Source organism: Hermetia illucens, chromosome 2, assembly GCF_905115235.1.
Source record: "Hermetia illucens chromosome 2, iHerIll2.2.curated.20191125, whole genome shotgun sequence".
Lineage (NCBI taxonomy): Eukaryota > Metazoa > Arthropoda > Insecta > Diptera > Stratiomyidae > Hermetia > Hermetia illucens.
Window position 1 is genome coordinate 115,143,806 of NC_051850.1, and position 144,179 is coordinate 115,287,984.

Here is a 144,179-nt window from a genome sequence, read left to right on the forward strand (position 1 = left end):
TGTCTACGAACCTTATGACACGTATTGAGAACCAAGCAAGGAAGGAATTATTATAAGAAGTCAAAAGTAGATGAAGCAGCTTGCTTGCAAGATAAATTTTTATGGATGGGGTCTAATTGTTGGAAAAAACTTAATTGGGAGAGGGTTATCATGATTGTAACGCGCTCAAAGTGGAACAAGAGTTCATGAACGCTATGAGAGCGAGGAAAGAAAATGTTTGGGAGCGACGAATAGATTGACAGAGGAAAAATTAAGGTTTCTAGGGAGGATAGGTAGCTGTAGTCTTGGGCTGGATTGAAAATACAACGACCAACGAAGTGAAATTAACAATTGGCCTATTTTCTTATGGAAAATGCGTTACCGGTATAAAATGTAACGTGTTTAACAATTACACAACCTGTCACAAAATAAAAGCCTCGACAGAACTGCGTTAGAAGAAATACGTTGGGCAGAGACTGGTCTTCAGGAGAAGAGATATATGGTTGCTATAATTCCCTATGTGGGGTGTAGCACGCTGTTGATTCCCAGTAATGCGCTGCAACTCACCCATGATTTTCATCCTCCACTGTTCTATCGCACGACCGTGCTGAAACGAAGAATTCTATTTCATGCCAAAACCGGCAATGGAGTGGCATATATATAATAGTATCCGAGAGAGAACACTGGCACAGATCAGTCTTACTTGATGTCAGTGTTGAAGGAACCCTTTTCCTAAGGCTTCCGAGATTTAATTTCCCTCTACGCCACATTGGCCGCGTCTCTAAAGTAATTCCATCATTATGAATCTAGATATAAACAATTTCTACATCCCTTAACGATTTTTGATGTGCTCAAATGCCTGTTGAACGCTCTTGGGGCAGGTTGAATATTGCAGGGCGTTACGAGTGGCTTGTTCTCTAATCGCTCGTTAGTCACCTAATTGGCTGTTGTTACGATGACATACACTTCAACCTGAAAGATTATTGTATACGTATAGTCCCAAGGAAAAGCTTTCTTCTCGTTTGTTCCAAAAAGTAGACTCCTGCTCCAAAACTCTGTTCTGTTATGACCTCGCACTACGCATTCTTCTGATTGGACCCAGTTTCATCTACGTTTGAGGATAATTTTGTATATTCTGCCAAACAGATATATACGATCCGAGAACTAGGAGACATTACACCACCAGGATTAGATTTATTTCTTCTAATATCTAATCCCGTCCACAACGGGACAATAGATATAAACAAATTAGTCTATGAGTTACTTTCATTAAAGTGATCTAAATGCATCAAAGACCAACAAACTGAGTAGTGTATTCAAGGCTGCGCCAGATTTCGTATTTATATACGCTACGAATGTCTAAGTGAACATCGGCCTAACGATGAGATTTATATCCACGTTACCACAAGAGACTTAAGTCCCCATATCGGGGCAAAGGTCCGCCCGCACTGCATGTAAGAGTGAATTTCATGTTTGCTGCAAAGGAACATTTAATTTGAAATGATTTCAGATATTTCACTTTTTTGGGGAAAGTTAAAGTGTTATTCCCTTCATTCTTGAAAGACATTGATGGTTGACATGATTAACTGAAATCTGATGCCTGAGGCACTAACTGCTAGTCAAATCAATGGAGCTTTGTGGAGTTTTGTGTTTCTACACACCTTCCGGGGTCTCTATCAACAGCTAGTCATCCGTATGAACATATTCTAAAATTCACGTAGCAATGAGTCGGAAATACTGATGGTACACCTTCTTGGCAGCAACCTATCGTTGTTTTTGTTGTCAGGAACAATCAACACCTACTTCGGCACACCGCATTCTCTGCGTAAGCATAGCATAGACCCTCATGATGAAATTATCATCGACACCATGCTCTCTGCTGGCATTACAAAACCTCTGGAAAGACACAGAGCCAAAAGCCCCGTCAATGCCCACGAACACCCTGATCGAGAGTTTTGGAGTTCCGTCCTATAAGAGCAATATATATATTGGAATCCAAGGAATGAAAATTTGCATTACCCTTCACGCTGATACACATATTCATTTTCATAGTTGCGACCTTAACGCTTTCTTGCGAATCAGACACTTAATAAACTTCTCCAAACATTTTAGTGAGAATGATAATAAATTAGTTTGTCTGAAATTCTTTGGGTGTCAGTAGTCATCTTTCGCAGGCTTTAGTATGATAACTACTATAACCTTCTGTCAAGAGGTGGACACAAAACCCAGAGCAAAACAGGCTAGAATAATGTTTCTTATAGATCCCTCTAGGTGCACTGTACACTCCTTAAGTGTCGCTGGAGGATGCCATCCATACCATCCAAGTGTAGCGAAAAGTTCAATGATAGTAAAGCAGCTATTGTTTTTTCACTGGAGACCACCGCTCTCGTAACGCTCCTGTTTCTTTTGCAACAATTTCGTGTTCGAAAGTTTTCGGAAACCGCCAATCTGCTCATCCTTTTTAAGGACTCTACACTGCCTTGAAGTCTCTCTTTCGCCTTCCCGTTTCTTACAGAATGCTCTAAAGGAGTCTTGTTTTGAACATTTAACGGGTCTCTTATGTATATCCACGGTTTGTTCCAGAAGGTTAACCAGCCTTCATTCTGCTTACTTCTTCAAGCACGATTCAGAAGTTCGGTTGAGTTTTTACAGTTCTGAGTTCGACCCAACCACACCCACCCAACCCTACCGTCTCGAGTTTGATGTGACAAATACCAACAAATAAACCGTGGTGCCCAATTTATTTTTTTAATACGGCCTAAAACCATTTAAAGTAAGATTTTGTCAGCAATTTGAACTCACTAATCACAAAGTGAATAAAACAAATGTGATCAATGGTTTTTGGTTGGATACTTTCATAGATCTTGGAGGGTGATTTTTACTTAAAAAGAAAGAAATATCAACATGTGGCGTTTATGATAATTGTTTATCATAGAGACCATACAGGACATTAAAGATATCAATTAAATAACATAATATTCTAGGCCATCGTATCCTGCCCACTAACCCCCTCAATCAATTCCGTTCATTCGATCCCATTCAAAATTCATAGCAACAAATCAGTAACTAAAAACTTGTGAGCCTACAATACTCCTGCATGATTTGTACTCTTCTACTCGACGTTCGTTATCCTAGTTGTCCTTCAAGGAAGGAACTTCTTCTACTATCGGCGTCCTAGGAGTATACACATTATATCAATGTGTATATTTCGTGCAGAATTTATCGAAAAAATATAGCAAATTGGAAATCGTTCCGGGAATTTCCCCCGAGGGTCGCATCATTATTTGCTTTTAATGCTTATTTACTTCTCTGATGCCAATTTAAATGATGTCCTTTGGGTAAAAGTCCTGATCTAATAAAAAGAAATGATTGCCACTGAAAGGCCTCCTTCGAAGGAATTTCTTTCTGAATCAGCATAAAAAACATGTTAAAGTATTTATTTGGTGAAACTACTATGCGTCTTTGTCATATTTTCATAGCCCCTGGTTTCATCCATATATAGACAAGCTCTGACATTTGATGTAAATGGATGACACTTGGATTGAAGTGTTTTGAAGTATTTAGGGTGAAATAGGAATTGAATTTAAACTAATGTAGCCTGCACAAATCTAGATGCATGGCTAATTAAATTTGATATATAATATTAGATAGTTTGGTAAGATTTTGTGAGCCGCAGAATATTTTTGAAATCCCTTCAGAACAGTTGAGAAATATAATATATAATTACACTAATGGGATCCTTTGCTGTCGTACGGAAGGTCGCGGTTCAGATCTCGCTGGCAGCAGTGGGATTCGTATCGTGATTTGACGTCGGATACCAGTCGACTCAGCTCAGGTAATAATCTCAGGCGAGCGCAATACTAACCACATTACCCCCTACAGTGTACTGTAGTTTACTGTTACGGTCTTGAAATGAAGTGATCTATCATAATACACTTCAAGGCCCTGATCCAATATGGATTGTTGTGCCAACGATTATTATTATAATGAGATCCTTTCCTTCACTTCATTTTATTTTCAATTATTGGCATTACTTGAGTCGGTTCAATCGTACTCTAACTCACTTTGAACCCAACGATCACTACTAGCTATTTGTTTCGGTAAATAACTTTTGTGCCATGGTAAGGATACCCAGTGATTAGGGAACTAAGAGAGAAGAACTGTAAGAGTGCCGTTCCGAGTGTCAAAAAAATTAAGATATGGCAACGAACGATTAACTCTGAGTTCTGCGAACCTAACGGTTTTCTGTAACCTCGGACCTATAGCGAGATCACTATCACCTCAATAAAAATAAGCACATTGTAGCCAACTAAGAAAATTCAAGCACAACACAAAAGAGTTTCAAAAATAAAATAAAATCTTCAATCATGATGGAGATGAGGGACCTGAGCTCATTGGCTGGAATATGAGTGTCCTCCGATCCCCTACATATTTAACAAAAACGAATTTAATTGGGACATCCTCCCTGATAGACCAACCGAAGTAGGCGCCTTCTCTGACAAGTGTATTAGACAACATATGAATAAACTAGCACTGAAAGCCCAAATTGCGATGCCCGATAGACGTTATCGGTATGAGGCAAGCATTTGAATAACGTAAGGGACAACGACTGAACCGAACTAGATGACCTACCTAAACCTGGAATCGATTCAAAGAGGTTTAGGGATCTTTAAATAAGAGCGTAAAGCTCGTCATCCACGTTCAGTTCGGCCTGTCAGTTACGTCTGAACAGTCCGCATTTGACTGGCGGTCGGAACGCAGGGAGTTTCTAGCCTGCCAGCTTGAATGAAAAATGATTAGGTCGACCGGCCAGACATGTTTGTTTAGGCTGTGCGCGACGATTTTGGGGGCAACTTTATCCCACACACACAAAATATCTCAAATTCTCGTCTCAAAGCTTTCTACGTCCAGAATTGAACTAATGATGTTACGGCTTGCCGATACATGGAAGGTGCTTTCAATTCAAGTGGCATCCGAGGGCATTGTTGACTCTTCTTCTTCTCTTCTCTTCTTCGAACTAACTATCTGAGAAACCACTCTCAATTCCTATGTTCGGTACCAACCTGTTGTTAATGACCCATCCGATTTCACCTATTAGTGCAGAATTAAATCAAGAAATTCAACAGGAACCGATGACATCGCATCTGAGCTCTGAAAAGCGAACCGGCACAATGAAGAAGGTAAAACATTATCTGATTGGCAAGAAAGCAGAAGAGTTTCAACATGGAAAAAGAAAAGTAGTCCGACAGAGTGATCAAGTTACGGTCCGATCCGGAAACTTCGTACGGGGCACCCCCTCTCCTAGATCTATAGAAGGATCTAGTCAATGGTATTGACCTATTCAGGACTGAGCAATTTAAATAGCTCGGGGCAATGATATTAGCCAATGAAAACTACAATATGAAATCGCTTCACGCATTAGTGCAACGACCACAACTGGCGTTCGTTGTAATCGGCGTATCAACGGACGAGCCTCAAATCTGAGTATTGCCGTAATGGAGAAAAAGACGTTAGATACGATCAAAAGACCGAAAGAACGTTGGCTTGATACGCTGGATGGGGATTTGAAAACCTCCTGACTGCATCCAGATCAGGCGTTTAACAGAGCAAAATGGCGCAACCGATCACGACGAACCAACCCCACTTGTGAACGGGAAAAAGACCAAAGAAGAAGTAGAATCACGAAATCTGCAACTAATTTACCTGTATTGTAAATAGCTGTATTTGCTTCCTTTTGGAGAGGGATTTACCAAGTCGGAATGAGGTCTTATTAACCTCCTTTTTCGTCAACCTTTGTCCTGTTTAAAAGAGGTAGGCTCCTCGTAATCGGTTTCGCCATTTAGTTCTATCAAATGCATCAGGATGTAGTTGCAAGGCTTCTAAGTCCCCATCCAACGTATCAAGCCAGAGTTGATTTAGCCGGCCCTTTCGCCGCTTACCATCGACTTTGACGAGTAAATTCTCGTTAGCGCTAATTACATGACCATTCCATCGAAGACTCTTCTCTGGCAATTTTTCCACGATGGGCGCAACTCCACATCGATTGTTGATATCCTCATTTCGGCTGTGATCCAAACGTGTCACGCCACTAGTCCAATGCAACATCTTCATCTCCATTACCGCAAGATACCGTTCATGGTGCATGAGGCGATCATTTCATTTTTAGATAAGTTGCTCGAGATCATGTTTGTTATGAGACGCTAGAAAAACATCATTTGCATAAAGCAGTGTAAAGGGCGCTGGACATTGGATGTCCCGTATGATAATGTCCAGAACAAAAACAAAGGGGAGTGGTGAGAGGACGCTTCCTTGATGACCACCAAGAGAGACACGAAGCGGATTGATACACCACGCACACTTGGAACTTTACTGTTCGGATCATGGTAGAGGAACTGAACCCAGCGCTCGGGTTCTTCTGGCACTAAGTGTTGTCGCAGAGCATACCAGAGGAGTTCGTGTGACACTCGGTCAAACGCTTTCCCTAAATCAAGAAATGCAATACACAGAGGGCGATGCTTCTCATGGTGTTTCTCCATGAGTCCCCGTGCAGCATGTATTGCGTCAATAGTTCCGCAGTTCTTAACAAATCCGGCTTGATTTGCGGTTATTTCAACGATTTCACGAATACGGTTGACAAGAATGCGTTCAAAAATCTTCGTTGTATGGGAAAGTAACCTTACCTTTCTCCTTCCATACTGGAACTCTGGTATTTTCTTGCGTGCCAGATCGTGTTCTACATTCCTGAATAACCCGATTAAAGAATTCACTGAGCCACAGTGTTGGGTTCCAGCTCTTCGTTTTCCAAAGGTCCGATACGGTGTCGACAGATCCTGTTGCTTTCTCCGATTTCATTCGTTTTATTGCCTTCTCGACTTTAGTTGCGCTGACAGTTAAGTCCTTGAGAGTTTAACGTGACCACCTGTCTTGTGACTTAACCCCACGGTCTTTCTAAAACACGGATTGATTTTGTGACCACAATCAGAGCCCCGCTACGACAAGAACAAAGGTACCAGTCTATACCAAGTGCACGGCTTAGCATTCATACTGGTGGATGCAAGACCTGCCTAAATCTCTACCGAACTAAGGAGTACGGCACCTGTGTTGAAACGCAACACCACGCCGAGGCCCGAAGGTCTCTTTTCGCTTGAACATCACCAACAACCCCCATGAAGCTCCCACTAGGGAGCCAACCGCAAACAACCGAGCTGTACTCAGATACGACAGGAATTCTCCCGGAGTATAAGAGTCCAGGGGCTACCCTGGTTCCTATGGTACCAGTATACCCCTAGTAAGGTTTCGTGACCGAAGCCACTTCAGATGAGTCCCCGTGCAGACTCGGGTCTGATCGCCCTAATTAGGCCTTGCAGCATTCGCCTACTGCATCACGGCCTGCAAGCTAATGCGATACAGCGGTTCCCGGTGCCACCACGGGGAGGTTCTCCTCGGCCACTTGGTTTTGGGTCAGCCTACAGGGTTGCCGCCCCGCCTTCCTCCCCTCCACCTCAGAGCACCAGTTGCGCTGACAGTGAAGTCCATAGTGTTTTACGTAGGCACCTGTCGTGAGACTTAATCCTACGGGCCTCTTAAGACACGGATTGATTTTGTGACCACAATCAGAGTCCCGCTGAGACAAGAAACAACGGTACCAGTCTATACCAAGTGCACGGCTTAGCATTCATACTGGTGGATGCAAGAATTACCTAAATCTCTACCGAACTATGGAGTACGGCACCTGTGTTGATACGCAACACCACGTCGAGGCCCGAAGGTCTCTTCTCACTTGAGCACAACCACAGCCACCATGAAACTCCCACTAGGGGGCCAAACGCAAATAACCGAGCTGTCCCCACATACAACAGGAGTTCACCCGAAGTATGTGAGTCCAGGGGCTTTCCCGGTTCCCATGGTACCAGTATACCCCTGGTAAGGTTTCGTGACCAATTTGCCACTTCAAATGAGTCCCCGTGCAGACTCGGGTCTGATCGCCCTAATTAGGCCTTTGGAGCATTCGCCTACTGAATCACGGCCGGCAAACCAAAGTGATTACAGCGTCTCCCGGTGCCACCACTATGGAGGTTCTCCTCGGCCACTTGGTTTTGGTTTGGCCGATAGGGTTGCCGCCCCATCTTCTTCGCCGCCACCTTTGAGCACCAGTTGCGCTGACTGGTGGAACTGCTCCAAATGTCGTCATTGATTGTGGAAGTAGAGGATGAACAAATCCTTTAGTTGAAATCTGCTCGAAATATTCTCGCCATCTATTCGTTGCGGCTCGACGGTCGGTAAGTAAAATACCGTTCTTGTCATTAACACAACAGAAGTGTTCAATATACTATGTGCGTCCGTGCCGGCTTTTGGCAAGTCGATATCGATCTCTCCCGCCATCCCGAATGTCCAGTTTGTCGTAACGATTTCTGTAATGGACTGGTTGGGTGACAGCAATCGCTTTTTTTTTGCTTCCCGGTTGGCATTATAAATTTCCCAATTGGCGGGCGTTTTATAGTTGAAAAAACTCATGGTAAAGGCGTTCTTTTCACGGATCTTCATTTGAACATCGTCATTCGTAACCCCGAGAGAGAGAGGCGCCTGTCGTTCGTGTCTTTCATTTGGTTCCACGATTCTTCCACATTCGTTTTGATTGGTAATAGCAAAAATGAAATCATTTCTTCTTTTTCCGCACGAAATTCGTCATCATCATCAACGGCGCAACAACCAGTATCCGGCCTAGGCCTAAGGAACTCTAGATATCCCGGTTTTGCGCCGAGGTCCACCAATTCGATATCTCTAAAAGCTGTCTTGCGCCCTAACCTACGCCATCGATCCATTTCAGGCAGGGTCTGTCTCGTCTTCTTTTTCTACCATAGATATTGCCCTTATAGATCTTCTGGGCTGGAACATTCTCATCCATATGGATTAAGTGGCCTACCCACCGTAACCTATTGAGCCGGATTTTATTCACAACCTCATCATGGGTCATGGTATCGTTCATAGATTTCGTCATTATGCAGGCGGACGGAATCGTCCGTCCTCATGTAAGGAGCCAAAAATTTTTCGGATGATTCTGCTTTCGAACGCGGCCAAGAGTTCGCAATTCTTCTTGCTAAGAATCCAAGTCTCCAAGGAATACAGGACTGGCAAGATCATTGTCTTGTACAGTAAGAGCTTTAACCCTATGGTGAGACGTTTCGAGCGGAACAGTTTTTGTAAGCTAAAATGAGCTCTGTTGACTGCAAATAACCGTAAACGGATTTCATCGTCGTAGCTGTTATCGGTTGTGATTTTTGACCCTAGATAGGGGAAATTATCAACGGTCTCAAAATTGTAGTCTCCTATCTTCATTCTTCTCGTTTGACCAGTGCGGTTTGGTATTGTTGGTTGGTTAGCTTTTGGTGCTGACGTTGCCACCATATATTTTGTCTTGCCTTCATTGATGTGCAGCCCAAGATCTCGCGCCGATCGCCGCCAACTCGATCTGAATGAAGGCAGTTTTTATGACTTGGAGCGTTCTTCCCATGATGTCGATATCGTCAGCATAGGCCAGTAGATGAGTGAACTTAAAAATGATCGTACCCCTCGCATTTACGTCAGCATCACGGATGACTTTCTCGTGGGCCAGATTAAAGACAATGCATGATTAGGCATCCCCTTGTCGTAGACCGTTGTTGATGTCGAATGGTCTTGAGATGCTGCTTTTATCTGGCCTCGCACATTAGCCAGGGTGAGTGTCCAGTTTGTCGTAAAGATTTTTGTAATGGACCAATTGGGTGACAGCGATCGCTTCAGTTGCATCCCGGTCGGCATTCTTATAAATTTCTCAATTGGCGAGCGTTTTATAGTTGAAAAACTCGTGGTAAAGGCGTTCTTTTCACGGATCTTCATTTGAACATCGTCATTGGTGACCCCAAGAGAGAGAGACCGTTTTGTGGATCATGTTTTTCATTAAGCTTCACGATTCTTCCACATTCGTAATGATTGGTAATCGCATAAACGAGATCAGCAACGGCCGATGTTCATGTATGATCGTCTCATAGTGGACGGATTTGCAATCAGTGGCGGTGGTAAAATGACGGAGTCTTATGAGAATACAGTCGATTTGCGTTTTGCTGTTCCCACCATAAAATGTAGGAAGATGGGACAATCTTTTGATGAGCCATGTATACGTACCGCAAAACTGACTATACGCTTGCTACCATCATTGCGCGCTCCAAAGACCTTTCTCCCATGGCGCCTGTTACCGTCCGCCTTTTCAACCACATGACCATTAAGGTGGACGGTAATGATGATATAGTCATCAGCAGGCACATTGCACGTCTTTGCATTGAGAAGTTGCCAGAAGGTATCTTTCTCGGCATCAGGTCGACCTGTGGTACGTATGGGATAAAGAGTGAATAGTCCGATCAACTGATATAATGGTGAGCTTCTTCAGCCCAGCATCAAATTGTTCGACCTCTTCGAGAGTATCGCGGAAACTCTCTGAGATGGCAATGCCAACATCATATTAGGTGTGTGTACTACCAAAACAGAGAAGTCACAGCTCTAGGCACATGACTATCGAGGTTCTTTTATAAAGCAAATATCAAATATCAATCCCTTCTCCGAAGGGCTCTTGCGAGTTGCTCGATCTTTGCAGTAAGGGTGCCAACATTTAACGTGCAGACACGTATTTGTTTTGCTTGGACTAACTTACTTATATCCTGACGTCGTACATGCGTCAAGAACCCTTGTCCATTTTCCGGCAGAACCGGGGCCCATCCTGCTGCGTCGCCCGAGGAGAACGCCCTGGCATTTCTGCAAGGCTTGTTACTCAACCCGATCATGTTGTTTTTAACATATATGTTGATGATGTACTAGCCATCGTGGACAAATCACTGTTGAATGGATTGCTAGTAAAAATCAACCAGCCCCATCAAAATGTTACATTCACTATGAAAACTGAACAAATGGGGGAAATCCCATTCCTGGACATCAAAATCATTAGAAACCGGGAAGACCTCAAGTTCAATATATTCAGGAAGCCCACAACTACCCAACGAGCCATTTCTAGACGCTCTTTCCATTCATACCAGCACAAATTCGCTGTCTTCCACAGCAAGGTACATAAAATGCTAAACATCCCCTTAACCAGGTCGAGATATATTAAAGAACTGGTTTATATAAAAGAGACCGCGAGAAAGAACGGTTACAGCACCGACATTATAGACGCTATAATAAGGAAGAAACAGGCTATCTATCTATAACAGGAAACAATTGACGTCGTTGCCTAGCACCAAAGATAAGACAACTGTGAGATCGAGCATTACATACACCTCGCTGTGACCTAGGATTAGTAATGCGCTTAAAGTTTAAATCCTTTATAGAAGCCGTCAAAACAAGTAGACATGCACAACTCAAAACGCGACTTAAAAGTGTAAAGGACCAAAAATCCAAGGAGGAAGAGAGCAGGATCAATAAAATCAGGGGGAATATAAGGCACAGAGTTAAGTAAAACAAATCATTACAAAATAAGCGCTGAAGAAGGACACATATTGTGTCCGAAAGACGCGTTTGCTGCCTCAACATAAATAAAATTCTATAGTTTAATCGGAAACCTCTCCTTTTAATAGTTTTCTTTTAAACGGAACTATAGTAAACTAAGGAACTATTTTTATAAAAACGGTCCATATCCTTTGTGGGAAGCATTAAATCAATGCGCTGCTCCACCGTTTGGGGTGAATTGTGCGCCAAATCGAAGAGATCGTTAAATTTACATTTTCTACATTTTCTCAAGCGCTCAATATTCATCACAAAAAAAACGGTAATTCTCTTCACCACATGCTTTTTTTCTCGACCGTCTCTGATGCCCTTACACTTCCCCTCTTTTCTTGCAGTTTATGTACCAAATATCTCAACATTTGCAGTTGGTATACTAGTTTGACTCCAGTATCACTTCCTTACTATGGCCAATGAGGTATAAATGCTCTATTATTTTGGCATCGCTCATTGTGGCACGTGACACCAGAAACGCAAGAACAACTTGCGTGCTGTACGTGAAAGACGGTGACAGTTTTAACCAAAACATAATCTGCCTTTAGTTGGAGCGCTAGCCTTGAGCTAAGAGGAATACCGGACCGAGCCAGAGCAAGACATTAAATAGGAGTTGAACAAGGAGCGTACTCGGCCGGCTATAGAAATAGCGATATATCGGAGAGGTATACCTCACAGTCGACCCGAGTAGATAATCCAAGTTCGTCCATAGTGCCAACGACAACATTAGAAAAAGTTGAAATATTAGTTTTAATAGATAGCCTAAACTGTCAATCGGTTGTCGAAGGATTTTTAAATACTTTGGAAACATCACAATAGTTGAACTCGAAGAATGTCGAGTTATTATCCGAGAAAGACTTATTAAAGAACCATTTGTAGTTCTGTCCATTGTGACTCACATAAAGTTCGCAGCTTTTATCGGAACTCATAATCCGTAGTTCGGTGAAAAAACTTAGAGAGTACTCAGAAAACATGGCAAACGGAAAATGCAGCTTAAAACATGAGTCTTGCCAATTAGATGAGAAAACTAACAAAAAAAAACACATCCGCCGAAATACCAACATTGGTCTAGTCAAAACCTTTCCAATTCACTTTTTATTTTTTTTATTCAACTGACATAGGTGAAATCATTTAAATTTCTTTTTTCAAATTTATGATCAACTCCGGCTGTTCAATAAAATTACAACAACTACCGCCACAGCAGCAATAAATAGTTGCTTCTCGTACATGGCTCTGTATCAAGGTTGACTCGCGGTGCCAATAATTTTCCACTCTCCAGGAAATAATTAAATAAAAAATAAAAAGCCAATTCACTTTCTACAGAACTGGTTTTGCCAGACTATGATCCAGAACGTTTAAATGACAGAAAAAAGCCGGTTTACTTGCATTAATTTCCTTCACATCAAAGCAAAGTTTTTAATATGTGGCTAGTTAACATACAAGCAACAACTGGAAATAAGCCTAGGCACCATTTAGTGGCAGCTTTGTATTTTTTTTCAGACTTTTCAGTTGGTTGGGTTCTGATAATGGGCCCTTAAAAGAACTGACCACTTTCAGCCAGCCGGCCTCACCCCTTGTGCATTCAATATCTAAACTGAGACCAGTTTTGAAAAGTTTTAATTGACACCTTTCATTTGATACCCCACATGACTATATTCGGTAAAAAAAATCCAAACCCCCCTTTAGCATGTATGGGGACTCCTCCTTAAGTTCCACGTAGAACCATGTAACTCACTGTATGCGTGGATGTTCACAGTTTCCGCATGTTTGATATTTGGAAAAAAAGATGTTCAAGCGAAGTACCACCCTACCAAAATCGAAGAAAGATGAGCTGAAAGCAAATCGTTGCACAACAACGCTAACAACGAGGGCCGCATGTGGTCCACTCCAGGACCAAACAAGTCGGAACATTGGAAGCTTGCGCTTCGGGTATAAAGGTTTTATGTTCATCCTATATCAGAAACTTCAACGCATATTTTTCTATCCGTATATAGCTACGAATCCAACATATTCCTTCATATTTTTCCAAACCGGGTTGCCGGGTAAATTTCTAAAATGTGGAAATACACTATTATTAACTTTATTTATGCAGATATGGGAACCGGACGTATTTTGAAGCCCAGATTTCGTAGAGATCCACCACTGTGATTTTTTTCAGATTTTTCAGTTGGATAGATTCTGAGAACGAGACCTGTTACACTTTTTGATGGTTATGTTTTGAGCCCTTACTCCACTATGTTTCACCCGATATCAAATAAGGGATCAGTTTCGAAAAGTACTAACTAAACCCTTTCCTTTGATACCCCACATGGCGACATTTTATGATATATGGGGAGCTCCCCCCTTAAACTTAACACCAAATGGCGCCACTTGCTGCAAGGGAACAACAGATTACACGCGCGATTACGCGCATTTTCGAGAAAATCGGTCTAGCCGTTTTCGAATAAATCGGGTGTGACAGACAGACGGACAGACAGACAGACAAACAGACCTGTGAGGAGTGGCCAGATCCGCTATCAGGCGCAACCCCAGCTGGCGGATTGGGGCATACCTATTGATGTGTAAATATGTGTTCATGCACTTTTCTTTTCTGACTGTGCATGGGCTAATGTTTGCTCACCTCTGGTGCGTGGACCAAAATGGCTATGAGAAGGATACCCAGAACATAAAACCACCATGGAAGACGAGAGAAGGAGGAAACTTACAGTGCAGGGGCTCGAAACCCCAGTACCGGCGGCTTTTGGGAGTGAGCAAGCGGGCTCCCGGTCGTCGATATCCCTCGACCGCAGTGCCTCGGTGGTAGACAACTTTTCCACCTTGGCATATAATTTTACAAGCGAGAAGGAGGAATTACCCTTCATCCAGCTTGGGGCATAAATAGTTGAGCTGTCCGAGTTTATCAAGGACAAGCACAACGTGCACCAAGCCATAAAGAATATGGTAAGGACTATTAGAATCATCTGTAATAGATCGCAGATGGAGGCCAAAAATAACAACGATACGCCGAACCCCGCTGTGCCAACAGTGCCACAAGCGACCCAAGTGACACCTAACCGTACTACCATCGAATCACGCCGAAATAAACGAGTATGTGAAAAAGAGGTGGATCCTTTAAATAATCAGCAGGCACCTAAGAGAAAAAAAGGCGGACAGGACATTCTGAGAACCAACAGCTCAGAAGGAGGAAAGCGTACAGGGAATGTAAGAAACTCGACCAGGATAGACTAAAGTTAATAATAATAATAATCGTTGGCGCAACAATCCATGTTGTATCAGGGCCTTGAAGTGTGTTAGAGCACTTCATTCAAGACACTACTCACACTCACTACTCACTTGGGGAGAATACCGCCGTGCAATGTAAAGATCTCGATAAAGTGACATCGAAACGAGAAATTTGTACTGCTCTGAAGGAGCATGTGGGTCACAGATTCGACAGGTGGAGCGGCGATATAGGCTTGCGGTCAACTACAAGTCAGGAAGCCAGTGGCTTTGCGTGAGCGAAAATAGGTGTTATATATTTATAGAGCTGCTATGCCCCAATAAGTTTGATACTGTCTGAATTCGAGGAAATGCTTGATAATCTCGACGCGAGGGGATGAAGTTCAAAGGAGATTGCTGGTAATTTCATCGCTTGGGCCCTAGAGTATTTGAAGCTTTTGCGCAGATGGACATTGTTTTGGCTAACGAAGGTGCTGTAAACACCTTTCAGAAAGGGGGTTCAGGCTCGATTGTAGACTTGACCTCTGTCAGCCCTGCGCTGGCGCGTGGTATGTCCTAGTGCGTCAGCGAACGCTACACCCACAGCGATCACCAGGCAATCCTCTTTAAGACATGTGCCGAGCCACCGGGCAACGAGCTATCATGCCCGAAACCGAAAAAGATGTCAGGTTGGTCTGCAAAATCTTTGGATGAGCAGAACTTCTATGATGTGGTTAGATCAACCTGATAAAGCAGGCGCCTCTACGGAAAGAGCCGTCCATCTGGCTCAGTGCATTGCCAAAGCGTGTGACGCGTCCATGGCTGCGAGGTGCTCATTCACCAGTGAAAGACCAAACTACTGGTGGAATAATGAACTTGTGGCGCAGCGGGGTTAACAACCACCATCGGTGTTCTCCGTGCCGGAGCAGGCAATGATTAATTCATTTTTTGAATGAAAAAAAATATGAATAATGATAAGTTGAAAAATGTCAGTTTAAGAAAATAAAAAGAATCTTATGTCACGTCTCCATGTAATGAGTGTATTTTTGTCTTCAGTGGATTTAAAGTAATTTGCAATTTAGTTAAGCTCTCCAAAGTGTCATGTAGTGGCTAACATGTCTGTAGTAAGTGAAATGGAAGAATATTCACTAGACGAGAAATTTTCTAGTATTTAGACATCACCACTCACTGAAGCACAATATCTAGTCCTGTTCGGTATTCCGAATAAAGACACTCAAAATCTCTTAACCTTTGATGCATTAATCGGAAGGTGAAAATGGCAGTAAACAGGTCACATATTGAACGTTACGCCATGCAGTGAATCAACTATCCCGGAATGGCCGACAAGTGGATCGCCCTAAGAATACCTGGCGCAGAAGAGGAGGAGTGCAACAATCTCCGCAAGTCCTGGAGGGAACTTGAACACATCTTAACAAACCGTGAACGATGACGCGTAGGCTTGACTGACGCAAAGCGCGCCATTCAGAGGTGACTGGCAGCCATATATAATATATCCAGAGCGAATCACTTTGAATTTACGCAACTTTCAAATAGTCCGCCATCAAGCAAGCTTAGATGTTTTATTATTATAGAAACTCTTCTGTAATGACACCGAAGTGATTTTGCAAAAATTTGAACTTGCAGCGAATTTCGGATTAAAAGTGAGTATTTATAATAATTTTGATAAATGCAATTTATCAGTGGGAAATTCATCCTTTTTGCAGTTTATTGATAGCTCCGACTTGAGTTTCGACTATAATTTGAAAACTTAAAAAATTCCGGGTGCAAAATCTGAACGTACGAGATAATGACCGACCAACAAATAATAGCTGCAGGCGTTGGGGTTATTATTGTATTTTTATTGGTGAACAGAATATAATGAAATAACCGAACAATTTTTTTAAAGTTGTTATCCTTTTTCTTTGGTATTTAGTTTTGGAAAAGCTTTAGTGGCATGCACATGTCACTAGTTTGTCTCCCAAGCATAATATTTGTCCAGCTCAAAAAAGTAGCATCAAATTTCCTATTTGGGGGTAGTATAAGTGTCCTCATAGATGGAGCGAGACCCAGGGGATAATCGAGACAGCTGGAAAACTTCAAAAAGCTGGAGATATAGACCATGAACATAGAGAAACCTATGGTTAGCATTGCCTCAATTATAGTTGTTTAAATGCAGAAAGCATTGATTGTTGGGACAACCTTAAGGAAGCAAAGCGAAAGGAATGGTGACCCCATATTGGAAGTGAGCTTTTCGTATCCAGTAGCTACATGGAATATTGAGGTAGAAGCAAGCGAGCATGAATATATGTTAAGTAAACTACTGAATGTCGTAGTACTCCAAACGTAAAGTCCAACTATAAGAAGCTTCTACGGTTGAATTGCTATTGCTGGGAATTGTGACAACCATGGAGGCTGTTTTCAAGGTTACGGTCAATTGCCCAGAGAGCACCAGTGAAATATAACGAATCAACCTTCCCTATCGGCTTCAGATAGGATATTCCCAGGATTTCTAGGGGGATTTCTTATTATAGCCGCTTGCTCCTCCCGATTTATAGGTGCTCTGCAAAAACAGGTCTTGGACAACTCACAGTGATTAAAATTGAATTGAACCAATCTCATTTACTTACGGCAGTTCATGCTTTTTAAGTTATGTATTCTACACCTAATATTGGCGCATGCCATACGATTTTTACTCACTAAGGCCAACTTCTCCTTCACACGCGGAGTTGCCATTTCGGTATTATATTGCGGATCATTTACGTACTGCGGTTCGTACTGACACTTATCACCTTCCTCCGAAGCCCTTATTTCGTTAGCGTATTGTGAATCGCCTTTATTAGTTTTTCCACAGCCCTCCAAGATATTTCAGAGTCTAGCATGCGGTCCACGATATTCTCAGATGACAACTGCGCCCCGGCGACAATTTTCATCTCAATCCTGTGTGCGGCGAATCTCGGACATTTGGGAATTGGGTTAGGTCATAGCTAGCCTCTCTATGGCATCACTTTGAGATAATTCTGAAAGCGAATCGTCCCAACTCTTCTGTGAGCATTGTTTCATTTCGTGCCAATTGTCGATCATAGGTATAGGATTCGCCGTTTATTGTAAAGGCGTCGACTATCGTTCCCCTGGTATTCGATTGGGGCTATGCCTATCGCATATGATGCCACTATAGGCGCACGATGTCCACAATGCACTTAATCCTTATAGGCGTGCAATCGTTTCCCTGGTTGCTTGCGTTTTGCTTTATGTTTCAATGCCAAGGCTCAGACAGCAGCTGCACAAAGTAAAGTTAAGCTAACACCAACGAGATAAGGAACCTCCGGCTTTGCTTGGACCGCCTATACTCGGTATCCTTTTCGTCAGCAATTTAGTAACTCCAAATGCCTTTGTTGCTAAACTTTCAAAATGTCGCTTGAGTTTTAATTTTTGTCAATGATAACTACCAGCAATTTGAACGCTTATTGCGAGTGTATATATGTTTACCAATCCCTATCTTCATCGACGTTTGCTTCCTTCATTTTCGTTTTCTGTAATGTGCAACCTAGAAACCGCATAGTCTCGGGATCGGGGGTGAAAGTAGATTTCCCGGAAGGGAACTTCAAAAAGGTTCGCACTGAGGGTACTACGGAGGCAATGCGGAATATAATATATAAGCTGGCAGAGCAGTCTATCTGGCAATTATAAAGTTTGAAAAGGGTAGACGTATCAAGGAAGATGCGGCGTTATTGCAGGGAAGGAAGATTGAAGGTGCGAAGTCGGGATGGATAGTCCACATGTGAAGATTTTTTTTAAAAAGAGGAATCAGATGAATTTGCGTTGTACTACTTCAATGGCTCGATAGTCACGGAGCTTAGGAGGGCTGGGTTGAGGTAAAGTGGGAGAAAGAACAAAGGATAAAACCAGACATTTTGGTAGCGCGATTGATGATGTTAACGAAGCGAGCGAATTGAAACGAAGTTTGTCGTCGAAGATTACACTCAGATGTTAAGAGATGGTAATGATAGGGATTGTCCACCAAGAGAGAGAAAAAAATGGTGGGGAGTGTTTAAGCAAATAGCACATCCCGTGGCATATACTGATATTTAATGTCAGTTTGTTAACCGAGCACCAACTAGAGTATCTAGGTTGGACTGCAAAATGGCACAGTCCACGGAGATGAAACAAGGCAAATAATTTAATGTCGTCTGCGGGAGGTAGTAGGGTATTAAGAATAGAACGTTGAGGAGCACCAGAGGATGGAGAGAAGTAACGGGATAAGTAACCATGAAAAGAAACTCTGCAGGAACGGTTCAACAGGTAGAAGGGGATGAGGTTACTGAGGAGGGGAAGTTGAGTGGAAAGAGTTTGGAAAGGAGAGTCGACGGTATCAAAGACTTTTGAGAAATCATTGCAAGGATGGTGTACCTCCTGTCGAAGCTTTCACAGACTAGAAGACTTGAAGTAGTTGATCAATACATATTTCACAAAACCATATAGTTCTTTCACAATGAGGTGACCGAAGTGCGCGATCAGTCAATCGTATACCTGTCTCTCAAGGATTTTGGAGCAAGAGGAGAAAAGAGAGATGTCTTTTTCTAAAGAAGTAACATTCTTCGAGACCTTAGATAAAGATTTTAAAGGAGGCAGAGAAACGTAGCGTTTACAGATAACAAGGAAGAGATTGGAAAACCCATCGGAACCGGGTCCGACATTGGTGTCGTGATATTGGAACTCGACTAAGGAAACGGTAAGAAGAGGAATAGCGGGAGATTCGGTGAAGTTTGAACCTAGAAGAGGCGTAAATGGTGGTCGAAGAAATAAACACTAAAGAGAAGTAAAACCATAATAGGTCAGGGGATCGTTGTTGGGAGAATCTTGAAATGTTGGCAATAGAGTCAGCAAAATTGGTCGAAGAAGGGAAAGATTGGATGGCGTTACGAGAATAGTGAGTGTTGCAGCAAAACAGTGTGAAGCCACCACGAGCAAGGGGGCTTGATGGTCAACAAGTATCTCTTATGCGTTTTTCTGATCATAGACTCGCCGAGTACCGCATTGCCTTGGCAAGAGCCAGGTCAACGTCATTCTTGGAAGACAGAAAGAGTTTGGAGAATTGAAAGCAATTTCCACATCGGGAGCAACTACCGCACTGGAATTACCGACCTCCATTGCTGCTTCCGCAATTTTGTCACCGTACTAATCACATTGACAGTAGATCTCACCTTCCGAGTTCCAAACTGTCGGTCCAAGAGAGCACCTGCGATCGGCACAAGGCTGTTGTAGAAGATCGGTCCGAAAAATTTGCCGACGTCGTGTAATAGGCATATCGTAGTATAAGACAGAGAATTACCAAAGGCTTATTTGGCTTCGGAATTAGCAATAAGTTGAATTGCTTCCACTTTTCCGGGAAAATTCTTGGTTTGAAGCACGCCGTGGATGTTTGTGCCAGTCAATTTGAGACTGCTTGATTGTCAATAACTGCACTTATAAAGCTCCTCTGTAGTTACCTCTTGAATTTCATCAGAGCTACCTGAACAATGGCTAGGTTGCATTCACTTGAGACTTGGAAAAAAAATCAAATCAAATCAAGGTTCGTAATCAGCGATGAACATTTCACCTTGATGGATGCCATAACTACTTTTTACGCGCCTTGCCATTGGTCAGAGTCCGCTTCCTTGCATAACCTTGTCGGAGGTGCAAACCCTGAACGCCACCGAGAATTCGCCTCTGCTACCGCATTGAAAGGCCGTGGAATCAGCTGATGGCCTGTCAAGAGGCTGGAGGAAAAATGTCAAGAATGACTATCTGGACTAGTCTGGCGACGCGACAACAAAATATTCGTTGCCAAAAAGTATAAACTGAGTAATTGTAACAAAACATCGAAATTATTGTACCAAACATATAATTTTGATAACGTAACCAATATACTTGGAATAAAGCGATTTAATGGTTTGGTGATATATTGATTTTAATTTTTGGAAGCGCCAATATTTCTCGAGGAAGTAGCAGCTGTTTATGGACGATATAGCGAGACTTCGTGAGTCTTCACCCAGATAAAAGGAGGATAATATTCGTTTCAATTTATTGGAGAAAGAGATTCCCTAAAACCTTTTGAAGTGTTCAGTTTTACTTCTAGAAATGGTTGCTTGTAATTCTTTTCTCGTTTTCTATATCGGTTGTGAGACTCAGGTGGGTTCCTGCTACGTTGATCGTATCTCCTGGCTTTAAGACAGAGTTTGCAACATTCGTTAATTTCGGAATTCATTCAGAAGTTGGGCATTCGTTTCTTTAATACAGTGTGACGGGGCATGCAAAAATCACATGCTTTCCGCATCTTTTCAACAACCTGTTTCACCTATTCTTCTGGGTTTCCCATCGACATCGTTTCCTGCATTTACGTATCGAGTTTCTTGCATGTCCAACTCACCGCTGAAGTTTTCTTGGTATATTTTCCTCTCGTTCTAAGCTCCACCTGGAAAACGATAGTTTGATGATCGTTGTGCGTATATTTCTCGCTCACCCGCCAATTCAGATCCTTGGATGTGTCCTTCTTGGGGACACAAAATCTATTACCAATCCCATGTCCCGGCTGCGAAAAATATTAACCAACAGTTAAAATCGTCAGCAATATATTTTTAAAGTTTTGGTTGAGAACATTTGGTCTGTGGGTCCCTTTACATGCAGCGAGTAGCGCCATTTTGTGTTAAGTTTCAAGGGGGTCTCCCCATACATGCAAAAAGGGGGTGCAACTTTGTTTTCACAGAGTATGGTCATGTGGGGAATCAAATGAACGGGATCGATTAGTACTTTCCGAAACTGATCTTATGTCTGACATTAGATGAAAGATAAGCGAGTGGGGGCTCAAAAAGTGTGTCTCAAAAAACAGAGCTCGTTCTCAGAACCTATCAAACCGAAAAATCTTAAAAAAATCAGAGTGGTGCATCTATACAAAATCTAGACTTCAAAATACATCCCGTTCCGATATCTGCACAAATGAAGTTAGTAATGGTATATTACCCTGTTTTAGAAATTTGTCCGAAAACCCATTTAAGTTCATTCTAGAAGTACAAAATTTGGCAACAGTGTAGCTGATAATATAGGGCATAATTCTGGAAAGATTGAACAAGCCAGTTATTACTAACAAAGTTATTCAAAGTCAAAGTATTATTGTATTCTAGGACATGTGTGACGTCATCATCATATGTATAAAGTGCACACTCATGGAAACACTTTCGGTATTCATTTTTTTTTACAAAACCTTTACACCTCAATTGCTGAGCATCCAGTTTCTGTAATTATTTAAGCTGAGGACACTTCTCGGCTTATGTTTGCTAACCAAACCAACCATTTCTGTTGCACAGCATGCTCTTAGAGTGGCAATCATATTCCCTAGTAAAGTAAACCATTTCTTCGCACGCTCTGCATCATTCAAGTCGACCAGCAGCATTACTACACTTTTTTCAGCTAGTTTCTTATTTGGCTGCAGTAATTTTCAGCTTTGTTCTCGCCAGACTTTTACAGCTCCAGCATAAGATTTTCCCCTTTTGCTCCTTATCCATTGATACTTCCCTGAAAATGTTTAAGGTCGGAGGCAATATTCACCTTTCTTAGTACGCCTACTTAGGACATACATGTTGCTCGTACTAGCAACGATAATCGCCTCGAGGTGAGTCCTCATTTTCTCCTACTTTTTAAAGTTTAGTGTGAAACAAAACCTTATTAAAATCGATTCAATGCCTGTCTATCCGTCACAGCCCCACCCCACATTTGCGCTGTTATCACGAATTTTGGTGAGAACGTGTGGTCCGTGAGTCCCTTCAGATGCAACGAGAGTTTTAAAAGAGCTCCCTATGTATGTGAATGGAGCAGAAAATGCTTTTCACATAATATGATCATGCGTTTCCTGCTTCGACCAAATTGTTTTTTTAAGGGACTTGGCTTTCACTAGAGTGTGGGGAAACAATTTTCCTAATTGAACGGGAAACATCTTGAACAGCTCGCATGAGAATATTGATGAGCACCGGGCCGCCACCTGGAGTGCTCTTCTCCTTGGTGCAAACAAGCAATTCGGACCCTCACGTATCATTATGCAAAATGTGCAATGACCTTTCCGATGCGGGGGTCTGCACTGAAAACTCACAAAAAGGGAGATTCGCGCGAATCTACCGAAATAACATTACGCGAGTTGAACCAGAAATGAAAATAAGAAAAATAACCTAAAATTTAGGGCCCCGATGCCGCGATCAAAAGGGAAGATACACGGCGAAACACATCCTACATCGATGTCGGGCCCTGTTGTATGGCGAGCGCTTTTAAGGTTACCACACTACCTTGGTATCCTCATCCTCATTGGAGGCTACCCCTTATAAAGCGAGAGTTGTGCAAGGCTAGAAAAGAGTTTGAGCTACTGTAAGTTTGTTAGTAATATTACGATTTTGCTCAAGCTTGGGGATATAATGCTTCATAGTGTAGTCTATACTACTACGCTGCGGTACCGGCCTGCAACTCGTTGCACAGTCACGTGTGCGAATTGCGGGAAACGCTCGACGAATCTCTGGTGCAACAAGGGGCGATAAGATGTTGTACCCACCCCTGCCGTTATTTCGTGGTAGGAGCTAATGATAAAGAGGTTCACTTCCTCAGTCCACTTCATCCGCTGCTTTTGCAAACCTGCTGAAGTAGTCACCAAAGATTGTGGGGAAATTGAAGTTTGTTCAAAAGAAATTGGATTCTTGAGTTTAGGAGAGAGCGACCAATTGTTAGGTTTTCTTTTGTAAAATAGATAAAGTTAATAATTTCAGATGTTAAATGTTGTAGGTAAATGAATGTTGGGATTGAAATTTTGGAATTGACAGGGGTTATTGCGGGTTATAAGGAGTGTTAAAAGGGGGGAAAGGAGGGAATATTACATATTACATTGTCAGACCCTGGAAAAGGCAAATCGTTCATGTCACAAAGCTTCAAGCTGCCACAAATAGCTTCGATTTCACTACCGTATACCGCTTTACGAAGAACTTGCTGGTAGTCCCAAGTTTCTCGATGGTCCCATGAGGGACATTAACCCTCATTATCCACTACCACGATCAGCTTATGAGGTGGAGGGAATATTTCACCACGGATCTCAACGGCTTAACACCGGGGAAGTTCTGCCTCTTATAGATAAAATGGTTAGTCACCATAACATGCTAATTCGGACTTATTCTACAATCAAAAAGGAAAACGCAAGACTCGACGCATTGGAGCTCCCGGTGTCTCTCCAGAGTTGTCTCTCCAGAGATCTTTCCCAATGAGCGGACGAAGGTGATGACTATAATAAGTCCGAGGAAGAGAACTTGCCTTAAGTGCGACAATTTAAGTAGTAGATACGTACTCCTTGCCTTTGCAAAGATAATAACAGAAGTTTCCCTATCTTCGTATCGTTATTTCTGCTAACCGAGGACATCAAATTTGATTTCGCTCGACGCATGAACAAACATAGACATAAACGCAATTTATAATAATCGGTCGGTCTTTGTGACATAAACTACACAGGAAAACCCAATTTGGAATGTGGCATACCATTATGATCATCATATTTCCTTCGGGAAGCTGCTTCTGATTTTTATTGCATTGTTCATAGAGACAACTCTTTTCCCCAAGCATCAGAACTCTCTCGGGCATGAAACATTTTCATTGAACTTTGATTATGTAGTAAATGCTCCATTATGATGGCTCCATGCTAGCTGTACAATGTTAGCTTTTCGTAATCTAATCTATAGCTAAGTTATAAGCGTTTCTAGTCACATACTATCTGGAACATTAAAGTATTCGTTTTGAGAATGATAGGGTCCTAAGTCCGCATCAACTTAATGCTGGACCGGACCAAATGAGGAGCAACCAGCAACCTCTCCCAGGGCAGAGGTGAGACAGCGTCTGACGATTTGCCTCTGCCCTGGTAAGAAACCGTAAAGCCGTCATCGCTTGACTATTAAAGCTTTTGGTTGTTCCGCCTAAATCGAACATATTTTCCGCATTTAGACTCCAACTGGCAAACATGGATGTGCTGGATTTTGGAAAATAATGTGAGGCTACTTTTCTCTGGTTCAGCAGCGCACACATGTTTGTACAATCAATTTTAATAAGTATTGGAAGGTATTGCCTTATCTTTTCTCTCGGAATTTAGATTTAGCCATTCGATTCGCCGAGCATGTCTTTCCTCGAGTTATACCCACATCTTTGATAAATACACTTCAGCAAAATGGTCAAAATCTGGTTTTGTAAGATATATTGGACATATTTTACTACTGAAACGAATCACATGATATTGGGAGAATACTTCAAAAACATTTATTGTTGCTTGTAAAAGGCGACCAAGATAAATTCAAATTAGTAAACTAATAACTTTCTAAACTACCTTGCAACCGAAGCGAATTAGGCTTTAGACATTTAGATATGGAACACATGCACCTCGATAATGCTATCGAGAATATCCAAAATTACTGCTTTGTATTATAACTTGAGCGAGAATTCCGGTGACATCGGCTAGACACTTTTTGGACTAAGCCCAATGGAAAAGAAAGACAGCGGAAAGCGGTCCTGTCCTGTTCCACCATTGGGCTTTTGCATCATGGTACATCAAGCAATAGTAGACGCAAATAAAGTGCGGAAGTGATTAAGGGAGACACAACAAAGCGAGGAAGCCAGCTTTTTGTATCCCAACTTATAGTATGTAATTCTCGCAGAACTAAACCCGTCGATGAAGTCACAACTGGAATTACTTGGATCTTCTATGTCTCCATGTCTGCTTCATATCTTTTAATGACGTAATTGGTGGGCAATGGACAAAAGACCACCCTAGTTGGTCGAAGTCGACCTAAAGAGCAGAGCTACCGCAAAAACCTAAGAAGTTGGTAAAATGAATCGTGAAGGTCCGCTACATCTCATTTTTGGCTACACTATTATGGTGCCGGTGCAATACAGGAAATAGGCATAATGCTGTATTCAAGGTAATCCACCAAAAGATTCCATGAGTTGATCACGGGAACTGTCCGACTTACCGATATTAGCCAACGGCTGACAATAGTTCTTCTTACAGCATGCATTCGGCAAGTTTTAACTGGCCGCCACGCAGCGCACAACGAGCCTGATGTAGTGTTAGTTGAGAAGACGGATTACTCCGCGTATATTATTAATGTTGCTATCCCCCATAATAACAACATCGAACGAAAATACGTTGACAAGACGGTGAATGATGAACCACTGGCTCGGCAAATCAAAGAAACTTGGTGTCTCAGGAGGGTCGTTGTAGTTCGCATAATTTAGGTATTGTAGTTGTAGTTGACAGGTATTGAACCCAAATCCCTCACAAATCCTACATCTGGCGAAATTGTGATAACCCGGAAAATACGGAACAGGAAAAATAAAACAAAAGTTTTAGAAATTAATAAGGAATGTAAATGAAAAATAATAATGTATAATATAATAATAATAATAACTCCGCCGAAGCCGGTCCCAAGCCCGGTTGTGAAAGGAGGAGGGATGGATAGCTTCAGTCTGAATGGCTGTACGCCACCGCAGCGTCTCAGGGGGTAGGTGAGGAAAGTGCAGGAACTTTGCAGTCTTGCAGATTACTCACTAGGGAAGCTATCTCAACACCTGGCAGCTAGGGATAAAATGCACCACCAAAAATGAGAAGAAGGAGAAATTTAAGGTCCGGTACGGATAACCGGCGGGAGTCGTCTGACTTGGTGACTGGGTCGGGCTCTCGTAATGGACAGCACGGCATTGAAACCGCTTGTCGTGGGGCGATTCGACGTCTAGGCGCCACGACGACCAGGAGCACAGCTCCGCCTGCTGCAGACTAATCTGTGGCGACCACTTCAGCAGATTGGCGTAGGAAGCGGATGAAATTGACTGAAAAAATGAACCTCTTCATCATCCGCTCCTACTACGAAATAACGGCAGGGACGGGTACAACATCTTACCGCCCCTTGTTGCACCAGAGATTCGTCGAGCGTTTTCCGCAATTCGCGCACGTGACTGTGCAGCGAGTCGCAGACCAGTACCGGTTTATTACTCGCAGCGACACAATCCCGGCGCGGCATCAACAACACCACGCTGCACTGCAGGTAACAGTTTCAGTACTCGCGGAAGCACTCTTCTCCACCGTCCAGCTGAGGTTTCCGTTGAGGTTCGGGACGAATTCCAAAGAGCGTGTATAGAATTCTCGGATATGGATCCTTTGCATAGACCAGGTATTCCCAGGCTCTATGCATCTCCAGCAACTCCGGGAATTCTATCTCAAATCAATGATGAGATTGCATCTCGACTGTGTGCTGATATGTCGCTGCTGCAACTACAATCACTTGTGTATTGTGGTGCAGTTGCGGCTATCAGATTGCACGGTCAGAAGATTCGCTTTGGTGTTATTGGTTTGAGTGACAAAAGAGATCCACCATGGAAAATTCGTCTGGAACGTCGGCGAGACTCACTAAGGCAGGACATCGCTAGATTGATTCAGATCAGCACTGGCAATGCCAGCCGACGGGTGAGAAATAAAGTGCAGAGGATTTACCGGAACTATGCCATCCCCTGTGAGACACCCGTTGTTGAAATTCTGGACGCACTAAAACGGAAATTTTCTGTCATATGCAGTCGGTTACGATGGTATGGCTAAATTTATTCCACACGTGTCCAGAATGCAACATACGCGAGGAACCAGCGGAGCTTTTTCAGATCTCTCAACGAATCCCAACAGAGCGTTCTCGGTGACGGAAGCGAAAGAGTATTGGGGTGGACTTTGGCGATTACCCGCCCAGCATGCTGAGCATGCTGAGTGGATCACCGACGAAGGCACCCGCCATGCCAATACACCTGGCATGAATTTTGCGAATGTTACCGAAGAGGAAGTTCGACGAGCCATAAACATCTCGAAGAACTGGAGGGGCCCAGGTCTGGATCGGGTGCAGAATTTCTGGTATAAGAAATTTACCAGCGTACACAGTCGGTTGGCACGCAGTATAAATGAGGTCATGAGTCGGCCGGAGGAATTTCCACCTTTCCTCACTGCGGGGATTACCTACCTTATCCCTAAGAAGGACACGGTGCAGGACCCCGCACACTCAAGACCGATCACTTGCTTACCAACCCTCTACAAATTCATCACGTCCATTATTAGTGGAAGGATCAATGCGCACCTCGAGACCAACAACATTCTGTCCGAGGAGCAGAAGGGCTGCCGAGTTGCAAGGAACCCATGCTTCTGTAAAGCTGGTACTGAAATCGCATCTCTCGGGGAAGAATAAAATGAGCGCGTTGAATGTATTCGATATCCCTTCACTGGCTTATGCATTCGGAATATTGCCGTGGACGAAGACCGACCTGGAAAACGTCCAGCGGCGGATACGGACAACTATGTCCAAATTCCGAATGCATCATCCAAAGTCTGCCGTGGAGCGGATGAACCTGCCTCGTGACATCGGAGGCAGGGGCGTGGTTGACGTGGTGGCACAACATCATCGCTAAGTCGACTCGCTGCGCGCTTATTTTTACAGCAAAGAGCAGGCGAGTCCCTTGCATGCGGCTGTCTGCAAGGCAGACTGCGGACTGACTCCACTTAACTTGAAGGATCGATCTTTCAATCCTCTGAGTGGGGTGAAGTCGGACCAAGAGCGGATCGATGAATGGAAGTCGAAGGCAATGCACGGTAAACACGTGAATTGTCTTTGGCAGCCATTTGTCGATTTGCATCTGTCGAACAGATGGCTGTGTGCTGGGGAGCTCTTTGCTGAGACGGAGGGGTTCATGTGTGCCATTCAGGATGGCGTGGTCGCCACCCGAGCTTTTAAAAAGCTCATCATGAAAGAACGGGTGGTTCGGCGTTAGAGACGTTGGAACATCTCATTTCTGACACCGGTGCAATACATCACCAGGCGTAATGCTATATGTAAGGTTATCCATCAAAACCTTGCATACAAGCATGGGCTGATCACGGGAAGATGTCCGGTTTACCGCTATGAGCCGCAAGCAATACTTGATAGTTCTGCTTACAGCATGTATTGGGACCGGCAAGTTCTGACTGATCGCCATACCGCACACAACAACCCTGACGTACTGTTAGTTGACAAGACGGGTTGCTCCGCGTATATTATTGATGTTGCTATGTTGCTAATAACAACATTGAACGAAAATACGTGGAGAAGAAGGTGAACTATGAGCCACCAAGTTCACCATTCTGCATGCGTACTCGATATTGCGGGGAGTACTCGACGGATTCTCCCACTGACCTACCACCGGCCACCACCACCAGCGCCCCTTAAGTTTTTAAGTAGGTAGGATCGTCCGAGCCTAAATGCTTGGCACTTAGTGCTAGTATTAGGTAAAATCCGGCATCTGCCGAGATTGTGATAACTCGGAGATAATGTTTTGTGGACAATCCAATTAGATCAGTGCCTGCAAGCCGGTTAGAGCACTTAATTCAAGACCGTAACAGTACAATACAGTACGCTGTGGGAGCAAATGTTGACAGCGTTGCGTTCGCCCATGATTATCGCCCTGATTTGACTCACAACTGACCCGTGTATCATATTTGAAATGTAAATATATTGTAAATCAAATATGCTGGGAGTCCTAAGTCCGCACCCACTTAGTGACGGACCGAACCACTTGGGGAACAACTTACTCCCTGTTTTATAGTTTCCCGGACTCCTCTTTTTTGAGTTAAACCCTAAGTTGGTGCGGACTTAAGACTCCCAGATTCCTCAACAAAAAAAATTTATTTATTTACATCGGCCTAGTTTAGGTCTAGACTGAAGATGGATTTCACTTAAATATAATCCGTACCCATTACGTGTTTGCGATTATATTTAAGTGGAGCATTTTCCATCTATCGTTACATTTGGTCACACTGCTTCGAGCGCAAAGGTGAGGCAGCGTCTGATGAGTTGCCTCTGCCCTGGACGAAACCGTCAGTCAACTTTTTGCCTTTTTATGTCAACAAACATATCAACCAAAGTGGAAGAGGTACTTAAACTAGATCACTTAAATGGAATCATAAAAATGCATAGATCACATATCATATGTCAACCCTATCGTCGCAAGTCTGCATACATAATTATTGTTGCCGTTCTTGTACGCATGACCCCTTTGTCGTGTGCCGCTGAGAAAATTATTATGGTTTGCATGTGTTGTTTGACCCAAATAACTAAATGGTCAAGCGACTTCAAAGATAGGTTTACCTAAGACTGGGCGATCATGACTGCATTCTGCATCGTTTACATGGCGATCTGCCAACTTGCCGCTTCATTTACACTAGCGCTCTAACCACTGATTAACATCATCATCATCATCAACGGCGCAACAACCGGTATCCGATCCCCGCTTATGCGCCGAGGTTCACCAATTCGATATCGCTAAAAGCTGTTTTGCGCCCTGATCTACCCCATCGCTCCATCTCAAGCAGGGTCTGTCTCGTATTCTTTTTCCACCATAGATATACTTCGTCAGTCTTATCAATTTCGTTGCGATACCGAATTTTCTCATGGCCGTGTAGAGTTTTACCCTCACTATGCTTTCATAGGCGGCTTTAAAGTTGATGAAAAGATGCAACTGATGTCCATATTCCAACAGTTTTTCCATTGCATCCAGCAGAGAGAAAATCTGGTCTGTTGCTGATCTGCCTGCAGCGAAGCCTCTTTGATATGGGCCAATGATGTTCTGAGCGTATCGGGCTATCCCACCTAGCAAGATGGCAGAGAATATCTTATAGATGGTACTCAGTAACGTAATACCTCCATAGTTGCTGCACTGCCTGATATCCCCCTTTTCATGTATGGCACAGATAATGTCTCTTTGCCACTCGTAAGGCATTGATTCGCTGCCTCATACGTTGAGCATCGGTTGATAAACGGCTTGGTGCAATTGGTCGCCTCCATATTTAACCAACTCGGCATGTAATTCCATCGGCTTCTGGCGACTTATGGTTTTTAAGCCGATGAATTGCACGGGCTGTTTCTCCTATACTTGGTGGTGTCCAGTATTTGTCCGTCGCCTTCAGTTGGCGGGACCTACAAATCGCCGATATTGTGGTTGTTAAACAGTTCATCAAAATACTCAACCCATCGTTCCAATATACCCATTCTGTTGGAAATCAGATTTCCCTCTTTGTCTCGGCAAGAGGAACATCGAAGTGTATAGGGCTTCATCTTGCTGACTTGTTGGTAAAACTTCCGCGCCTGTAGTATTCTTCCGTTCCGTTACTAGCTTACATTCATCGTCAAACTAGCTGTTCCGACTTTTCTTGTGGCTGGGACCAAGTATGTTTGTGGCCGTATCAATGATAACGTTCTTCAGATGGTTGTGAAAATCATTATTGATGCTTCATCTCCAGGACATCTGTTAGCTGTGGTTATTACGGCATCCATTTCCCCTTTATAGGGGTTACAGAGGGCTGTTTTGTGAATGGCTTCAGTATTCACTCTCACCTGATTGTCAGAGGGGATTTTAGGTGGTGTCATAATTCGAGCTCCGAGCACGTATGTTTGTGGACCGTTTTCTGCGGAAACCAGGTACTTTCAACTACCATTTCGTGCGATACTGCCAACTGAATAATCTGCAGTCCGTTATTATCGGGATCCCTACGTAAGCTATAGGAGCCGACGTATCGCCTGAATGCGGGCTCCGTCCCTACTTGACTGTTGAAATCTCTATGACTTATCATATTGGATATCATACTTGGGACAGGCTTCGAAAGTCCACTCAACTGCCTCGTAAAAGGTATCCTTCTCCGACTCTGCAGTCTCCCCTGTAGGTGCGTCGGCTCTCGGTCAGAATACCTATGTTATGCTTGGGGCTCGGATGCCCCAGCCATCGACAGGCTTCTAGTACCGGCAGCACTTTCGCTTGGAATGCACTGACGAATCCTGGAAAATCATACGATTTCGATGCGCTGAGTACATCAAAGAAAACTCCCACACTGACCCCACAGACCATTTTTGGTGAAGATCAAACCTGTGTCATAGGCTTGCAACACGCCGTTAATCTTTCATCCTGTCCTGGAGGAAAAGCCTTCAGTAAAGTTTCTCGTGAAGTTCGACTTGCGTTTATCGTAGTCCATGAGGAATGCCCATAGTTCCCTTTATACTTCGTCTAGGATATTACTACGGCCTTAGCGCTCCACTGTCCCGCTTCCAGACTTACGTTACCTGACAGCTATGAAAGATGTGAATCGACTTGATCCAGACCTGGGCAAGGATCGTTACTGGTCTTATCTAAACGCGGACGAAGGACCTCGTAGTAATTCTTTGCGGTAACTCAGGCGATTTAATGTCTCTTAGAGACGAGTAGTGAGTTAAGGGATTAGGCCACTGTAGAAATTTAAAAAATCGGTTTTTTTTTTGCTGAGGGAATGGCGTTACTCAGAAGATTAGAATGAGGAAAAATATTTACTTTTATTTTATATTTTGGCACAACCCTTCTTCGTTTAATGCGAACAAATCGAAAACTTTAGACGAGTTTTTCTCAAACTACATTTTTCAAGTTGACAAAACTCGAACGATTTTGACCAATAGATTTAAAATTTTAACAGCATACTTGGAATTATATTCTGCATAGACCCACTTAGGGTTTTTGCGATACATTGCATAATTTTTTAGTAAATAATTTTTGGACGATTTTTGTCGAAAATTTTGATTTTTTTAAGCGCACCATTTTTGCAGAAATCAACGTTTCAGCAAAATTCTAGCAGTTAACTATCTTCCTCGTGATCGGTTGTGTAATTTTGTTCTATCAAAGAGCTCATCTGGATGCAGTTGCGAGACTTCCAAATCACCATCCAGCGTATCAAACCACCGTTGTTTCGGGCGCTCTTTTGGCCGCTTAAAATCGACTTCAAATTAATCTTGGCAAGTGAATTCTCGTTAGCACGAATTACGTGACCACACCATCTCTTGCAATTTTTCCGCGATAGGTGCAATCCCATATCAATCGCAGATATCCGGCGTGTTACACAACTGGTTAAACATAACAGCTTCGTATCCATTACCACAAGACGCCGTTCATTGTTTTTTATACTCGGCCGGCTTAGAATCATGGAGAGTGACTGGGCAGACGACACTATGATAAATTTTGGATTTGAAACGTTCGTTTCTACCTCTATCACAAAGAACACCAGTTGTGGAACGCCAATTCGTCCCGTTTGCGCTAATGGCAGATAACTTTGACCCGAGATATTTGAACTGCTCAGTTCTGTGGCAGGCCACTGCCAATTCATGGAGATCGGTCGACAATAATTATGTCTTATTCAGATTCGATTTTCCATTTTTGGACAAGTTACTTGAAAACATTTTTGCTATTAGGCGCCAGAAAAACTTCATCTGCATAAAGTAGTGTACAGGGCGCTAGTTATTGGTTATCCCGTGATTTTGATAGAATCACCACACTTCGAACTTTACTCGGATCGGGGTGGAGTATTTTAACCCAGCGCATGAGTTCCTTTGGTACTAGGTGCTTCCTCTAGATCCAGAAAGAAGAAGAGATGTTTCTGAAGGTATTTCTCCATGAGTAACCGCGCAGGGTGTTTGGCGTCTGTAGTTCCGCAGTTCTTGACAAAGACGGCTTGATTCACGGTTATTTCAACGATTTCGCAAATACTTTTGTCAGGAATAGGGAAAAATCTTTATGGTATGGGACAGCAACCGGATCGGTAAATTGAACATTCTGCTAGATTGCTCTTCTTTTTCCATATTGGAACTGTGGTGCTTTCTTGCCAATCAAATGGTGTTCCTCCTTCCCCACTAAACTAGTTGAAGAATTCACTAAGCCACAGTATTGAGTCTCAGGTCGTTGCCCTCCAGCGTTCAGGTACGACATTGTCAGGTTCTGTTGCTTTTCCCGACTTCAGCCGTTTAATTGCTTCAGTCGCGCTGACAGGTGAGTTTGCTCCAAAGGTCGGCAGTGGTTGTGGATCTGGAGGATAAACAAATTCTTCAGTTGGAATCTGCTCGAAATATTTTCGCCATCTATCCGTCGCGGCTCGTCGGTCCGTGCAAATAACGTTCTTATCATTAACGCAACAGAAGTGTTCGATATCCTGTGTGTCCTCTTGTCGGCTTTTGAACAGTCGATACAGATCTCCATTGCTGTTCCAATTGTCCAAGTTATCATAAAGATCTTTGTAATGGACCACTCCGGTAGCAGCGATCGCTCTTCTTGCTTCCAAATTGGTGATAAATATGACAATTGGCGGGCCCTTCATATTTATATTATGGTAGAGGCGTTTCTTTCCACGGACCATTATATTGACATCATCATTTCAAAGCCTTGGTATCTTGGCTGATGAGCCGCTTACGTAGCTTGGTGGCCCCGAACGTTGTATAGACGTTATTGTGCATGGTGTTTTCAAATTGGTTCCATGATTCTTCCACATTCGTAATGATTGGTAATCGCGTGAGATCATTTCTTCTCACGAAATCGCCACAATTTAATGTGCAGCTGGCCACGCTGTGCTGTCAGTGGTTTAACTCACAAGATGAACAGCCGATGTTGAGGTGCGATGGTCTCATAGGGAACAGCATTGTAGTCAGTGACGGTAGTAAAATGTCGGCGTCTTATGAGAATATAGCCGATTTGCAGTTTATTATTCCCATTATAAAATATAATCATCATCAACGGCGCAACAACCGGTATCCGGTCTAGGCCTGCCTTAATAAGGAACTCCAGACATCTCGGTTTTACGCCGAGGTCCACCAATTTGATATCCCTGTCTGGCGTCCAGACCCATGCCATCACTCCATCTCAGGCAGGGTCTGCCTCGTCTTCTTTTTCTACCATAGATATTACCCTTATAGACTTTCCGGGCAAGATCATCCTCATCCATACGGATTAAGTGACCCGCCCACCGTAACCTATTGAGCCGGATTTAATCCACAACTTGAAGGTCATGGTATCGCTTATAGATCTCCTCCTTATGCTGGCTACGGAATCGTCCATCATCACTTAGGGAGCCCAAAATTCTTCGGAGGATTCAACTCTCGAACGCGGCCAAGAGTTCGAAATTTTTCTTGCTAAGAACCCAAGTTTGCGAGGAATACATGAGGACTGGCAAGATCATTGTCTTGTACAGTAAGAGCTTTAACCCTATGGTGAGACGTTTCGAGCGGAACAGTTTCTGTATGCTAAAATGAGCTCTGTTGGCTGCCAACAACCGTACGCGGATTTCATCGTCGCACCTGTTATCGGTTGTGATTTTCGCCCCTAGGTAGGAGAAATTATCAGCGGTCTCAAAGTTGTAGTCACCTATCTTTATGCTTCTCGTTTGACAAGTGCGGTTTGATATTGTTGGTTGGTTAGTTTCTGGTGCTGACATTGCCACCTTATATTTTGTCTTGCCTTCATTGATGTGCAGCCCAAGATCTCGCGCCGCCTGCTCGATCTGGATGAAGGCAGTTTGTACGTCTCGGGTGGTTCTTCCAATGATGTCGATATCGTCAGCATAGAGGAGCAGTTGGGTGGACTTAAAGATGATCGTACCTCTTGCATTTACCTCAGAATCACGGATCACTTTCTCGAGGGCCAGGTTAAAGAGGACGCATGATAGGGCATCCCCTTGTCGTAGACCGTTGTTGATGTTTAATGATCTCGAGAGTGATCCTGCGGCTTTTATCTGGCCTCGCACATTGGTCAGGGTCAGCCTAGTCACTCATATTAATTTCGTCGGGATACCGAATTCTCCCATGGCCGTGTACAATTTTACCCTGGCTATGCTATCATAGGCGGCTTTAAAGTGATGAATAGATGGTGCAACTGGTGTCCATATTCCAAACTATAAAATATAGAAAGATCAAATAGTCGTTTGGCGAACATGGGTGTCCGCAAATTCGACTTTCCGTTCAGCACCCTCATTGCGTGAAGCAAACCAATTCCTGTTACGGTGTGCCTTTTCATCCACATTACCATTAAGATCGACTGCAATAATGATACAGTCGTCAGCAGGCAGGTTACACATCTTTGCATCGAGAAATTATCAGAAGGCATCCTTCTTGGCATCGGCGCGACCTGTTTTTGATACATATGTGGTGAAGAAGAGATTAATTGACACCAACCCACACACTCACCGCTAAGACCGTACTGAGTTGAGTGTGTGGGCTACCAAAATAGAGAAATCTATGGCCATTCTTAAGGTTTTATGTAAACACAAAACCTTATTAAAATCGGTTTACTGTCTGTCTGCCTGTTAATCTTTTTTTTTTGTTGAGGAGATGGAAATCTTCAAAAGACACTGGTCTAGACACGCCAGCATGTGGGATTCTTACCTACTAAAACCAGCCCCGACTACCTCCAAGCCCCGTGGGACTACCATACGGTATTACATCACGGGGCGGAGTCAGTTCATTTTAGCTTGGTCCCCTTTCGTCTCTACGCGGCGTACGTAACCGCGCTTTTCTAGCCTCCTCTGCTTTTCGCAGTTTGCTCTGGATAGATGCGACCATGGAGTTGATCACATCCCAGCCTTCTTAACATGCTAACATTCTTCGCACCAGATTCTCTGGTACGAGCACCTCTCCTAGAGTCTCGTCTAGGTTCTTCCTTTCTCCCACAAACTTTGGACAATGGAAGAATACATGCTCTGGGTCCTCTGAGACTCCATCGCAGTTTGGACAATCGGGTGAGGTATCTAGTTTAAACCTGAGAAGTACTGGCGATATCCCCCATACCCCGTGAGAAACTGAGTAAGATTATAATTAATCTCACCGTGCCGTCTATCCAACCACTCCTTGATGGCAGTGATGAGCCTGTGTGTCCACTGTCCCTTTCCCGAGCGTTCCCGACGCTCTTGCCATCTATTTAGAGATCTCTCCCTTTCAGCGTCCTTCGTCTGGGATAAAGTAGAGATGGACTTCGCATTATATATATTCGTCAGTTCATCTGCCAAGATGTCAATGGGTATCATTCCAGAGATGACGAATGCTGCATCATATGAGACAATCCTGAATGCCGAGCACACCCTTAGGGCTGTTCTTCTGTAGACTATGCTCAGTTTGTTACCGTTAAATGTAACCGGCAATGCCTTTCCCCAAACTGGAGCTGCATAGAGCAGTATCGAACCCACTAATGTAGCTATAAACAACCTGGAAGCATGCCCTCCCACGTTCGACATGACCCTTGCCAGGGCCACACTTGCAGTCGACGCTTTGTCATAAATATACTGCAAGTGTTGCTTATAGCTAAGCTTCCCGTCTATCATCACTCCCAAGTATTTGATGGCAGGCTTAGAAGTGATGATATGATTCCCAATTAGAATGCGGGCATAGTTTCTTTTACGGCGCTTGGTGATGAGGACCGCCTCCGTCTTTTCCTCCGCAAGTGTCAGACCAGAACTCTCTAGCCAACCCTTAACAGCACTGATCGCTTCGCATGAGTATAACTCAGTATCTTCGAAGTGCTTCGCGACCACAACCAGTGCTCCGGAAGGGAAGATTAAGTACATCGCTGTACATGATGTTCCACAGCAGTAGGCCCAGTATGGAACCCTGTGGGGCACCCGCTGAACCATCCTCATCCATACAGATTGGGTGACCCGCCCACCGGAACCTGGATTTTATCCACAACTAGACGGTCGTGGTATCGCTCATTGGTTTCGTCGTTATGTAGGTTATCGTCCTTCCTCATGTAGGGGGCCAAAAATTCTTCGGAGGATTCTTCTCTCGAACGCCGCCAAGAGTTCGCAATTTTTTTTGCTAAGAACCCAGGTCTCCGTAGAATACATAAGGACTGGCTAGATAATAGTCTTGTATAGTAAGAGCTTTGACCCTATAGTGAGACGTTTCATGCGAAATAGTTTTTGTAAGCTGAAATAGGCTCTGTTGGTAGCCAACCACTGTGCCCGGATTTCACCGTCATAACTGTTATCGGTTGCGATTTTCGGCTCTAGATAGGAGAAATTTTCAACGCTCTCAAAGTTGTAGTCTCCTTCATTTTTTACTTTCGCTTGACCAGTTCGATTTGATGTTGTTAGTTCGTCTTGCCTTCATTAATGTACAACCCAAAATCTCACGCCGCCTGGTCAATCTGGATGAAGGTAGACTTTAAATCGCGAGTAATTCTTCCCATAATGTCAATATCGTCAGCGTAGGTCAGTAGTTAGGTGGATTTGATGGTGCCTCTCGCATTGACATCCGCATCGCGAATCACTTTCTCCAGGGTCAGGTTAAAGAGGACGCATGATAGTGTATCCCCTTGTCTTAGACCGTTGTTCATGTTGAATGGTCTCGAGAGTGGTCCTGCTACTTTTATCTGGCCTCGCACATTGGTCAGGGTCAGTCTTGTCGATTTCGTGGGGATACCGAATTCTCTCACGGGCGTGTACAGTTTTACCCTGACTATGCTGCCATAGGCGGCATTAAGTCGATGAAAAGAGAGTGCAACTAATGGCCATATTCCAACAGTTTTTGCATCGCTTGCCGCACATAGAAAATATAATTTGTTGGTGATTTGCCTGGAGTGAAGCCTCTTTGTTATGGGTCAATGATGTTCTGGGCGTATGGGGCTACACACGATGCTTAATTTGCTGGGAGAAACTACTTTCAATAGTGATGTTACAGTATTTTTGATGAAGTGCGCGAATGTGAAAATTGAAAGAGCGTCTTTTGCGCAGGTGGAAATTCTTCCTGACAACTTTAAAGAGGTTGCGAGAACTGTCCAGGCTTTATTCTGCGGGTTAACCAACAGCTCTTAGTAACACAGGAAGTCTGTACCTAAAATGGTTGGCTAATGTCAGCCAAAACGAATCACCACGAAAACTTTCAGCACAATCCAAGACTCACGTCCAGCTGCCTGTAGCCGTAAGGACGGATGGGAAGAGTTCGCACGTTTTGCGCTATATTCAGCAGTGTAGGCTACAGCATAGAGCACGATCCTGCCTAATTTGGTGAAAATTACGGTATTACTAACAAAGTTATACTAGGTGAAAACTGTCCCTCCTCTGCAAATTCAAGACTATGAATGTCAATATCACTCGAAAGTGGATATTTTCACATAATATATGCATATATTACGTGGTACATGCTAATGGGAGAAATGCACACTCAAATCTTTCTATAAAAGAAATACACAAAACCCTTCATACCTGAAGCGTCTAGCTTCCGGTTTCCCGACTTGTTATTTGTTGCATTTGTTTTGCTCGGACTAATTTACTTACGTCCTGACGCCGTCCATGCATCAAGAACTCTTGTCTATTTACCAACATGACCGGAGCTGTCCTGCCGCATTAACTGACGTTTCTCCGAGTCTTAGGATCCCTCAACACGATCATTTCCTTTTTAACGACATTGAATGTCACCAAGAGAGATCAGCTGTTTAACTCCAACTACACTTTATGTACCCGGATAGCTGAGTGGTTGGAGCACAAGGCTGTCATACAGAAGGTCGCGGTTCAAATCTCATTGGTGGCAGTGGAATTTGTATCATGATTTGACGTTGGATACCAGTCGACTCAGCTATGAATGAGTACCTGAGTCAAATCAGGGTAATAATCTCGGGCAAGCGCAATGTCCTGTAGTGTACCGTTACGGTCTTGAATGAAGTGTTCTAACACACTTCAAGGCTCTGATCCAATATGGATTGTTGCGCCAACGATTATTATTATTATTCTACTTTATTTATCTCTTTCTCCCTTCATTTTATTTTTGTTTTACTGTAGATAGTACAAACCCTCTTTCTTTACCTAGCTTGCGACCACCATGCGATGTAAATAACATGGCGGAGTTTATTTCTCTAGCTAAAAATTTCTTAGTTCACCATAAATTAAAAATTGTATGTCAAATTGATGCGACCGCGGGACATTCAAAAAAGAAGAAGAAGAAGGGTCGTTGGAAAAAACTTTGTAACCGCCATTTTACAATCAAGGCCTCTTATTAAAATTTTAATTTACTTCGTTGTCCCAGTGTTTTCGTTCTAACAAGATTTTTTAATTTAATTGTATGTTTTACTATTCATAAATGGATTATAAACATTTACTTAGCGTAGATCAACTTGCGATCACATCATACCTGAAACAAAGTAACATTTCTATTATTTAAAAAAAATAATTCACTTGTATTTTGCTCTTTAGTACTTCTTTTGGTTACTTAGCATAAATTTAAGCAAATATTACATACATTGGTATTTTATGGTCTGTTTGTTCTACATATTTATCATTTATTTTAAACGTGCTAGTAAATTCAAGAAAAGCAATACATTTTGCTAAACGCTAAATATTATGAAAGGTTAAATATTTAAAATAAGGCAAATAAATGAAATTATTGAACTTATTTTTAATAATAAATGTGGATTCAATACTCCCTAGGCTGGAAAGGAAGACTGTTATCAAAAGGAATATAGCAAATCAATGCGAAAATTCATTTTTGCTGAATGAGTTTTTAGTTCATTTCGACATCTTCGACGATAGGTCCAGTATCAACATTAGATATTAATTCCTTTCAAGCTTTCCTTCTATCATATCTTTGAAACTTTGGACCTCCTCCCTCACCAAGTTTTTGTTATAAGCGGTTAATGAAACTCCAGCCAATCTATCTATTTCAAATTCCAAAGCTTCATACTGATGGAGTTTAAGCATTATATTCTCAAAAATAGATACATAATCAGCACCGTAAGTAAGTCCGCCGTTATTCTCTTCCTTCCTGGCACCGGCAACAATTTTCTGAGCTACTTCAGAGACAAAATGAGACTTTGATTCAGGAATTTCCCGCAAATCAGAGGCGTGTCTAAATAATGTGATCACATAGACGAAGCACAAAATCTTAAAATCCTCAGCGTTGAACTTATAAGTGATAGAGGAAAAATACAAAATATATAACTTCAACAGCACATATTTATCTCGACACGCAGTTCGATCCTCATGTGCCACCATCAAGTTTTCTAGTTGAATTAACTCATCGGCAAAAGCTTGTATTCGTTCACATTTACCAAAATTAGAAATTTCTCTCAAGCGTTTGATGTATTCAGTATCTTTGGATTCCGTCTCAAAATTGGACGAAAACCATCCTATGTAATCAGCAAGCGGCTGTATAAAGTTTTTATATTCACAAGGTTCCGGTGTTATCGATTTGGTTTTGGCACAGCCACTCTTACCATCTAAGCCTTTTTCAGCAACCTCTTCGGACGTAACCTTTTCACTTCTAAATGACTCCGAATCTTTCCAGTGAAATATACCTGACATGCCTGATGTTGCAATGGAACCCACAATCGATATGCCAGTTTTCCCTCCCAAACCACCCCGACCACCCTTCCCATTTTGCCCCCTATCGCCCCTCTTCGCAACTACCTTTGGCAAATTACATGAATCAGACCCGATAAAGAGCACCTGCCCTGGAAAACCACCTTCACCGCCACATCCTCCATTCCCTCCATTTCCACCAGGCTTGCCTTTTTCCCCCGGTATCTTGAATTCAGCGCTTCGACCGTGTATTTTTTGGAAGAAAGAATATCCCCTCTCATTCTTTGTCTTGCATTTGTCGCCAGACGAATATTTCTTATTGAAAAGTTCTTCTTGATTCGCTGGCAGTTTGGCATCAGTACCGTCCTCTCCTCGATGACCTTCGCCTCCATCTTGGCCATAACCACCCTTTCCTCCACAGGCACTGATTTTCAAGTTTTCTGCGTTTTTTAAATTAATCAAAACACCCAAAAAATTTCCGCCAGAACCTCCCGGGAAACCGGGCATACCATCTTTTCCTTTCATACCCAGACTTTCTCCTTTCTTTGAAACGCCCAAATCAGTTTCTCCGGGAACACCATCTAAGACAATTGAGCGCTGCTCTCCAGTTACTTCCCACTCTGGTACTGCTACAAACATTTGCATCTTTCGCCCAACTGCTGAGAAATCACAATCAATGAAAAGTTTTTCAGATGCGAAAATGTCCAATTCATTAATTTCATCTTGCACCTTTGGCACGATTTCGCTTAATAAAACATATCGGCCAGCAATACGCATCCGATTACCAACGATTTCGATGGAATTTTTTGCAAATGCTAACTTGCACAAGCGACACAAATGCTTTAGTTTAAAGGGGCTGACTGCGAAGTTTATCTGGTAGACCACATCTTTACTACAAATTTTTGCAAATTCCTCCTTAAAATGCTCAGCCTCCACTAAAGTTCCTTCTTGATCGTTGATCCATTTTTCAAGTTTAGACATAAACTTTGCAAGGTCGTCAGAGTTCCTCCTACTTTGGCAATCATAAGCTTGCAAATACTTGGGCACTTTCTTCATTGTTCCGTACCAAATGTTTGCATTACGTACTGCATTGAAGGTTCTGTCGAACGTAGACATTATGTCATGCGATGATGTCGTCGGGAATTCTTCGTTAGAAGCCTTTTGCATCAACTCTAGAAGCTCAATATAGTCCTGAAGTTTGATGATATCCTACAGAAGAAGGGTGAAAAAAGAAATGAAATTACATTTATTTCAACGCTACGTAGTTATCGTTTTTAAATGTTAGTCAAATTAACTTGCAGTATGTCAAGGGCTCTTGCTTTCTACTGACAGCAAGGCTCGCAAGGTTGCCGTATTGCCCTTAAATTCTATATTTCTGGTACAAGATTCATGGTTTCAATGTAACAAAATCTATGCTAATGAATCAGTTAAAGGGGCTTCGATAAGAGATCCTCAAGACTAGGGGCCCACGCCCTGATGTCAAAATTGTTAGAGGTAACCAATATCACGATGCGGTCCTCAACACCAAGTTGCGATCATCTGACAATAGCAAATTAACGACAAAAGAAAGAAACGTCGTAATTGCCTCTGCTTGGTTGTGCGAGATCGAGGAGAGGCTAGCCTCTGAGTACTCAGACCCTAATGGTCCATTGCACTCGATTTCTCCCGTCTAAAGAGTATCAAGCATAGGCCGGGTACTCAAATAGAAAATGTTACGGGGACCCCGCTTTCTCCTTACAGGATAGATGCGTATCATTTTGGAAAATCCCTCTCCAGAATATATTTATCTCCGCTAGAGAATTATGGCCAGTCAATATGCCCCCAATACTCCTGCAAGTCTTTCTATTTTTGGACAGGGTAAACTTTACAATATGTTTGTTTGGTTCCGGCAGGAAAAGTTTGGTGTGCCCAGCAGCGTTAAGGCTCTGCCACTTGTCACTATGTGAAGCTTGTTCCCAGGTTTTGATAGCAGAATTAGCCGATGCGGCTGACGCACTTATTGTTGGTTCGATCCGTTTCTACATTAATGAACAACTTTTAAAATGATCAATGGGCAGCTCAACGCACTCAAAGCACCTTCACTACCGCTAGATGTTGCAATACGCTTGCCCTTCAATCGCTCGTCAACTACATAGAATGCTGCCCTTAGTACCGCACACACGTCAGCCTAAAAGCCCGCTGCATATTAGCTCAAGAAAAAAATCTCTACAATCCTGTTCAGTTTTTGAGCCACCGGTATTCAAAACCTCAGTATATCCCATCTCAGTTTTCTCTACTTTTGAGGATAACTTCATATCTTCTACCAAATAAAAACATGAGGATTCGAAAATCAAAAGGCATTGCGAAAACTAGATCCAAACCTCCCAATAACTCATTCTCTCACGTCCATTATTTCCTTATAGATTTAATCAAATTAATTTATGAGCTGCTCTCATTACAGTCTTCTTTTTCTTTAACCTTTGTCCTACACAGCCCACAAACTGTGTGAGCTCATTTCATCTTTACCTCTGCATATTTATTCCAAAGAAACTTCTTGTCTAGAAAAATTCCAGATATTTCACTTCTTCAGAGAGTTGAAGGGTTGAACTGCTCAGCACCGGAAGGCAAAGACCATTCAGTGGCCTCCTTTTTGTTAACAAACAATGGAAAAATATGTCTTAGAAGTTGCCAAGTGTTCTATACTCTCCTTTTGCACTGTCTTCTTGATAGAAGTGTAAGGGAAGGTTCCGACAAGCGTAGTCTAGTTCCAGAGACAGAAAGCAGGAAAGGAAGGAAACTTCAGCCGCAAAGGAGAGGGGACTACACTCCTTTGCGGCTGAAGTTTCCTTCTTTTTCTGCTTTCTGTTTCTGAAAGACTTAGGCGACAACACCGACAGGCCGGCTGTAGTCCAATTTCCAGTTCCACTCGTTGAGAAAATTGTTATACTCTCCTTTCTGAAGTGCAGGCCATGTTTTCCGCAAGTTCTTCGTGAGGAAACATGAATCTGGTGAGACCTCCAAAATCCATGCTTCGCCGCGACTCAATGTCGCTGGTGGATTTAAAGTCTGTGACCCCTTACCACTTGTACAGTTACAGTCCGTTGCTTCTATCTTCATATGCTTTGGACACCCTTAATATAGTAGCAGACTACTACAGGCTCCCTCCACGACAACAAAGTTGCGTTTGATAGGGAGTTGCTGCATACTCTGCATACTCATGCTAGGATTCTTTGTGCCCTCCGGTAACGCAAGAACTGAATCTGGTAGTGTATGCACAATCAGGTGATATTGAACACATAATAGGTTGTGAAGGGAACGCTCAACATATTATATTTATTGGGGAAATACCGAATGCAATCCCGCAACGGCGACAAAGTCCATCTCTCTAGAAAACTTTGGATTCCTTTGGCAATAGAAGATCAATTGGAAACACAGGATGTCTCACTTTTATAGCACTTTGACGACGTTTATACACCCGAGGCAAACGCGGTAAAACGGTTCTCGTTCCCTGGTCGAGCCAACAAATGCTAAAACTCCAGCCAGACTGACGTGATTGAAAAGCTTGTAAAACACAAGTGAAAAGGAGAAAATTTTCGGCTTCTGCAAATCTTTCAACATGAAAGCCTTACAAAGAGAATTTGATGACTATGAGAACGTTGATTTCCACTTAAAACGTGAAAGCTACTATACTGTTTATGTCCATCTATCGGGCGATACTAAAGTGAGGCATAGACCCTAAGGATAGTATTCATATCGAAGCCTGGAAAACGGGACTATTCCAACCCAAAAAATTTCAGGGAGATCAGCTTAGCATCTTTCTCGCTGAAATGTCTGGAGAGACTGGGTCAGCGTAAATTCGCGATAAGGTGCTGACGTCGTGCCCACTAAATGAAAACCGACATTCCTGCCAACGTGGGCAGGTTCTGTGAGTATGCTCTTTGGTCTTTGATTTTAAAGATAGACAATGCTTCTCTGATAGGCGAGCACATAATGGGAATGTTCCTGGACAATGCTGCTTTCGGAGATAATAGGAGGAGGATCATACTATGCTAACACAGAGATTGCTGTGTACTGAAATTAGTGTTGATCGATACCTGAAAACAGAATCAACGAAAGGTTGCCCCAGAAAAGTGTTCTATCCTGACTTCTGTGGAGTATGTTGATGGACTCACTACTATTATTATCATTATTCTCTTAAGGGAAGTTGCACTTATTTGCCCACTATAGTGCACCTAATCACTATAGTATGTCAAGTAACCATCAAGAATTTTAATATATTCCCTACTTCCAAGTGTCTAGTATTAAATATTCTGCGAGGTGCCTCGGTCTGCTGTTCACAAGTGCCGGACAATATCCCAGAACGTATATGGACTCTGTTAACTCTGCACTGAACTTTCAGGCAGTATCCGTAGGTATCTCTAACTTCCCCAGGGGATAGTTTAATCAGCAGCATTCCCTCAATAATCCGAAGGTTTTTCTTGCTGATGTTTAAACAGTTCTTTGTGCGGTTAGGTTTATATCCCTCCATGAGCACCCTGAACTACTCCATTCCTGATAGATTCGCCCAGCATAGTTCCCTCAGTCGTTCCTCTTCATTTTTAAGATTTTATGTAAAACAAAACCGCGTTAAAATCGACTCACTGCCTATCACAACCATTTTTTTCAAAACGGCTAAACCGATCCAAGTGAATTGGTGGACATATGGGAACTATGAAATCCCATTGGGCGGGACATAAATTGATGTGGAGTTTAAAGAGGGACTCCCCATACATGCAAAGAGAGATGTAAAATTTTTTTTCATCAAATATAGTGATGTAGGCGTATCCAATCAATTAGTATTTTGTGAGTCTGATTGACGTAAACTGTAAAATGGGCGAGTAAGCAGTCAAAATATACACACTTCATGTGAGACACGACTAATTTTTAGAAGCTACCCAACCCGAAATTTCGAAAAAAATCAGGAAGATGCGCTTACATGAAATCTGTTTAAATAAACTTACCAATAGTATTATATATTACCAACTTTTAGAAATTGCCTGAAAACCCCCTTTAAGTTCATCTCGCATATGTACCAGCATAGAGAACATTGCCTCGCGTACGCATGCTAAGTGACACGCAAATCCACCTATTAGTGCCAAAGTTATAGTAGTTCAAGCTTATCAATTTCGCGGGAATTTACTGGATCATAAGCCATCCAAATAAGATACTGACGTCATCATTAACGAGAATAATTGACATTCGAGTGAAAAATTAAAATTCCACTCATGAAGAATCTACTTCTCCCCAGCCCTTTTAAGGTTTTGTGTGAAATAAAACCTTGTTAAAATCGGTTTACTGCCTGTCTGTCTGTCTGCTTGTCCGTCACACGCATTTTTTTCGGAGATTGTAGCAACGATTGCCACCTAATTTGGTGGAAAGGTGGGAACTGCGAACGCTCATGCATACCGTGAGTTATATTTTTTTACGTGGAATTTAAGCGGAGGTCCCCGTACATGCAAAAAGGGAGTGTAAATTTTTTGTCACCAAATATAGTCATGTGGGGTATGAAATGAAAGGTCTCGACTAATGCTTTCCGAAGCTGGTCTTAATTTGGACATTTGTTGTAAAGGCGGGGAGTTTGGTGGGTCGAAAGTGATCATTTATTTAACGGGGCCATTCTCAGAAACTGCCCAACCGAAAAATCTAAAAAAAGTCAAGATACTGGTACTATATAGTGGCTATGCTCCGAAATATCTTCCATAGCGATATGTCTTCAAATAAAGTTAATAATAGTATATTACCATAATTTTCAGTAATTATTATATTCTCACATAACATATGCGTATGTACACGTACACACAAAACCGTTCATACCTGAAGCTTCCAGCTTCCGGTTTCCCGACTTGTTGTATCTATTAGGTTAACTTCGTCACATTTGTGAATAATATTGAACTCCTAGTTTTAAGCGTATGAGGTTTACTGCTATGAATACAGTATTTTCCAGATCAAATTATTTGTGTAAATGGCTTTTTAAAAAGTACAGCACAATTGTATTTTTAACTATATACACACGCAACTATCATGTACTCATCATTCCTCACAAGGAACGACAAAATCTTTCATACCTGAAGCGTCAAGTTTCCGGCTTCCCGACTTGTTTAATTTCATAGTCACGAACCCGTCTCCGATTCCACAGAAGAGTTCTGGTCCGTGTAGGGGCGTCCCTACTACCTTTCTGGCTAGTTCAAACGCTGCTTCGTTGCCTTCTATTCAAACATGACCTTTAAGCTAAACTTGTTCACTCACACAACACATTCCCATACCAGTTTACAGTTCACCTGGTTGGACCTAAGCGCCTTCATCGCCGCTTGGCTATCGGTCAGAATATCAATGCGCTGCTTCCTATGCTTATGGCGTATATTTCCGCCTGAATATACCAGTGTGCTTACACATTGGTTCCAAGTATGAATCCGGTGCCTGTTCCGTCATAACACCAGGTATTCAGTTGCTCATGCTCTCCCAGTTTGCACTGTTACTTCAACATGTTTCAAACTTCTTATCGAAATGAAACCTCGTTATCATGTTATGCGTTGATATCAATAATTCGGGTTAACGCACAGAAAGAAAATCAATCTTCCGTCAATTTAGACAGCTCCCGGCCTCACTGATACTCCCAGTCATTCTGAAGATCTCTCTCCTTGCCTGCATCTATATGTGCAGATGGAGAGGTGTTAACCCCAGAAGGACCTCCAACGATGCCTTTGGACATATCCTCATTGCCCCCTGATATACACGCAAGCCAGCTGCCGTAGTCGTAAGCCTTACTATTGCAGTATATGTCCGAAAAGCCGAGTGGAAGTGCAGTTGACCGTCCTAGCTAGAGCCGAATAGGGAAGGCTCAACAGGAAATGCCTCACAGTAGTGAAGCGTATGCGGTCGGTAACGTTCCTCCAGAGGGATGTCAGTAAAGGCGTGAAAAACGAGCTGATGGAACTGGAGGAACTATTGGACCGCATTTCTTTCTATGGACGAACGTGCAAAGTAGCCAAAGACGATTGGAGAGCAGAAACAACCGTAATTTCCGCTGGAAACGCTGCTTGCCTCAAAGGGACCGTAGGTAGCCCACTACAAAGCGAACTGAGGAAAAAGTGGAAAGAGGACGACTTGCCTGAAGGAGACTTCATCAAAGTAGTTTCCAGGGCCCTAAAAATAAGGCGAAGAAGGAAAAAAGGAAACAACTACGCCGCCAGAGAATCGTCTGTCCAAAGACAAGGAGGCTGCCAACCAAAAGCCAGGAGCAAAAAAGACGAAGAAACGAAGAAGGACTAGACCGTCGGCTCTGCTCATTTAGTCGACGGAAGATAAGACATTTGCGGAAGTCCTTAGTAAAATCCGCTACAGGATGAAACCCGAAGACAACGGAGCAGAGGTGTCTTCCATACGGAAAACGAGGAGTGGCGGAGTCCTCGTCGAACTGGGCCCGAAGACGACGAGTGTAAACACAGTGATTCAGATTGAAATATCCAAGTTATGAAGAGGGAGGGAAGCATCAAGGGATGGTACTCGATGTATGATATAATGGTGTATAGAATATGAATTATAACCAATCTTCCCTTTAATTCTTAGTTAAGATTTTGTGTAAAACAAAACCTTATTAGAATCGTGTCGATGTCTCTCTGTCCGTTCTCTGTCTGTCTGTCACACCCAATTTATTATATTATTTACAGTTAAGTTTAAGGGGGAGCCATACATGCGAAAAGAAGGTGCAAAATTTTTTTTCACAGAATGTGGCCATGTAGAGTATCAAATGAAAGGGCTCAATTAGCATTTTCGAAACCGGCTTCATATTTTATCACGGGTCAAACCTAGGCGGTGAGGGCTCATAATATGACACGTCCGGAGTTTCGCGACTCCGGTTTGCAAAACAAAACCTCTTCGTTTTTCTTTTTAGGTAAGGAGGTGCAAAAAGACTCTAGCCTAGACACGTCAGAGTGTGAGATTTTTACCCACTAAAACCATCCCCCCTGCCCCGTGGAACCACCATAATATATTACATCACCGGGCGGAGTTAGCTCATTTAGCTATTTCTTCACTCTGCTATGCGCGACGTTCGTAACCGCGCGTTCTTCAAATCTTCCGTTTTTCACAGTTTGCCCTGGATTGATGCGATCATTGAGTTGATCGCATCTCAACCCTCTTACGATGTTAGCATCCTCCTCACCACATCTTCCAGTACCAATGATTCACCTTAAGGTTCCTCTAGGTTTCTCCTCTCGTCCCTGAATTTGGAACAGTGGAAGAATATTTGCTCTGGGTCCTTGATATTGTCCAATTTGAATAACATGATACGCGAAACGCCTTTCCTCAAATAGGGATGACATGAAGCAAGAGCTCACTACCCTGGCAATAAGTAACCTAAAAGTATACCATGGCCCTCCCACGTTCGGCATTATTCTCGCCAGGTCGTGGATCCCTTGTTGCAAGCATATTGAACGTGTTTAAAACTTAACTTTGTATCAATCATCATTACCAAGTATTTGATGGTCGGCTTAGAAGTGACGCTGTCATTGCCGATTCTAATTCGGGCATAATTCCGCTCCCAGCGCTTTGTGATGAGGACCGCTTCCATTTTTTTCGCCGCAAGTGCCAGTCCAGCACTTTCTAACCAGGCCTTAACAGCACTGATTGCTTAGCAAGAGTATAACTCAGCATCCTCTAGATGCTTTGCGACCACAACCAAAGCTATATCGTCGGCATAATCCACCACCATAGCCGCTTCCGAAACCACAAGGTTAAATACATCATCATTCACACCCGAAGCTATTGTAAATTATCCGCTCCAACACTCTCCTCATAGTGTCTAGAAGACATATGGGTCTAGAAGAAGATGGTTCACCTGGAGGTTTACCAACCTTGGGCAGTGGCACCAGCTTCTGCCGCCCTCTGAGCTGCTCGTCTGGCTTGGTACCAGCCTGATCCAAGGCTGGCCAATTCACAATTCCACCAGTAGTTGTACTGGGGAATAAGGACCTCCTAGGCATGGATGTGTCACATGCCTTGATGATGCGTCGCGTGACATGGAGAACTCTCTCCATGGGACCGCCTGCCATAGTAGGTTCGCCTAACCACACTTCCAAGAAACTTCCCTCGGCCAATGCTTTTGCAGAGCAGCCTGATGCCCTCCTCGTCTTTAGGTATCCTGTTTCCCTGTTTCAAAGATGATTGCCTGATGATCGCTGCCGATGTAGTCCTCGCTAACGTGCCAGAACATACTACGGATCAGTGCAAGGCTAACAAAGGTCAGATCTACGTTGATGAAGATACCCTGTACGAAAGGTGCTTGCATCACCTTCATTGGCCAAAACTAAATCCAGCTGGGTAAAAGCCTCTGACAGACTTCAGCCCCTTGCGCTACTCCCCCTGCTTCACGACTCGGGGCCCAAGCGTCATTGGCAATCACCTTTGAACTTCTTCCCCTTGCATCGAAAACAAGATTGTCTAACATGTCCTCAAAGCAATGGGAGACTGGGTGTAGCGCAGCAGCTTGGCGATCGCACGCCGGTATCGCCGCTACTCCAATCGCGCCAGTGACCCATACACCACCGTCATGGTTTCTGTAGGGTTCACCTATGATTCCAATTTCCATCTCGGATTCATAAGTGGTCTGCTCAAGTAAGCGACCCTGCAATTATTAAGGTTTTGTGTGAAACAAAACCTTATTAGAATCGATTCTATGTCTGTTCCCGTTCCGATATCTGCATGAATAAAGTTAATAATAGTATATTAGCATATTTTAGAAATTTAGCCGGAAACCCCCCTCATGCTACAACCACAAAATTTGAATAAAGGATGACATAAGGCACAATTTGGTTAAGTTTGAAGACAATCCAACTATTATTAACAAAGTTATAGGGGGTGAAACTTCGCCATTTGTTATGGATTTCATGCATTTTACAACGTGTATGACGTCATCATCCATATCAATTCATCAATACGACAACAAAGTGAGCTTACATGACATTTGTATATCAATATTAATTACTCTGGACAGACATATGTATGTATGTAGGCATATATACGTGCGAATGAAATTTGTGGGTAGTTAATCCCGATAGATACATTAGTACATTAAACCAGCAGTATTCAATATACGTACTATCTACGTAAATATGTATACTTTTGTGCATGAAGTAAATCGGAAATATAAGTAGGATAAATTTATATATATAGGGATATGTATTCGATAGCAGACAGTTTGCTTGTTTAGGGTGAGAACAATATCTATATCTGTAATATGTACGCATATCTTGTAGTTTGGAAAAATATGAAGGAATATGTTGGATTTGTAGCTATTAGGTTGTTGCAAATGAAATGTCGGATTTTTCAATGAAGTGAAGTTAGTTATGATTTTAATGTTTAAAACTGCCGCAAGGTGACTCTGGTGGTATGGGATAAACATTTGCAGAGCATTTGGAGCTGACGCAGCAAACGAACGAACGACACAGCGGTGGTTCGAAAAATTCCGATCAGGCGACATGACCCTCCAAAGTGAACCTCGTGGACACCCAGGACCATCGATCGACAACGACGAGTTGCGTTTGATAGTGGAATCTGATCCCCGATCATCGATTCGTGACATTGCAGAGAAAATAGGCGTACACTATTCGACAGTATCTCGGTACTTACAACAGCTTGGAAAGGTGAAGAAGCTTGATAAGTGGGTTCCGCATGAACTCAACGAGCAAAACATGGCGCTGTGAATGGAAATATCCAGTTCTCTACTCAACCGCAACAGGAACAATCCCTTTTTGCGCAGAATAGTGACATGCGATGAAAAGTGGATATTGTACGACAACCGTCGCAGATCAGCGCAATGGCTAGATGCCGATCAGCCTCCACAACACATGCCAAAACCGAGCCTTCACCCGAAGAAGGTAATGGCAACTGTTTGGTGGTCTGCATCTGGAATTATTCATTATTCGTTTTTGGAGCGTGGTGAAACAATTAATGCAAAGAAATATTGTGCCCAACTTGATGAAATGCACGAGAAATTACGCGTTTAGCGGCCTAGATTGGTCAACAGAGATGGAGTGATACTGCTCCATGATAACGCCCGACCTCATGTTTCCAGAATGACGGTCCAAAAATTAAATGAATTACGATATGAGACTCTTCCTCATCCACCATATTCACCCGACCTCTCGCCAACCGACTACCACTTTTTTAAGCATTTGGATCACTTTTTGGCGGGGAAACAATTCAGCAATGAAGTAGCTGTCAAAAGTGCCTTTGAAGAATTTCTTAGCTCTAGAAACCCAGACTTTTACGAAACTGGAATAAATGCCCTTGTATCTCGTTTGCATTGCAGCTGCTGGTTCTTATTTTGACTAATAAAATTAATTTTCATAAAAGTTATAGTTTTTTGAAATTTTGCTCAAATATCCGACATTTCATTTGCAACAACCTAATATATACGGATGGAAAAATGTGCGAAGAAGTTTCTCACATAAGATGAATAGAAAACCCGAAGCGCGAGCTTCAAGTATTCCGACTTGTTGAAGTTTATTTGAATAAACCTCATTTTTCCATTGTAGTCAACGCCTTCCTGAATTCCGGGCATTTACCATCTTACGGCAATACGCCGGTTATCCCTTCCTTCCTTTCTTTCGCACAATAGGAATTTGGGGTCCCCATTGCACTCCATGGCAATATGTCCTTTTTCCCCACACCTTTTGCATCGATCGGATCGATCCACGCCACTGGTGCATTGTGGCCGCTTGAGTATGACCGTAGGCTTTCCTCAAGCTTACGGTGGATTCTTCTTACAGTTTCTGCAACTGAAATTGTTCTTTTGTGCATTTCTTCTCCGATTCTCACTTAGTCAAGATCCTTGCATTGTATGTAGATCTCATGGTTTTGGGCCTGAACTGTGACATTCTCCCAAAGCGACTTCTTCACTTGAGTGCGAAAGCCGTCGGTTTTGCTCAAGCTGGATCTTTTTAGCTCAAACATTAAATCGCCTTATTAACGACTTTCGTGCATCCTCCATTTTCACTCCCCTTAGGTTTCCCTTCGATTGCTAACACTTGCGCAGGCTCTTTACCTTCCGTGCTTTTAGTTCCGTTCTTCGAAACTGCTTCTGTATTTCCTTTCTTCCCTAGAAATCACCGTCTTTCTCCCGGACTCTATTCTTTCCAGGCAGGCCGGATTTTTGCGCCAGGCTACTTGAAAAGTAGTTCCTCCTTTGTTCTTCTAAACGCACTTTCCCCCGTAGAATCGAACGTGCTTTCGTCCGTTTTATATTTTGCCATCTTTGGCGTTGGTGGAAATCAAAGAATTGAGAAGCTTCTGAATGGATCAATTTCCTGGTCTGGGAGTACTTCCTGTGGTCGTCCCTCTTGGGCAAATACGATGGGTGTCGAAACCGCTGCCCGACTACAGCGATCTCCTTTCAACCGATTGGTGTTCTTGGTAAAGCCTTGCTTTGCTTGAACACCTCTTTCTCCAACTCTAAACACTTGTAGCATTGAATGCCACGATGACCACCACCGAGGCACTACAGTCGAGGGATATCAACAGCCGACTTTATCAAAACCATACTATTACTAACAAAGTTACAGTAGCTCTTTACCTTGTAAACCCAATATACTAAATATCAATATCAAACTAAAATGAGTAGTCTGACCTGTTAAATGTATATAAATAACAGGCTACGTACAAATGGGATAGGTCTGCACTCACTAACAGAAGAAGCAAGCAAAACCTTTCATACCTGAAGCGCCGAGCTTCCAGTTTCCCGACTTGTCTTTATTTTTTCAGGTTTCCTGGTTGGATAGTTTCAGAGACTGAATCAGTTAAACAAATCATCACTTTTGAATCCCCGCACTCCCTGCCTTCCCAACAAATGTCAAAATAAAGGCTGACTTCGTATAGTACTAACCGTGTGTGGGTGTACACTGTTCCCACCCTTTTACCAAATTTTATGACAATCGGTATAACCATTTCTGAGGAAAGTGCTTGCGGCAGACAGGCAGACAGGCAGGCAGACATTACACCGCTTGTAATAAGGTTTTAAAAACAAAAGGGAGGAAACTGAAACCGCTTCAATTTTCCGAAGAAATGGAAGAAGCATCTAGAAGTTGTTCTAGATAACAAGCTTTCTCACAGCCTATGCGCGAACCGTTGCCTCGACATGTAGACTTAGGTCCGATGTGGTAATGTCGGTACATGTTATCATTCGGCCGTCGTTCTCTTATGGAGCCGTAGTATGGTGGGTTAAGGTGAACCAAGAAAAATGTTCACCGTACACTAACCACACTGTATAGGACTAATACCAATATACCGGTACCGTAAGAAGCACATCCGACGCACTTCTAAACGCATTACTCAATTTTCAGCTCTTGAATTTATATGCGCAGAGCATTGGAAGAATTCAGTTTTTGCAATGCCTTTTGATTTTCTAATCCCCATACATCTGCTTTGTAGAAAATATGAAGTTATCCTTACACGTAAAGAAAACTGAGACGAAACACGAAACTGCGTAGCGTGATACACTAAGGTATCCCACATTGGTGACCCACAAAAAGAACCGAGTTGTAAAGGAAGAATATACCTCCCGAGGAAGAACGAGAAGGCACATTATTCAACGGTCTTTTGGACTGAAGGAAATGTGATCCTAATGACAGTGACCTGAACAATTAACAAGCGATTAAAGCGCGGACGCAACGCATTCTTTCATAATCTCAATAAACATTCATTCATTCTCAATATTCCGACTGACGAACGTTAAAGAGACATTTCGAGTAACAGCAAAAACTGACCGAAATTAAAAACGTTATCATAGAGTAATTTAGAGCAGATTTACTGACATTTAAGCAATCCCCTTCCTCTCTCTCTCGAGACAAAAAATAGTCTTACAAGAGACATAATTTTAGCGGCTAATAGTTTTAGTGTGAAGGTTTCCAAGATCTAACCATGGCTACTAATCCAGAGGAATAGTCTCTCCAAATGTGTAATAGCGCAACTTTGTTAAAATGGCTAAGTTTTGCAATTAGTACATTAAAAAGCGGGTTAAACAACCCACATCTACGTCAAAAACGACCCTACGTCAATGATGAAATACTCGAAGGTTTAGCACAGTGACTCTGGGAATGAAACCACAGATCCATAACTTAGTGGCGTAATCACCAGGTATATAGCACCAAGTATCCAACAGCTTAAAAATATCGACTTACACTTGACAAACGTCAGGGTCAAAGGGGACTCGAAAAACATGTATTCTTTTCGTCACAAAAAATGGGCATACATACGACGAAACCATCAATTGTAAAACACAATATATTGTATCATATGTAAAAAAATACAATGATAATGTTCAAACTTGCCGTAGGCAGGAGAGTGGCTCTAAAAATAACAGAACACAGAGAACGCAACATGACAAGTAATCTGAACCAGGAGAGACTAGGCCTCTGAAAGAGAAAAGGAGCTGCCATTTCTGCGAGCGTTTAAGACACTTGGCAGACAGATAGACAGCCAACGCGAATTCTCCCATTTCCCATCAGGCGCGACCCCAGTTAGTGGATAGGGGCATACCTATTGATGTGTGAATGAATATGTGTTCATACATGTGTCTTTTCTGACTAGTGGAAGCAAGTGTTTGCTCGTCTCTGACTTGCGGACCAAAATGATTATGGGAAGAATACCCAGAACATGAAACCACTATAGTAGACGTGACAAGGTGGAAATTTACGGTGCAAGGGCTCGGAACCCTACTATCAATTGCTTTTGGGAGTGATCAAGCGGGCTCACGCTCGTCGATATCCCTCGGCCGCAATTTCTTGGTGTTGGACAATTTAGACACCATGGCATCTAATGCTACAAGTCCAAGCGAAATACTACTCTACTGTGAACATCAGTAAAAAAATCAAAGAAAAATAAGTTGAAAGCAGATCGCTGGACCACAGAAACGATCATTATACCGACCGCATGTGTTCAGGAGAAGCGACAGCAGGAGGTACTCCAGAACCAAGAAAAAAACCCATTCAAGAGAAGTTCATCAACTCTAAGATCTCGCCAACACCAAAGATCATAAAAGGTAAGCGAAGGGAAGATCAATGAATGCCGAAGATTAAGGACTATTTGAAAACAGTAATCCGGTTGGGACCCATGTGAGACCAAAGTCCTGATCCAAAGGAATTACTTTTCACACAGCTTGTTGCAGAAATAGTTAAGCTGTCCGAGTTCATCAAGGACAAGAACAACATGCATAAAGCCATAAAAAGTATAGTGAGAACTATTAAAGTGTTTTATAACAAATCGCAGCAGGAGGAACGAAATTCTAATGACAAGTCGAGCGGTGTCACAGGTGACACAAGTAGCACCTAATCGTATTACGAGAAACACGTGTGGATCCTCTGAGAATTCAGGTCCCTATGAGAAAAATCCATACTAATAAATCCGAAAAATGAAGTTAAAAGCACGGAAGATAGAAAGCTGGTGCCCCAAATACGAGCTCCGGCGATCGAACTGGTAAATTCCAAGGAGAACGAAAACGATGGATGGACCAATAATAAGTAAAACTGCGAAGAAGAAACCTAAAGTGCGAATTCGTGGAAGGCAATTATGAGCTCCAGCAAGGGTAATTCGTGCAAGACGGATATATTGCAAAAAGTCAAAGCTGACCCCGACCTGAAAGATCTAGGCAAAAATGTCAACAAGATTCGAAGGACCCAGGAGCGTGATCTCGCGTGTTCATAGCCCAAGGGTGCCGGTGACTTCAATACTTGGGCCTTTGGCAGGGGAAGCAGAGAAACAAATTCAAGAGGGCGCAGTTTATTAGAAGCTTTAGCGCAGTTGGATATAAATCTTGCCAATGAAGGTTATGTAAAGGCCTTTCAGAAAGAGGCGTCAGCCTCAATCGTGGAGTTAACCTTTGTCAGCCCTGCACAGATGCGTGATATGTCCTGGTGCATCAGCGAACCCCATACCCACAGCGTTCACCAGGCAATCTCCTTTGAGCTTTGAGCTCCATACCTAGAAGGTGTTCATTCTCCAATAGAAGACCAGACCGCAGGTGGCATACTGAGAGAGCGAGTCTATAAGGAAGCCGCTAAACCCTCTGGGTGACCATACAACGGAGCAAAAATAATGCTTTAAGAGGTCTGTTCAGAAGTGGACTTAAACCCGTGGTGGAGCGCCCCATCAAAATTCTATCGTGATGGGGCGATCCAAAGACCATTCATTTCCGCAGATCATGTGCCCTGCTCTCTTAACAAATATCATCCAGGGATTATCCCCCCCAGCAAAAATAAGGCACTGATAACTTCAGCGAGCTCTGAATATGATGGCAATACCGCCGATTACCAGGGACTAGCTGGTGGAAATCTGCATTAGAATAGGAGATAACAAAGGTCCGGTCTGGACGGCGTATCAAATAGGGCCCTTAAGCTCGTCGATTTCACGACCGGACATGTTCGTTGAGTTGTTCGGAGCGTGTATGTCCAAAAGAATATTTCCTGCAGAATGGAAGCAGTAGAAGTTGGTATTACTACCTAAGGCTGGTAAACCTCCAGGTGAGCCAACCCGGAAAGGGTTGATGGACACAAAAGCTCATCCCTACCATCAAGGATTGGTTGGAGAGACGGTATGGTAAGATTAATTATAATCTTACCCAATTTCTCACGGGGCATGGAGGATATCGCCAGTAGCTGTATAGGTTTAAGCTGGATACCTTATTCGATTGTCCACACTGCAAAGGACTCTCAGAGGGCCGAGAGCACGTATTCTTCCACTGTCCAAGATCCGCTGGTACCAAAAAATCTCGTGTGAAGAATGCTAGCGTGTCAGTGTAAACTTCGAAAGGCAGATGAGATGAGAAAAGCGCAATTACGTACGCCGCGTAAAGACGAAAGGTAAGCAAACTAGAATGAGTTGAATCTGCCCCGTGATGTAATAACTTAGCGAGGTTCCAGAAACAAAACCTTAAAAAGATTACAGTGCGAGATCATGAATAGTCTAAGGACCATGGAAGAGTCCTCCCACTCACTACACCTCATGCACCCAAAGTCCGTGTTTCTGGATGCTTTTTAACGCAAAACAGGTTCGGTCAGTTGATTTACTAAACAAGAGCCAGAATCTTGGACAAAATATTGATGAAGCAATTATATAAATCTGGTTTGCTTTAGTTTGCTAAAAATCTGTATTGCGAAAACAATCCTACAAAGAGACACTGATCACGTACATCAGACCCGATTCGTCGAATGGACTAACCTCTCCCAACTATTAAATGCCAATCCAATAGGAAATAGCGGGAGAATTTCCACCATTCCGGATAGCTGGGAAGAATTTAGAAATATCAAACGATTTTTGGGTTGAAAAGAATACGACCGTCATGCAGACCAGAATATTCGAAAAATTGAAAATTTCCAGCGAAAAAGATGTAAGAAAAACGTTAAAGAGGTTCACTCACTCAAATTGCATACTAGCCCTTCCTATTCCAATCTAGTAATCAATTCGAACCATGATTCAATGAAAATGGTTTTATGATGAAATTACCTTTTCTTCGTCTTTGTCTTCATTCGTTAACTGCAAAGGAGAGCTATCCAAACAAAACTGCATGTGATCCAGTAAACAATTCAGAAAGTCGCGCGCCAATTTTGAAGATCTTAACTTCTCCGAGGTGTCGTTCCACTTCTCGTATTGTTCTTTGAACACCTGAGATACATGTTCCATGTCATCTTCGCCTTCAATCTGGTGATAGATCCGTTCGATTCTCTCCATAATGCTTGCGGTTATCAATGGAACTCTTTCAATGATATCTTCCACCGCTTTAAAAATCTGGAGTTTTGCTTCAGCTGATATGGAGAATCCGAAATCGTCTTCGCTTATCTGAGTAAAATCGAGAATGTTTTCGATCATATTGTTCATGAAACATTTGCAATTTTGTAAATCTAACGAGTCTTCAAGGCTACCTAGCGCAGAAGGACGTCGAAGTATACAAATACGAGGAATATCACGATTGCCTCGTAACAACAAGTCAATCAGAAAAACAGCATTAGCGTAATCACCGCATTTTTCACTAGATACATCCTTTGTTCCTTCTATTGTTTTCCTTGTTTCTTCCAGAAACTTTCTAATGTTGTTTACAATATCTCGATCTGAAACTGTGCAAAGGTTCCCAGCCTTATCGGTTATTGCTACGTTTGTGACTTTAGTTACAAAAAGAGCCACACTATTCTTGAACTTCTCGAAATTCTTCACAAATTCAAATGAATGCTTAACGAGCTCAAGAAAGGCACTCCGAGATCCACCTTCCATAACGGCGTATTCGCTTACAACCAATATCAGCTTTACCTTCGAGCAAGACTTCAAAGCTCTCTTAGTCAGAATAGTGCAAGTGACTTCCGTTGAGCTGCTGCGCGTGTCACGAAAGCCTGGACAATCCAACAGAACTCTACCCGAGTTCCCATGCGGAATTAAATTCGGAAAAATCGTTTGTGAACGTATTGTAGTTCCAGCAGCGCCAATTTTATCACTACAATCATTAATAGTAAATTGCCCATTTTGTCCTTCCGAACGCAAACGATTGTTCCCACTGAGGAACTGTGTTAAAGTACTTTTGCCATCTCCGGTGCATCCAAGAAATATGACAGCCTCTTCTATTCGCTCACATTTCCCATCCGACTCATGCTCTTGCATGGCGCTAAAGGCTTCCATGATTTCACTTCCAGTTTCTGTTGCCATCTTGGGTATCTGCAAATAGATACGAACCTTCATATGAGTTGCTTTAAGTTGAAATATAATATTACTATATACTATTATGGACTTGTGAAGCAAGTATTATATATATATTTGTATTATATGATCGCCAAAAAGTCCCCAACTGGCACATAGAACCATACCCACGCGCTATCATTGCCAAAATCAAGCCCTGGACTTCTCCAAAGAACTTGCATTCTTACTCTACCATCCACTGGTCACCATCGTAGGATAATCGATTCAATTGCATGGGATCGCCCGTAATGAAATTGTCGTGCATTTAATGTTTGAATCTTGGACCTATCCACTGCCACTGGCGCCTTCTGATCAACACGTTCAAGGATAGTTGACCCACTTAGCAGCCACTTTCCATGTGCCTCTCCCATATAACAGCAAACAGAGAATGTTGGTGTAGAACAACTTCAGCTTGATATTGGTGTTGTAGTTGCACTTTCCGATTTTGGCTAAAATCGATCATGGAATTAATCGCATCCCAGTTTTCCTGGCAAGCTACCATTCCCCGGACAAAATTTTCCGGTGATAGTACTTCACCTAGAGTCTCTTCTAGGTTCCTCCTTTCTTCCACGGACCTAGGACATTGAAAGAATACGAGCGCTGGGTTCTCTGAGACCCAGTCGCAGTTTGGACAATTAGGTGAGGTGTCCAATGTCCATGGCCGCTGAGAAACTAGGTGAGATTATAATTAATGTCCAGATGCTTTCTCGCCAGCCACCCCCTGATGGAAGAGATCTACCTGTAAGTTCAACGACCCTGTATGGACTGGTCCCATCGCTGTTGCCATCTGCTTATAGATCTCTCCCTTTCGGCTTCTTTCACCTGCGATAAGGGAGAGATGGACCTGGTGTGATAAATGTTCATCATTTCGGTTGCCAGGATGTCAATCGGCATCATTCCCGAGATGTCGAATGCTGCATCGTCTGAGCCGGTTCTGAAAGCAGAACACAACCTTAAGGCAGCTCTCCTGTAAACCATACTCAGTTTATGTGCATTGCCTAAAACCTGCAGCGCTTTTCCCCAAACTGGGACTGCATACAGCATGATAGAACTTCACACCTGCAAGTATACCGCGGTCCTCCCACGTTCATCATCATCATCATCTTTGCGAGAGCCATACTCGTCGTGGATGCTTTTTCGCAATCATGCTCTATGTGCTGCTTAAAATTGAGTTTTCCGTCTATCATCTCCCCCAAGTATTTGATGGCCGGCTTGAAAGTGATGATACGGTTCCCGATCCTAATGCAGACGTAATTTCTTTTGCGGCGCTTAGTGATGAAGACCGCTTCCATATTTCCCTCCGCGAGTGCCAGTCCAGGTAATGAGGAAGCGGAATCCACGGAACATTTTCTATGTGAGTGTCCCGCTTACGGACGCATCAGACATCAGATTTTTGGTGCTGATGTGCTCCAACCGCAGCGAATAGCATCACATAAGGGAAATCCTGCGATACATAAACGAATCCGGGATATTTCGTTAGACGGGGGAATCGAGCACTATGGACCATTAAGGTCTGAATGCTCAGAGGCTTTGCCTCTCCCCCACCTCAAACATACACACACACGCCAGTCCAGCCCTCTCTAATCAAGCCTTAACAACACTGATAGCTTCGCTTGAGTACAACTCAGCATCTTCGAGATGCTTTTGACCACAACCAGTGCTATATCATCGACGTAACCCACCACCGTGGCCTCCTCTGGAACCGGAAGGTTAAGTACATTATTACATATGATCTTCCACAGTAGTAGGCCCAATACAGAGCCCTGTCGGACACCCGCGGAGACAACGTATTCCTTGGGTCCATCATCAGTATTATACCAGAGTGTACGCTCTTGCAAGTAGCTATCGATAATAGCAGCGAGATAGATGGGGACACCAATCGTCGCCAGAGACTTTCGTATAAGATTCCAATTGGCCGAATTGAATGCATTCCTCACATCCAGAGCCACCACCACACAATATTTGCTGGTGCAACCCCTTCCGTAAATTGCATTTTCGGCCAAGCCAGTAACCATTTTGATGGCGTCAATGGTTGATCAGGCTTTACGGAACCCATACTGCCTATCTGAACGGCGCCCTTGGCACTCTATGACTGGAAGTAATCTACTATAAATAACCCACTCCTACATTTTCCCCATAGTGTCTAGAAGATATATGGGTCTATAGGAGGATGGTTCCCCTGGGGTTTGCCAGCCTCAGGCAGCAGCACCAGCTCCTGCCGCAGAAAAGATACCCTCGGACATGCATGTTTCGAAAAACTCCGCGAACATATTCGGTCTACATTTGACGGCAAATTTGAGGGCCCTATTCGGTATGCCGTCCAGACCCGAGGCTTTGCTGTCGCCTATTCGACTGCAGATCTCCAGTAGCTAGTCCCAGGTGACTGGTAAGGTTGGTGTCACATTCAGGGGATAGTGGAAGGTCCCTTTTGCTGGGAAAATAACCCCTTATCTCCAACAAGAGTATGGGGCACGTGATCTGCGGAGATCATCGGCCTCTGAATTGTTGTGTCACCATTTTATGGACGAGTCTTCTAGTGGGGAATGAGCATCTCCTAGGCGTCGACGCATCACATGCTTTAGCGATGCTTTGTGTAATATGGAGAGCTCTATCCGTGGAGGTGCCTGCTTTGCTAGGCAGATCTATTCACACCTCTATGAATGTTTGCTCATCCATCGCTTTTTCAGACCATCCTGGTGTTCTTTTGGATTTCAGCTTCAAGGGTGCGGGTCTCCCGCCTTGTTCCTCCGTCGTTAGTACAAAGGTGATCGCTGTACGTGAACTCCTCGCTAACTTACCAAACCATGTCACGTGCTAGTGCAGCGACCTACAATTGAACCGGATCCTCCTTTCCTTTCCTCCTTCGTTGGCCTGAACTACATCCAACTGGGCGAGTGCTTCTAATAAGCACCGTCCCTTTCGTTAGTCTCTTTGCTGCCCCCACTTGATCGCATTAAAATCACCGGCTATCACCTTTGGACCTCATCGCCTTGCGTCGTGAAGATCGTCTAACAGGTCTTCAAACTCAGACAGTGTGAGGCTCGGTAGGGTGTAGCAGTTGTATACGAATATACCCCTTATTTTTGCCCACACAAAGCCACTAGCCGCCCGACGCATGTTATATTGTATGACTTGACAACCGCACACCCATATCGCCGCTCCGCCAGTCGAATCTGTGACCCATACACCACCGCCAAGATTTCTGTACGGTTCACTAATGATAGCAATCTCCATCGCGGATTCGTAAGTAGTCTGCGCAAGCGAATCTTGTGCGAGTCTGCGATGATTGAGGTTTATTTGTACTAATCTCATTTTTTCACTGCAGTTATTGCCTTCCTAAATTCCGGGCATTTACCACTTCCGGCAAAATGCCAGTTATCCCGCCCCTCCTTTCCTGCACATAAAATATGTCCTTACTCCCCACACCTTCGACGTCGAGCAGAACGATCGATGCCGCTAGTGCATGCCTTCGCAAAGTGTCCAAACATTAGGCATTTGAAGCACCTCTTTAAAGAGATCTGTTCCCTTAGTCGGCTCCGTCTGTCTGTCTGCCCATCTATCTGTCGGACTGTCTGTCCGTCTATCTGTCTCTCTGTCACAGCCAACTTACTTGGAATCGGCTAAACTGATTGTCACGACATTTGGTGACAACACCTAGTCTGTGTGTCTTCTTACATGTAGCGAGTGGTGTAATTGTGTGTTGAGTTTTAAGGGGGCACCCCATACATGCGAAAGAGGGGTATAAATTTCTTTTCCACAGAATATAGTTATGTGTGGTATGAAATGAAAGGGCTCGATTAGTACTTTTCGAAACTTATCTTATTTCTGATATAAAATATAGCCTTTAGGTAGATAAATCAAACATAGAATATTGTGCTAATAGCAACAGCTTCGATATTCTTGCACTGCAATAAACCTACAATTGTAACCATTCTCCCCTCTTTAAATTCATCTGTGGATTTAACCTTATAAGAAGACAACTATGCTTGTGTCATTTTGGCGTTCCATAAATCCATTCGCTCCCGCCAAGTCAGCTATGTTTCAGACTGTGATATTGTCATAGCGAGATAGATCGGTCCAGCCCTCCCCAGTTGATGTTCTGAAGGGCGTTCAGGAACGCTCATATAAGGGGCGGGATGGTGACTTTTCAGCAGCGTCACAGGTGAAAGGACATTTTCTCACCAACGTTAATGTGGCTTTACCTATAATTAAACTGGAGGCCACGCGTGTACTTACAGCTTCCGCGGAAAAATTATTGAATCGTCTTCAAATCAATCACACATATAATAAAGTCTTTCTCAAGAGGTTAGGAAACATAGCTTCGGGCATTTGTAACACTTGTAATGTAAAGGAAACTAATAAACACATAATCTTCTGGTGAAAGGAGTATACCCGGTTCCGGGTAAAGTGTAGATGGTATAACAACCTTCAACAAATCCTGTTGAGTAGGGATCCTTGCATGATCAGTGTCAGGCTAAAGTCAGATTATGATACTTTTTCCATAGTCTCGCGGCATGGCCTTTCCTGCCACCACCGTCTTTGGTTCTTGGCATTGATACATCCGTGCCCCTCTGCGCTCCAATGGTTCGCTGTGGTGAGAAGAGTCGCGGTGAACTTCCTGTTTCACACTTTATTGGATACAATTATATTATCGAGCAGCCTTCACGCGTTCATGCGTCAAGTTTTACCGGCTTTCTGGTCCGTTTTGGGTCTTTTCGAATGGAGATTTAATATCATCACTTTACCTTCATCAGCGCAACAACAACTAAACACCCACAATCCTAAAGCATTATTGATTAATATTGGAATACATCCTGTGATCCGGATTTCATCGACTATACACTAAAACCTAAAATAAATGTTGGTCATTCATTCAACCGAATGACGACCAAAACTGCTAACATACAGCATCCCTTGAATTAATTTTATCAACTTAACAATTGCAACTCGAGGACTAAACGTTGACAATCCCAAAACATTAACGACTGTTATTGACTTGTCCAGTCTGTTCTGACACGCATGTGCTCTTAAGTGTATCGGCTAATCAGAAAGAACCTAATTTAATAAATTAGTGTTTGACTTTTTTTCTTTTTTGGCCATAAACGATAGTTTATTTCTGGCAGCATAGGCTAAGTGCCTGCCATCAGTCCTGTTGCTGTACTTCGTGGGTAGTATCAGGTCCTTTTTGGACTATTAGACTATTAGTCCCAGGGGACAAACAAAACCGAACAACAACAACACTACTTTTTGCAGAAGTGCGCCATGTTATTTACGTATATAGCGAGCTGGCCCCAAGCCCGGATAAATAAGCAGGGTTTGAGGTTACGCACTTTGTACTGTCCTCAATAAAGCAAAAATAAAATGCAGAGATCAGGAAAGGGACAAATATTATATATTTGGAGTTATTCCTTCCCGCGATAGGTCCACCAAGAATACGCATTGAATATCATTGAAAACCAAAAATAATACTGTTGAGATAGCTAAAGCCTCGGAGAAATGCACCTCAGTCAACGCAGCAGGACAGGACCCAAGCCTGTAGAGAAATTGGCAGAAAGCATGGACAGCGTCAGTACGCAAGTAAATAGCCGGAGCAAAACAAGTAAGTGTTTTTACACTATATTGGCACCATCACTGGAAAGAAGGAGGAACTCGGAAAAGCCTTTCGCAAAAGGCGCATTGATATTTGTACTCTACAAGCAACTTGTTGGTGCGGTGACAAAAGCTACGATATAGAACGCGGTAAAAATGGCTATAAACTTCTCCATTTTGGTTTTGGACTCATAATGGTGTCGGCGCAGCCATCTCTGAGGGTTTCCGTTATGTCATTAAAGAAATCGAACGATTTAACGACCTGTTGATGAAACTCCCTATTATATCAGCGGATCGCACGATTCACTTCTTCATCGCATATGTAGCACAAACAGATCGCCTGGGAACTCCTCGTTGCAAAGGCGTCTAACGTGCCTGCTCATAAACATTGCAGGCGTCGTTAATGGTCATGTGGATAAAAAGGCAGACGGCAACAGATGCCACGGGGGAAAAGGGTTTGGAGCGTGACTCATAAGACGCCGACACTTTATTACCGTCACTGACTGTATACCATTGCACCTCAAGAACGGCTGTTGATTGCTGTCTTACGAATCAAGCCACCAATAAAACAACGCGAAGAACGCATTGGCCCGCCACGCATTAAGTAGCGGCGAATTCGTGACGAGAAAGAAGAAATTGGCGCACACAATTACCACCCATTACGAATGTGAAAGAATTTCGGAACCAAGTTGAAGACACGGTCCACAAAGCGGCCTCTGCTATCCTCGGGATGACCAGGTCTGGTAAGCGGTTCATTAATCGAGATACTTGGCTTTGGAATCACAATACCCAAATGAAAGTCCGTGAAAAAAACGCCTCTGCATAAGTTTCTCAACGGTAAAACACTGGCCAACTGGCAAATTTACAAGAATGCCAACCGGGAAGCAAAGAAGGCGAAGGGATCCATTACAAAGATCTATACGACAAACTGGACACTTGGGATGGCAAGAGAGATCTATATCGACTTACCAAAACCCGACGCGAACGCACACAGGATATCGAATACTTCTGTTCCGGTAATAAGAAGAACGGTACTTTGCTTAGCAACCGACGAGCCGCGACGGATAGATGAGGAGAGTATTTCGAACAAATTTTAAAGTTCCAACATGGAGAAAGGTAGTCAGTTTCCTAAGTATACTCTGCGGCAGCACCTAGTGAATGAAGAACTCGTGCGCTGGGTCAACTTCCTCCAACACGATCCAAAAAGTAAATTTCGAAGTTTGGCGGGTATATCAACACCGCTTCAGGTCTCTGGAGGTGTTCATCAAAGAAGCGCCTTCTCACTACCCCTCTTTGTTGTTGTTATGGACACTGTGACACGGAGCATTCAACGGCCAGCGTCCTATATACTTCTTTATGCGAATGATGTTTTCCTAGTGTCTCATAGCAAAAATGATCTCGAGTAACTTGGTCAAAAATGGAATAATCATCTCAGGCAACACGGTCTCAGATTTAATCTAAAGAAAACTGAATTTTTGACGGCCGATCCCCATAAAACAGGCGCTATTACCGTCAATGACAGTGACCTGTCCGAAACTGAGCGATTTCAATATCTCTATTCAATGCTATCAGTGAATGGTGAACTGCCGTGGACAAAGTGGCGTTCTACAACTGTCTTCTTTATGATCGAGGTAGCAACGAACACTTCAAATGCAAAATTTACCACAGTGTCGTCCGTCCTGTCGCTCTCTATGGTTCTGAGTGTTGGCCGATTATAAAAGACAATGAACGCGATCTCGCTTTAATGGAGATGGAAATCTTACTTTAGACTAGTGGCGCAATACACCATAATCCACTCGCGATCCATATAGGGTTGCACGGATCGTGGTGTAGTCGTCATTCGTGCTAACGGAAAGATTGGTCTCAACAATAAAGTCGATAGGAAGCGACCAAAAGGTCGTCAAAAAAGGCGGCCGAAGCGACGGTGGATTGATACGCTGATTGATACGCGATCTGAAAGGCTCGCGACTGCTTCCAGATAATGCTTTGACGAAACAAACTGATGCAACTGATCAAGACGAGCCGATCCCGCTTCTGTACGAAACATAGGTTAAAGAAGAATTTTACTTTTTGCAGCAAATCAGCATTATATTTTATTTTCTTGTATAATTAAAACTCTCCATTTACACGGACAGGATTTGCTTCATAAAATTTACTACGGCGTCATATAATTATTGTAGTTTTTCAAAGGCGAGAATTTTAATGAAAATTTATTTGCTCACCATTATAAATCGATACATTTACGAACATGCGCATTTTTCTACTTCCAAGAACATGTACGCAAAACTTCCCTCTAATACTTAATTTTATAAATGGTTGTCTGGAATAGCGCGGCCACAGCATGTGATTCAACTCCCTGCACGATCTTCCTTGAAGGCAACACTTTTCGGCCACTGTTCTACAACAAGTAGGTTTAGAGCCACCCACCTGTCGGTCTTCCTGAGATAGGTTCCATTGTCGCATTCAAGACAGTGCCCCGTTTCGGAATTTTAACGATCATCCCGTCCTCCACCCAATAGTAAAGATCTCAGATCCCTAGAACTAATGAATAAATGAAAGTAACATACAGCGAGCAGTTCGGTGAGAGGACAAGCAAGCCCGGCGGCCCTTCCTCATTGCATTTATTGAACAGAAAAGTTTGCTTCAATTTGGAAAAGTTGCCAACTGCTAGCTCTTTCGCAAGATACAATAGTAAATTATGCTTTCCACCGCAAAGCAAAACTGAAACTCCTATTGTCAACATGTATGTTGTCGTAGCAAAAAGTCACAGTTGATATCTCACTGGTGGCAGAAGAATTTGTATTGTGACCGGATATAGGATACCGCCGACTCAGCTGTGAATGAATAATAATCTCGGGCGAGCGCAACGTCGACGTCATTACCTTCTCGAGTGCACTGTAGTGTACCGTTATGATCTTGAATGAAGTGCTCTAACGCACTTTGAGGCCCATTTCCAATTGGATTATCACGCCAAACGATTATTATTATACTTTTTGTTTTTGTCACCTCTGCAGTAAGAAAGTTTTTCCATTTCTGAACGGCACTCGAAACACGGAGGTAGCCTGTATGGAATTTGAGGGGCTAACGAGCAGACACAGTCACGACATGCAGGTGGAGGTAGGCGACCATCAAGTGAGAGGCCCAGCACCTCTTTTGCACTACCATGATTAAGTGAGTAGCAAGTCAGTCCAAGCCTAACTGACTTTGCATAAGGCGTGTGCTCGAATAGTTCCCATTACACCGATGACGAGGCGATGAAAGGTCCTGAAGTTTACCAGCCTTTCACCATTATTACTACGGTCATCAAAAACATGCCTTCCCAACACATGTCCAAAATCTACAAGGAACTCATCTGAACTGGCTCATACCACGACCTCACCAGAAATTATCTGGTACCATGGGGACTTGAATGGCTCTCTGAGACCATATGCTCCAGGAGAATTCCTGGGGAATACAACACTGTGGTACTTTTTAACTTGGACCGGAATTTCGCAGTCCTTTTAGCATCTAACTGCCAAGTCCTAGAAACACACATTGCGATGGCCGTCATTAATAGTCCGACATCGGATTCGTACTGTTGCCACTAGGCTTTCCCGAGCGCAGAGTGCCGCATTTATTTCCATTTCCCTTAGGTCCAGAATATCCAACTTATACTGCTGGTATTCTTGCACAAGTTGCAGAAAGCGATCAACCCGTTGCCATAAGCCGTTTTGCATAACCATAGGTCGTAGCCGTGAAATCAGTGCCTAACGGAACCATTTTTCACTTTTCCAATTGCAAGTTTTTGGCCTAAAAAAATGTCCATACCTTCTAATTACCTTTGATGATAGGCGAGGAATATATTCTGAAACCGGCAATTTAATAATTTTGGCCGAAATTTATAAATTAATTCTTCATTTTTAAGCTTTTGCGTAAAGCAAAACCTCATTAAAGTCGATCCACTCCCTGTCTGTCTATCTGTCTGTCAGTTTGTCTGCCGCACACGCTTTTCTCATAAACGGCTACGTCTACTGACACAAAGTTTGGTGGGAAGGTGGGAACTGTAAGCCCTCGCGCATGTAGTGAGTAACGCACGTTGAGTTTAAAGAAAGTCCTTATACATGCGAAAGGGAGGCATTTTCACCGAATATAGTTGTGTGGGGGTGTCAAGCGAAAGGTCTCGATTTATACTTTTCAAATCTGCTCTGTTCACATCTCAGTTCTGCTGGTTGTTGCAAAAGTGGGGAGAACGGGGATTGGAAATTGATCATTCCTTTCACGGACCTATTCTTAAAACTTACCAACCGGAAAATCTGAAAAAAGTCATGATGCCACTGTCTGGTGTTTAGGCTGCGGATCACCTTCCATACCAATATCTGCTCAAATAACGTTAATAAAAGTGTATTACTGATTTTTTTTGAAATTGGATTCAGAACCTCCTGAAGTTCATCCAATAATCACCAAATTGTAATAAAGCATATTTTAATATTGAGCGCGATACTGCAAAGTTTGATCGAAATCGTGCTATTACTAACAATGCTGTAGTAGGTCTTGTGCAAATTTACTGCAATCCTAGTAGACTATACACAGAAGGTAAAACTCGGAAGAAAATATTTTAGCACTAAGCCGGGAAATTTGCATAACAAATGCAGCCACATTTACTAACACCATCACACAAATGAGAAGCAATACCAATCAAGATGCGCAGAACAGAACTGCGATCGCGATTGAGAAGCCACGTCTACTTGACGCAACCTTTTTTTGTAGTGTAAAAAATTCAAGGTTTACCTAGCCAGTTTCGCCACCTGTGCATACTCTTCTAGCTGCAATCGAAGGTTTTGAATGTCAGTATCGCACTTAGTGAATAGGAAAAATACAAATGGGATAAATATCCTCTCAAATATTCTCGCATAAGAAGTACACAAAGCGCTTGACGCCTAAACTCCGAGGTTCTGCGTTTATACTTATTGTTTTGTTGCTCATATTTTGTCACTAGAAAGACTAACTAATTTACAGCCTTACCTGAAAATTGTCAGCAGACTTATATAAATGCACTCTAAAACAACTCCGCCGACTTCCTTCTGATTTACAGGACCAAATCGGTCTACTTATTACAGCTAGCGATTTGATTATGCTGAAGTTCACAAAGTAGCCAACGATATAAATAAGGGTCTATACTACGTCTAACCGATAATCACCTTCCAAATTTCCAATACTCCTCGTTCTCCTCTTTGATATGGAGTCAGCAGGTATACGATAAGGTAATAACGAAATTAATACTGAGGCTTTCTCCATTAGGCTTTATCAGCGCGCACTCATCTCCATTCACTCAACTGTGGATACTGTTGTTAACTGGATTGTTGCTTTCCAAGGAAAACAGTAATATAATTTGCTGAATTCTTTATTGGTCATAGGGTATTCACAGAGTCACCCTTTCTCCTTGCTTCCTCATTAAAATAGCTTTATTACCTGTTTTTTGTTTTTCAACTTAAGGAGACAATCTTCCTATTCCAAGTTACAAAAGTGTAGCGACCCACTTTCATTAGAATCTCCATTTTTTCAACCCCGATTTCATATTATTATCGTTACTTCTGTAGAATGACTGCGCTTGCTACTCGGGAAGGGAGTGACTACTTACTGCTGCCTTTTTACAGGAATGAACCAAATTTCTGCATAAATTGATATTGGCATCATCATTAGGTACTTGATAAACCGCTTTGTAATCATAGTGAGGCCACCAACCTAAATTTCAAATACATATCTTTGACTACAGTTGGTGGTTAAGACCGCTTCCATCCTTTATTTCCCTAGATGTTCTTCTAGTATCTGTGTCTGTTTTGTTGGATGTTAATAATCCCATTATCGTACACCAAACGTGTTCAAGTTGTTGCTCGAAAACTACAATCATGCAATCCGGAAAACTGGTTACTATATTTCGACAACGCGGGGATACTTGAACTCTATTGTACATCATGGTCTTCAGGAACCAAATACCATGCATTGTGGGATTTTTTCCGTGGGGATACCATACATACATTTAGGGTCAGTTTCCACTCTTTGAATATGTGAGTACTTGTACCAAATTTCTTACATCTTTTTGGCCTGCCACATCCACTGATACATAATGTCATCCTTTAGCCAAATTGAATGCATACAAATGTGATACTATTTGAGGAAAACCTAATCTTTGAGTAGAAAAATAACCGTGAACCTTATCAAATAACATTATACCGAAAAATATTCGAAGAGCTAACTACAAAGATATCAACATGACTCGTTGCACGAAAAATTTTACCTGGATTATTGTCTGTGAAACCACAGTATGACATTGAGAAAGTCCACTGAGAAACAAAGGAGTGCGCGGCCTATCAAACGTGTTAAATTTCCGTCGAAAAAACTGACTACTTGTAATTACTGATGCATAGGTAGATTGTAATGACTTCATGTGATTTGGCGATGGTCAATAACCATCGTGTGTTGCGGGAGTCGGATAAGAGGGGAGACATATCCCAAAAACCAATTGACCGTGGAGGTCCATCCGCAAATATTAGAGCTGAACCGAAGTGTCCCTTTGCTAGCCAGGTTCAGGAATGTGGGGGGGGGGAGGATCCTTTGAACATTTTAGTCCCTCACGAGTTATTTAACGAAACTTATTTGAGTCCACGCCGGAAACTGAAAAACGAACAAATTTTTAGATATCACACGTACTTAATGAAATATAATACCGCGACCTCATGTTTACCCACCTAAACAAACTCTCGCAAACGCAAACGCAAACGTGTGGATAGGGTGTTTAGTTTGCTTTGGGTAGGTTTGCAAGCGCCTACCGCCTATCTAATTGAGTGTCGGTTTGACCGCGCCTGTCGACCCAAGTGCCACGATCGACAGGTAAGATCCCCGATGGATCATATCCTTGATGGATGCCTCGGCTGCCTAAGATGTTTAGAGGAATGGCCTTCGGGGGTCCCGTTCTCCTTCGGCATCCTCAGACAACTAAGAATGGAGGATGTCCCTTTTTAAATTGTGGGTATTTCGGGTTAGGCACAAGAAGGCAACGAGAGACTCCTTAAATCAAAAACCTATTCGAAAATCTAATATCTCAAAGCTTAGCAGCAGATAAACACGATCGACTAGAAATAAAAATAACAAGTCGAAATACCGGAACTCGAGGCTTCAGGTATAAAGATTTTGTGTTCATCTTATGTGAGAAATTTTCTATGCACATTTTTACATTCGTACACGCATAGCTACAAATTCAGAATAGTCCTTTATATATTTCCAAATTACACATGTACATATTAGACCCATAAATATTATCATCATCATCATCAACGACGCAGCAACCGGTATCCGGTAAGGCCGGTCTAGACCTGCACTAATAAAAAGCTTTAGACACCCCGGTTTTGCGCCAAGGTCCACGAATTCGATATCCCTAAAAGCTGTCTGGCGTCCTCACCTACGCCATCGTTCCATCTCAGGCAGGGTCTGCCTCGTCTTCTTTTTCTACCATAAATGTTGCCCTTATAGACTTTCCGGGCTGGATTATCCTCATCCATACGGATTAAGTGACCCGCACACCGTAACCTATTCAACCGGATTTTATCCACAACCAAACGGTCACGGTATCGCTCATAGATTTCGTCGTTATGCTGGCTACGGAATCGTCCGTCCTCATGTAGGGGGCCAAACATTTTTAGGAGGATACTTTTCTCAAACGTGGCCAAGAGTTCGCAATTCTTTTGACTAAGAACCCAGGTCTCCGTGGAATACGTCCTTATGGCAAGATCATAGTCTTGTAGAGTAAGAGCTTCGAGCCTATGGTGAGACGTTTCGAACGAAACAGTTTTTGTAAGCTGAAATAGGCTTTGTTGGCAGCCAACAACCGTGTCCAGATTTCGTCGTCGTAACTGTTATCGGTTGGGATTTTCGACCCTAGATAGGAGAAATTTTCCATCCATTATAGTATCGACAAAGTGTAAATTGACGACACCAGTAGCAGCTAAACATCCCCAGACCATTACGGAACCGCCACCATGTTTGAAAGTTGGTATAAGGTTTCTAGTGAAGAGCCATATTCGCACGCGCTCGTCAGATATTTTCACATTAAATTTACTCTCGTCTAAAAAAAATACCCCTCTCCAAAAGCGGAAATCCTTGTCAAAATATTTATTGGCGAAATTTACTCTTTTTAAGGTTTTGTGTAAAACAGAACCTTATTAAAATCGGTTCAATGTTTGTCTGTCTGTCTGTCTGTCTGTCACACGCATTTTTCTCCAAAACGGCTAAACCGATCCGAACGAAATTCGGTGGACAGATGGGAACTATGAAATCCCACGAATACAGCGAGTGGCATAAATTTAAGTGGAGTTTAAAGGGGGGCTCCCCATACATGCAAAGAGGGGATTTAAAAATTTTTTTCACCGGATATAGGTATGTAGGGTATCAAATGAAAGGTCTCGATTTGTACTTTCCGAAACTGACATTAGTTCTGGCATAAATTGCAAAGTACGTGAGTAAGGAGGCAAAATGTACGCATTTGAAGTGAGACGGGACTCATTTTCGGAAACTACCCAACCCAAAAATCCGAAAAAAATCAGGGTGGTGCGCTCAGATGAAATCTAGGCCTCAAAATATGTCCCATTCCGATATCTGCCCAAATAAACTTACTAATAGTATATTACTACTTTTTAGAAATTTACTGAAAAACCCCCCTTGAATTCATCCTAGGACTTCCGGATTCTGTACCAGCATAGAGGACAATATTTCGTGTATATGCGCTAAATTTCATAGAAATCAGGCAATTAACGCCAAAGTTATAGCAGTTCAAACTTAGCAATTTCGTGCGAGTTTACTGCTTCCAAAGCCATGCAAATCGGATGTTGACGTCATAATTACCCGGAATAATTGACATTCGCGTGGAATATTAAAGTCACATTTATGAAGAATCTATTTGTCCGCAGCCCTTCTTAAGGTTTTGTGTAAAACACCTATATGAAATCTAATCTTCGAGAGATGTCCAATTCCGGTATCTGCTCCAAAAATTTACTAATAGTATATTATCAACTTTTAGAAATAGACTAAAAAACTCCCCTTAAGTTCATCCTAAGTGTACTTAGTGCACCGACATAGAGGACAGCCACATGCATACACATGCCAAGTTTCATGAAAATCCAACTATTAATGGGAAAGTTATAGCAGTTCAGACTTATCAATTTCGTGCTAATTAACAGCATTCTAAGTCATACAAATAAGATGCTGACGTCATAATTAACGAGAATAATTGACATTCGAGTGAAATATTAAAATTCCTTTCAAGAAGAATCTAGTTCTCCCTAGCCCTTTTTAAGGTTTTGTGTGAAACAAAACCTTATTAGAATCGATTCGATGTCTGTCTGTCCGTCTGTCTGTCTGTCTGTCTGTCTGTCTGTCTGTCTGTCACACCCGATTTATTCGGAAACGGCTGAACCGATTGTCACGAAAATTGGTAGAAGTATGTAATCTGCCGTTCCCTTTACATGCAGCAACTGACGCCATTTTGTGTTAAGTTTAAGGGGGGGCTCCCCATACATGTGAAAGGAGGGTGCAAAATTTTTTTTCATAAAATGTAGCCACGTGGGGTATCAAATGAAAGCTCTCAATTAGTACTTTTCGAAACTGGTTCAATATTTGATATTGGGTGAAACATAGGGGAGTGAGGGCTCAAAATATGACCCCCAAAAAGTGTAACAGGTCTCGTTCTCAGAACCTATCCAACCGAAAAATCTGAAAAAAATCTCAATAGTGCATCTCTACGAAATCTAGGCCTCAAAATATATCCGGTTCCGATATCTGCACAAATAAAGTTAATAATAGTATATTTCCACATTTTAGAAATTTATCCGGCAACCCCCTTATATTCATCCCAGAAGTACAAAATTTGGCATGCGTATAATAAAGAACATAGTGCACAAGCTAGTCAAGTTTGAAGAAAATCCAACCATTATTGACAAAGTTATAGGGGGTAAAACTTTACCATTTTTTGTGAATTTCGGGCACTCTTCATGCATGACTGCATGACGTCATCATCACATATCAATTCGTCAATACCACCACCAAATGAGTTCTTATGAATGGGGTCCCAAAGAATTATTTTGTTTTAGTTTTTTAGTCATTTGTATATGAATATCAACTGTGTATGTAGGTATATAGTATATGCGTGCTAATGAACTTTCTGGGTAGTGCCTATTCAGATAGATATAAGAAGTAAATCGGAAATATGGGTACGATCAATTTATATACGTGCATATATGTGTACATTATTCGGATATAGGCAGTTTGTTTGTTTAGGGTGAGCGTAATATCTATGGCTGTAATATGTACGTATGTCTCGTAGTTTGGAAAAATATGAAGCAATATGTTGGATTTGTAGCTATATACGGATAGAAAAATGTGCGTTGAAATTTCTTACATAAGATGAACACAAAACCTTTATACCCGAAGCGCGAGCTTCCGGTATTTCGACTTGTTTATATTTGATGTTGGTTAAATTGTTGGCATTTGCTAATAATATTAAACTCATAATAATAATAAACAGGGGCGTATGAGGTTGACCATTATCAACACATTGCTTTTCATCAAATGATTTATTTAAATCACTTTCTAGAAAATAGAGGGGAATGGAATTTTTAGCTATATTACACGGAGCTGTCGTGCACTCGTCGCTCCTCACATCTTTTTCTTTCTGTTCAGCCATCAGTTCACAAGCGGGGTCGGCCTGTGGTGATCGGTTTCGTCATTTTATTTTATCAAATGCCTGATTAGAATGTAATAGAATAGAAATCCCCATCCAGCATATTAAACCACCATTGTTTTGGCCGGGTTTTTGGTTGCTTACCATTGTTTTTGATGTTGTAACCAATACTGGTCGTTGAATTCTCGTTAGTGTGAATTACGTGACCACACCATCGAAAACGCTCCTCTTGCAGTTTTTCCACGATCGGTGCAAAACCCGTTCGATCGCGGATATTCTCATTTCAGACCTAATCAAAACGTGTCACGCCACCAGTGCAATGCAACTTCTTCGTCCCCATTACCGCAAGACGCCGTTCATTGACCTTTATAGTCGGCCAATACTCAGAACTATAGAGAGCGGCAGACGGACGACATTGCAGTAAATTTTAGATTTGGGACGTGCGCTGATACGTCGATCACAAAGAACACTAGTTGGGGAATGCCACTTCATCCTGGTTGCGTTAATGTGTGAAATAATTTCATTACGCAGTTCTCCATTGGCAGATAGCATTGACTCGAGAGATTTAAATCGTTGAGTTCTGGCAATGGCAGTAACCTGCCTCTCGAGATATTTAAATCGCTGAGTTTTGGCAATGTCGGCAACCTGCCCTTCGAGATATTTAAATCGCTCAGTTCTGGCAATGGCAGTAACCTGCCCAGAACTGAACGATTTCAATATCTCGGGTCAATGCTATAAGCCAATGGAGATCTACGTTATGCTCCTCACATAGGGAAACACAAAACCTTTTATACCTGAAGCGTCAAGCTTCCGGTTTCCCGACTTGTTTTTCTATTGACGTTACTAATAAATGGTTTGCGAGCAGCAATGCTATTGTGCAAAGCAAAGTCTGCGCAAGTAATTCACACTGCGGAGTTAATTTGATTTCAAATTGATGGTCGATAAGTGCAGCTGATTTAATTCCGCTAACAGTGTTATTCTGTACAATTATATGTCGAATAAAGAATTGCTGTCGCCTTGTTACAACCAGTCTATTTCGGTTTCGTATTGTCTTTTGGATCCTCTCGGTCTTTTCGTAAATCGCAACGGCACTGTGGATAGCAAAATGACGTCTATGGAAAATTTTTCCTATTTCCCTTAACGATTCGCCGTCCTTGTGCAATTGCAGATAAAAATTTTCGCTCACTGTTAAGCAGTTCACCAGATTTCCTACCCATTGTAATTCTATTTTAAAAAGGCGTTTTTTTTAACTATGCTTTGCTCGATATTGCTTATCACACTTTACTTGGGGTTAACAACTGAAATTTTACAAGGTGACAAGCATTGTACTAAAATCATATTTTAACCGATCGACAGGGTGTACGAATACGAATTTTGTTTTGACTTAGGCAGGAAATTCCACTCCTGTTAATGCAATAGCGATCGCAGCTAATATTTCGCATTGTTAAACAATTGCAGACACGGTAAGCAATAAAATTTGTGTATTTTATTTGACATCTTTAGTACTAATTTCAAATAATATCCGAAAAATTCCTAAAATGTGTGGTGTACGAATACGTATTTTGCATAGTATATGTAGCGTACGTATGTAGCGCAGCAAAGCTACTTTTCGCAACATATTAACAAGACATGGTATATTCTGTCTTGTGCAGCGCTTGTGGGGACGCATTGCGCTTACTGCTTTTAAATATGACTAATATGGCATGGTGAAATGTAAAAAGAATACTTTTGTGTCTGACATACATTGTGCCTGTAACTATGAAAAGTTGAAAAAATAATAATTTGCCAAATGATTTGTATACAGTGGACCTTGGAAGTTTAGGCAACTCTTTTGTGAACAAACGTATGCTCATATCGAGTTATTTTCTCTATTTTGGTGCCATCTAGCTTTTGACTCCCCAGCATTGGGAAGTTAGGTTTCTAGATTTCTTTTGATATCTGATTCCAGCTTATCGCTACCATTGAGCGCAGATAAGATAATTCATACATATTCGCCTGGGCGGCTACGTGAAAGCATATAAGTACATGGAACGCTCCGCTTATTCTTGGAAAATAGAGTTCCCGGGTATTCCCCCAAAACTGATATTCGGATGTATGTATTTTGACTTGAATTTATAGCTATGTAGCCATTTTGCTTCAATCTAGTTTGGTTGCTGGTTGGAGTTAGGTGGCAAATCTAAGACGCTCTCGCTCCCATAGAAATTATCCATCCAGTTTCAAGTGCACAAGTTTATTAATAAGGAGTGAAAAGTGTTCCTATTATTAGCCTTTATCAAAGGAATAAGGTACATACATATATATGCATAGTTACCGTGAACAAATTTATAGTGTTTTGTTCGTTCATTGTTTGAATATGGTATATTCTGATTAATTTGAGGGAATTTCGTTAAGTGTTGCATGTATTGCGTCAGTTTGCATTTGCGTTTTACCAGGGTCGAAGAGAAAAAATTCGGGCCTGGAATGAAAGTGATGTGGAAAACTGGGGGTCGGGGACGAAACTTACGCGGGTCTGGTTGTTGCTTCCTAATTTGAATTGTTGTTTGAGGGCCCCCAAAAAGCTCTGGGTCCGGGGAATTTCGTAAACCTATTCACCAGCCTGAGGAAAGAATTTGCGTCCTTATTTGATCTTGGTGAAAATTACCGTTTAAGCTCTTCCAAAGAATAGAAAGTTGTATTTCAGCCACGCTACGGTGTCAGAAAAGGGATTACCTAGGACGTGTGCTTATTTATTACTACCCATTTTCGATCGGCATGATTCGGGATAAATTCGCCAGATTGTGAAACAATTTTACTTTGCATGACTATATGGATAATACACGCATCTCATTGGCGGAAATCAACTGTTGCCAAAGAAGGGATCAATCTAGTAATCGATAATGGCGATAATAAAGAACCGATTCTGTAATCGATGAAACTCCCTTTGGCAAGTCGGTACAAACCGATACACACATTGCGCCAACTAAATCATCACAGAGAGATGAATTAAGAATTAAATCGATCCGCAAACTTTTATTTATGAATTGTGCACAGTAGATCTACTATAGGCAGTACCCTTACAAAAATGACCCCACTTGCAAATGTGCTTCCAGAAGCTTATCTGTACACATCAGAGACGCTAAACAAGGAAAAGGCATAATCTTCGTCAAATCGTATTGGTAAGAGAGAGAGATCGGTGAGCTTTTGCTATTCTGGCAGGGATGCAAACTCTACTTATTTATAAGGAGATCTACTTATTTTCGACTCGATCTACTTATCTCCTTATTTTTGCATGAAATCTACTTATTTTTACACGCTATGATTGATTTTTCAATTTTTGCAAAGCGCATAAATAGTCATTGAAGTAGAAGGTTATATTACAACAATTTTCGTTTAGAGTAGAATGGATCTTGATGCTGAACTAAAAACAGTAGTATAAAGACTACCATGGTAGTTCAACGGTCAAGTCTTGTGGCTTGTCACTTGGTTTGTGTATGCATAACATGAGGCCGTGCATGTGTATAAATTGCAGTTGGAAAATGTGTCAAAGTGTGTCATGACATGATTGTGTTTTTTACTTGTTTAACTGTTCGCACTTTGTTTAGCGCCGGTGAGCCGGTCGGTTTCGTTTGAATTCTATGAGATTGGAATTTAAATTTATTCATGTAATCGTAAGCTGCGTAAGTAAGAATTGAAAATTAAGTTTAGCATGTAACTGTAAGAAAGATAATTTTAGGCATGAAAATGAAAAGATTTTTCGAAGTAGTTTCGAAGGACCCGCAGCGGGCATCTTCAAGTTCTGAACCTGACTCGGAAAGCACCGAAGGAATTAATGAAAGTCCGGAAAAGGATAAGGAATGTGAAAAATCGAAAAAGCAGAAATATGAACAAAAGTACGTAAAATACTGGGAAAGTGAATTTAAATGGTTATCTGAGGGAACAAAAGGCTGTCATTATGCATTCTGTAAAGTGTGCTCTGTAGATGTATACATAGGGAAGATGGGTAAAAGTGCAATTAAATCCCATGCAAACACCCAAATACATACAAAAAACGCTGGAACGATTTCATTAAACCTAGTGCAACAAAATATTGAACCATTATTTAGTTCAGCATCCAAGACTGCTGTTATTGATGCCGAGATTATGATGGCAGTATTTGTTGCGGAACATAATTTGGCATTCCAAATAATGGGTCACTTATCGCAATTCGTTAACAAAATTACCCCGTATTCGAATATTGCCAAAAAAGTAAAGTGTTCTAGGACGAAAATGGTAAACATTTTACGGAACGTTTTGGGAATATCTTACATAGAAGAAATTGTTGATTTGTTAAACGCCAATAAATTTTCTTTATTTATTGACGAGTTCACAGATATGTCTTTAGTAAAAACCTTGTGCTTGGTGGTTAGAGTATGTAAAAATTTTAAAGTACATGACTTGTTTTTTGATTTAATTGAAGTTGAATCTACAGATGCTAGTAGCCTGTTTTCTGCTGTAATCAATAGTTTCACGAAGAATAATATCATGTACAAACAAAACATGATTGGTTTCGCAGCTGATGGAGCCAATGTTATGATGTGTAGGAATCATTCACATTCACATTCACATGTTTGTCACAGTTTTCACTTATGCGCCTCATACGCATGCGAAAAACTTCCTGGCGAAGTAGAAGATTTGGCGCGTAATATTTTCAATTATTTGAAGAGTTCATCGAAACGTCTTAAAGATTTTTCTTCCTTACAATATTTTTTTGAATTCAAAGCAAATAAAATTTTACACCCTTCTCAAACGAGATGGTTATCATTATCTGCAGTCGTAAGTCGCTTAATAGAACAGTATGATGTGCTTATAGCATACTTTTCTATTGCAGTCAAAGAGGAAAATCTACAAACAGCTAAAAATATTTTAACGTCGCTGAAAGATCCTATAACTAAATTATATATATTGTTTTTAGAATTCGCACTTCCTTTTTTCATTAAATTAAATAAACTTTTTCAATCAGAAAGCTCACAGATACATAAGTTGCACAGTTCGGTTAAAGAAATAGTAGTAACATTGTTAGAGTGCTTTGTAAGGAAAGATTATATTACAATGTTTTTAGATAGTACCTCAGAATTTAATCTCCCTCCAGAATGTTTGCTAGATTTGGAAAGTATATACCTCGGTATAAAAGTTGAATGCTTTCTAATTACGAATGAAATCAATGTCATTGAAATAGATACTTTTAAGAATAAGTGTCGTAACTTTTATATTGAGGCCGTTCTGCAAATATTAAAAAGATTCGATTTGAATAATTCTTTTTTTAGGAATCTTTCCATAATCGCACCTGACAATGTATACGCTTGTACCTATAAATCGATAGCTCCACTTTTACAACAAGTCCCACGTTTACTAGCTGACAATATACAAGAAATTGACTCGGAATACCGTACTCTGATAAATTTCGTAAAAGATAAAGAACAAATTTTAGACATTGAAGAATTTTGGCGTATGGTTGCTCGCATTGAAATTGGTAACAAGCAAGCATTCCCGAATTTAGTTAAACTAGTATTTGCTATTTTGTCCTACCCACATTCGTCTGCAAATGTTGAAAGGGTATTTTCCCAAGTAAATTTAATGATAACAAAAATCAGAAATCGATTAGAGAATGCAACCATTAAAGCATGCTTACAAACGAAAGGGTTACTAAAACTACAAAACTCTGATTGCACAAATTTCAAAGTGACTACTGAGATGAGAAAAAAGTGCAATAAAGCTATGTACGATATTCCCAAATAACTTAATTTAATTTTTATTGAATTTTTATTTTGTTGGTTCCTTTTTTATTTTGGAATTAAGTTTGGTTTTTCAATGTTGAATGAATTATTTTACATTTTATTTATTGTTATATTTTATCATTAATTCTGAATTATGTTATGTTTTTTGTGTTCTGTACCTAATGCTTTGAATATATTAAAGTTATAAATAATATTACGAATTTTTTTGAGGTAACAGGGCTCTTAATGGCACAAAAATAAATCTACTTATTTTATCATCAAATCTACTTATTTTTTTCCTCAATTCTACTTATTTTATTTTTTTTGAGTTTGCATCACTGTGTGGGTGGCACATTGTTAGAGCACCGAGCCAATCATAAGGTATCAACTGACCGACGCCGTACGAGCAGTCAGATCGACGACTTCGCGATCTACAATAGATTTAGTGCATGTGCGTAACCAAAGAGGCGCTACCATCTTTGGGATCATCTGGGGAAAAAGTTGCGAGTTGAGTACAACAAAATTAATACAGTCCATGCCGAATCGATTACGCGAAGTAAAAAAATGAAAAGATATGCGACTTGGTACTAGTTCAGATACCAAACCTGATAAAAATGCCTAATTCCTTTGAAATAATAATTTGTTATTGGAACTATGTGGTCACTCTATTCATTCATTTGTGCCCGTTGCGGAAAATTCCAGGAATCATGTTAAGCCCGCAAAAGTGATGACGAAATTCTGTTACTATTTTGAAACTGCTGTCTCGACATATTTATATGTTCTTGCTTTCATTGTAATAAATTCACAATAAAACATTGTGAGACGATTTAATTGTAAATTCGTCTCTATGTGATGATTTAATTGGGGCAGTGTAATATAGACGAATTCTTTAAGAAATAATTATTTGCACCAGCAAACTAAATATTTTTTACAAGACTAATTTTAATTTTTTGTTTTAATATCTGTATACCAAAGCAGCATATATTCATTTAGAAACATATATTTTTTAAATTCACTATGAAAATCTAAAACAACAAAATTAAACCAATTAACAAAATAAAACTCAGAGAGCAGTTCATACACATCCATGCTTTATAAAAGCCTGTTTAACCTTACGATGGAATACACTTCCAATAGCTTTGACGTAATCTTCATTGTCGAGGCAATCTCCTGCAAAACATTAATACAGGGCTCAAGTGAAGGCCAGCCGGTTTTAAAAGCTATTCTCCCGAATAATTGTTAATATTGACAAAATGTTTAAATGATTGTGCAACGAAACCAAATTGTCGTCCAGTAAGTTGGTTTTTCTCAAAGTCATACGCCATGTAATTAAGGGGAGGCTTCCTAAAGGTGACATTGTGATTGTGATGGGTGATCTGAATGCCGAAGTGGACATTTGTTCGGACATGTTATGGGGAAACACCGTCTTGGCGATCGCAATGGTAAAGGTGGGATATTCGTGGATTTCTGAAACTTCGACCGCCTCGTCGTTGGTGTCGCATTGTTCTAGCACATAGCCAGTCATAAGGATTTCAACTGGCCGACGCCGTATCAGTAATCAGATCGACAACTTCGCAGTCGATTTAGGAGTTATCTTCTGTAATAAGAGAGACACTGACATCGACCTCCACAAGCATTACCATCTGATGATTGCTTCAACTGCTGTTCGACAGTTGTTGGTGTTGTCGCTACGAGTGATGTTATTGCGCTGGTCAGGGAAGCGGAAAATGCCGCAGATCGCAATGAATTTAGAACTATATATCACATCAGGAAAGAGCTTCCTTGTAGTCGCAAATCTTTCGATGATCCCGTGAAGGACGACTTTTCACCATAACATACGAACGCGGACTGTTCTTTCAAGCAGAAGAAAAAATAACATTTCGGTCTCCCCGAGGAGTTATTTATCACTGCACTTGCAGGGACTCTACACACGGACGTGTAATGTCACGTGCTGCACAGAGATAACATCTTGGAGAATTTTGAGGTCCAAAGCGGAGTCCGCCAGGCAAGATTCAACTTGCCATGACGTTGTTCATGTTACCTTGTTCTGAGGACGTGGAGAACCTCGACTATGCTAATAACATCTGTTTGCTCTCTCACCGAGCTATGGATCTTGGCCAAATGGTTGTGGGATTTCGAAAGAGAGGCAAGAATCCGAGCTTGGTACTCAGCAAGTGTTTTTCCCTCCGGCTGAAAAGTTGCAAGACTTATGCTGATAAGCAAGAGCAAAGGCGACTCCGAGGCGACGTCAGCATATTGCCCGCTGAATCTGTTAGACACAGTGGGGAAACTGCTTGAGAAGCTTATCAAGCCAAAATTGACTGACGCAATATATGCTGCGGGAGACTACTCACCACCACAATATGGTTTAAGAGCGGGGCAATCCACAATTGACGAGATTGAGGAGGTGGTCCAAGCGATGAAACTGGCTGAGGCATATAGTCCCCACTGTCGGCGAGTGGAGCTCCTTGCGACCCTAGACAAAAACGCCTTTCTGCGAGGTGGTATCCCATACTTGGGGCACTAGAAAATCGTCTACATACTCCAGGCTACCTACTGCGGATATTGAGGCACGGGGATAATGTTCCGGCACTAATTACCGCACGCACATTTCACCAAGCTTCACGCACACTGGAATTGGTGATGCGGCGAATAAGATGGATAGTTGAACGCGGATGACAAATTTTGTAATGTCGGTTTTCCCAATGGTCCATCTGGTAGGTGTTGTCGTTTATTAGAACATTGGAAGGAGCCGTTGGTCACTTCGAAGAAAATATACTGCTGGTCACTGGCTGTGACGTCTTCCAGTAACTTCCATCGTTGGACCGCTGATACTAAGGACTCCGCAGCAACGGATACGTCAGGGATAGTGTCCTAGAAGGGCATCGGAATGCCAGACCGGCATTTAGGACAATAAGTCTTGTCCTGGTGGTCATCTCCTAAATCGGTGTGCCTCGAGAATCAGGTTGAGGCATGCCCCATTCGGGATTTTTTGCCTCCCCTCCTTCCGTGTTTGTAATATCGTCCTGCAAAGTGTTTGTTGTTTGGAGACCAGGCATCGCTAGAACCGGGAATATGAGCCACATCTTGTTTCTGCAGAACGCGGTCCTTGCAAACAGCACATCACTTTCCCGTCTTCGCTCGAATTGGCCCCACTTGTAACACAAAGTGTTTCTGTCCTGTTCCGCATAGCCAACACCTAAAACAGCGAGTTAGCACTGCCCTTTGCCTTATTCTGCAAATAATCCCGCAATGGAGAGTTTAGTTCGTTGTCTTCTCAGGAACAGAGACATTGGCCAATTTTGGTTCTCTGGAGTTGACAGACGTAATTCGCACTTTAAGGTCGCCCGCAGGCGGTACCAGAACCATCATCGTTCTCCTCGAAATCATGCTTTTCGAATTGGGCAAAAATCCAGCGCCTCCAATTTTAAACCGATGAAATCCAAACTTAAACTCAATGGCAGTGGACACGGTTTATACATGGACATCTTTTCTGACTCCTTCATACTTACGGAACAGCTGCTCGATCAAAATATGTAGATATTGCACCGGGATGCGTAGGGCGAAAAGGGAAGGAAATTTCGCAGAAGTAGCAATGGAAAAAAAAGGGGCTGCGGTTTCTATGGATATGAATGAATATGAATATGTCACCTGATTCTCAGAGGGGAGCACCATGCCAACGAAATAGTGATCCGAGTGTATATTGGCCCCCCTATATGTTCTGATATTCATCAAGGCTGAGAGGTGGCGGCGTTCAATCAACACGTGGTCAATTTGGTTGAAAGCAGTCTCATCTGGAGAGACCCATGTATGTTTGCGAAGCGCTTTTCGGCTTCAAACAACCGTTTGAATAATCCGCAGTCCGTTACCATTTGTATTTTGGTGTAAGCTATGAAAGCCAACGTATCGCCTGAATAGTGGCTCCTTCCCTATTTGGCTGTTAAAATCCCCAAGTATGATTTTGATATCATATCTGGGACAGGCTTCGAGGGTTCGTTCTATTGCCTCGTAGAAGGTATCCTTCTCCGACTTTGCAGTCTCCTCTGTAGGGGCGTGAACGTTAATGAGGCTTATATTTCTAAACTTGCCTCGTAAGCGCGGAGTGCATAGCCGTCTGCTTATGTTTTCAAAGCAGATTTCATTTTTTGGCTGACTAAGAAACTTACTCCAAGCACATGGTTTACTGGATGGCCACTATAATATATGGTGTAGCGGCTTCTCTCCAGGAAACCGGTCCCTGTCCAATGCATCTCCTGTACTGCTATTTCATCAGCCCTATATTGGGACATGGTATCGGCTAGCTGTCCAGTCCGAGGCTGCTGTTGTGTCTTCGTAACAAGTTGTTTTCCGTGTAGGGTTGTCAGCCCTACCCAACACCCAACCTGGACGACCAGTTGGTACAATTTGTCCCGTTTTAGGCGCGAGAGACTCGTTTTCATCCTTCTCCGTCTGCAGCTTTTCGTTAAGAAAGAACTCCCATCGGTCACCACGTGGAGTTGGAGATAGGGTTTGGTAGCAGAGCTGCTGAACCAGGCATTTTCCAGGTTTTATGCTCCATCGTGGGTACCAATCCACGTTTCGCCCTGGGACCTATACTACCTTTTGATCACCACATATCGGAATGGGATATATTATAGTTGGAGGGCGAGATTTCGTGTAGATCAGTCGCTGTGATTTTTTTAAATTTTTCGGTTGGATAGGCTCTGAGAACGAGACTTGTTACTCTTTTTGTGGCACACATTTTGAGTCCTCAATCCTCTGTCTTTGAGCCAATGTCAGCAATAAGTTAATTTTTTTTAAGAATGGCATGGTTCCAAGTCCGTATTCACCTAATGCCAGACCGGACCAAATGGGGAGCAACTTACTCGCTCTTTTTTGGTCTACGGACCTCTCGTTTAAGGCTTACCACCCAAACTCTAAAAATATTAGGCGCTCACAGGGATAAGATCAGTTTCGAAAAGTGCTAATCGATCCATTTAATTTTATACCCCACATGATTATGTTTGGTGAAAACAGCATACCCCTTTCGCAAAATTATACCAGTCGCTGTATGTAAAAGGACAGACAGACTACATTTTTTCACTCAATTTCGTAACTATTGGTTCAGCCATTTTCCAGTACATTGGGAGTGACAGCGGAACAGATAGCCGATGAATCGATTTTAAAAAAGGGTGCATTCCAATTTTAAATGCTTTCCGTGTCCCGGGTTTCCAAGATTTTCTTTGACACCATGTTTTGGAATATTCGATGGTTACAAAAAGGAATGTTGGATGGTTTTGATTTTATTGATTGGATTTGTTTTTATAGGGAACTAGTATAACTATCAATATATTTTTATATAATAGCTACGAAGAAATACTTCCTATAAAGATTTCATTTGTATAGTTTTCATAAGTTTATTCTTTTTTATCGAATTGATTTTTTCTGGTTCTGGTATTATTTCGCGGTGCTGCTCAGTTCTTAGCTGTTCACTCTGAACGAGCTGCTATATAGACCTACAGACGACTTGCCTCATCGGCTACAATATCCACCGGGATCAACCCCGCAATCACTCATGCTGCCTCATAAGATGTTGTTCTGTAGCCGCAACATGTTCGGAGAGTGCTTAATCGATATTCAGCTTGAAGCTGTCTGCGATTTTCTCCATATTAAAGTACAGAGTTGATGGCTAGCGATAAAAGAAGTCGACTGTGTTTTGGGCTGCCTACATTTGGAAGCATCCTTCCCAGCATTGAGCTGATAGTCGCCGCTTTCTCCCCAATAAGCTTTAAGTGGTGTTTAAAGTTCAGCTTAGAGTCGAATATTATGGTACTTCCAGGTATTTCAGCCATGGATGCAAATTTCAACAGTTTTCTTCGTCCGAATCATCGACGTCTGTCTGTCACACGCATTTGTCTCGGAGACGGTTGTAGCGATTGAGACCAAATTTGGTAAAAAGGTGGGAATTTTGAACGCTCACGCATACAATGAGTTACATAATTCTACGTCGAATTTAAGGGGGGTTTCCATACATGCATAAAGAGGGTGTACATTTTTTTCAGCAAATATAGTCATGTGGGATATCATATCGCAGTTAATACTTTCCGAAGCTGGTTTTAGCTTTGACCTTTGCTGGAAAGGTGGAGGTGCAGGGGGTCGAAAGTGATTATTTCTTCATTTTATGTTGCCTATGATCCGAAATACCCTACATACCGATATCTGTTCAAATAAAGTAAATAATAGTATATCACTATAATTTTTAGTAATTGGCTGGAAAATCCCCTTAAGTTCACCGTGGTACCACAGCGCAGCAATGTAGGCTATAATGTGGAGCATGATTCTACGAAGTTCGGTTGAAATCGCACTATTAGTAACAAAGTTATAATAGGTAAAAGTTGTCGTTTCTTTGCAAATTCAAGACTTTGAATGTCAATATCATGCGAAAGTTGATATGCCTATATTACGTGCTAGGCATTGATGTGCGCTTATGTATTTCGTACTACGGTGTCCAGATTTTACTTTTGCTCACTGCGCCAATCAAGTCATCACACAGAGACGAATTAACAATTGAATCTTTTATTTCTAAATTTATTATAATTATCGCAAGAAAATATAAATATGGGCTGATAGCAGTTTCAAAATATAATAGAATTTCGTCATCACTTTTGCGAACTTATTAACATGATTCCTCGAACTTTCCATAACGGGCGCGAAAAATCCATGACAATTAAGTCATCACACAGTTGCAAAAACAAATAATTATTTGAAAGGAATTGAACGTTTTCATTAGGTTTGATACCTTAATTAGTACCGTGTCGCATATCCTTTGATTTTAATTACTTCACGTAATCGATTCGGCATAGACTGTACTAATGCTGCTGTATAATTATCGTAAATTGCACTCTATTTTGCCACCAGTTATACAATGAAAACAACTGGGGATGCGCAGCAGTGTATTTAGGGTCGTTATCTTGTTGAAAATCCTCAAAGTACCCATTTTTTCACACTGAACCTTAATTTTTTTTAAAATGCCAATCTATCCGCATTGATTGAACGTATCAGTTAAAATTTGCAAGTTTCCCACTTCCTTCGCGGCCATGCACCCTAGAACATAATACCACCTAAATTGTGTTTAACCGCTTTAGCGGTATATTTGGGATTACAGCCTTCCTCCCTTCTTGGTCATACCTTTATATTAGGTAGTTGCGCATGAAATGGCCGATTTGGCAATGAAGTGAAGTTAGTTGCGATTTTGCAGTATCAAACCACCACCAGTTGGCGCTGTTAGTGTCGGATAATGAAGTATAAATACTTCCACATTTAATCAAGAAATCATTTGAGTTTTGACCATCGTTGTGATAACAGTGAGTAAAAAGGAAAAAAAGGATGGAAAAGAGCTAACGACGTATACTTTTTCTGTAACTCGATTATAAAGCAGCGGAAACGACCAGAAACATTAACAGCACATTCGGAGCTGATACGGTAAGCGAACGAACCACACGGCGGTGGTTCGAAAAATTCCGGTCAGGCGACGTAAATCTGCAAAGTGAGCCACGTGGACATTCAGGAGCATCGATTGGCAACGACGAGCTGCGTTTGCTAGTCGAATCCGACACACGTCAGTCTGTAGGAGACATTGCAGAGAAGCTGGGCGTACACTATTCGACAGTTTCCCCGCACTTGCAACAACTTGGAAAGGTGAAGAAGCTCGACAAATAGGTTCCGCATGCCCTTACGGAGCAAAACATGGCGCTTCGAATAGAAATTTGCAGTTCTTGACTCTCCCGCAACAGAAGCGATCCCTTTTTGCACAGAATAGTGACATGTGATGAAAAGTGGATATTATATGACAATCGTCGCCGATCAGCACAATGGCTAGATGCTGATAAGCCACCGAAGCATATGCCGAAACCGAGCCTCCATCCGAAGAAGGTAATGATGACTGTTTGGTGGTCTACAACTGGAGTTATCCACTATTCTTTTTTGGCACCAGGAGAAACGATAAATGCACAGAAATACTGTGCTCAAGTCGAGGAAATGCACAAAAAAATTCAACGGCTGAGATTGGTCAATAGAGATGGTGTAATATTCCTTCACGACAATGCACGACCTTATGTATCCAGAACAACGGTTCAAAAGTTGAACACCGAACCTTTCGCCAACCGGCTGGAAAAGCAATTTAGGAACGAGGAGGCAGTCAAAATTGCTTCCGACGAATTTATCAACACCCGACTTGGACTTCTACGAAACTGACATACATGCTCTTCAATCTCGCTGGGAAGTGTTTTGAATCGACTGGCACCTATTTTGATTAAAAAAATAGATTTTTGTGAGCTTTACAGTCGTTTCAAATTTTATTACCAAAACGGCCATTTCATTTGCAACAACCTAATACATGAATCTTTTCTAAAGAAATGGTACTTACCTTGTTATAGAAATCTGGAATTCTAATCGCGTTAATCGATTGGCCTTATTAATATATGGCTTCTTTTGAGAGGTGCAGGCAATATGTATATCCGAAACATGTAATGATTTGGCGCACTGTTTTACAATTAGTTTTTAGTACATGGTTTTCCGCAAGTACTGATGCGACTTCTCGAATACTTATCGTTGGATTCGCATCCACAATTTGCTTTGCAATTCGGCGCATTGGAATTAGCGCAGTGTATCAAGTAATATTTGGAACTGGAGCTATATTTAGCAGAAAAACTGCATACACCTTATGTTTTAGTTTTCAATATTAAAAAAGTGAAACGAATCAAACATTTTCCAGAATTTGTTTGCGCTATCGATTAAGTATTTGCTAATCACTCGGCATACTGATTTTCATTAGTTTCGCCCGAGCGTTTACTGAGATAATTGCAATTTTCCAAGAGATATACAAAATCGAAGTAGAAAAAGTCTGCCTATACTTATTCAATTAGGGGATTCCCCCGAATATGAGGTCTCAAATGCACTTATTGCTGAAAACGTCCTGCATTATTATTTGGTTTTTATTTATGCCCGTGATTAGAAAGTTTGTACAAAGTTTATATTGTGGAATAAGTGAAATTTCCGTCAGCGAGAGAAAAATTCATTACTAAATTGTGGAAGCAGGGAACAAGTTACATGGAAATTGCGGGAGTCGCCAGTAGACAACATTCATCTGTCCAGCGGGTTGTTAACAACTTCAAATCAACAGGTGAGTCCTGTTCGAAACACCGCGGTGGTGGTGTACTGGTTTGAAGGTGTATGTCGCTTAAGGACGTGGTGGGTAACCTTGAGCTTATTGAGGCAACAATAGATAAACCTAGCTTACTTTAATATTTTAAGGAATAATTTGGAGCAAAGTGCGCGAAATCTTGGATTGGATAAGGATTATTATTTTCAACATGAAAATGATCCGAAGCATACAGCCCAAGATGCCCCAAAACAGCTTTTCTGCTAAGTGTATATGCGAATGGGGTATTTCCCACACAAGATGAACACCAAGTCTTTACACCCGAAGTGTCCAGTTTGTGGTATTCCCACTTAGTTTTCGAGGAGTATATGCCCTGTATCCGAAATGTGTAATGATTTGTCCCGATTAGATTAGATTAATTGTTAGTCCACGATTTCTCCAGGTCTAGCTTCTAAGTCGCATCCACAATCCGCTCTATATATCATAATAGTTCAATGCATTCAAATTGTGATCAAAAGTTTTCGCTCTGTGCGTGGTAAATTCTTCACTCTATCTAGCGTTTTCCACCTTTAAATAACGGTGGCATTATGGTCCATGCCAAGCTGGAGAGCAATTTCAGTATATTATTTGCCTCCCCTACCACGCAATCTGATAATTGTCACCTATTGCCCCCGTTGTGAAAATTTCCGGGGATTATGCTAAGCACGCAAAATTAGTGAAGAATTCCTCATAACATTTTCGAACTACTATGTCAATTTAATCATATTCCGTTGTTCCCACCATAAAAGATTAATAAATAAAAGATTGAGGAACGTGTCTGTGTGGTAATTTAATTGGCGCGGTGTAAGAAGCATCCAGTTCCCGGTTTTAGACTTGTTTTCTCTTTTCTGTAAACATAACGTCTAGTTGAAAGTATATTTGGAACATTTTCCTAGAAAAAATTAGATAACTAAAGCCGTTCTGGCCTCTTCATTAAAGTATGTGTGCATGGATAGGCATGTACACATATTTCATCATCGAAATCCAAAAAAAACACAAAAAACTGGAGGAAACGACCGATAATATTTTACTGGCTCCCATGGAAATTGGGGAAAACCCGAAAACTGAACTTGACCTTCAAAAACACTGTCAAGGCCAAAATTTCTGTAAGTGTGCTTGCAAGCATATTCATGTGGATATTGTATTTGGGCGCTGATCATGCATAGTTTTCGGCGCTTCCAGATTGATATAAAATTTTAAAATATTTTATTCAAGATAAGATATCTTTCCACATGTACGTTATGTATGAATATGTGTATTCAATATTGCGCGATATTTGCTTGCAAGGGGTGTGGGAGGATGTGTGTTGTCTAAGAATAGCGGTGATTGAATGTCGAATGTCTCATAACTATACAGTATGTCAAGAAAATCTTTGCAAAGAAAAAACAGTTATATAGATTTCACTTCGATATGAAATAAAATGAATAAATGGTAAAATTCTTAAAGTTTAAAAAAGGGAAATTGTTGGTTAGTTTGGCAATCACCTACTTACACAATAAACACATATACTTCTTTTCAAAAGGCAATGTAAATACGCCAAAAGTAATCGTGATCACATTTTCCACTGTCAAAAAATTCTTTGCAAAACACACTGTAATACGTACACGCATGCATATAGCGACAGAATTCTCTAGAATTCTAGATGGTATTATTCGGTATCGCATTGATATGTTTATGTTGCTGCATTCAAAGTGAAATCCGTTTGCAATCGGTTGGATTTTGTTTGATTGTTCATTGAAAATTTTTTAAAGTCAAAATGCCTGGAATCAGAACACTCGACAATATTATTCAGTTAGTGTATTTTCATTATTGTAAAGGAAAAACTGCAAAGGAGCTTGCGGAAATGTTTTCAGTTAAATTGAGAACCGTTTACAATATAATAAATCGCGCTGAAAAAGAAGATAGGATACATTTACGTTGCTCACATGGAAGGCCGAATAAGCTTACTCCTAGAGAGGTAAGAAAAATCGATGAAAATCCTTACACTTCCACAAGATCGTTGGCTCTTGAACTAGAAAAGGATTGTGGAGTTCAAATCTCACATGAAACAGTGAGAAAAGTACTCTTAGAACATAAATATTCTTCGAGAGTAGCCAGGAAAAAACCGCTGTTATCAACATTTAATATAAATAAAAGATTTTCATTTGCAAAAGAGCATGTTTTATACCCCATCGAATACTGGGATGACGTTATTTTTTGCGATGAGACTAAAATTATGCTCTATTACAATGAGGGCCCAAATAGAGTCTGGACGAAGGCTCTTGAAGCTTTATGTTATAAAAATATTATACCAACAGTAAAATTCGGGAAATTGTCGGTCACGGTTTGGGGATGCATTTCATCAAAAGGAGTAGGCATATTAAGATTTATTGACGAAACAATGGATAAAGAGTATTATTTAGATATTCTGAAAACAGAATTGGTTCAAAGTGCCACAAAATTTGGTTTTATCGATCCTAGTAATCGTAATAAATTAAATTTCAAACTATACCAAGACAACGACCCTAAACATAAGTCGTATTTGTGTAGATCTTGGGCGCTTTATAATTGTGCGAAAGTTATCGATACACCAGCATACAGCCCGGACTTGAACCCAATCGAAAATTTGTGAGCTCATCTTAAAAAAAGAGTTGCAAGGAGAAGTCCGAAGTCAAAAGAGCAGTTAAAAGCCTTTATTCAGGAGGAATGGGAACATATACCAAACGAATACGATGTCAAAAAATTGATATCCTCTATGAAAAGGAGACTGCAGGCTGTGCTTGATGCTAAGGGTTTCCATACTAAATATTAAGAATGAAAAATATTAATTTAATTACTTTTTTTATTCACTTTTTTATTCAATACTGTATTTTGCAAAAAATTATTTGACACTGAAAGAAATGTAGTTTTTTATTTGTAACGCTTTCAATCTTTACTCGAAACAAGTTTTATGTTCTTTTATTTGTAAAGTATTAGCTAATATTCCAATAAAACATTACACTTTAAGAAATTACCAAAAAATGTATTATTTTGCTTTTTACCATCTGTCAAACAGAAATATTTCTAGTTATTTTCCGTTTGCAAAGAATTACTTGACATACTGTATGTAGCATTAGTAAAATTTTTTGGTATGAGTGAATTGAATTTAATGTAGTAGTACAATGTGACGCTCGAATTTCATAGTTATTCGATTATATTTCTTTTGGACAATAAAATAATACACGATTGTTCTGAAAGTTCAATATGAGTTTGATGGAAGCTTAAAATGTACAATGTTTCTAAGGTTTTGTGTAAAACAAAACCTTATTAAATCGATTCACTGTCTACTTTTTCTTCTGTTTGTCTGTCACACGCACTTTTCTCCAAAACGGTTAAACCGATCCAAACAAAATATGAAATCCCGTGTATACAGTGAGTGACATAAATTTGCGTGGAGTTTAAAGGGGCTCCCCATACATGTAAAGGTGGTATTTAAAATTTTTTTTCATTGAATATAGTTATGTGGGGTACAAATGAAAGGTCTTTCGACGCGAATTGCAAAGTGCGTGAGTAAGGAGTCTTTTTCGGAAGCTATCCCACCCTCTTGCATTCGCAGTGCCATGTAGTAAAAATTTGTCTTGGAATTTTGCTCATGGATAAATGAAGAATAGCGGGATTCGATCGCCCACAGTTGACACCGCGATTGCTATTGTCACATTCGTGCCGCGTTCGCCAGAACTTATTGCGCCAATACATCTAGTAGCTTTGGGTGCTACAACGAATTTGGTTTTGTGGACAGTTCCGTCTCATTAATATTCCAAACATCGGCAGCATTTTACTGATGTGAATTGCTGCGCACCTTTTTGTGAGTATCAAAAAAATCATTTACGACTGACTTATTGAAAGCTGCGGCGCGACCAATTGAAGTTTACACAGGGTGGCGCAAACTCAAGTCAAGGTAGCGTTTCATAAATAGGTCCAGCCAATCTGGGCTAGCTGCTGATTCTTTGTCAGAATTTTTCGCGAACCAGGAATCAGGCACTTTCTTGATGGTTCCATTTTTAAGGTTTTGTTTGTAAAACATTATTATCTCCTATTCTATCGCAGATCTCCAGTAGCTCGTCTCTGGTGACTGGCGGGATTGCCGTCACATTCAGAGGTGGTTGGAATGTGTCGGTGCTCTCCTCTTTCTGGGGGAATAACCCCTGGATGATTTTCAGCAAGAGGGTGGGACACGTGATCTGCGGAGATGAACGGCCTCTGAATCGTCCCATCACGATTCTATAAGCTCTCCCCCGCGCTTCTGAGCAGAGCTCCTTAAAGCATTTCCTCTTGCTTCGCTGGATGGCGAGCGTGAGGGTTTTGCGGGCTGCCTTGCAGGCGCAGAAAGTGTCGTTGATCGACTCTACCTACCGATCTCTGAGTCGCTCTTCTGGCTTGGTGGCAGGCCAATCGAAGACCGGTCAGTTCGTCATTCCACCAGTAGTTTGGTCTTCTACTGGGGGATGAGCACCTCCTAGGCATGGGCGCGTCACATGCTTTGGCGATGCATTGAGCCAGATAGACGGCTCTTTCCGTAGAGGCGCCTGCTTTATCAGGTTGATCTAACCACACCTCTATGAAGGTCTCCTCGTCCAAAGATTTTGCAGACCAGCCTGAAATCTTTTTCGGTTTCGGACATGATAACTCTTTGCCCTGAGGCTCGACACATGTCTCAAAGAAGATTACCTGGTGATCGCTGTGAGCGTAGCGTTCACTGACGCACCAGGACATACCACGCGCCAGCGCAGGGCTGACAAAGGTCAGGTCTACAACCGAGCCTGACCCTCCTTTTTGGAAGGTGTTTACAGCACCTTCGTTAGCCGAAACCATGTCCATCTGCGCGCAAGCTTCTATTAAACTGCGCTCCTAGCATTTGATTCTCTGCTACTCCACTCTAGGGCCCAAGCATTGAAATCACCAGCAATCACCTTTGGACTTCGTCCTCTTGCGTCGAGAACAAGATTATCAAGCATTTGCTCGAATTCAGACAGTGTCAAACTTGGTGGGGCGTAGCAGCTGCATACATATACACCACTTATTTTCGCCCACACAAAGCCTTTGACTGGCTGACTTGCAGTACATTGTATGGCCTATCGACCACAAGCCCATATCGCCGCTCCACCAGTCGAATCTGTAACCCATACGTCGCCGTGATGGTCTCTTTACGGCTCACTTATAATGGCCATTTCCATCTCAGATTCGAACGTGGTCTGCTCAAGTAAATCCTGTGCGACCCTGCAATGATTGAGGTTTATTTGAATAAACCTCATTTTCTTATTGCATTGAAGGCCTTCCTAAATTCCGGACATTTACCACTTCCGGCAATATGCCGGTTATCTTGTCCCTCTTTCACCTCGCACAATGGGCATTTGGGGTCCCTATTGCACTCCCTGGCAATATGGCCCTTCTCCTCACACCTTCTGCATCGATCAGATCGATCAATGCTGCTGGTGCATACCTTGGCGAAGTGCCCAAACATGAGGCATTTAAAGCACCTCTTTAGTGAAGCCTCTTCTCTTAACCGGCAGACAACCCATCCAATCCTAACTTTTCCGGCCGCCAACAATTTCTGCGCTGTTTCCGCTGGTACTCTTATTGTGGCCGCTTGAGTACCGCCATAGGCTTTTCGTAAACTCACAACAGACTCCTCGGCAAGTTCTTCCAACTTGAATTGCTCCTTCAGAGCAGTACAAATTTCTGCTTTTGATGTTATTTCACCGAGATCCTTACATTGTATGTAGATCTCATGTTTTTGGGCACGTCCTTCACCCGAGTGCGAAAGTCATCAGCCTTGCCCACGCTGGATCTTTTTAGCTCGAACATGAGATCCCCTTTCTGGGTTCTTCGGATTGGATTCACATTTTCGCTCAGAGCTATTAGGTCAGGATCCGCTTTGACCTTTCTGAGTATCTCCGCGTAGGACAGATTGCCCTTACTGGAGATAACAATCGCATCTGTTCGGGTTCGCACTTTTGCTTTTCCTTTCGCTTTTTTGCTCGTAACCTTAGTCCATCCATCGTTTCCATTCTTCTTGGGTTTCGCAGCGCTGGTCGAATTTTCTACATTCGCTGTACGCTTTCCTCCTTCAGAGCTATTAGTGCCTGGTTTTCAGAGTTTCCTGTCCGCCTTTTTTTTCTCTTAGGCGCCTGCTGATTATTTAAAGGATCCCCTTCTTTTTCACGTACTCGTTTATTTCGCCCTGATTCAGTGGTAGTACGGTTAGGCGTCACTTGGGTCGCTTGTGGCACTGTTGGCACAGCGGTGCTCGGCGTATCCTTGATATTCTTTTCCTCCATCTGCGATCTATTATAGAGGACTAATAGCCCTCACCATATTCTTTATGGCTTGGTGCACGTTGTGCTTATCCTTGATGAACTCGGACAGCTCAACTATTGTTGCCCCAAGCTGGATAAAGGGTAATTCCTCCGGATCGGGACTCCGCTCCCTATAAGCCCCGACAGGGTTACTCCTTTTATACGCTGCTTCACTTTTGGCGGTTATTGATCTTGCCTGTGCTTTATCTTTCATCGTCTTTAGCATTGGTGGAGATCTCAAAGTTGATGAGCTTCTTTTGAAAGGATCCTTTTCATGTTCCTGGAGCACCTCCTGCTGTCGCGCATCTTGAAAATATGTGGTGGGTGTTGTCACGGTTTTTGTCGTCCAACGATCTGTTTTCAGTTCATCCTTGGTTGTTCTTGCTACTGGTGTTCTCGGTTAGGTCGTACTTCGCTTGAACACTTGCTTCTCCAGATCCAAATCACTTGTAACATTATATGCCAAGGTCTATGTCGGTCTGTCTGTCTGTCTGTCACAGGCACTTTTCTCAGAAACGGCTATACCGATTGATACGAAGTTTGGTGAGAAGGTGGGACCTGTGGACCCCCAGACATGCAGTGAGTGATATCCTCCTATGTTGAGATTTAGGGGGGTACCCATACATGTAAAAGACGGGTGTACATTTTTTTTTTGTCACCAAATATGTGGGATATCAAATGAAAGGTCTCGATTAGTACTTTTCGAAATCGGTCTGTTTTGAGATTTGTTAACATTGTCACAAAAATTTATGAGAGGGTGTGCTCTATTGTTCTCTTTATATATAGCAAGTGGCGCCCTTTTGTATTAAGGTTAAGGGGGGTCCCCATACATGTGAATGGAGGCTGCAATTTTTTTTCACAGAATGTAGTTATGTGGGTTATCACATGAAAGGGCTTAATTAGTAATTTTCGAAACTAGCCCCACATTTGATATCGGGTGAAACGTAGAGGAGTGAGGGCTCAATATGTGACCCTCAAAAAGTGTAACAGGTCTCGTTCTCAGAACCTATCCAGCCGAATTCTAGACCTCAAAATACGTCTCGTTCCGGTATCTGATGAATAAAGTTAATAATAGTACATTAGCATATTTTGGAAATTCAGCCGGAAATCCCCCTAAGTTAAATTTGTATAAAGGACGACATAAAGCACAATTTGGTTAAGTTGGAAGAAAATCCAACTATTGTTATCAAAGTTATAGAGGGTGAAACTTTGCATTTGTTGTGAATTTCGTGCATTCTACAACCTGTATGGCGCCATTACCCCATATTAATTCGTCAATACCACAATAAAGAAAAATTTTAAGTTTAATATTAATATTACTACATTAAACCAGCGGTATTCAATATACGTACCGCATATGTATATATGTATACTTTTGTGCATGAAGTAAACCGGAAATATAATAATTTGAAAGGATATCGGCATAGGGTGTTTTCCAGCCTAGGCGCCATATGGTGGCAGCCTATTTATTTGATTTCTCAGATTTTTCGGTTGGGTAGTTCCTGAGAATGGGTCCATTCAAGAGATTATCATTTTCGACTCTTCGCATTCACCACCTTTCCAACAAATGTCGAAACGAAGACCGGTTTCGGAAAGCACTAATCGAGACCTTTCATTTGACTATATTTGGTAAAAAAAATTGCACCCTCCTTTTGCATGTATGGGGATACCCCCCTCCCCACTTTGTCATTTTTTTAAACAAATAGGAGCATCCCTATTTAAACGACTAGTAATTGCTGCAAAAGGGGGAATAAATTATATATTCATTAATTTAAATTTTGACTAAAATCTTGTTGAATGCATTTCCATTGCGTTTCCTTTTTATCTTTTACATGATGTGTGCCAAAAAACGTTTGTTGAAGTAATTATGACCGATGTTGAAATACTCTTGTCACTTAAAAAACCCGCTAAGAGCGCCCAACCAGCGATCTTATTGTATTCATACTAATATATAATATATATATAATATACCAATGTGAAAAAATCAGTTGCGAAGTTAAATTTTGTTGAAAATATCGTATTTTGAAATAATTATGCCCACCTGTGTATAAGTTTGTTAATATTGGCCTGGGATTGCCTTCAAACTATCCACATTTTTATTATATTATTATATTGGTGCCAAATTTTCAACTAGGAAAAGCGTAAATTTAAGGGGAATTTTTGTGTAAATTTCTGAATTATGGTAAAATGCATTATAAACTTAATTTGTGCAGACATCGACATGACATGTATTTTGAGGCTTTTTCGGTTGGGCAGAGTCTGAGAACGAGACCTGTTCATTTTTCGGGGCACTAATTTTGGGTCCTCACTCTCCTGTATTTCACCCAATATCAAAAATAAAATTATCATCATCATCAACAGCGCAACAACCAGTATCCGGTCTAGGTCTGCCTTAGTAAGGAACTACAGACATCCCGGTTTTGTTCCGAGGTTCACCAATTCGATATCCCTAAAAGTTGTCTTCGTCAGGCAGGGTCTGCCAATCCTCCTCCACGACTTTCTGCACATCATCCATACCGATTAAGTGACCCACCCACTGCAACCTATTGAGCTGAATTTTATCCACAATCATGATATCGCTCGTAGATTTCGTCGCTATGTAGACTACGGAATCGTCCATCCTCATTTGGGGAGCCAAAAATTCTGTTGAGGGTTCTTCTCTCAAACGTGGCCAGGAGTTCGCGATTTGTCTTGTTAAGAATCCTAGTCTCCGAGGAATACATAAGGATTGGCAAGATCATTGTCTTGTTGTTTCGAGCGAAAGAGATTTTGTAAGCTGAAATAGGCTCTGTTGGCAGCCAACAACGGTGCGCGGATTTTATCATCACAGCTGTCATCGGTTGTGATTTTCGATCCTAGGTAGGAGACATTTTCAGCGGTCTCAAAGTTGTAGTCTCCTATTTTTATTGTTCTCGTTTGACCAGCGTAATTTGATGTTGTTGGTTCTTTGTTCTTTGGCGCTGATGTTGCCACCAATTGAAGGTAGACTGTACGTTTCGGGTTGTTCTTCTCGCAATGTCAGTAGTTGAACTTGAAGACTATGATGCCTCTCGCATTTACATCTGCATCGCGAATCACTTTTTCCAGGGCCAGGTTAAAGAGGACGCATGATAGGGCATCCCCTTATCTTCGACCATTGTTGATGTTGAATGGTCTCGAGAGTGATCCTGCTGCTTTTATCTGGCCTCATACATTGACCAGGGTCAGCCTAATCAGAATTATTAATTTCGTCTTGATAATGAATTCTCCCATGGCCGTCTACAGTTTTATCCTGGCTATGCTATTATAGGCGGCCTTAAAGTCGACGAAAAGGTGGTGCAACATATTCCAGCAGTTTTTCCATTGCTTCCCGCATAGAGAAAATCTGATCTGTTTCTGATTTACCTGGAATGAAGGCTCTTTGGTATGGGCCGATGATATTCTGGGCGTATGGGGCTATACGGCCTAGCAGGATAGCGGAGAATATCTTATACTCAGCAACGTGATACCTCTATAAATGCTATACTGCGTAATGTAAGGTGTAGAAAGCTTCGTCCTCCTGACATATTAATAAAATATATATATAGTAGTCTCCCAAAATAGCGAACAAAAAAAGGCTTGTTTGCTATTTCGAATGTGTTCGTTATATTGAAACATTATTCATGTTTGATCGCAAAAACATTACTTAAATATTATCAGTTTCCATTCGCAATTCAATGTCAGGAGAATGGCATTGAGCATGATCGAAAAGACCGGTAAACCACGACTGTTTAGAAATGCTTCCAACGTCTCAAACGCTTAACTGCTCATTCTGCACTAGCCATTCTCCACCCGCTTTTTATTATGAAGTTTTTATAAACCATTCACCCCATTCTGAATGGCACACTTAAATCCCTTTATATTAGCGAAGACCTCTCCAGCACAAATGGTTGCCAGAGGCAATTCACGGTGCATTACCTTCGACTTCCATTCATCGATGCGCTCTTGGTTTGACTTTTCCTCACTCAGGGGATTGAAAGATCGATCCCTCAAGTTAAGTGAAGTCAGCCCCCAGTCTGGCTTTCAAACAGCCGCATGTAAGGCACTCGTCTGCTCCTTGCTGTAAAAATAAGCACGTAGCCGGTCGGCTTGGCGGTGATGTTGTGCCACCTCGTCAACCACTTCCTTGCCTCCGATATCACGAAGCAGGTTGATCCTCACCACAGCAGAATTTGGGCAATGCATTGGGAATTTGGACATAGTAATCCGTATTCACCGTTGGGCGTCTTCCAGATCGGTTTTCGTCCACAGCAATATTCCCAATGCATAAGCTAGCGAAGGGATAGCGAATACATTCAATGCACTCATTTTACGCTTCCCCGAGATACATGATTTCAGCACCAGGTTTACACATCGGAGAGCAGACCACCCTGGGGAGGGGGGAGCTTTGAGGTGGTGTAGTAGTATGCACCGTTCCATGACTGTTGCTAAAAACTTTATTAGTTTTAATCAACGCGATACAAATCTAGGACATCGATAAGTCGGGTGTGCCGGACCTTTCCTTTTCATGATTTTATTGTATGATTTTACTCTTCATTGTTTTAGTTTATTTTATTTTTGAATTATTTCACTTCATTTGATTTTATCCTAATTTTATTTTTTTCCTTGTTTTATTATTTTTTATGTGAATAATAATAAACGAATTCTAGCTAAATTCTTTCTGATTTAAAGACTTCCTCTCTAACTCAGCAACTCTCACAGTGACTAGGGGCATCCTCCAATAGAATGCCCTGGAATGCCAAGGCATGGAAGAAACCTAGAAGGCCGCGCCTCGCAATACATCTGAGGCAGGAGAAGTATCGATTGAGGATGCGATTCGTCGTGAATCTTCCCTTTCGATCGTGGCACTCGAGTCCGGAATTTTACGGCTCCACGCGCGTGGTCGAGCGGTTATGTTTTTTGTGTTTATTCAATTCCTATTTATTTAGTTCGCTTGTTGATCTTCCGGTAAGCTTTTGATTCCCATGTTGACTGAATTTTTAAGTTCCGGTGTGCATAATAACATGCGAGGGATCGAAGTGAGGAGGAGAGCTTTTCCCACTTGTTCGTCTCCGGCCATTGTGAAATCTATGCATATACATTGGAGCTTGTTAATTCTTACAATATTACTTTATCTGACAATGGTTACAAATTTTCCCAATGCTAATTCTGAAATATTTAATTCCTATTTCTTTGAGTATATAAATCAGATCGCCCTAAACAATTCAAAATAGGTTATCGTCCTATGCAAATGTTTTGAAATACCCTTTTCCAGGGCCGAGCTGCCTCACCTCTTCTGCTCCCAAGATAGAGGTGAATTAGCCTCTGATGAGTTGCCTCTGCCACGGACGAACCCGTAGTCGTCTGTTTTCTTTAAAACAATTGGGGCAACATCTTGAATCTAGACTAAAATGTTTTCGATTTTCCGAAAGTTCTAGAACTTTGTTTAAACAACGTTTGTGGTGATGCATTTTGAATGATTTCTCATAACCCTGGGTTGAACTTTACCGATCACCTATCACCGTGATGGCTTGTTTGTCATGTAATTGAGAGGTAGATTTATTCCTCGAAGGCAATGAGACTGGTAACTTCAAGTTGTTTGATTCAGCCATGTTGGCTCCAATTGTTGGACAATTTATCTCTTTTTTACCACTAAAGTCTCGTTTGGTAAGCACTTATAACAAAGATTCAGCAGTCGAATTATAAGATATAATAATATTGAAGAAAAATCTTTGAGCCAGCCATTCCCTACTTCTTGATTGCTGCACTTTATTGTATTTTCTTTTTTTTACAGAACTAATAATATGTAATTGAATCTTAGTGGCTTCTCCTAGAACCTCTCAATTTGGGCGGCTCTGGGAAGCCGCATTAGGTACAGCGACACATTTTTTATTAAAAACAGTAACAATTGCATCGCTCCCTTATGGAACCGAAGCGACCTTAAATTGAAAATCGATATCGTTCAATGTTTTCTGATACAAATGACGGATCGCCTTGACTCCTCACTCAAGGCAAGATTGCTAACGAGGTGGAAGCTGGTAAACCATCTAACGCTTGAATTTTGGAATAGGTGACTATTTGAATGTAGTATCGGTGCAAGTGGAAGGAGCAATCGCTAACGAATCTAACACAAATTGGAAGTTCACGAAGTTGAAAACTTTGAAAACTTACACAATCTGGTTTCAGTTGAGGCATCAAGATCATAGGTCTTCGCGGTTAAGACATCTGTACAAACGGCTGCAGCGTATGGGACCGAAACTCTACAAATAGTCATCGAAAACTCTGGGTGGCTTCGTGTTTCAACGAGTACTATCTGATCGTCCTCTTCCGGTTTTGTCATGCCATCTATAATCATTGAACCATGACGATTACAACCGCCACTGGAATTTCTTGTAATATCTTCAGAATCGGAAACATACTCATTTTCAATTCATGGCACCTAAGGATGTCAAAAGTAATATTTTCACTTCATTGCTCATTCTTTTGATATTTCAAAACCTTTCTTTTCCCAATTGAAAACAAACAATCCAAATTTCATCATCAACTGGAATTTATTTTATCAGAATTGATAACTACGAATTTTTCTTTACAGTTTCAGATACCAAAATGGAGACAGGAGCAAATCTCGATATCGAAAAAATTCTCGAATTCATCCGAAAACAAGATAGCAGCGAGAAATATGAAGGGGTCAAAAAAGTTGTCCTCTTACTGGGCTGCACAGGCAATGGTAAAAGCACTTTGACCCAGCTTCTTACTGGGAATCGGAATTTGCGTTGCGTAGGGAGTATGGGACAGTATGTTATTGAAGATGAGAACGGTCGCATTGGAAGCGCTGGCACAACTATTCTTTCGCAGACAACTTATCCAGAAAATCTTCCTTACCCAGGTTCGGACACGGAAACCTTCCTTTTAGACTGTCCTGGTTTTCGAGATACGCGAAATAGCTCGATGGACGTCGCGTGCACAATTTTCACCAAAAGGTCGTTGAAGAACTGCCTGGTGGCCAAAATCGTACTGGTCATCAGTTATGAGGAAGTGAAACTCGGAGGGCAAAGGAACGCTTTTCTTGAGCTAGTGAAACATGCCTCCGAATTCGTCAAAGATTTTGAGAAGTTTCGAAGTAGCATCGCTTTGTTCGTTACGAAGGTCCCAAATATAGTAGAACCTGAAAGCCGAAACCGGGAATATGTGTCCGACGCTAATATGAAAAAGCACATTTTTCAGTTTTTGGAAAGTGTGCGAGAAACGATTTTGGCCCAAATAGACATTCCTGCTGAAAAACGAAGCCTATATACAAACACCATGCTACTGACGAATATTTTGTTGCAAAGTAGTCCAGGCAACTCACGTATAGGAATACTCCGTTGTCCTGATAGACAAGGGCTTCTTCACGAGGTCTCAACGATCCGGCAATCTAAAGCCGACTTAGATGACATCATCGAGCGTGTCTTGGAGTTCACTCAGATAAGTGAAGACGATTTTGGATACTCGATCTCGTCCGACTCCAAGGTCTGCATAACGGAGTCAGTTAAAGAGATAACAAATACAGTTACAGAACTTCTTAGCAAAATATTGGGGCAAATTGTGGATTGCTACCAAATGTTTGAAAACAAAACTGAAGATATGGAAACGCTGTACCAGAACTTTAGCGAACATTATAATGTTTGGAAACGGACTGCTGAAAAATTGTCATCTTTAGTAATTACTAGAGAAGTTTTTAGATGCGTTCTGCGTCATGTTGAGTATCTTTTTTCGACTGAGCTTCTGAAGGAGTTTAGCTGCGATGAGACAACGACGGAACTCACACAGGTATTTTTGGAAACAAATTGCTATAATGGTATTAATATGTTAAAAGAACGACCTGTTTTCTTTAATGATTTTCTATAATATTAGTAGTGTATAATCAAATCATACACAGGTTAATCATATCAGCTGCATATCGTATAACGCTTTAAACAAATGGGAACTGTAAAATAGGAAATTTGTACAATACTTTATGCACAGTAGTTTGAAAAGCTGGGGCTTATCACAAAAAGAGTCGAATACAGCCACACGTCAACTAGTCTGGTCAGTTTAGCCATCGTTCCTGGTCTTAAGTACGGTCTCGGTAGGATGTTGTGGGAAATTTTTGAAGACCACTTAGACCATATTGGTCCATTGTAATTGACTCCACCATCTAACGAAATATCCCAGGTACGTTTCTGTATTGGAGTGTTTTCGTTAGTGGATATGATGCTGCCCATTGCAATTGCAGCACATTAACACCAAAGATCTGATGGTTGAAGCGTCCTTAGGTGGGGCATTTACATCAAAAATACTCGGTCCATTCCACTTCCTCATTAGATATCATCTTGCACAATTCCTATTCTGAACATGTATATGACCAGTTAGAATGTCTTCAATATTTTTTTGTTGAGGATGTTGGGATTCTTGAGTCTGCTTTCACTTGATGACGGATCGGACCACTTGGGAAGCAACTTACTCCCTCTCTTGTGGTCAATGGGCTCCCCTTTTTGGGTTAAACAACCAAATTTTTCAAAAATCGACTTGATTTTTGATGTCTACAATACGTCTGCAAGTCTTTCTGCCTTTCTACCGGGTAACCTTTGTACCTGCGCATTACGGATAGCTGTTTTGTAACGATCTTCAGAATAGTATTAGTGCATGCAGCTGGAAAGCATATTCATGAAGTTGAGTCTATGGCGAAAAAGAAACAACAAAATCAACAAATTAACTCCCCGATAAAAATAAGGCGATTACGAATTTATGTTATTCCTGTATTTTAGGCTACCAAAACCACGTTATTCTAGTATCTCACATACTAATGACCCAAATCCCAGGCCACATCCTGACATTATTCCACACAAACAGACAGTACTTTGGCAATTACGTCTCGCGAGTCTCTAATGATTTCTGATTCAGATGATGAAAAGGTTAAGACAAATGAAATTAGCAAAACACAATCAGGTTCTACCTCAAAATTTCCCGATCGGTTCGCCAAGGAGTTAGGAACGCGCACAGGGATTTTGTTCGTGGAGATGTCCAAGTACCATCTCAATTTCTTTCATCACATATACCGTACGCGTCTGCCAATCAACCCCTCGCACTGCAATTTCTTGATCCCCTTGTACCATCTATTGTAAAGCTGACTAAAAATTCCATTGACGTGTTCTTATCGCCATTCATAATTTTTTTCCAAGTGAGCTTGTTTCTACCAATTCTAATAAGGTGTTTGAACAAAAATTTGTCAGAGTTCCCTTAGGCGAACATTACCTATATATTGGTGTTGTTTACGTACCTGCTTGCACCAATTAAGGGGGTCATTCCGTGTGAAGGCCGTTTTTTTTTGCCTTTTTTTGAAGAATTATTTTGGAGGACTGGATGAAGATAGAAACGTGATTTTTTCACCATATGTTTATTGATATCTCTAGTATATGTGAGCTGATTAGCTACGATAATTTTTGGAATACGTTTCAATTTATGCACCCATCTCCAAAAAAAGGTGTTTTTCTGCTACCACACTAGACGGCGCTGTGTTCATCTGAAGAAAAAAAACTAAACGGCATTTTAATGTGGACAATATTCTACGGTCCGCAAACTAGGATAATTAGAAAATATTAAAAGGTAAACTTTTGGTGGGCTTTTAAACTTAATTTTTTGAATTTTGGTGTTTTTTAAGGCTTTTTTTATGAATAAAAAAAAACCCATCCGATTGTAATTATCCTAGTTTGCGGACCGTAGAAATATGTATTAAAGAAGTCGTGAAAATTTCAAAGAATTTTTTGGATAGATTTTGAGCTATGGTGGCAGCCGATTTTCAAGATGCAGTTTCGAGAAAAACGCATTTGAAAATTTAAATGTCATTATCAACAGTAAAATTTTAACTCAGCATTAATCCTGCTATACCTGATCCATAGAGAGCACCCTCTGTTTCTTCAAAAAGTCTTGTAAGGCCGATTGTTGCTCTCTGGTTTCAATTCTGGCTCTTTTCGAGAGGTCAGTCGATCGTCGTTGGGACCGCTAAATTCGCGCTTCATTTAGTCGGTCGGCATAAACCTGACATATATGACCAACTTGGCATCCCATTGTCACAAGGATTTTGAGAATGCCATTGAATCCTTCATTGAAAATAATTCACCCAGAAAAGTGGCTATTTCTACATCTTTGGCCCCAGAATGAAAGTGTTTAGGAGCGAAAGTCCAGATCAATGCATTTAACGACTCATGGTTATTCTGGGTTTCTGCTCCTAAACATCTGTTCAAGAGATCATCTCGTCACAAATCTTCGTAGACCGGTTTGATGACTGTTTGAACTTCTTCAGTCAAAGGTGCCATCTCGTGGTTGAAACTATCCAGTTCTTCTTTAGCTTTGCGCCATTTGCACCAACTGTGCTCGCCTGCTGGGCAATTTTGATGCTGAGGATTTTCGTCTGTAGAACATTTATGGAAGAAAGTTGCCCAAATTTCTTGCTTCATTCCTTCTATCGAATTTGCGTATCGACGAATAGCTAGCCCAGAAAATGTAGTGAGGTCGTTAATAACCTTATCAGTAAGTTTTCCAGCCCCTTTTCCACCAATGCCTTTGTGATTCTTCTTTGCATTTCTAAGCCGTGTTCCCATTCTTTTCTCGACATGTCCTACGCATTCCTTTTTTACTACTACGTATATTTTATTATTTGCAGAACGTTGAACGTTAAAGAGATCTCCTTTCGTAGGATCCATTTAAAAAAATCACTGAACACACAAACAGCGCAATACTTACAACAAAATATAACTGAGTATAGCTTGAAAGCCTTTCAGTGCTCACTCTAGACTGGATTATCCTTTTTATTCCAAACAGCAAATAAGTTTAGACAATTGATTGATTTTCCATCTTTTTATATTTATACCTGTGTTCGAATTTATAAGGCTCAGGTAGAAAACTAACAGGTGAAAAAAGATTCGATGCTCTTTCTCATCGAGTACTCTAGCCGCGGCTGCAAACTCCTTACCTGTTTAACACTGTAATTTCTGAATGACTCGGAATATCGGAAAATCCCTTTGCCCACATATTCTCCACTATATATAGATACAATTCATGCAAAAAAAAATCGATTTCTCCAACCCGACACACGAGATGACCCCCTTAAGTTATGTTGATTTATATAATAATTTGTGCAAATTTTGGATATCTGGATCACTTCCTAATTGGCTGCAGTCTTACCTTCTAAATCGAACTCACATCGTTAAATATCAAGGTTGAATATCTAAAAGTGTATCCGCATCTTCTGGGGTACCGCAGGGGAGTCATTTAGGTACTCTTCTCTTTAATATGTTTATTTCTGACCTATCACTGGTATTATCCGGTAACCCTCATCTATTTTGTGCTGATGATTTAAAATTGTACCGTTTCATCTAAACTCATTCTCATTCTCCAATCTCATAAGCAGTGGGGCAATCACAACAATCTACATCTAAGAATACAATTGCAGCTAATTTTACTACTTTAACAATGTCCAACTAACTACAGTTGACCATACAAAGACCTCGGTGTAGTTATAGATAACAAGTTGCGCTTTAACCTGTAGTATGACAGAGTGCTATCCACGGCTAATTAGCAATATCTGGGTCACCAAATCCTTATCTACCACGCTCGTGCGGCTCCTTGAATATGCTTCCTAGTCTGCAACCCAGCGTATGAGCAAGTCTATCCAGAAAAAAATTACACTCTGCTTCGAGAGACTTTTATGACCCGCTAGATTTTCATAACCTTCCATCTCACCCTGTATCCGTGTGGGTCTATTAAATTTACTGACTTTCATCAAGAAGAACATTATTCCGTGTGTGTTTCACTGTTGAATCTCGATGTTCTTTCCGAAAGGTTCACTTTGAACGACCAACCAAGGTACACTAGGCATGCAACTATGCTTACAGAATACCAACTACAAACTGCCTATGGTTATAATGAACCTGTGGGGTTCAGAAATAATTTTTAGCTCTGTTGTCCGGTAAATGAAATCATTTGACTGAGCTTTTTAAGGTTTTGTGTAAAATTGAGCCACTGTCTGTCTGTCACACGCACTTTTCTCAAAAATAGCTAAACCGATCCGACCGAAATTTGGTCGACAGATGGGAACTATGAAATCCCACGTGTACAGCGAGTGGCACAAATTTAGGTGGAGTTTAAAGGTGGACCATACATGTAAAGGGGGGATTTTAAAAAAAATTTCACCGGATATAGTCGCGTAGGGTATCAAATGAAAGGTCTCAATTAGTACTTTCCGCAACTGATATTAGTTTAGTCGTGAATTGGAAAGTGCGCGAGTCAGGAGTCAAAATGTACGCACCTAAAGTGAGACAGGACTCATTTTCGGAAACTATCCAACCTAAAAATGCGAAAAAAGTCAGGGTGCTGCGCTCAGATGAAATGTAAACCTCAAAATATGTCCCATTCCGATATCTGTTCAAATAAACTTACTAATGGTTTATTACCAAATTTTAGAAATTGGGCAGATTACTGTCATTACCAGAACTGAGCGATTTAAATACCTCGAGTCGATGCTATCAGTCAATGGGGAACTGCGTTATGCTCCTCACATAGGGAAACACAAAACCTTTTATGCCTGAAGTCAGTGAGAAGTGATGCAGAAAATAAACCTGTCAAGCTTCCGGTTTCTCGACTTGTTTTATTTTCTGCATCACTTCTCACTGACTTTTTGCTTCCTCGTTGCTCTGCCAGCCTCGCGACTCTCACCACGCTACTTACAGATAGGCGAGCCACTCAGGCGGGTGAGTTTCACTTCGTGGTGAATTGTATCGTTCCCGTGTCGAGCCCGGACGAATCCATGTTAATTAAGCTGTGTCTCCACAAGTCCATAAGTCCAGTTTTCCACCCTGTTGGTTATTAGAGTAATATTGAGATCGTCTTTCCAAACTTCATCATTCTTCGAACTGAGGACATGAAAGGTTGGGATATATTCCCTGTTGCACACCGATGAGTTGATATTAATAATAGAGTCAAATAAAGATTCACCTCTTTCGTTAATTTGTGTGCATCCCTAAAGCGTATGTTTCGCATTGTCGTCAGATCTTATCAAAAGGTTATCCTTGCTCGTTGCTATGATGAACGTTACGTGTTGCAGTGCTTCTGGTGGCGCTGATCGCTCGTGAACCGTATGAACCGAGGTATACATATTCTTCGCTCCTTCCTACTCCAGTTTGACCACGGTTAGGTCGCTGGAACCCCGTCTAACGCAGCTATCATTTTCGCCCGAATTGGTTAGTTGTGGACCCACCTTCATACAGTTTCCTCGGTTTCTAGCTCAACGTTTCACTCAATGCGTACCGTTATCATAGTCCTTATATTCTAATGAATTGCTTATATATTACAGTTGTGATTAGCATGCTATGATCATCGAAGAGACATGCTAATTCTTCAGGGCGTAGTTCAAATACCCTTTATTAGTACTTTTGTTATCAAAGTTAAGAGGCTAAATGATTTTCCGTAGGTGTGAATTACACATTGTTTTGGGTTTTAAGGAAATTTGTGGGCCTGCATGCGGCATGATTATGCCTTGTATGACCAAAGTTGAGATTTTGAGTTGTATCGTCTACTCCCGTATTTTTATTTGGCGTTTATATAGATATGACCGTGCAAGAAAAGATTCGGAGAGCTTATGCTTTATAATTTTCGACTTTCACTAGCGGGTTTATTCCATTACCATATTCTGCGATTATTAGAAGTGCGATGTAAAGCAGACTTAGGTTTGTTGGTCGTTTTCTATGTTTAATTATTATAATTCTGATCCGCTTGATAGATCCAACTAAAATTTCTCTCTTTTGACTTATTTCCAGCATATCGCTGAGCTGAACGGTTACATCGAATTGTTGGAACTGCTCGAAACTGTTTCGAACCAAAACTACCAAATAGCAACTTCGAAACTGCAAACGATATTCGAAAAGGCAAGTAATGCTGTACGATCTTCGAACATTTGGTATCAAGCATTTCCAAAGTTCTATAAACAACTTACAAGCTATGATGTTCAACAAAGGAAGAGTTCTTCTCCGGCACTAAATTTTATGGATGCGTTGGAAAAGTGGATACAGGGCAACACACCAATATCCGCTGAGGATTTCACTGAGGAATTTAATGCAGTTTATGAAGGAGGACTTGGTGTCCAATTGGATTTTGAAATTAGCGTCATCAAGCTAAAGCGTTTCCATCGGTTGTGCAAGTATGCTTTCGTTGAGAGCACAACCTATGCCAGCGGAGAATTCTTGAAGTCAGTAGGAAATATTGTTTTACTAAGCTCAGTGCCAATACTTGGCAACGAGGGTGTTACGGATGTGGAGATATTTGCAGGGAACAAAGTTTTTATCGATTGTGATTTGGACGCTGTTGGGAAACGACTTCAGATATTCATAGCAGCGCCTGAGTGGGAAGTTGTTGGTGATCATCGTCAATTAATTTTGGACGGAGCTGAGGGATACCCTCACCGATATCCTGTGGAAGATGGTGATGACTCAGGAAGCAACGGAAAAAACGGGAACCCGGGACAGCCAGGCGAGTGCGGTGGCAACTTTTTCGGAATTGGGGATAAAATGTGTAACGGAAAAAATTTGGTAGTAAGCGCGTCTGGAGGGAAAGGAGGAGTAGGCCAGGATGGAGGGAATGGACGACCTGGGCTTAGCGGTAGAGATGCTGAGACGCCTGGAGATCAAGATAAATGGTTCTGGGAGAGTTTTTCGCAAATGAAAAAAGGCCTCTTTAAAGGTACACGAAAAAATGGAACTGAACTTGGTTTTTTTTGTTTGCGGAATTTTGAACGCAACGCCTACACCTTTCCCGGAGAAGACGGACAGGAAGGTGGGAATGGCGGTGATGGTGGATGCGGCGGTATCGGAGGGTTCCCTGGCGATGTATCATTTCTTGGATTCAAAGATGATGGATTGCCGCTTGTAGTAGAAAAATGTGGCGATTGTGGCGAAGATGGAAAAGGAGGTAAAGCCGGTGTAGGTGGAAATCACGGCAAATCTCTCGAGGCGATCGTTGAGAAAAATGAACCACTTCTTGATCTTAATCTAAGAAAGAAGTTAATTTTTGAGAATATAGTTGATGTACATAGAGGATATGCGAGTGATGGACAGAATGGGAACGATGGTTTTAGTAAACTCCCGTTGTGTCGTCCAAAATATAACAAAAACAAAAATTTCCCTGCAGCCGTTCTAGATTATAAGCTATGGTTTACAGAAAATGCTAAGACTAATCCAATTCAAAGTAATTTTGAAAGTTTCATTTGCCGTCTTGAAAAAGTATCGAAAATTACCGATTTTGGCAGTATCGAAGCTCTCGCCGCAGAACTAGCGCGAATTGAACTGAAAATAGTTCGAAGTGCTTCAGATATTGAATGTAAGGACGAATATACATTGCTCTTGTATTACATCAAGTGCTTCTTCAATAATATTATAGAACTTACGTTTGATGATGCCGAAGCTATCTGGTTCCTGTATATAATCGCCTTGTTTAGACAAAAGTCAGATTTCAGTAAAATTACTAACTTGGTCGAAAAAGCACGGGCGATCGCTGGAATGGCACAGGAGTTAATGTTTGCAGCTCAGTACAACGGAGATGAAGCTGAAATCAGTGAGAAACCATACTCAGGCTTGAAATTTGAGACGAATGCTTTCTTCGAAGCCATTTACGAGACAAGAAGAAACTACGAGATGTTGGTACAGGAAGTTGATCGAATTGCCGGAGTTTCTATACCTCCTTGTTCTGCCGCATTTACTGAAAAGCAGATATCCAACTTTGTTTTGATCTCGGAAAGCAAGCTGCCACCTAGACTAGAATCAGATGAGATTTTTGAAGAGCTAATTCCAGATGAGGAAATTGAAAACAGAAATATTTTTGGACGAATTTTAGGTAGTTTTTAAGATATACGAGCAAACTATATCTAAACACTTTGTACGATATGATACAATGCTACTTGCAATAAATTTAATAAACGTCGATTTACTTTTCTTAATTTTCCACTATAATGAGTTTCTGCCTTCTTGTCTCCATTCCTATTCTATTCCTATTTTGGTTTTTTTAAGAGGTGAAAGTCATCCTCTTGCATGACAACGCTCGATCATATTCCGCTAAAATGACCGTGACAAAAACTAGAAGAGTTGGGAGTTGGACACTCTCCGCTATGGACCATACTTACCAGGTTAAGGAAGAAAGATGAAGATTCCGAAGGAAACCAAAAATTGGAAGGTATAAAGTACTGCTCGCCGTATTCTTTGACATAACATAAGGCCAGAAGACGCATCAATAAAGTTAACGAAAAGCTACCTACAAATACTCGTAAAATTCTCGAGGCGTACCTCACCGGCAGGAGGTTTGTTATTAAATAGAAAAAATTTTCACCTCACGAGAATCTTACATATGTATAAGCGAGGGTAGCCCAAAGTAATGTTCTTGAAATATGTATATACCATTTGATATGCTATCTAAAGCAGACTTACCTACGAATACATGTCTATTTACCACCAGCTTTGCCAATGATATGGCCATACTGGCCTTGAGAACACATGAATAAAGTTGAGCAATTGTTGACCCGCTGGAGAATCAAAGCCAACGAAACGGAGTGTAGTTATGTTACCTTCACATTGAAGAAAAGAATATGTTCATCGGTTAAGCTTAAAGTCATACCTTGATCTAACGAAGTGAAATACCTAGGAATACATCTAGACAAAAGGCTTACTTGAAAAAACACATTCAGGCCACAAGAATTCAGATTAATCTGAGATTCAAAAATTTGCATTCGCTACTGAAAAAATTTTCAAAACTGCACTTGGTATTCAAAGTGGCGATATACGATGAAGCAAATCTGGGACACAACTTTGGTTATTGACATTCAACCATTAGAAGCTTCAAAATTCATCGTAGTTTTAAGGTGTAGCTTATACAGGAGAAAGTAACTGCTTGAAGTGCACATATTCTGACAAATTTACTATACATCCAAATAGTGTGCCCAGGAACCTGTCGCACTAAAGTCAGTAACTTCGCTCGAAAAGGAGAAATTTTTAAGATTTCGTGTAAACCAAAACCTTTTTAAAATCGGTTAACTGTTTGTCTGTCAGTCGCACGAGCTATGTTAAATGGCTAAAAGCAAGTCGGGAAGCCGGAAGCTGGACGCTTGAGATATGAAAGGTTTTGTGTTTCCTTATGTGAAGAACCCGGAGTGTGTGATAGTTCCGCTTATATATAGTTAAAAATTCATTCGTGCACTACTTTTCCAGAGTCGTTTATCAGTTATTCTCATTAATTATGCACAGCACAGATGAAAGTATTTATACTATCTGTCGGATAGCGCTATCGTGTCCAGCACCATTTACCCCTTGGTTGGGTATAGCGCGTCAACCACGTCTAAGCACCATCGTGTGGCGCGGCAGGATTCGCGGCATTCGAAATTTATTTCGAATGTTGCGAGTGCCAACGAATAGATGGCGCGGATCTATCCACTTTGCGGATCACGACACGGGAGTGGAGGACCGGCGAGTGTGCCATGAGTTGGGGGCAGAAAAGAAACAAATGAAGGGAGACGTCTTTTCTGCCTCTAACGTTTGAGAAGCAAGAAGGAAGTCAGTTCTCAACCAGCAACCGGAATGGTCGTTTTGGTTTTGTATTTCATCTTAAATTAAAGAATAATTGTAAATAATGTAAAAAAAAGATAAGTTCTATGATTATGTCAATTCAAACGATTCGCTTTTCAAATATTTTTCTTTTGAATTAAATTAAATATTTTTGTATATAAAAGACAATTTAGTGACAATAATGCAATAGCTTTAATAAAACTGAATAAATACTTAATTGGTGACCCCGATTTTAAAAAAAAGTTCGTGCCCTTCAAAAGTTACAACTGATAACAACACATCTTGATGCCGAATTTCATCGTAAGGTCTGTGAATTGGAACGCAGCTTGGAAGAAAGACATCGTGATATTTTCAAGAAACGTTTTGAGATCATAAATGGAGACTATGAGCCAACTGAAGAAGAATGCAATTATTCGGATGCTGAATATACTCTGGACTATACTCGCGCCATAGATGATTTCCCATTGTCAAGTAATAGAAATCCATCCACATCCCGAGTCGGAGCACAAGCAAGAAAGAAAAACGCCCTCCTGCACAACAACAACCACCACAAAATCAACAGCAGCAAATTCCTCCCGCATCAATACTTACGGATATAGGCAAGTGGACGTGAGTCTTGGCTTGCGTAGGACGTTTTCGTGGCGTTTCATCCTGGCGGATGTCAGCTTCCCCATACTAGGCGCAGACTTCCTGTGTCACTATGGATTGCTGGTGGACTTGCAAAACAAGTCTCTTATAGATTCCACGACCAACCTTAATTCGTCGGGACATATGGTATCTCACCCAGGCAATAATCTTTCCGTTCTTTTAGAAGACATTACCGACTCTCGTGTTCGGGCACTTCTCCAAAAGTTCAGCCAGATTACTACCAACTGTAGTCTCTCCAAACCAGTGAAGCACAATGTGCAGCACCACATTATCACTACTGGTTCCCCGATCTTCTCGAAGGTGCGTCCTCTTCCTTCTCAGAAACTGGCAATTGCACGGAAAGAGTTTGAACAACTCGTTCAACAGGGTATCTGCAGGCCCTCAAACAGCTGTTGGTCTTCCCCACTGCATATGGTCCCTAAGACAAATGGCGAATGGCGCCCATGTGGGGATTACAGAAGGCTAAATGCACAGACTGTTCCTGACCGATATCCAATTCCACTCATCCACGACTTTGCGCATCACCTCGCAAATTGCCGCATCTTTTCGACCTTGGACTTAACCAAGGCTTATCACCAAATCCCAGTAGCTCCTGAAGACATTCCAAAGACGGCAATATGCACACCCTTTGGACTCTTCGAGTTCACCCGAATGACTTTCGGATTGTGCAATGCGGCGCAAACCTTTCAAAGGTTCATTCACTCAGTCCTGCGAAACCTCGAATTCTGTTTCGTATATTTGGATGATGTTTTGGTCGCTTCTTCTACTGAGTCTGAGCACTTAGCCCATCTCGAGTGCATTTTTCAACGTCTCCTTGAGGCCGGTTTAGTCCTAAACGTTGAGAAATGCAAATTCCTTCAACAACAGGTGAGATTCCTCGGCCATTTCATTTCCCCTGAAGGAATACAGCCCGACCCAGACAAGGTGCAAGCAATCACAAGCTTCCCGCGTCCAAAGACAGTGAGGGAGTTGAGGAGGTTCTTGGGCATGCTAAACTTCTACCGTCGTTTCCTGCCCAAGGCCGCCCATCTCCAGTCCATTTTGAACGCGTACTTGTCTGGCCCCAAAACTAAGGACACACGAGAGATCGTGTGGTCTGAAGAGGCTATCTGCGCGTTTGACAAATCTCGTCAACAACTGGCTGACGCTACACTCTTGGCATTCCCTCTGCAAGATGCACCCCTAGCCGTTTTTGTTGATGCCTCTGACATCGCAGTAGGTGCTGCCCTTCACCAAAAGGTGGACCAAGTTTGGCAGCCGTTGAGCTTCTTCTCGAAGCAGTTGAATCCCGCTCAACGGAACTACAGCACCTACGATCGCGAACTGCTCGCCGCATACCTGTCCATCAAATACTTCCGTTTCTCCCTAGAAGGCAGGCCGTTCACAGTGTTCACGGACCATAAGCCTCTCACGTTCGCTTTGAAACAGAAGCCCGACAAAGCGTCCCCTCGTCAGCTTCGACACCTGAGCTTCATAAGCCAGTTTACGTCGGACATCCAGCACGTGTCCGGGAAGGACAACATTGTTGCTGACGCTTTGTCTCGTGTCTCCGAAGTTAACATCCCCGCCTCACTCGATTTCTCGGCTATTGCCAAGGCGCAAGTGGATGACGCAGCACTTCAGAGCCTCAAGTCCAACCCCAAATACAAATTTCGGGAGTTGCCCATCTTCGGCTCAAACCTCTCGCTCTGCTGCGAAGACTCGGAAAAGGGACCTCGGCCATACATTCCGGCCACATTTCGCAAGGAAGTGTTCCACGCAGTTCACGACTTGGCGCACCCCGGCATCAGGACAACAAACCGGTTAGTCACCGGAAAATACTTCTGGCCCTCCATGAACAAGGATATCAATTCCTGGGCCAGAGAGTGCATCGCATGCCAAAAATGTAAAGTCTCCAGGCATGTTAGGAAAGAAGTGGGCTCATTCCCCCGCACTACCAAGCGTTTCCACACCATACACCTCGACATAATAGGGCCTTTGCGAGACTCGCACGGTTATAAGTATTGCCTCACAATCATCGACAGGTTCACGCGGTGGCCTGAGGCAATACCTCTGAAAGACATTACGGCGCAATCATGTGCTGAAGCCCTCTGTCGAGAGTGGATACCTCGCTTTGGCGTCCCTGCAGTGGTCATCACTGACCAGGGAATGCAATTTGAGTCCACCCTTTTCTCCGAGTTAGGCAAACTCCTTGGTTTTAAACGCCAGCGGACTACGGCATACCACCCACAATCCAATGGGATGTTGGAACGTTGGCACCGGACGCTGAAAGCCGCCATTATGGCACGCGACGACCCGTCCTGGACGCAAGTCTTGCCTCTCGTCCTACTCGGCCTTCGTACAACCCGCCGAGAGGAATTTGCTGCCAGCCCCGCGGAGCTGGTTTACGGGGAGAACCCAAGACTCCCAAGCGATCCGGTCTTCGACAAGAGATCGGGTCTCAAGGAGTCGGGGTTGGTACGTCTGCTGAGGGACAATCTCCGGCGCATCAAGGCGCCACCACCCACTCGACACTCGTCCATACCTGCTTGTTCGCCCAAGGAACTGGACACATGCACGCATGTGCTGATCAGGACGGATGCCGTCCGGAAGCCGCTGCAGCCTCCATATGAGGGCCCGTACCGCGTTCTCGAGCGGGGAGAACATTTCTTCCAGCTCGAGATCGGTGGTCACAAAAAGGCGGTCTCTTTGTCCAGGCTGAAACCCGCGTGCGCCCCGAAGCAACGTCGTGTCCGCTTTGTGGATTAACGGCGAACGAAGTTCGGGGATCAGTCGCTGAAACCCCCTAGGTTTCATCTGGGGGCGGAGTGATGTGGCGCGGCAGGATTCGCGGCATTCGAAATTTATTTCGAATGTTGCGAGTGCCAACGAATAGATGGCGCGGATCTATCCACTTTGCGGATCACGACACGGGAGTGGAGGACCGGCGAGTGTGCCATGAGTTGGGGGCAGAAAAGAAACAAATGAAGGGAGACGTCTTTTCTGCCTCTAACGTTTGAGAAGCAAGAAGGAAGTCAGTTCTCAACCAGCAACCGGAATGGTCGTTTTGGTTTTGTATTTCATCTTAAATTAAAGAATAATTGTAAATAATGTAAAAAAAAGATAAGTTCTATGATTATGTCAATTCAAACGATTCGCTTTTCAAATATTTTTCTTTTGAATTAAATTAAATATTTTTGTATATAAAAGACAATTTAGTGACAATAATGCAATAGCTTTAATAAAACTGAATAAATACTTAAATCGCTCGCTCGCACCTGAAATGCGCTTCAGCTTCCCCATGATGCTCACATTCCTTCTGCATTGTTCTTCACCAAGTGCCCTTAGAGTGACCAACCCGGCAGAGACCACGCTTTCTAGGTATACAAATTGATCAACGCTTTCGGTGTTGTTTTGCCTCTCCTTCCAAATCTTGAGTCATTTGGCCAGCATCCATGACCCGGTGAGAGCAAACAGATGTCCACTGCTCAAGACAGCATGAAGAACGTGACCGATTGATGCAACCCTGGTGGACTCGCTTTGGACATCCGAATCCTCTGAGAATCTACTTATAGGCTGCAAGTGATATTTTACCCCATCATATGTTGGTCTGATAACAGCTATTAGCTGTTCTGGAATGCCCCTCCTGCGTAAAGCACATCAAATACACGCTCTGTTCACGCTGTCGAAAGCTTCCTGGAAACCCATGAAAAGCAGGAGAAGCGAAGATCCAAATTCCGTCCACTGTTCTAAAATGATCCTTAGGGTGTTTATGGGATCAAGGCAGGACCGGAAACCAGTCTGCGCTCTGTCAATGAAGCTTTAGAGATGTTTTTTGAAGCTGGATGTAATACTTTAACTGTTATTTTTACATCGGCAGGAAATATGCAGATACCCTTCCACTCAAAACGGATCCCCTTCTTTGGAATCTTAACTTCTTCCATTCTGTGGGAAAGGCCTCGGATTCTCAGGGATTCCATACCAGTGGAAGTAACAGATCTGCAGCGACTTGAGGGGCAACAATAAATAACTCTGTAGGGAGACTATCAAGCCCAGCGCCTTCACTCCTTTTGATGGGCGGAATGCCTGAAGGAACAGTTGGTATCCGCATGTTATGGTGGCTAGTCATTTCATTCACAAGAGGAGGAACTTTATCCGATGTGATACGCATCTCTTCAGTTGCTCGTTATTGTAGATGAGAATTCGAAAATTAACGTTCTTCACAGGAACATCGAAAGATTTAATACCAAATGAAGGTTCTTTCGTGATTCGGTATGTATTTCTGAAATCATTGTGTTTTGCGGTACCTCCGCCCCCTGGCCAGTGTAATAAAAGAATTCGTTTAGTCACGGCGCATATAATCTTGAATTTTCTGAGATTTCACTCGGTATCGGAGTTCGAACATGTCACGCCCGTCATTACTCGCAGCAGTCAGCAGAGCCTCCGGTCCCTTCCGTTCATCGATCCATTTCCAGCTGAACAGATTTTGTGTCGTCCCTTCAGGTTGCGGCCAATGACTTGCGTAGCATCCAGCAAAAGGGCAGTTTTCATGATGGTCCAATGTCCATCAATATTGTCATACGGGTTGCTTAGTGCATCTGCCGTCTAATTAGCAAGATAGCTGTCCCACTATCGTAGGACCGTGGTCGATGTTGGATTTGAGGGGTCGCAGCTCTCTAACCCTGCGAGAAGTGGCGAACGTAACACCCAAGCAAACCATCAGATGATGATCCCATTCAAAGTTGATGTCAGGGTTTCTCTTATGCACGCCCAGGAGACAACTCTTAAATCTACTGTTGATCGTAAAGTGGTTAATCTAATTGCTCGTGAGTTTTCGGTCAGATGAAACTTAGTTGACCTTACAGCTCAAGCAATGTGCATACTCACTGGTCATTGTCGGCTGAACTATCACCTAGGGAAGCTAGGGATATCTACGGACACTACCTGCAGGTTTTGTGAGGAGGAGGACGAAACCTCTATACACGTCCTGGGACAGTGTCCGGCTCTTATGCAAAGTAGGTCGAGGCATCTGGGAGAACACTTAATACCAGATGCAAAACTGAAAGATCTGGAAGTAGGGAACATACTAAACTTCCTAACGGTTATAGGCCTGCTTGAGATACTATGATCAATAGGTACACTATAACCTGTAAAAGGGGCACAATAGTTCTTCAAGGACGCGGGGCGACTTTCCCTTAACAGAATAATAAATAATGTGCATCCAATGACGAGCCGGTCGAAATCGCGGAAATCCACCTCCCACTATTATTGTTACGGTCGCCAAGACCGTGCTTCATGTGGCCGAGCAAGGTGTTGTCGGATCCCACTTTGGCATTCAGATCAGGAAACCTCTCCCGAAGTGTGAATAATTCGACGTAGAAAGCATCCTTCTCCACTATGGTATATCCGAAGTTTCCGATGGTGCATAGCACCCTACAATTATGATACTCCTTCTCCTCGATCGTAATCTTGTATAAATCTGTTAGAGACCGGCTGCCAGGTCCAGAGAGTGCGTCTTGCGGTAGCCGTCAGAAACAACCCAACACCAAATTCGCGTCTTCTACCAATCGGTTTTCCAAACTACGAAAGCACAAAAGCCACAAGAAGGAATATTCTTCAGAATACCACGATTTTGCTTCGCTTAGCGCCACAATATTAAGTTTATATCATCGAAAGTGATGCTTGAGTTGGAGAAAGCGAGCATTGCCGAGGAGCGTGCACACATTCCAGAAACCAATCATAGTACGTTCTCGATGGCCAAAGATTTATCCAAGGCATTGTTGACGGTTCTGTAGCAGTAGCAAATTTTAATCCCTTTTAGTCGGCTTATATGACAAACAAGGAAAAATTTGAGTGTATTCTTAAGCCCCAACCAATGTATCGTCAGACGGCGTCAGTGCATGTCAAACACAAATGAACATTTAATTCATACCTGTACTATCCAGCAGCAAGCGTTCTGTATTCAGCATGGAATTTGTCAGACACGGCAGAAGACACGTCTCCCGGCTTAAATTTATATGGTGGAGGAAAATGATTGCATGATCACACCGTGCAACACATCCAGTTGGGATTTTGTACAAGTGTTTCGTTTTGGCATCAACTACTAGATCAATGAATATCCGGATAGCTTAATGGTTAGAGCACATACGGAAGGTCGTGGTTCGAATCTCACTGGTGGCAGTGGAATTTGTATCGTGATTTGCCGTCGGATATCAGTCGACTCAGCTGTGAATGAGTACCTGAGTCAAATCAGGGTGATAATCTCGGGTGCGCGCAATGCTGACCACATTGCCTCCTACAGGGTACCATTTCTATATTTGTTCAAATAAAGTTAATATTGCCATATTCTAAACATTTACCCGAAAGTCCCCCTTAATTTCATCTTAGAAGTACAAGATTTGGTATTAGGGATAGTAAAAAGGGGGTGTAAAGTTTTTTTTTTCCGAATATAGTCATGTGGGGTATCAAATGAAAGGTCTCGATTAGTACTTTTCGAAGCCTGTCTTAGGCGAGTGGGAAGGGTGGAAAGTGATGATTCCTTTAACCGACCCATTATCAGAAACTACCATACCGAAAAATCTGAAAAAACCCATGAAGCTGCCTCTACATGGTGCCCAGGCCTCAAAATACTCTCCATATCGGTATCTATTCAAATTAAGTTAATAATAGTATATTGCCATATTTTTGGGGAAATTGAGAAAAACCCGCCTTAAGTTTATCTCAGAGTTATACAAGTTGGTAGTAGTATAAAATATCGAAATCATTCTATTAGTAACAAAGTTACAGTAGCTCAGAGTTGAATTTACCGTGTATACTTATTGTAACTAAATATCAATATCACACTAAAGTGGGTAGTAAGACATGCTAAATGCATATACATAAGGGGCTACGTGCAAATGGGATAGTTCTACACACAAATATGCTCACAGAAGAAGCAAACAAAACCTTTCATACCTGAAGCGCCCAGCTTCCGGTTTCCGGACTTGTTTAGTATTTGTATATCAGTATCAATTATTTAAGGCAAACATGTGTATGCCAAATAACAAATGTCCATGTAAGTACCTGTGGTATTTACTTTAAGTACATATTGGGTTGGGGAAAAAGAAATGTCGTATTTGTGATCGAAATTTGACGCTTTATTTAACATACTTAGCCGGGCCCAAGCCCGGTTGTGAAAAGAGGAGGGATGGATACCTTCAGTCTGAATGGCTGTACGCCACCGCAGCGTCTCAGGGAATAGGTGAGGAAAGCGCAGAAACTTTGCAGTCTTGCAGATTACTCATTAAGGAAGCTATCTCAACACCTGACAGCTAGGGATAAAATGCACCACCAAAAATGAGAAGAAGGAGAAATTTAAAGTCCGGTACGAATAACCGGCGGGAGTCGTCTGACTTGGTGATTGGGTCGGGCTCTCGTAATGGACAGCACGGCGTCGAAACCGCTAGTCGTGGGGCGCTTCGACGTCTAGGCGCCACGACGACCAGGAGCACAGCTCCGCCTGTTGCAGCTGTTTCGCCACAATATGTGGCGACCACTTCAGCAGGTTCGCGTAGGCAGCGGATGAAATGGACTGAAGAAATGAACCTCTTCATCATCCGCTCCTACTACGAAATAACGGCGGGGGCGGGTATAACATCTTACCGCCCCTTGTTGCACCCGAGACTCGTCGAGCGTTTCCCGCAATTCGCGCACGTGACTGTGCAGCGAGTCGCAGACCAGTACCGCTTTATTACTTGCAGCGACACAATCCCGGCCACCATCAAGGAGCGTGTTCGAATTAAAGTCATCGGGGAAACTGGTGACCGAGAATCGATGGGAGGAGAGGCGGTGGCATCAACAACACCACGTCGCATTGCAGGTAACAGTTTCAGTACTTGCCGAAGCACTCTTCTCCACCGTCCAGCTGAGGTTTCCGCTGAGGTTCGGGACGAATTCCAAAAAGCGTGTATAGAATTCTCGGATATGGATCCTTTGCATAGACCAGGTATTCCCAGGCTCTATGCATCTCCAGCAACTCCGAGAATTCTATCTCAAATCAATGATGAGATTGCATCTCGACTGTGTGCTGATATGTCGCTGCTGCAACTACAATCACTTGTGCATTGTGGTGCAGTTGCGGCTATCAGATTGCACGGTCAGAAGATTCGCTTTCGTGTTATTGGTTTGAGTGACAAAAGAGATCCACCATGGAAAATTCGTCTGGAACGTCGGCGGGACTCACTAAGGCAGGACATTGCTAGACTGATTCAGATCAGCATTGGCAGTGCCAGCCGACGTATGAGAAAAAAGTGCAGAGGGTTTACCGGAACTATGCCCTCCCCTGTGAGACACCCGTTGTTGAAATTCTGGACACACTAAAACAGAAAATTTCTGTCATATGCAGTAGGTTACGACGGTATAGCGAAAATTATTCCAGACGTGTCCAGAATGCAACATACGCGAGGAACCAGCGGAGCTTTTTCAGATCTCTCAACGAATCCCAACAGAGCGCCCAGACAATACAGTTATCGGTGACGGAAGCGAAAGAGTATTGGGGTGGACTTTGGGGGTTACCTGCCCAGCATGCTGAGCACGCTGAGTGGATCACCGCCGAAGGCACCCGCCATGCCAATACACCTGGCATGAACTTTGCGGATGTTACCGAAGAGGAAGTTCGACGAGCCATAAACATCTCGAAGAACTGGAGGGGCCCAGGTCTGGATCGGGTGCAGAATTTCTGGTATAAGAAATTTACCAGCGTACACAGTCGGTTGGCACGCAGTATAAATGAGGTCATGAGTCGGCTGGAGGAATTTCCACCTTTCCTCACTGCAGGGATTACCTACCTTATCCCTAAGAAGGACACGGTGCAGGACCCCGCAGACACAAGACCGATCACTTGCTTACCAACCCTCTACAAATTCATCACGTCCATTATTAGTGGAAGGATCAATGCGCACCTCGAGACCAACAACACTCTGTTCGAGGAGCAGAAGGGCTGCCGAGTTGGGTCAAGGGTTTGCAAAGAGCAACTCATTATCGACTCGGTAGTTGTAGGACAAGTAACTAGAGGCAAAAGAAACCTCTTCAGTTGCTATATCGATTATGCCAAGGCTTTAGATAGCGTTCCGCATACCTGGCTAATCGACATCCTATATCTGTATCGCATTGATCCGAAACTAATAAAGTTTTTGGCGACAGTCATGGAAGGGTGGCATACCACCTTATCGGTGCGTACATCTGAGGATGCTAATACCTCAGAGCCCATCCGTATACAAGTGTCGAACCCAAGCCATCCGCAGGGTCATCACGAGCCGCATGCCGCACATAGCATTGGTGGCCTCCACATCGGAGCTATGACCGAGACAGACTTCTACAAGTACCTAGGAATTCTGCAAGGAACCCATGCTCGAGTTGGTGATCTGAAGGAAGCTCTGCTGTCTGAATTCCTGCGACGTGTAAAGATGGTGCTGAAATCGCATCTCTCGGGGAAGAATAAAATGCGCGTGTTAAATGTATTCGCTATCCCTTCACTGGCTAATGCATTCGGAATATTGCCGTGGACGAATACCGATCTGGAAAACGTCCAGCGGTGGATACGGACAACTATCCTCAAATTCCGAATGCATCATCCAAAGTCTGCTGTGGAGCGGATGAACCCGCCGCGTGACATCGGAGGTAGGGGCGTGGTTGACGTGGCGGCACAACATCATCGCCAAGTCGACTCGCTGCGCGCTTATTTTTACAGCAAAGAGCAGGCGAGTCCCTTGTATGCGGCTGTCTGTAAGGCAGACTGTGGACTGACTCCACTTAACTTGAAGGATCGATCTTTCAATCCTCTGAGTGGGGTGAAGTAGGACCAAGAGCGGATCGATGAATGGAAGTCGAAGGCAATGCACGGTAAACACGTGAATTGTCTTTGGCAGCTATTTGTCGATTTGCATCTGTCGAACAGATGGCTGTGTGCTGGAGAGCTCTTTGCTGAGACGGAGGGCTAATAAAAAGCTCATCATGAAAGAACGGGTGGAGAACGACCAGTGCACAATGTGTGGTTTGGCGTTAGAAACGTTGGACCATCTCATTTCTGGCTGTACTGTTATGGCACCGGTGCAATACATCACCAGGCATAATGCTCTATGTAAGGGTATCCATCAAAACCTTGCATATAAGCATGGGCTGATCACGGGAACATGTCCGGTTTACCGATATGAGCCGCAAGCAGTACTTGATAGTTCTGCTTACAGCATGTATTGGGACCGGCAAGTTCTGACTGATCGCCATACCGTACACAACAAGCCTGACGTACTGTTAGTTGACAAGACGGGTCGCTCCGCGTATATTATTGATGTTGCTATCCCCCATAATAGCAACATTGAACGGAAATACGTGGAGAAGAAGGTGAACTATGACCCATTGGCTCGGGAAATCAAAGAAATTTGGCGTCTCGAGCGGATGGTTGTAGTTCCCATAATATGGTTAGCTACAGGTATTGTACCTAAATTCCTGACGGCTTCCCTTGATGTCCTGGGACTTTCGCACAGTCTGGTTCAAACCATGCAGAAGTACACCATTCTGCGTACGTGCTCGATGTTGCGGGGGGTACTCGACGAATTATCCCACTGACCTACCACCGGCCACCACCACCAGCGCCCCTTTAGTTTTTAAGTAGGTAGGATCGTCTGAGCCTAAATGCTTGGCACTTAGTGCTAGTATTAGGTAAAATCCGGCATATGCCGAGATTGTGATAACTCGGAAATAATAATAATCGTTAGCGCAACAATCCATGTTGGATCAGGGCCTTGAAGTGTGTTAGAGCATTTCATTCAAGACCGTAACGGTACACTAGGAGGCAATGTGGTCAGCATTGCGCTCGCCCGAGATTGTTACCCTGATTTGACTCAGGTACTCATTCACGGCTGAGTCGACTGGAATCCGACGTCAAATCACGATACAAATTCCATTGCCACCAATGAGATTTGAACCGCGACCTTCCGTACGACAGCCTTGCGCTCTAACCACTCAGCTATCCGGACACTAAGTCAAATATGCGCCGTTTTATTCGCAAACTTGTTGCCATTTAGAAGGCAACTTCATTATCCCCCCTTATAAAACCCACCCTCCTTATTTGCAAAATACTCAGAGAGCCAGTTTTCGCAAGCCTCTTTTGAGGCCAACTCAGTAGCACCAAGAGCGTTTTGCATGGACCGGAAGAGATGGAAATCACTTAGTGCCAGGTTCGGACTATACGGTGGGTGCAATAGGACATCCCATCAGAGCTCCCGTAGTTTCTGGCGTGTCATCAAAGATGTGTGAGACCGAGCGTTGTCCTGGTGGAATGCAACACCATTCCTTTTGACCAATTCTGACCGCTTCTGGTCAATCACCTACTTCTACAAACGGTCGAGTTGCTCACAATAGAGGACCGAATTGAGGGCCTGGCCATACTTGAGCAGCTTATAGTGAATGATTCCCTTTCAATCCCACCTAACACACAGCGAAACCTTCCTGGCCCTCAATCCGGGCTTGGCGACGGTTTGGGCCGGCTCGCCGCGCTTCGACCACGATCTTTTCCACGTGAGGTTGTCGTACGTGATCCATTTTTCATCACCAGTCACCATCCGCTTCAAAAATGGGTCGAATTCGTTCCATTTCAGCAGTGCATCGCAGGCGTTGATTCGGTCCAAGAGATTTTTTTGCGTCAACTCGGGTGGCACCTAAACATTCAGCTTTTTTTGGAATCCAAGCTTCTGCAAATGGTTCCAAACGGTTTTATGGTCTATACCCAGTTCCTGGCCAATCGAGCGAATGCTAACATGCCGGTCTACTTGGATGATTTCAACGATTTTATCGGTTTCTACGACGATTGACCTACCAGCACGGGGTGTATCTTCGACATCTACTACACTAGAACGAAATCGATCGAACCAACGCTGTGCTGTGCGAATCGTTACAGTATCGGGTCCATAAACTTCACCAATTTTTTCGACCACCTTCGTTGCATTTTTACCTCTCAGGTCGTAAAAACGTAAAATATGACGAATTTCTTGCTTGGTGGACTCCATCTTTGACGGGCTATAACTAGAGACTGAAACGTACGATCACAACACTGGCAAAGAAACACTTGTAGCACAGATTGTCGTCTTCAAATCGACGTATAGTATGACCCGATGCGATAAGTACAACACAAGATATGTTTAAATGTCGCCATCTATTGAAAAAGAACGACATTTCTTTTTCCTCAACCCAATATTTGTATGCTTTTGTGCACGGGAAGTGCAAGTGGGTAGGCAACGTTTGTTTATTTAGGATTAGCAAAATATTGATGTGTGTGTGTGATGTGTGATGAGTTTAGCAATTAATGAACGAACATTTTGCATTTTTAGCTAGGTACGAATAGAAAGCCATGCACAGCGAGTTCCTCACATAATATGAATACAAAACCTTTTACTCGAAGTGTCCAGCGTCCAGTTTCTCCTGTAAGTCATCTCTAAATTGAAAAAAATACTTTGAGCATGTTTTGTAAATATATAAAATATACTACAAAATATTTTTAAACATATAATATACAATTGAAAATGCATTCGTTTTTTAACGGAAAAAAAATTTAAAAACTTTGAGGTCGTCTTTTCCGGCGCCTATTTCCATCAACGTTGTATTTCTGACCCAGGATCACTAACAATCAATTAAGTACAGAAGCTAAAATGCATGAAATTTTAGCATTTGAAATTTGCAACTCAATGAAAGGAAAAAATTATAAAGAAAATATACACTCGCTAGAAAAAATGTGCGTACACTAAGCAGTTCCTCGTTATTCGTTAGTAAAACACACGAATAAATTAGTTTTTTAAAAACATTTTATTGTTTGAATATTGCTTGTGGTCTTGTTGCTTTGATAAGGCCACTTTTACGAAATTAGAATTCAAGGAAACTGAAATAAAAAAAGGGAAATAAGAAAAGTCACAAATGTTCAGTAGAAAAAGTCTGCGTACAGCCACATAATTATGTAGGTGATTCCCCGAAATATAAATCCTTGCCATTTGGAGTAAATTGATTGTGAGTTATTGGTTTATGGCTGTGTTTGAAGTGTGAAAAATAAGGACGTTTTTTCGTTATTTTGTGTGTATAATTGTTATTATGGAATTGAAGCGAAAAGAGATTTGTGTAAGTGAAAGAAAAGTTATAATAAAATTATGGGAGGAAGGAAAAAGTTTCCGCGAAATAGCCAGGATAGTAGGAAGGCGACATTCATCTGTTCAAAGGGTAGTTAACAACTTTAAATCGACGGGAATAATAACATCGAAGCCACGATCTGGTCGCCCACCGAAGTTGTCGATTAGGGAAAGGCGAAGTATTATAGGTTCGGTGAAAAAGAATCCACGAATAACTGCACTACAAATCGCGAAAGATATTGAACTTAAGTTCAACAAAAAAATTTGTGCTGATACTGCACGGAAAATACTCAAGAGAGCTGGTTACCATGGGCGAGTTGCACGTAAGAAACCATTTATTTCATTAACTAATAGGCGAAAACGAATAAAATTTGCGAATAAGTACGTAAACCAATCAAATGAATTCTGGGAAAATGTGCTTTTCTCAGATGAAAGTAAATACTGCATTTTTGGAATAAAAGGAAGAAAAATAGTATGGAGAAAAGCATGTACAGCATTGAATAAAGAAAATTTGATGCCAACGGTAAAGCATGGTGGTGGCGGAATAATGATTTGGGGGTGTATGGCAAGTGGTGGCGTAGGACATCTGCAAATTATAGAGTCTACCATGGACAAATATGACTACCTAAATATTTTAAAACGTAATTTAAAACAAAGTGCTGAAAATTTACGCCTGGGTGACGAATTTTATTTTATGCATGACAACGACCCTAAGCATACGGCTGAGGTTAATAAGCTGTGGCTATTATATAATGTTCCCAAACAGTTACATACACCCCCACAATCGCCAGATTTAAATCCCATAGAACATCTGTGGGATTTATTAGAACGCAGAATTCGCCAATACGATATAACTTCAAAGGATATGCTGAAAAATGTATTACAAGAAGAATAGAATAAAATAAGTGTTGAAGAAACATCTAAACTTGTATCTTCTATGCCGAAAAGATTAAAAGAGGTCATAAAAAGAAAAGGGTATCCTACAAGCTACTGATTTACTCAAATATAATTTTTTTGAAATATTTGTTTACTGTACGCAGACTTTTTCTACTGAATTATTGCGATTCTTTTAATTTTTGGCTTTATAACCTGGTTTTTGTAAGACTTATAACTTAGTGAATTAAATACACTAAAACTACGGAACTATTTGTAATGTTTGGATAATAAATTCGCCACAAAAATTAGCTTAATTTTTTTGTTTTACTAAGGAAAAGTATCATACTACTGAGTGTACGCACACTTTTTCTGCCTAGTGTATGTATTACAACGAACCAACATGTACCGGAAGTGAGTGCTCAGCGTCTTGAATGTGCTTTTCTTATTGGTAGTTGTTGCCGACAAACTATTTCCAAGTTGTTTTTATGTAAGATGAATCTAAGTATGTTCAGCGTGTTTTAAGTCTTAAAGAAAAAATGGGGAAAACAAATTTCAAACGAATGTACATACGCAACCCTTCAAATTGATAGGTAGAGATAAGCTTCATTCTCTAACGCGTGTTTTCGAAATCACCAACGAAAAAGCTTCGATTCCCCTAAAAATAGCTAAATACAGAAGTGTGAATCTATTCAAAACTTTAGATACACATTATCTGAACTTAAACAGTATGCGATATATTTACCAATGCCGTTACGAAAATAATGTATGTATGACTGTGTTGAACGGCAATCTTATAGTTGGAGCCGAACTACTTTAGCTTCAACCCGGGGGCAAATGGATGCACCAAAAATTGATGATTGACTGCTGCCTCGAGAGGTTTGGATGCATTCCTTTGCGATGACACTTCATCTCATTTTAACATTACATGTCATTGTAGAGTAGCAGTAAAAAGCTTTCATGTTGCTTCCTCCTAAATTCCAAAAGATTAATCCTGAAGGCATGGAATTATCTGCTCCTGGATTGAAGGGAATCATGCCTACTGGACTACTTTTCTTAATAATGTGCCCTTATAGAAAGATGTAGCTACAGCTCCGGGCAGCAGTTAATCATCAATCACGATATATATAAGGTTTGAATAGACAACTAATAATATTCGTTGACGTGATAATCCATATCAGAGCCTTGAAGGATGTTAGAACACCTCATTCAAGACCTTAAGGGTACACTACAGTACATTGTAGGAGAATGTGGTCAGCATGGCGCTCGCCCGAGATTATTATTACCCTGAATTGACTCAGGTACTCATTCGCAGCTGAGTCAACTGGTATCCGCCATCCTGTCACAATAATAAATCCCTCCGCCATCGGTGAGATTTGAGCCGCGCTACGATAGCCCTCCATTTCAACCATTTGGGACATCCGAACACACTCCTTTAACTGCCCAAGAATAAATGATTCTGATCAAATAAAATTTTTTCAAAAAGTTCATGCCCGAAGACCAGATACAGCAAGTCGGAATACCGGAAGCTCGCGCTTCGGGTATAAAGGTTTTGTGTTCATCTTATGTAAGAAACTTCAACGCACATTTTTCTATCCGTATATAGCTACAAATCCAACATATTCCTTCATATTTTTTCAAGACATACGTACATATTATAGCTATAGATATTATACTCACCATAAATAAACAAACTGCCTATTTCCGAATACTGTACATATATATGCACGTGTATAAATTGATAGTTTCTATATATCCGACTTACTTCGGGCACAAAAGTATCCATATTTACATATATAGTACGTATATTAAATACGGCAGGTTTAATGTACAAATATACACTACCCGTAAACTTCATAAGCACGCCTGCAGTAATTGATATTCATATACAAATGACTAAAATACTAAACAAAAAAACAATTCTTTGCGACCCCATTCACAAGAACTCATTTCTTGTGATATTGATGAATTGATATGTGACGATGACATCACACAAGTTGTAAAATGCACGAAATTCACAAAAATGGCAGTTTCACCCCTTATAACTTTGTTAATAATAATTAGATGTTCTTCGAACTTGACCAACGTGTGCATTATGCTTTTCCTAACACCCATGCGAAATTTTATACTTCTGGGTTGAACATAAGAGGGCTTGCCGAGTAAATTTCTAAAATGTGGAAATATACTATTATTAACTTTATTCGTGAAGATATCGGAACCGAATGTATTTTGAGGCGTCGATTTCGTAGAGATGCACCATTGCGATTGTTTTCAGATTTTTCGGTTGGATAGGTTCTGAGAACAAGACCTGTTACACTTTATGGGGGTCATATTTTGATTCCTCACTCCCCTATTTTTCACCCAATATCAAATATGGAACGAGTTTCGAAATGTACTAATTGAATCCTTTAATTTAATACCCCACATGGTCACATTTTATGAAAACAAATTTTGCACCCTCCATTCACATATATGGGGGGCCCCCCTTAAACTCAACACAAACTGGCGCCATTTACTGCTTGTAAAGGGAAGAGCAGATCACACACGCTTACCAATTTTCGTGATAATCCGTCAAGCCGTTTCCAAATAAATCGGGTGTGGCAGAGAGACGGTCACGTAGACGGATAGACAGACAGACAGACGAAGGTAAATACCTTTCAGAAAGGGGGTCAGGCTCGGTTGTAGACCTGTCCTTTGTTAGCCCTGCGCTAGTGCGTGGTATATCCTGGTGCGTCAGCGAACGCTACACAGCGATCACCAGGCAATCTTCTTTGAGACATGTGTCGAGCCACAGGGCAAAGAGCTATCATGCCCGAAACCGAAAAAGATTTCAGGCTGGTCTGTAAAATCTTTGGATGAACAGACCTTCGTAGAGGTGTGGTTAGACCAACCTGATACAGCAGGCACCTCTACTGAAAGAGCCGTCCATTTCGCTCATTGTCTTTTATAGTCGGCCAGTACTTAGATCCACAGAGGGCGACAGGACGAATAATATTGCGGTGAATTTTAGATTTGAGACCTTGTGGCGACTACAGACGTATAAATTCTCAGACAATTTCAGGCACGATTTTGCGTACTCTCTCATAAACTACCGTATTTTCTCGAACTTGAAATTAGATAAGGCCCTCAAACCCCTCTAGCTCCTGAAGGCATTCCAAAACGGCTATATGTATACCTTTCGGACTATTCGAGTTCACTAGAATGACTTTTGGACTGTGTAATATATAAACCATTCTGAGATTCATCCATTCTGTGCTACGAAACCCCCACTTCCGTTTCGTATATTTGGATGATATTCCGGAAGTGGCTTCCTCTGAGTTCGTGCATTTAGAGCAGGTCGAGTGCATTTTTCAACGTCTCCTTGAAGCCGGTATAGTACTTAGCATTGAGAAATGCAAATTCCTACAATCGCCAGTGATATTTCTCCTTGTTGTTGACTTGTTAGCACTGATGAAGAGAACAAGTGGTTCCTGAAATATCGGCATTTGTAAAATATAAATCAACACAAGCGAATAGAAAAAACAAGTTTTTATTATTTTAAATAATTTAAACCAAGGTATTTAACCGCTGGTTTTGACTCTATAGTCAACTCGCCGATCGATATGGGACGCAGGGTCGGGATTCTCTTTCTGGTCAAGGTGACTACTTCGTTTTTTTCCACCGCAAGGCTGAAATAGTCCATCCGCTTACCCTTCGCATCAATATGCCAAGTCTGCTTTTCGTCTGTTCAACAGTGCGTCCGGCAACAAGTGCCGCAGCGTCGTCTGCATAACCGACCAAACCCGACTCTTCCGGCACATCGAGTCTTAGCAGACTATCGCAGGAAGCGTTCCAGAGGTCTGGCCCTAGGATGGATCGCAGTGCTACTCCCGACGTGATTTCCATCCTTCTTGGGTCCTCTAGCGTCCCATAGAGCAGGAAGCGGTCTTTCAGATAATCCCTCAATATCCGGAAGATATAGCTTGGAACGTGAAATAAGTTTTCTAGTGTACCTAGCATATCTGTCCATCTTACGGGAGTTGAAGGTATTCTTGACATCAAGGCTGTGTGCCTTGGCTCGATGAACCGCATCTATGATCTCCATAACAGCATCCACTGTAGATCTCCCTGTTGTGAACCCGAACTGCCTTGCGGATAAGTCCCCGGCAACACGGAACGCTTCAGCGAGTCTACCCCGTATGAGCTTCTTGAGCACTTTTGCGGCCGTGTCAAGCATACACAGCGGTCGGTATGCAGACGGGAGCTCCGAGTCTTTTTTACCCTTACTGATCAACGCGAGCCTGGCCACTTTCCAGCGACAGTGAAGACCATTGTACTTTACGTAGGCACCTGCCGTGAGGCAGGTCCTACGGTCCTACGGTCCTCTTAAGACACGGATTGATTTTGTGACCACAATCAGAGCCCCGCTGAGACAAGCAACAACGGTACCAGTCTATACCAAGTGCATGGCTTAGCATTCATACTGGTGGATGCAAGAATTACCTAAATCTCTACCGAACTATGGAGTATGGCACCCGTGTTCATACGCAACACCACGTCTAGGCCCGCAGGTCTCTTCTCGCTTGAGCATAACCATAACCACCATGGAATTCCCACTAGGGGGGCCAACCGCAAATAACCGAGCTGTCCTCACATACAATAGGAGTTCACCCGAAGTATGTGAGTCCAGGGGCTTTCCCGGTTCCCATGGTACCAGTATACTCCTGGTAAGGTTTCGTGACCGAAGCCAGCTCAGATGAGTCCCCGTGCAGACTCGGGTCTGATCGCCCTTGCTAGGCCTTGGAGCATTCGCCTACTGCATCACGGCCGGCAAGCCAATGCGATATTGCGGTTCCCGGTGCCACCACTGTGGAGGTTCCCCTCGGCCACTTGGTTTTGGGTTGGCCGATAGGGTTGCCGCTCCATCTTCCTCGCCGACACCTCTGAGCACCACTTTCCAGCGACAGGAAAAAATGCCCTCCTTCAAGCAAGCGTTGAACACTTTAAACAGTAATTCTGCCCGTTGGTGGAACATCACTTTGTAAACTTCCGCCGGGATGCCATCAGGGCCTGGTGCCTTCTTGCTTTTCATAGTGAGAACCGCTTCATCGATCTCTCTCATTGTGAAAAAGAGTCAATCCTCGACGTTTCTGCGCTATTTACATCAACCCGTACAGGGTGTCAGAGGAACAGTGCCCACACAATGCGGTCCATCTGGTCGGTACTTAGTATACAGGGCCTCCGCAGAGCCCCGAATTAAACGGGTGACAAGCTTATAGTCAAGTCCCCACGGGTCGTCATTCATCTCGTTTACAAGATTTTTCAAGCCGCGAGCTTTGCTTTTATTTATAGCGTTGCGGAGTCTCCCTTACCCCCGGGGCGTCCCCCAGCGCGGCCCTGCCTGCTCCAAGAGCTTCGACGAACTTCCCGATGTTCACCCTCGCGACATTCCACATTCCACATTCTCGCTTTCGTTGCAGGTCTTCGCTTGATGACCCACTTGGCCGCATCTCCGGCATGCTGTCCTGCTGTACGGTTCCTTGCAAGCTGCTGACGTGTGTCCGTAGTCCAGACACCTGTAGCACTTGTTGGCGACTATCCGTATTCGCACCCTCCATATTCCATCCGATTTTGATTCTACCGCTGCTAAGGTGTTTCCTCGCATATTCCTCGGGGACTTCCACCAGGGCGAATTTTTGGCCTCGAGCATTTATATAGGTGATACCTACCCGGGTATTGGTTACCACTTCGACCTATTCTGTGAGGCAGTCAAGATTTCTAGAGAGTACATGGGCTCTAGGTTGGAAACAAGAGCCTTTTCCCCCAATAGCCGCTTGACCGCGTCGCAGAACGTTCTCTTGTTGGTCACCTTTGGGCCCAGTTCGACGAGAACTCCGCCACTCCTCGTTTTCCGTATGGAAGACACCTCTGCTCCGTTGTCGTTGGGTTTCATCCTGTAGCGAGTTTCATTAAGGAGTTCCGCAAATATCTTGCCTTCCGTCGGCTTAATGAGCAGAGCCGACGGTCTAGTCCTTTTTCGTTTCCTCGTCTTTGGACAGACGTGTCTCTGGCGGCGGAGTCAGCTGTTTCTTTTTTTCCTTCTTCGCCATTTTTTTCGTGGACCCTGGAAACTATTTCGATAGAGTCTCCTTCGGATACGTCGTCCTATTTCCGTTTGTTCCGTTCGCTTTTCAGTGGGCTATCTGCGGTCCGTTTGACGCAAGCAGCGTTCTCAGCGGGGTGTGCGGCTGTTTCTGCTCTCTAATCGTCTTCCGCTGCTCTCCACGTTCGCCTGTAGAAGGAAATGCGGTCCAATAGTTCCTCCAGTTCCATCAGCCAGTTTTTGATGCCTTTGCTGATGACCCTCTTCAGGAACGTTGCCGACTCGATACGCTTCACCACTGCTGCGCATTTTCTGATGAGCCTTTCCTCTTTGGCTCTAGCGAGGACGGTCGACTGCACTTCCACTCGGTTTGTGTCTGAATCAATCTACTTAGAACTAGCGATTCTGACTGAGCTTTCTTCCGGGACAGGGGCACTACAAGGTATTGGAGTTGCTATCTCCGCACGGTCAGTCGCGCCACTAGATGAAGTTTCCACTTTATTTGGACGCCCCGGTGTCACATCGGGTATGCCAGCTCTCGCTGCTTCTTTCGCTGATTTCTGCGGTGAACGACGCATTTATGTGCTCCGCCCAAACGTAGCTCTTCCTCCTTCCTGGTTGCTTCGTCGATTTTTTTATTAATGTATGTTTATTCTCCATGAAATGCTAATCAGTGCAGCGTGTGCAAGGGAGCGGGTCGCAATAGTCAGGAACGGGTGTACCCTCGGGGACAGAGCCCCTACCCCAGTTCCTTGAGGCCTGACCTACGCTCACCTGATACCTGAATTCACAAACGAATCAGCGCTTGCTTGGGGCAGCGTAGTCTACTAACACAGGTTCAATGCACATTATCCGACCAGGGTCCCGAAGGGGCTGGCTCCTGATACACGTCACAACTACCACTTTGGCAGAGCTACACTCACATCACCCTGTCGAGATCGACAGAGAGTTGTCGACGGCTCAGGAGATTCCTAGTGTGTCCCGACGTGTACCGGTCATTCGCCGTTCGCTCTTCACTGATAAGCTTCATCGAGGCTACTACCTAGGACGCAGGTATACTGCCAGCTAGGGGGTCAGAACTACTTAGTCGGTCACCTCGGGGACGTCACACCTCGTATCGTAAGCGACCCGTCCCTAACGACCCCTGAGGGGGATTAATTTATATGTAAAAGTAGTTCTTCTGTTGTCCCTTTACCGTTCGTTATTATTCGAAAAAGGAGCGAGTGGTGAAGCATAACTAAAGTTATTAAAAGTAAAAACGTGGAAAATGTATTATCATTCATGTTGGAAGGTGAGCAAGACCCTGCCTGAGATGGAGCGATGGCGTAGGTCAGGACGGCAGATAGCTTTTAGGGATATCGAATTGGTGGACCTCGGCGCAAAACCGGGGTATCTGGTGTTCCTTATTAAGGCAGGCCTAGACCGGATATCGGTTGTTGCGCTGTTGACGATGATGATTCATGTTGCATTGTTATTTTCACTTAATTAAGGTTTTTAAATTTAACACTGTGCAATATATTGACTATGTATGAATACACATAATGTACCTTAAGGGGGTCATCCCGTGTGTCGGATCCGCCAAATCAATTTTTTTTGGCATCAATTGCATCTAGATATAGTGTAGAATATCTGGGCGAAGTGAATTTTTGATATTAGGAGTCGTTCGAAAATTATAGTGTTAAACACGTAATATGTCACATGTCAGATTTATGTCGATCATTGTAATAAAGCACATATTTGTCGGTCCGAAAGACGTTCAAATGACTTCGCTAAAATGACAAGAATTGAAACCAAGGCTGTACATGTGTTTCTTCACGCAATCTAAGGTTTATGGATTAGGTATAGCAGATTAATGATCAGTTAAGATTTTAAGGCTGAAAATCACATTTTACTTTTTAAATGCGTTTTTCTGGAAACTGCATATTGAAAATCTGCTGCGACCATAGCCCAAAATCTATCCGACCAAATTCTTTGAAATCTTCAGGATTTATTCTAAACATATTTCTACGGTCCGCAAACTACGATAATTGGGATTCATTCAGTAGTTTACTGTCTGGCTGTGTTATTCACACACGCATGTGCTATATACGCATTTTTCTCGGAGCTGGTTATAGCGATTGAGATCAAATTTGGTACAAAGGTGGCAACTATGAGCGTTCACGCTTACAGTGAGTTACATCCTCTTACGTTGAAGTTAAGGGGGGTCCCCACACATGCAAAAGAGGGGTGTAGAATTTTTTTTCATCAAATATAGTCATGTGGGGTATTCAATTAAAGGTCTCGGTTAGTACTTTTCGAAGCCAGTCTTAGTTTTGACATTTGTTGGAAAGGTGGGGAGTGCGGGGGGTTGAAAACGACTATTTCTTTAAGGGGGCCATTCTCAGAAAATACCAAACCCAAAAATATCGTGATCTGTGATGAACATGATCTTTCCAAGTTTTGACATTTATGGGAAAGGTGGTGAGGGTGGGGGGTTAAAAATTATCATTTCTTTAGAGGAGCCATTCTTAGAAACTTCCCAACCGAAAAATCTGAAAAAAATCAAGAGGCTGCCACTTTATGGTGGCTGGGCTCCGAAATACCTTCCATACCGATATCTATTCAAATAAAACTAATAATAGTATATTACTATAATTTTTAGTAATTGGCTGCAAAACCCCCATTAAGTTCATACTATCACCACGAAATGTAAGCTATAATATAGAGCATGATCTTACCAAGTTTGGTGAAAATCGCAATATTACTAACAAAGTTATAATACGTCAAAGTTGTTGCTGCCTTGCAAATTCAAGACTATGAATGTCAATATCACTCGAAAGTGGATAATCTCACATAATATATGCATATATTACGTGCTACGTACTAAGAAATACACAAAACCTTTCTTAGCTGAAGCATCCAGCTTCCGGTTTCCTTGTTTGTTTATTTGTTTTTTAGAAGTCTCAGTGACCCGAAATCATCCACGCTTTCAATTTTTGACCCTTTTTAAAAAATTGTGGCAAACGAAAGCCAGCCTGGAAAATTTCGAAAATTCTTTTTTAACCTTTAACATTATGATACTATACTATTTACGTAAAATTTCATCGATATATCTGTCCTTTTTCTCAAAAGAACAAAAAATCAAAATTTGAATTCATCACAAGTCGCGGATGATAAGAGCTCCCATGAACTTTCTGTACGGCGGCCTCCCTTTTTCTTCCATGGTCCGAGCGCATTCCTGGATCAAGAGTGTGTGCTAACTGGGTGGGATGAGCACATTCTGGATCAATCCCTGAACAAAATATATCCTCTTTAACTTATCGTGATTGTTGGCTTGAAATGATTTTCGTAGGAACTTATAGAACTCGTTGATTATTCTGCTATTTCTTATGAGCACACTGATGTTACCAATGTAGACGATGATTATAAGCAAATCGTCGCATTCGCCGTTCACGTAGATACTTGAATTCCTGAAAGTTGGTTCTGCCCCAAAAAGGCTATGACACACTCTGTTACATGAAATTAGCTCGAATGATAATGTTTTTTGATTTTCTCGGTGTATTCTGAGACCATCATATGGACTTTCTCTTCAATAAGGCCGTTGAGAAAAACGAGCTGTGGCAAAACGAATAAAGCTAAAATACCCCACAGGAACGGACGTCTTAACATTCCAGGGCGTTAGGAAAGTCGCTCTGTGACTACCCCGGCCTTCTGTGTATATACAGAACCATGAACGGCATATTTATTCCTCAGGCCTATTTGACTTGAAACAGTTGGCCAATCTTCCGGACGCTCGATCGAATCTGAAAAGTCGTTTTCTAATATTAAAGAAAATTCGTTGCTAGTCGCCTACATCAATTAGCTTCTTTTTGGGCCAGACGTTGCGGATTTAACTGGAAATTATTTTTCAGAGCGTTAGGTTTCCTTGGACTGAGTACTTTATCGGTCTTCCTGGTTTACCCTTCACAAGTAGGAATTACATCTGAAACTGAAGCAGCCTCAAAAGTTGCCTCTGGCGTTTGGCTATCCACATCCGATGATATCAGTTGCCTGCTCCGAATAAAATTATTTATACTGACTTTTTCAGGATTTGTGTAAAACAAAACCTTATTCAAATCGGTTTCCTGTCTGTCTGCCGGTTCGTCTGCCTATTTGTCCGTCAATCACTACCGATGAACAATCATCATCATCAATCATCAACGGCGCAACAACCGGTATCCGGTCTAGGCATGCCTTAATAAGCAACTCCAGACATCCCGGTTTTGCGTCCAGGTCCACCAATTCAATATCCCTGAAAGCTGTCTGGTGTCCTGACCTACACCATCGCTCCATCTTAGGCAGGGTCTTTCTCGTCTTCTTTTTTTTTTTTTCTTCCATAGATATTGCCCTTATAGACTTTCCGGGTGGGATCATCCTCATCCATACGGATTAAGTGACCCGCCCACCATAACCTATTGAGCCGGATTTTATCCACAACAGGACGGTCATGGTATCGCTCATACATTTCGTCATTGTGTAGGCTACGGAATCGTCCATCCTCATGTAGGGGGCCAAAAATTCTTCAGAGGATTCTTCTCTCGAAGGCGGCCAAGAGTTCGCAATTTTTCTTGCTAAGAACCCAAGTTTCCGAGGAATACATGAGGACTGGCAAGATCATAGTCTTGTACAGTAAGAGCTTTGACCCTATGATGAGACGTTTCGAGCGGAACAGTCTTTGTAAGCTGAAATAGGCTCTGTTGAATGACAACAACCGTGCGCGGATTTCATCATCGCAGCTGTTATCGGTTGTGATTTTCGACCCTAGATAGGAGAAATTGTCAACGATCTCAAAGTTGTATTCTCCTATCCTTATTCTTCTTCGTGTTTGACCAGTGCGGTTTGATGTTGTTGGATGATTCGTCTTCGGTGCTGATGTTGCCGCCATACATTTTGTATTGCCTTCATTGATGTGCAGCCCAAGATTTCGCGGCGCCTGCTCGATCTGGATGAAGGCAGTTTGTACGTCTCGGGTGGTTCTTCCCATGATGTCGATATCATCAGCATAGGCCAATAGTTGGGTGGACTTGAAGAGGATCGTACTTCTTGCATTTACCTCAGCATCACGGATCACTTTCTCGAGGGCTAGGTTAAAGAGGACGCATGATAGCGCATCCCCTTGTCGTAGACCGTTGTTGATGTCGAATGGTCTTCAGAGAGATCCTGCTGCTATTGTCTGGCCTCGCACATTGGTCAGGGTCAGCCTAGTCAGTCTTATTAATTTCGTCGGGACACCGAATTCTCTCATGGCCGTGTACAGTTTTACCCTGGCTATGCTATCATAGGCGGCTTTAAAGTCAATGAAGAGGTGGTGCAACTGATGTGCATATTCCAACAGTTTTTCTATCGGTTGCCGCAGAGAGAAAATCTGATATGTTGCTGATTTGCCTGAAGTGAAGCCTCTTTGGTATGGGCCAATGATGTTCTGGGCGTATGGGGCTATCCGGCCTAGCAAGATAGTGGAGAATATCTTATAGATGATACTCAGCAACGTGATACCTCTATAATTGCTGCACTGTGTGATATCTCCCCTTTTATGTATGAGACAGATAATGCCTCGTTGCCAATCGTCAGGCATTGATTCACTGTCCCATACCTTGAGCACAAGTTGATGAACCACTTGGTGTAGCTGGTCGCCTCCACATTTAACCAATTCGGCTGTAATTCCATCGGCTCCTGGCGACTTATGATTTTAGCCGATGAATTGCACGGACTGTTTCTGCTAAACTTGGTGGTGGCAGTATTTGTCCATCGTCTTCAGTTGGCGGGACCTCCAACTCGTCGATGTTCTGGTTGTTCAGTAGCTCATCAAAGTACTCAACCCATCGCTCTAATATGCCTATTCTGTCGGAAATCAGATTTCCCTCTTTGTCTCGGCAGGATGAGCATCGAGGTGTATAAGGCTTCATCCTGCTGACTTGTTGGTAAAACTTCCGCGCCTGGTGCGGTTGCTCCCTGTACTTTTCTAGTTCACTTATTGGTTCTCCCAGGCTTCCTTTTTCCGTCTATGAAGTCGCTTCTCCGCTCGACCGCGTTCTTTGAGAATGCAACATTACTCGGTATGCGGCATTCTTTCGTTCCGTTGCTAGCTTACATTCGTCGTCAAACCAGCCGTTCCGACTCTTTTTGCGGCTGAGGCCAAGTATGCTTGTGGCCGTATCTATGATAACGTTCTTCTGGTGATTGTGAAGATCATTTGTTGATGCTTCATCTCCAGGACCTCTGTTGACTGCGGTTATTGCGGCATCCATTTCCCTCTTATAAGTGTCGCGGAGGGTTGTGTTGTGGATGGCTTCAGTGTTCACTCTCACCTGATTGTCAGAGGGGATTCTAGGTGGTATCGTTTTTTGAGCTCGGAGCACCATGCCAACGAGATAGTGATCCGAGTCTATATTGGCCCCATTATATGTTCTGACATTCATCAAGGCTGAGAAGTGGCGACTTTCGATCAACACGTGGTCAATTTGGTTGAAAGTGGTCCCTTCTGGAGAGGCCCACGTATGTTTGTGGACCGCTTTCCGCGCAAACCAGGTACTTTCAACAACCATTTCGTGTGACCCTGCTAATTGAATAATCCGCAGTCCGTTATCATTTGCATTTTCGTGTAAGCTATGGGAGCCAACGTGTCGGCTGAATGCGGGCTCCTTCCCTACTTGACTGTTAAAATCCCCAAGTATGATTTTGATATCCTATCTGGGATAGGCTTCGAGGGTTCGTTCTACCGCCTCGTAGAAGGTATCCTTTTCCGACTCTGCAGTCTCCTCTGTAGGGGCGTGAACGTTTATGAGGCTTATATTTCTAAACTTGCCTCGCAAGCACAGAGTGCATAGCCGTTCGCTTATGTTTTCAAAGCCGATAACAGCAGATTTCATTTTTTGGCTGACTAAGAGACCTACTCCGAGCACATGGTTTACTGGATGACCGCTATAAAATATGGTGTAGTGATTCTTCTCCAGGAAACCGGTCCCTGCTCATCGCATCTCTTGCAACGCTGTTATATCAGCCCTATATTGGGGCAAGGTATCGGCTAGCTGCTCATCAGCTTCATCTTTGTACAGAGAGCGCAAGTTCCATGAGAAAATGCGCAAATCGTTGATCCGTTGTCGTTGCCGGGTCCGTCGTATTAAAGTCCGTCCTGTCCGAGGCTCCTTTCGTGGCTCCGTAACATCGGTTTTCCGTGTATGGTTGTCAGCCCTACCCAACCCCCAACTTGGAGGACCAGTTGGTATGATGAACAATGCGTCAAGAAAATCGAAAAAATTGTGCTTGTTAATCATCGGCAGACTGCTGGAGACCTTGCTGATGCTATTGGGATTTTGAAAGGATCTGCTATTACCATTTTTAAGGTTTTGTATGAAACGAAACCCTATTAGAATCGAGTCGATGCCTGTCTGTCTGTCTGTCACACACGATTTATTCGGAAACGGCTAGATTGATTGTCACGAAAATTTGTGAGAGCGTGTGATCTGTTGTTCCCTTTACACACGGTAAGTGGTGTCATTTTGTGTTAAGTTTAAGGGGGCTTCCCATATATGTGAATGGAGCGTGCAAAGCGAGGCCGCAAAATACATCCCGTTCAGATGTCTGCACAAATAAAGTTAATCATAGTATACTAGCATATTTTAGAATTTTAGCCGGAAATCCCCCTTAAATTTTTGCAGTGGCATAATAATAATAATAATCATTAGCGCAACAATCCAATTGGATAAGGGCCTTGAAATGTGTTAGAGCACTTCATTCAAGATCGTAATGGTACACCGCAGGATTATAGTACCCTGTAGAAGGCAATGTGGTCAGCAATGCGCTCGCCCGAAATTATTACCCTGATATGACTCAGGAACTGATTCATAGCTGAGTCGACGGGTCCAACGCCAAATCACGATATAAATTTCACTGCCACCAATGAGATTTGAACCGGGCCGTTCCGTACGATAGCCCTGTGCTCGAGCTACTCAACTATCCGGGCACAGTGGTATAAGGGATAACATAAGGTATAACTTTGGGAACTTTGAAGGAAATCCAACTATTATTAAGTTATAGAAGGTGAAACTTTTACATTTTGTATGAACTTTGTCCATTCGAAAACGTCAATACCATAATAAAGTGAGCTCACGTGAATGGGAGCTCGCGGGGAAACATTTCGCTTTAGTTTTTGAATCATGTATATATCAATATCAATTACTCAAGACAGAAATATGTATGTATTCATATGCATACGTTAATGAAGCTTTTTGGTAGTGCCTAATTTAGATAGATACATTTATGCATTGAACCAGCGATATTCAATATACGTCCTTTATATGTATAAGTATACTTTTATGCAAGAAGTAAATTGAAAATATATGTACGATCAATTTACATACTTGCATATGTGAGTATAGCATTTGGTAATGCGCAATGTTTTTTTGTTTAGGGTGAGTATAATATCTACGTCTGTAGTATGTACGCATATCTGAAGTTTGAAAAAAATATGAAGAAATATTTTGGGTTTCTAGCAATATACGAATGGAAAAATTTGCGCTGAAAGTTTCTCACATAAGATGAACACAAAGCCTTTATACCCGAGCGTCAGCTTCCGATATTCCGCTCTTGTTAAATATATTTTGGACCTGCCATGAAATGGACTATTACTGAAGACGAGACTTGGATTTGCACATACGACCCGGAAACCAGCGACCAACCCAGTAAATATAGGCCTAAAGGTG

General features: G+C 42.2%; 2 protein-coding genes and 1 long non-coding RNA gene across 3 annotated transcripts; 2 read left to right on the top strand and 1 right to left on the bottom strand.

The window, feature by feature from the left end:
• The first annotated feature begins 16,192 nt into the window (after window positions 1–16,192).
• On the top strand, window positions 16,193–16,594 carry LOC119650066. Its single transcript, XR_005249232.1, has 2 exons — window positions 16,193–16,358; window positions 16,422–16,594. It is a non-coding gene; the product is annotated as an uncharacterized LOC119650066 (long non-coding RNA).
• Window positions 16,595–39,869: 23,275 nt separating this feature from the next.
• Window positions 39,870–70,280, bottom strand: LOC119650371. The gene is made up of 3 exons (XM_038053102.1): window positions 70,184–70,280; window positions 58,376–59,572; window positions 39,870–42,073 (listed from the first exon to the last, which is right to left on the bottom strand). Exons 2-3 carry the CDS (start codon window positions 59,561–59,563, stop codon window positions 40,118–40,120), a joined length of 3,144 nt encoding a protein of 1,047 aa, XP_037909030.1. The 5' UTR covers window positions 59,564–59,572; window positions 70,184–70,280; the 3' UTR covers window positions 39,870–40,117.
• Window positions 70,281–78,097: 7,817 nt separating this feature from the next.
• LOC119649639 lies at window positions 78,098–113,098 on the top strand. The gene is made up of 3 exons (XM_038051891.1): window positions 78,098–78,175; window positions 103,704–104,920; window positions 110,944–113,098. The coding sequence occupies exons 2-3, from the start codon at window positions 103,718–103,720 to the stop codon at window positions 113,020–113,022; spliced, it is 3,282 nt and encodes a 1,093-aa protein (XP_037907819.1). The 5' UTR covers window positions 78,098–78,175; window positions 103,704–103,717; the 3' UTR covers window positions 113,023–113,098.
• The last annotated feature ends 31,081 nt before the right edge of the window (window positions 113,099–144,179 follow it).

What these genes read in the sequence shown, in the direction of transcription:
- LOC119650371 (XM_038053102.1), bottom strand. Translation starts at nt 59,563, where the DNA reads ATGGCAACAGAAACTGGAAGTGAAATCATGGAAGCCTTTAGCGCCATG. An exon ending in AAGACAAAGACGAAGAAAAG is followed by an intron (nt 42,074 to 58,375) that starts GTAATTTCATCA and finishes CTTCTTCTGTAG; the next exon opens with GATATCATCAAACTTCAGGA.
- LOC119649639 (XM_038051891.1), top strand. Translation starts at nt 103,718, where the DNA reads ATGGAGACAGGAGCAAATCTCGATATCGAAAAAATTCTCGAATTCATC. An exon ending in CAACGACGGAACTCACACAG is followed by an intron (nt 104,921 to 110,943) that starts GTATTTTTGGAA and finishes ACTTATTTCCAG; the next exon opens with CATATCGCTGAGCTGAACGG.